At 52.7% G+C, this 140513-nt stretch overlaps 4 protein-coding genes and 1 pseudogene across 6 annotated transcripts in view; 3 read left to right on the forward strand and 2 right to left on the reverse strand.

The window, feature by feature from the left end:
- The first annotated feature begins 1557 nt into the window (after positions 1-1557).
- LOC116886881 lies at positions 1558-1876 on the forward strand (annotated as a pseudogene).
- Positions 1877-5490: 3614 nt separating this feature from the next.
- On the forward strand, positions 5491-20944 carry Ppil1 (peptidylprolyl isomerase like 1). Its single transcript, XM_032888873.1, has 4 exons — positions 5491-5811; positions 7793-7947; positions 19484-19552; positions 20078-20944. The coding sequence occupies exons 1-4, from the start codon at positions 5756-5758 to the stop codon at positions 20296-20298; spliced, it is 501 nt and encodes a 166-aa protein (XP_032744764.1). The 5' UTR covers positions 5491-5755; the 3' UTR covers positions 20299-20944.
- Positions 20945-34228: 13284 nt separating this feature from the next.
- Positions 34229-115804, forward strand: Cpne5 (copine 5). 3 transcript variants are annotated; one of them, XM_032888799.1, is made up of 22 exons: positions 34229-34642; positions 43682-43722; positions 44563-44609; positions 61580-61683; positions 63563-63602; positions 63768-63844; positions 69114-69173; positions 71050-71100; positions 71366-71429; positions 82032-82135; positions 87677-87781; positions 95574-95615; positions 98114-98189; positions 101647-101700; positions 104191-104252; positions 108940-108986; positions 111223-111404; positions 111880-112007; positions 112269-112371; positions 113121-113178; positions 113504-113577; positions 114510-115804. In XM_032888799.1, exons 1-22 carry the CDS (start codon positions 34548-34550, stop codon positions 114726-114728), a joined length of 1833 nt encoding a protein of 610 aa, XP_032744690.1. In that variant the 5' UTR covers positions 34229-34547; the 3' UTR covers positions 114729-115804. The 3 variants fall into 3 exon arrangements, with proteins under 3 accessions (XP_032744690.1, XP_032744688.1, XP_032744689.1); XM_032888797.1 differs by lacking the exon at positions 71050-71100 and having other exon boundaries at positions 34230-34642; XM_032888798.1 differs by lacking the exons at positions 34229-34642; positions 43682-43722; positions 69114-69173; positions 71050-71100 and having other exon boundaries at positions 44566-44609.
- Positions 115805-118526: 2722 nt separating this feature from the next.
- On the reverse strand, positions 118527-119507 carry LOC116887572 (galanin receptor type 3-like). Its single transcript, XM_032889192.1, has one exon. It carries the CDS (start codon positions 119505-119507, stop codon positions 118527-118529), a length of 981 nt encoding a protein of 326 aa, XP_032745083.1.
- A 6009-nt stretch (positions 119508-125516) lies between these two features.
- Positions 125517-140513, reverse strand: part of Rab44 (RAB44, member RAS oncogene family) — a 27249-nt gene continuing 12252 nt past the window's right edge. Inside the window, exons 4-13 of the mRNA XM_032888690.1 lie at positions 140094-140240; positions 139582-139672; positions 139164-139259; positions 138057-138250; positions 135743-137169; positions 129765-129846; positions 129137-129251; positions 128464-128565; positions 127070-127146; positions 125517-126173 (exon numbers count right to left, since the gene is read on the reverse strand). Of these exons, the coding sequence (XP_032744581.1) occupies positions 126083-126173; positions 127070-127146; positions 128464-128565; positions 129137-129251; positions 129765-129846; positions 135743-137169; positions 138057-138250; positions 139164-139259; positions 139582-139672; positions 140094-140240 (2422 nt within the window). The 3' untranslated portion in view covers positions 125517-126082. The remainder of the gene's footprint in view (positions 126174-127069; positions 127147-128463; positions 128566-129136; positions 129252-129764; positions 129847-135742; positions 137170-138056; positions 138251-139163; positions 139260-139581; positions 139673-140093; positions 140241-140513) is intronic.

Genomic DNA, 140513 nt, shown 5'->3' on the forward strand with positions numbered 1-140513 from the left:
CTCGTTTGTATCTATTGACTGCTGATTCTGTGGTAAGCATCACTAAGCACTGTACGCTTAGGAAACTGCTTCAACAATTCTATTGTAACGCGAACGTTCTCACAACACCTAACCTTGTACCAGAGCGGAGCTGGTTACTTGACTGCAAATTTCTCTCACAGAAAGGGAGTGGCAGTCAGTTCGATGCCACATCTCTCAGTCCAAACTCTCTGTAACGTTAGGATATTGAAAATATATAGGGGTTGGGGATTTAGCTCAGTGGTGGAGTGCTTGCCTAGCAAGCCCAAGGCCCTGGGTTCGGTCCCCAGCTCCGAAAAATAAAATACATACAGGAAAATATATATGTGTGTATATGTATATATTTTACTCTTTTTAATTATGTTCACGTTTCTCCATGCACGTATATGTGCATGTGTGTGCATGTGTCCTCAGAGGCCACAAGCAGTGGATCTCATGGAACTGGACTTATAGACAGTTGTGAGCAGAATGTCAGAGCTTCTGGGAACTGAACTCAAATTCTTTTGGAGAACAGCTTTCAAGAGCTCTTAGCGGCCAAGCCATCTTTCCAGACCCTATATCAGAACCTTTAACTGATTTCTACATGGAACCTGAAACAAAATACAGCCCTGATGCTACCTACCACTCAAGAGCCATGGTGATTGTGAGGTAGGTCAGACAAACCAGAGCAGAGACTCTGGGCCATCAGGTCATACTATGCCCTCCCCAGTACAGACACAATTAAATCTCCTCTCTTGGCTCCCAGTGTTCCTGTACCCTCAGCTGACACACTAAAACTGCTGGAGCCGACTCTTTTTTTTTTCACCCCTTAAAATTACAGTTACACAGGCTGGAGAGATGGCTCAGGATCAGGAATTACAAACACTGGCTGCTCCAGAAGAGGACCAGGGTTCAGTTTCCAGCACCCACACGATGGCTTAAAACTGTAACTCCAGTTCCAGGGGATCTGATGTCTGACTCTGACCCTCATGACCTTCATGAGCACTGTGGTCCTCATACGGACATGCAGGCAAAACCCTCTTACGCTTGAAAATAAATAAATCTGGAACAAAACTTAATTCCAGTTCTGCTGTGAACTAAAAATAATTTGTGTGGAGAGCTTTTGTGGCCGCTTGGATGGAATTTGACATTGGGCCAGGACAAGAAAGTAGGGCTACTCCAGGCAGGAATCGGACATTGGCCCAGGACGGGGAAGTTAGCTCAGGCAGAAATCTGATTTTAGGCTGGAACAAAGAGGCAGGCTTCAGGCAAGAGTAGGACTTTGGGCTAGGACAGGGAAGTAGGCTCAGGTATCTTGGTCATCCTGATAAGCCCCTAGAAACAGTGATCACGGGACTGTGTTCATTGCCTTGCTTGTTCCTGGACTCTTTGTGTTTATTGTCTTTATGGTTCCTTTAAAGCAGACTGGGGGGAGGTTGGGATTTAGCTCAGTGGTAGAGCGCTTGCCTCAGTGCGCAAGGCCCCAGTTCGGTCCCCCAGCTCGGAAAAAAAAAGCAGACTGGGGCTTCCCTGTCCGGCCGCCATCGGAAAGCTGCAGCCATGGCCCTGCGCTACCCGATGGCCGTGGGCCTCAACAAAGGCCACAAAGTGACGAAAAAACGTCAGCAAGCCAAGACACAGCCGCCGCCGCGGTCGCCTCACCAAGCACACCAAGTTCATGCGAGATATGATCCGGGAGGTGTGCGGCTTCGCGCCCTACGAGCGGCGCGCCACAGAGCTGCTCAAGGTGTCCAAGGACAAGCGAGCACTCAAAATTATCAAGAAGAGGGTGGGCATGCACATCCGCGCCAAGAGAAAGAGGGAGGAGCTGAGCAAAGTGCTGGCAACCATGCGGAAGGCGACAGCCAAGAAGGATTGATGACCCCTCCCCCAATAAAAGATGATTCTTTAAAAAAAAAAAAAAAAAACAGACTGGGAAAAAATAAACCCGTCTCAGCCTCAGAACCAGCCGAGGTCATGCTACAGTGTTGTCTAATTGTCTTTTTCTTTTTAATCCTCGCTCCTGTGCTGGGGAACCTGTTGACTGACTGAGCTGGCTTGGTAAAATTTGGATTCATTTACCAATTTAAATTTATGTTACCCTTAAGCCTGTTTGGTAGCTAGGGGACTATAAAATGCCATACGCACACATAGACAACACACAGATGTTCAGAGACAGACACAGAGTGCCAGAGCAATCCCTGCTCTGAGATCTGTACTTTTGAAAAGGTAAGGTTTTTCCCTAGAATCCTGGCAGAGAACTTACCGTAGAATTATGGACTTGGAGCCCGAGCTGGCCAGAGAAACCCTGTCTCAAAAAACAAACAAATGGGGTTGGGGATTTAGCTCAGTGGTAGAGCGCTTGCCTAGCAAGTGCAAGGCTCTGGGTTCGGTCCCCAGCTCCGAAAGAAAGAAACAAACAAACAAAAACTTAAATATAGAATCACTAGTCTTAAAGTGTTTTGGATCCAGACTGGGCTGCTTTGGGAGTAAGGTGGTTTTTTTTTTTTTTTTTTTTTTTTTCGGAGCTGGGGACCGAACCCAGGGCCTTGCGCTTCCTAGGGTAAGCGCTCTACCGCTGAGCTAAATCCCCAGCCCCAGGTGGTTTCTTTCTACAGAATCTCTAGCTGTTCTCTTGGAGGTATGACAGTGGCTTAGAAAATCTGGGGGGGGGGGAGTTAAACCTTAATGATGATGTCCCCCAAGAAGGGCTGTTTACTGTTCTGTCTGAGCTAGGAACAGAGTGTAGATGAATCTAGGGAATTTCTACCTTCTGTGCCAGAGTCACTTGGTAGAGACATTAGATTTGTCCAGAAAAAGAAAAGCAAACCAAGACCACACACATATAGCAGGGCAGATCGGCCAAGCAATGGTCAGGGATACTCACCCATGGTGCTTTGGGTGGACCCAGGAATGAGCCCCACAAGATGTCAGAGGTGACACGTCACCAAGTCACCTTCAACTGTCCATGTTGGTCCATTAATCTTTTAGGGACCTTGACTCAGGCAAACTACAGGATTCGTGACTTGGATACAACAGAGGTTTTCAGGCCTGAGCAGTCTAAAGCAGATCTGGAGATTTTTATAAAGACATTTTAAATGGCATAAAGCAAGGGGATTAAGGGAAAGGGGAGGAACTGGAAGGGAGACAGTCAAGTACAAGGGTGTTGCTAGAGGCTTCCCAAGGGAGAGTGGCTGAGAGGAAACTGAACAGCAGGCGACGCCCAAGAAGAAGGGAGAAGAAGGGAAGGAAAGGAGTGAAGCAGGCAAAGGAAGGGAGGAGGAAGGGACAGGAGTGTCGAATTATGGGGTAGCCTGCTCACAGGGCCCCCAAAACCTCTGGGAAGGAGCCCCCTGAAGGCCTCCTGATGTATGAGGAGTAACTCGGGCTCACCGCCAGCTCACTCACCCTCACCAATAACAGAGAACGTGGCGGACAGGCTGCCTCACACAGTGCACAGTGTCAAATGTGGGTGACAGAGGACTGAGCGGAGGGTTGGACTGGACAGTGGATGTTTAAGTTGACGCTGGCCTGCCGTAATGTAACATAGTTGTAGGACACATTGAAAATGCCAAAACATTGTAAGACTTTAAAAAAAAAAAAAAGATAAAAAGTACCGGTCTAAAGATACAAAGTACCTATGATTGCAGGCTGTGGAAGCTAGCTGCTATCAATGGCTTAGTGTGTACTTCCAACATGCTGGGCAAGTGTGCTATCACTAAGCTATAGCCCCTGCCTCCCTCCCCTCTGGGGTGTGTGTGTGTGTGTGTGTGTGTGTGTGTGTGTGTGTGTGTGTGTGTGTCTTATGAGAGGAAGTTCGTTTCTTCCGCTGTATGGGTCCCAGCTTGAACACAGGTCTTCCGGTTTGGAAGCAAGCACTTTTACCCTCTGAGCCGCCCCGCAGCCCAAGAGACTGGTGGGTTTTTTTTTAATCATTTTTGTTCCACGTGGAGAGGTTTAATGAGAGAAGAAGAGTAGAAGAAGGGAGGAACAAAGGAAGCCAGCCATGGGCATGTGGAGGGAAGGGGGGATGGGGAGAAAAGGGACAGGGACAGAGGGGAAGAAAGCAGAGAAGCAAGAGCAAGAGCTAATCATTTTCCTTAATCATGAATGATGTCATTCTTAGGGATGGAGAAATGGCTCAGGTGTTCTCTTCCTAACCTCCATATGCCAGTTAGAGGCTGCATGTAACTCCAATTCCAGGGGATCTGTCGCACTCTTCTGGCCTCTGTGGGTTCCTGTGTGCCCATACAAACCCAGGCACACACACATATGCACAGAATAAAAGAACACTAAACAGTCACTTTTATTTATCTAGCCTTTGGTGGGAGGGCTTCACGGGAGTGCTTCCCCACAGCTCTGATGGGCTCCCAAGTCCCTTGCACGCTCAGGGTTCAGATTGTTTATCTCTAACATTGCTTGCTCAATTTTCTTGAGAGCCGCAGGTGGTTAGGGCTTGCATTTGCTCTATTTTTGCCTTGCTGTGCAGGAAGTGGGTGGTTGGGAGGGCAGATGCATCTTAGAACTGAAGAACGCCTTGTAAATATTTTCCTACTTCTTTGTTGTTAATTATGGGATGTTTAATATAAAATATACATTCCCCCCATGGCTCACTGAACTTGGCGAGAGCTGTTTGGGCTAGACTGGGTGGCTAGCCAGCTCCGTGGATTTCTTCCCTGTGGCCTCTTCTTTCACGGTTGCCGAGGTCACAAGTGTATATCTGCCTGGCATTTGCATGAGTCCCCGGGACCTAAATTTAGGTACTTTACCCACTAAGCCCTGTAAGGCAAGCAGTCCACCAAGTGACCTGCATTTACAGCCCTGAGGATACTAATTTATTCATTCCATCTCTGTCTTGTCCTCCCGCCAGACCTCTGGACTCTTGTTTCTCCTGTCACCCTGAACAACTTTGGGGTGCCAACCTTCCACATGTTAGTTCTTTTTTAAGTTATTTATTTTGTTTGTTTGAGGCAGGGTCTCTCTCTCTGTGTAGCCCTAGCTATCCTGGAACTCACTCTGTAGACCAGGCTGGCCTTGAACTCTGAGATCCTGCTACATCTGCCGCTCCAGCGGTGAGCGCTTGCACCACCACCTCCTTGGGACAGTCATCTTAAGCCTTGTCATTCTCTTCCCAGCCTTTCCCTCTTTCCACACGCTCCTTGCTTTTGGAGTCTGTGGGATCCGATTTGCCGCGTGGCACTTAACTGCGGAATCTCAGTTTTCTCCTCTTAAAAACAGGACTACTATTATCCACAGGATTGTTTTAAGGAACGCTGGGAGTGGTGGTACATGCCTTAAATCCAGCACTCGGAGAACAGAAACAGGCTGATCTTCATGAGTTCGAGGCCAATCTGGTCTACATGAGTTGCGGGACAGCCAGGGCTGCGTAGTAAGTAGTCTGAGTCATCCAATTGCGGGAACTAAGAAATTCTTCACTGTTTGGACATCCCTCCAATCACAGTGAAGAAGGCTGTTCCCGCCTTCCGTGCCTAAACAGACCAATCACCGTTCCGGAGCATGGCGCGAATCGCCTCTGGAGGATCTTGCACTTGTCTGGGTCCCTGCACTGAGCATCTCGACTTGCAATCAGTCCCTTTCCCAGCTTCGAAAGAAGGATCCCTTGTCATCCTTATCCCACAGCCTTAAATCCTATCACCCAAACCGGCTGATCGGCGGGAACCGGAAGTGTGCACCAGGGACGGGTCCCAGTGAACTCCGCCGGAAGTAGTGATTGCTAGGGGGATTCCCTTCGCTCAGCATGGCGGCGATCCCCCCAGACACCTGGCAGCCGCCCAACGTCTACCTGGAGACTAGGTGAGGGTTGGAGAGGGGAGGAATTGGCCGAGGACACGCGGGTTCGTGCCGCAGCGGCCAGGTTAAGAAAGGCCAGCCTGACTCGCAGGTTGCCCACACGGAGCTGCGGCCGGGAGTACCTATGAGCTCTGAAGGAGCCCCTCCAACGTCGTGGGAGACCTCGGCGACTTCTGCCTGCTGTTCTTTTCCCACGCCGTTCATTAGTTCATTTACCTCTATCTATCTTCATTCATTCATTCATCCATCCCCTCACTCACTTATTCTCAACAAGTGTGTGTTGAGTATACAAGTTGTGTAGGGTAATACAAACCTGGGTAAAACACTAAATTATGGTGAAGGAGACGGATATGTAAACACTGTGGGACAAGTAGTAGAGTCGTCCGAACAAATTGCTTTGAAACTAGAGGAAGATTTATTTTCTTCACCATCTAGAGTGATCTTTGAGCTGGGCATATATGGTTTAGCATGCCCAAGGCCCCCGAGCTCAGCACCTTTTATACTCCGTGTGGTTGCACATGCCTACAATTCTAGCACTCTGGAGATGGAAGTCCGAGGATCGAAAGTTCAGGATCTGGGCTGGACTGGAATGCTTACCTAACAGTGTGCGTGTGTGTGTGTGTGTGTGTGTGTGTGTGTGTGTGTGTGTGTGTGTGTGTGTGTGTATTATTTTTTTTTCTTTTTTTCGGAGCTGGGGGCCAAACCCAGGGCCTTGTGCTCGATAGACAAGCGCTCTACCGCTGAGCTAATCCACAACCCCATATATTATTATTATTATTATTATTATTATTATTATTATTATTATTCCACCTACTAGTGCCATGCCTCAGGTGTGTGTGATTACATCCCGTTTACTATTGCTAGCAGCTCCTATCCGAAGGCTTTGTTTCACATACTTGCCTCCCGTTTTAGCAGAGAAATGCTACATTTTGCAGATTGACCTGCAACCTGATTTTCATAGTGATTTGAAGGGAACCTTACTTGGAGCCTGGTCAACCCTTCTACTGACTTTAGCCCCGTTTCGTCTGCCCCTGCCTCCCGAGTGTAGACTTTAAGAAGGCACACTCCACCACTCCCAGGGCTACAGAGTGCCCATATTGCTGGACCTCCTGAGTCTGGGCCATACAGATTCAACTCAATCCTTAAGTCCTTAGAGCTCAGTGGGTGACAAAAAGCAGGAGGCCCCTGCCTTGTCTCCTGCTTCTGTCTTATCCTTAAAGGTACTAGGGGAAGAGAATAAAAGTTCTCATCCTGGGTCTGTGTGGACATACGAAGTAACCAGCTTTAGTGTGTGCTGTACGCATTCTCTTTAGATTTGATTTCTAACATGTGTGTGGGTATGTGCACATGAGCACAGAGGCCAGAGATACTGGGAACCCTGGAAAGGGAGGTATAGGTGATTGTGAGCCTCCTGGTGTGAGTGCTGGGAACTGATCCTTTGTAAGAGCTGTACATGCTCTTAGCAGCTGAGTCATCTCCAGCCCTGTTTGACCCACTCTTTAACGCACAAACTGCTTTTATTTTCCTATTCAAATTTAGTTTTAATGGGAGATACGTTTACATGATCAAAGAATATAGAAGTTAGAAAAACTATTGCTTGCCCTCTTATCTGGTCAGCTGCCACTCCCCCCTACCCCCACCCCGCCGCTCTGCAGCCCCAGACAGATGGAGATGTATATAAACACACTTTAATGTCTTTATCACATCTAGAGATGACACTCAAGGTCCTTTCCCTTGTTCGGGGGTTGGTTTCAGAGCATCCATACATGCCCTTAGAATTTTGGCTTGCTTATGGTTGGCTTTGCTTAGCCCATATGCCAGAAGCTGCCCTGCGTGTTCACACTCAGGTGGGTCGGCCATGGCCCCATTGCTTTGTGGGTCGCTTCCTTCTGCGTGTGAACTCTGGGCACGCCTTGCACGGATAGCCGGCAGGAGGCTTGGGGCGACTGCCTGCTCTGACCTCGCCGCCTGTTCCCCACTGCAGCATGGGAATCATTGTGCTGGAGCTGTACTGGAAGCACGCTCCGAAGACCTGCAAGAACTTCGCAGAGCTGGCTCGGAGGGGCTACTACAACGGCACCAAGTTCCACAGGATCATCAAGGACTTCATGATCCAAGGCGGAGACCCGACAGGCACAGGTACTTAAGGTTGAGCCACCATCCGCGTCTTCCGTCTCATTCGGTCATAACTGGATGACAGGGTCTCATAGCCTAGGCTAGCCTTCCTACTCTCTGAGAACGATCTAATCTTCTGATCTTCAAGCCCTAACCTCCTTGGTGCTGGGATTTCTGCCTGCTGCCATGCACAGTATTTGTAGTGCTGGGGATTGAACCCAGGGCTTAAAGTATACTGGGCAAGCACTCCACCACTTCCCATCATCAGCACTCTGCCAAATGGATTACATCAGTAGCTGCACGCATGCACCCACGTACACCTTACCCCTCCACCACCAGGGTTATCAGTGTAGCCCAGGTTGTCCTTGAACTCCTGATCCTCCAGTGTCCATGCTGCACCTGCTGGGTTACAGGCACACACTGGCTCTGGTTCTCTGATCCTGCTGACCGTTCTTGCCCTCCTCACTGCCCTCCAGTGTGTAACTCACTGGAGAGTAAATCTTTGCTCCTGACATCGATACTGCTGGAGTGAGACACCATGATGTGGAATTGATTCAGTCTGGAGTGAAAAGCAGGCAGTCCCAGGTCTTGGAGAATACAATTCTGCGCTCCTTTGACTCGTTCATTTGACAGATGTCTGGATCTCTGTTAGTTCGAGGCCAGCCTGGTCTACAGAGTGAGTTCCAGGACAGCCAGGGCTCCACACAGAGAGACACTACCTCAAAAACAATCAAACAAAAAGAGACGTATGTGAGCCTGCTCTGTGTCTGTGACTCTAAGCTCCAGGGACACAGCTATGAGCAAACGAACAAAGCCACACATACCTACTCATCCAGCAGGGAGGTGGGCTTCAGTTTTAGCAGAAAACCAGAAGTGGGGTGCTGTTGGATCCTCGTGTGACTGAAGAGAGCTGGGACCTTAACGAGGAGGGCGGAGCCCATAGGGGCCTTTCTGGGCCTTACAGAAGGAAGGCTAGACCGACTGTGTCCTGAGTATGTTCACGACTGTGTTTTTAGAAAAATGGCAGGATCTGGTCCGTGTTTTTAGGGGTCTCTCTGGCTGCTGCTTGGAGAGTAGGTAGAGGGGAAAGAAAAAGAGTTCAGGCCCAGATCGGGGAGAGACAGGTTTCATCCAGGTTAGAAAAGGCCGTGAGACATCCGTTGCTCCTGTGCGCCCAGGTCTTGTTCGAGTGGTGCGCCTTACGCATGCGCAGCACCCCACTCTCGGAGCCGCGGCCCCAGCCTGGCGAGGAGTTACTTGTGTTGAACTTGCTGGCAGCCTGAACAGATGGTGTGAGAGAAGATGGGCAAGAGTGTCTCTGAGGGGGGTTGGGGATTTAGCTCAGTGGTAGAGCGCTTGCCTAGGAAGCGCAAGGCCCTGGGTTCGGTCCCCAGCTCCAAAAAAAAAAAAAAAAAAAAAAAAAAAAAAAAAAAGAGGTCTCTGAGGCCTCTGCCTGGTGGTGAAGGAGGAAGGCTGAGCATGGAGCCTGTGTGTTTGGAACGGGAAGTCTAGAGCTTGGGCTTTGTAAGGGGTTCGGTTGGAATTCTTGAGAATCCTTAAGGATAGTACGGAGTCCATAGTTAGAAATGAATGTGGGATTAAAGGGAGATCCGGCAAGGTGGTGCACAATACAGGAGGACACCAGATGTCCACCTCTGACCTCCACATCAGAGTGTGCAACTTGCGTGTCTGTGCAGCCCCGCCCCCACCCCACCCCGCAAACTAAGTACCTGTAACTCCCAGTGTTCGTGTTGGGGGGAGGACCTTTCTGCAGTTGGTTCTCAGCTTCTCCCTTGGACTGTTTTGCCTATTCCGGGCTAGCTGGCCTGGAAGCTTCTACCACGTTCTTCTGTCTCCGTGTCCCATCTTGCTGGGAGTGTGGGCATTACAGATGGGTGCCACCGCTGAATTCGGGTCAGCAGGTTTGCAGGGTGAGCCGTTTCCCAGCTAGGGTCCCGTCTCAGGCTTGTTCTTGCAAGAACTGAGGGTGTTGTAGTTTTGGGTTGGTTCCTGTTGTAGACTCTCTGTCTCCAGCCTTTGTACTTTGAAAGGGTCATAAGCAGTAGAGTATTATATTGGCCACATTCATCCCCTCAGATGTTTTTTAGAAAGTTCTGGTCATTGCCTTCTGGTCTGAACACAGTTTCAGGAAATCCGCGGCCAGATGTGCTCCTCTCCAGTCCAGTGAGTCAGCCTGTGGGAGCATTTCCCGTCATGCTTGCTGCCTTCTGGGAAGCTGCTGTGTTGTGCCTTTCTCTTCCGTGTCTGCCTGTTGGTGAGATGTCTTTTCCTTTTCCCTACCTTCACTGATGCCCTTGGACCTTCCCTGTCTCTCTTGCTTTTCAGCTGTGTCTGTTCTAGAGGTTTTCATTGTTCAGTAGCTGCATTAGCTCTATGTTTGGGGTCCAGTCTGTCTCCTCAGCCCAGCCGTGTCTTCTCTCCTCACTGTTCATCTCATGTTTAACCCCCACCTCCCTCACTACTGCACATCTTGAAAGCCTCGAAGATCTTGCCCCTCCCCCCTCCTGCCCGGCTGTCCTTGCATGTGCCCTGTCTGTCCCATACTTTCCGTTCCCTTTCTGTTGACACCGGTATCAGTGCCCATATTTCCTCACCTTGCTTTCATTTGTAAGTAGATTCCTGCCATTTTTCCAAGTTTATTTGGGGCCGTGTGTCTTCACAACTGTAAATTCAAGGTTGCTGGTTCTCCACTGCATCCCTGCACCCAGCCTGAAGGGAACTGGGGAGCTCCTTGTGGCCAGGCTGGCTTCTCTCCTGTCTTCCCAGATTCCAGTACATTATGTCCCAGGGTGCCTCTGCCCTTACCCCAGGCTCCCGACTAATCCCCAAGTATAACCCTGGGAGACACCAGCCCCGCCACACATGCTGGGCGCCATGTACCAACTTCTGCCCTGGGGCTGCTCGCTGGCACCCTCTGTTGGCCTTTCAGAACCGCAGGGTGTGGGATTTCTGAGGGCCTGGTTCTGCTTCAGTCCTCTAGGCTGTGCAGGGCCAAGAGTCTTTCCTTGGCCATTTCTTCAGAATTTTAAAAATATTTGTTTCCTATTATTTAACAGCCAGAGGTAGCCCTGGCTAGCCTGGAACTCACAGATCTGCCTGTCTCTGCCTCCCGACAGAGATTAGAGGTGTGCTCAGCCACACCATGCTGTTTCTTTGCTTCTCCTTATTTTTGCCTTTGAAAAAAAAATCTTTGTGCTTTGTTCATTGTACTGGGCATTGAGGCAAGGCAAGGTCGATTGCTGACTTCCTGACGTGGTTTTTTGAAACACAGTTTTACTGCATAGCTTGGTTGTCCTGGAACTCACCTTGTAGATCAGGCCAGCCCCGAAATCCCAGAAATCAACCTGCCTCTGCCTCCTGGGTTCTAGGATTAAAAGCGCACACCACGGTGCCCGACTCTCTCCTTGGTGCTATAATGAGATGACACAGCGCCGAGAGCCCACGCTCAGTGAGTGGAAGGACTCAGGGTGAACTCTCGGTGCGGCGCCCTCCCATGTCTTTCTGGTTACTTTGCCGTCTTTCCTAATGTCACATTTCCATGATGCACTTTGAGTGGAATTGAAGCACTCGGAAGACTTCCAATAGCACTGCAGCCTCCAGTATAGCAAATGTTTGCGCAGCCTGCCAGCAGGTGTGTGAGCAAAGCAAGCAGGAAGTAACCCTACACACACACACACACACACACACACACACACACACACACACACACACACCAGGCACTAGAGCAAGCCTGCCAGCCAGCCAGGTAACGAAGACACAGCTTTTCTAAGCGTTTCAGGTAGATAGCAGGTAACATTGTAGGTTCCCAGCAAGTTGGGTATATTTCTCCATTTCCACTGCCTGCAGCCTAGCTACCCAGGAGCCTTTCTTCCCGTGAGTTTCCTAGAAGAGGATGCCCTCTGACTTCCTGCATTTCACATTGAGCCCTGCCCGTGTTGAAATGACCTCACCAGCCCTTTCCTTGGTTTTCTGTGAGCCTTTCATCTGTTTCTGTGTATCCTTCCTCACCTCCCACCCACTAAGTGTCTCTGTGAGGCCATCTTGCTCAGTTCTTGGCCTTGGATCATGCATGGTCACCGTGATTGGTGGCCCCTCTCTTTCTTGGTAGCCCCAGGAACACACACAGAACCTGTCTATTGGAATGGTAAGCCATTGTTTCTCGATCAGCAAATACTTGTTCAGAGTCCACTGTTGTTTTGCGCCGTTCCAGGGCCTTTGAGGAGTGTTAAAGCCCAGAAGCCCAGGCGTTCTCTCTCCCTATCCGGAGCTCCCAGCTCCTCAGAGACAAGCTGTTCTGTTGAAGCAGAAAAGGGGTGAGATCATGACTGTCCTGGTGTCCTGTGGTTTGTGCGTATCAGGAGGGTTGTGTGTGTCATGAGGGTCCGGTCAGTGGGGTTAGGCCAGAGAGGTCTCATGAGTGGGCCTTGAAGGAATCGTAGGACGTAATTTTTGGGAAGCCAAGGCTAGCGTGCTGTGATAGACTTGCGGGGAAGCGTGGAGGAGAGCCTGCCATCCTAGAGTCATTGGTCCTGTGACGGATCCCACCAACCATTCATTCTTTGAGCTATAGTTGAATGGCTCTGAGGCCTCTGTACGAGTCACACATCTCTGAACTGTACAGTTTAGGAACAGTTTAGGCCGTTGATCATCAGTGGGGAAAGGCATGGGGTCAGGGTAGGATGGGCCAGTTAATGCAATTCCACCAAGCAAGGGTGCAGGTTAATCCAGCCTGGTCAGACTTAGCTTGTCACTAGGGACTCTTGTGACCGGAGTAAGAAATAAAATACCTGAGAAGCTGAGTCCAGCTGGAGTCCGGGGCAAGGTAGGGTCACATCCGGGTGCCAGGCAGTGCTCTGGGGCCCAGTGTGCTTAGACCTGGGTCATGGCCCCACTCGGTCACTTGTAACACGTGTAAGTTAGGTAACTGCAGAGCTCTTGTCAGGAGGTGGGGAACATGGCTGTCCATTCCTCCCAGAGTTATTGTGATAGCTAAGCAAGCTCTGGTTGGAAAAGCAGTTGGCAAAGCCGTGGCACAGAAACAGTTAAAATATCATTGGTGAGTCTTGGTAAGTTTACTTGGCATTTCACAGGTACCTGCTAGACTCCCTCTGTGGGCGGGAGTCCAGCAGGGAGATTGCCCTAATGAGAAGGCAGGAGGTGAGTCTGTCCATGTACTGTGGAGTGGCTTAAAATAGTGGCTGTTGGGAAAAGAACAGGGCATCTCCACCGTGGCATTATCGGGTGAGGCTAGATGGTTCTGATGTGGGCTGGACTGGCATCGAAGGAGGTTTAGCAGCTGCCTGGCCTGGCGTCCCCCTGCTGGATAGTAGACCCTTCAGTTATGACAACCAGAGCTGTTCCTGACATTAACCAGTATCCTCAGGGCCACAGCCAGCCCCTGTTGAAACTGCTGGGCTAGAGGCGGAGCAGTGCTGTTGGTAGTGCGTGTTTGAAAGACCTCTCTGATGAGGTTGCCAAGAGCTCTGGGTACCGGGTTGGGGCAGGAACACTCCTGAGGGAATGCCAGCTAGATGCTGTGGACCAGGATGCTTGGCAAGACACACAGGTCAGGAGCCATGAGGCAGGGAGACAGTGGTTAGAGATGGTCTTCTGGGATGGAGATGTGGATGTGTCCCTGAATGTGGTGAGGTGCACACAGAGGGATTGAAGTGGGGCGGGGTAGGGCCCTTCAGCTGCTCCCTGAAGGAGCTGCCTGTGAGAGAACAGGGCGAGGCTGGAATCCAGAGGGAGCTGGACAGACGGACGGGGAGCTAGATGGTGTAGTTTGGACCAGGGTTAGTGTGATCCCTGGGAAGCAGCTACTCAGGCACGCTCAGGTGTTCAGAGACTCCTCAGGGGAAGAGGCGCGCTCTCAGGGCACCTTAGGCCTGTTCCCTGTGGAAGAAGGTGCCAATGGAGAAAGGGCTGCCAGGGACAGGGGAATACTGGGACGTCTTGGAGGGGGTGACACCAGCTGTGAGAGGCTGCTGGGGGCCGGGGAGGTCCAGGGGTAGCTTTGGGACGAGGGTGTGTGGAGAGTCCTCAGGACAGAATGACCACAGTGCTTCTTATCGTGTGCCAGTCAGAGAGCGGAGGAGACAGGAGATAAGTCTGCTCCTGTGAAGGGGACATAGGACACTGAGGGACTGTGGAGCTGGGGTGATGATGTGCTGACAGGAAGAGAGAGCTGAGATAGGACAGTTGTAGCTGTAGGCTGCCTACAGGGGTAGCCTTGGGTACTTGTGGGTAATCTGACAGCAGTTCATAGCTGGTGTCAGTGACAGGAGGAGAGAGGGAGGTGAGCAGGAGTGGTGGGGGAGGGGGAGCAGCTCAGGCTGATGACTGACCACTGTAGACATGACTATCTGCTGCCCAGGAGGCACATGGCTCCCTTGCTTGGTGGACTCAGCATCCCTGTGCTGGCTTCCCATGCACCTGCGTGACTTCTGAGATGGTCTATGCTGTTGTTACTAAGTGGGTGTGTCACCGGGGGTGCTTGGGGCTCTAGCAAACATGGCAGAGATCATGGCCATGTCGTTCCTCCGAAGTATGAACCCGAGCCTGCCTCGTCTTCCTCCCTACCATCTCAGCTTCTGGCCTCTGATCTCGGCCTTGTGTCTTACGGTTGTGAGAGGCCAGGAGCTGCTTTTGAAGGAAGATGAGGAACACTGCTGGGAAAGGTGAAGGAGGGGGCTCTGGCTGTGTGGCTGCAGAAAGCTCTGCGACCCAGCAGGCTTGTTTACGTTGTAAGACAGAACTGGGCCAAGGCCTCAGCTGGCCTCAAAGGAACTGCCCTGTCTCTGAGGCCAGGGAATGTGGGGAAAAGCCACGGGAATGCCCAGGGGACAGTGACCTGAAGTATCTGTTGGAGGTTTTGTCCCCAGAGGGGAGGAGAGGCTTTTATTGATCAGCTGACCTGATGTGGAGCACTGTGTGGTCCTCCTCATAGGCTGCTGCCCACCATGGTTCTTTTTGGCCTGGATATGAATCTGCTGCCTGTCATGGGTAGGATGGGGACAAGTCACACCAAGCATAGTAACTTGTATCAGCCCACGCTTCGTGTGTCATGCCTTAGACGTCAGTCTGTTCCTCTTGGGAGTTTCAGGGGGCAGGACTGGGGGAGATGCTGGGGAGTCTTGGAAATGGAGAGCTTTGTTTATTTGCTTATCTGACTCTGGAGCTGAGGCATGAGAAAGACAATTTATGGCACACGATGATTTGTTGGCCACGGGTGAGGCCAGGCCAGTCTGGAATGGCACAGGTCCAGAGCAGAGCCAGCAGGCTGTTCTTTAAGGCAGTCATCCTCTCAGGTGATCTTGGCAAACAGAGGAAATTCTAGATCGATCCATTGAGACTTCTCACCAAGAGTAGTGAACAGTTCAGCAGCTTGTGCCAGCATCAGCCAGTCTTTGGCTTCCTTCCTTCCTTTTTTTTTTTTTCCTCTGTGTAGCCCTGGCTGTCCTGAATCTCACTCTGTAGACCAGGCTGGCCAGAGACCCGCCTGCTTCTGCCTCTTGAGTGCTGGTATCAAAGCCTGGAGCCACCACCGCCTGTCAGCCAGGTGGCTTCATCGTTAAGAACAGCGCAGACTTATCTGTAAACACCTCCGCATCTCATAGATTCCCCTTAAAACAATCGAGAGATGGGGTTGGGGATTTAGCTCAGTGGTAGAGCGCTTGCCTAGGAAGCGCAAGGCCCTGGGTTGATCCCCAGCTCGAAAAAAAACCAAAAAAAAAAAAAAAAAAAAGAGATGGCAGGGGCTCCCCAGGTCAAGGCGCTGGCCACCAAGCCCAGTGACCAATCCCTCAGACCTACAAAGTGGAAGGAGAAAACAGACCCCTCTGATCTCCTCTTGGGCACCGTGGAGTATACACACACATGAACACGTAAATAAGTAACTGTGATTGAAAAACACCATCCAGAAGACATTTGCGAAGCATTAATTGACAAGGGTTGGACCACAGATCAGAGGACAGACACCAAGGCAAGCCTGAACCTGTGATAGCCTCAGAGAAACCATTGAACACCACAGGGCTGCGGCCCAGCACCACTTAGGGTACTTGCCAGCAGGTGCAGCACCGTGGTGCACAACCCCTTCCCCGAACCCAAGTGTCTCAGGAGGTGTCACCTGCCATGTGTTGGGAGGTGTGGGGGGCCCTTGAGTGAGGTGAGTGAGCACACTAATGGGGGTGCTCTACACACACCCCCTTTCTTCGGATTGATTTGATTTTATGAGTATATGTTTTGTCTGCCTGGCGTCTGTCTGTACACTGCAGGCTTGCTTTAGGGATACAAGCATCTTCAGTGACAGAAAGGAACCTTGTGACCATGACAAGCTCCTGGTGGAGTAGAGGTTGCCGGTGAGGAAATGGTGTCCTCAAAAGCAGCTGCTGTCATTTGGGAGGGACTGTGGGGACCCAGGGCTGGCTAGTGGGGTCCTGATGGGGTTTGCATGTTTCTTGGTGGGTGGCGGGGCTTGAAGCTTGTCATGTTGTTTTTTCCTTCTTTTATGTATCTGCAATCTCTATATTGGATACATGTTTCACAGAGGCCAGAGCATGTCACTCAGTTAGCAGCCTGGGCCAGGCCAACTGCCTTGGCTGACAGCAGCCTGTGGGGCCTGTGCGGGGCGCTGGCTCTGCTGAGCAGTGTCTGCACAGGGATCCGCCTGTCCTTCCCTGCCACCCCCATACACACACACACACACACACACACACACACACACACACACACACACACTCCTTGTGCCCTCAGGACTGCCGGCACTGGGTGTCCTGCTGGCCTTTTCTGTAAACCCTCAGAGCTGAGCAGGGTTATGAAAGGAGAGTGAGCTCTGAGTAAGCCGTGTGTTCTGGAAAACCCAGCCAGTCGTCCCAAGATGCCGAGAGATGAAAAGGGCCGCCATGCGCCATCCCCTTGTCCCCTTGGCTATTTATAGTCTCCACTGTGTGCTGCTCCTGACTGGCCTGCACCTTAATGTTTGTAGTGGCTTTTATGTGGTGGCTTTTATGTGGTGGCTGAGGCTCCTGTGCTGGCTAGTGTTCTGTCAGCTTGACACAAGCCAGAGGCACCTGAGAGGGGGGAACCTCTGCTGGGAAAGGCCTCCACTGGATCAGGCTGGGCAAGCCTGCGGGGGTTTTCTTAATTAGTGATTGATGGGTGGGGCCATCCATCTTAGGTGGTGCTGTCCCTAGGCTGATGGTCCTGGGAGAAGGCCGGCTTGCCCGTGGCCTTAGCATCAGCTCCTGCCTTTAGGCCTCTTCTCTGAGTTCCTGCTCTGAAAACCTTCAATGGGGTTGGGGATTTGGCTCAGTGGTAGGCGCTTGCCTAGGAAGCGCCAAGGTCCTGGGTTCAGGTCCCCAGCCCCCCAAAAAAAAAAAAAAAAAAAAAAAAAAAAAAAAAAAAAAAAAAAAAAACCTTCAATGATGAGTTGTGATGTGGAAGTGTAAGCAAAACAAACCCTTTCCTCCCCATGTTGCTTTTAGTCATGGTGTCTCATCGCAGCAATAGAAGCCTACCTAGGACAGTTCCCTAAGAGTAGAAACCTGAGACTTCGAGTGCAGGCTGCGCCTTGAGGTGCAGCCCTTCGCTCTGGGTGGAGGAGGTGAGTTAGGGCATGCTGGGGACACGGTGCTGTTGGAAGTGCACTGAGTCCTGCCACTTCTAGGATGTACAGCCTGGGCTTTAGCCAGGGAGTGGCATGGACCTGCCCTGGGTGGGAGACTCCCCTGACCTGCCGGCTCTTGCCCATTTCCCTTGGATTTTCTTGCTTGAGGATCTGACAGCCTAGGATTTAAAGTGAGGACTATGCGAAGGACTTAAAAGCAAAGCTGGGGGCTGGAGAGATGGCTCAGCGGTTAAGAGCACTGACTGCTCTTCCAGAGGTCCTGAGTTCAAATCCCAGCAACCACATGGTGGCTCACAACCATCTGTAATGAGATCCGATGCCCTCTTCTGGTGTGTCTGAAGACAGTAACAGTGTGCTCACATATATAATAAATAAATAAATCTTAAAAAAAAATAAAAAGATTTATAAAAGCAAAGCTGGGTGTTGGTGGTGCCTGCTCTGCTCCAGCACTAGGGGGCAGAGGCAAGCAGGTCTCTGGGTTTTGAGGCCAGCTGTCCCTCAAGACCCTGTCTCAAAGATGAAGGAACTAAAGTCTCACAGAGTGTACCCTCAGGCTTTCCCGTACCCCAGTTCCTGAATAACAGCTCGGAGGCTTGTATTTTTATTAATGAGCCTCGGCCTTGTTCCTCTACTAGCTCGCAACTCAGTGAACCTTTCTGTGCCTGTCACATGGCTGGTTACCTCTCCTCAGTGTCATATTCCAACTTTCTCTGAGACCGATGGTCTGTTTCCCAGAGTTCTGCTCTCCTGGGTATCCCACCTTCTCGTCCTACCTCAGCTTTTCACTGACAGGTGATACTTTTACACAGTCCACTAGAGATTCTCCCTCCAAAGCAGACACATGGCTGCTGTGGTCCTCGGGCCGGCTGGGGTGGACGCCTGCTGTAGCAAGCTCTCCTGTAGGGCAGGCTGTGGGGAGGGCAGGCCCTGCCTCCCAACTGGTTTCTGCTGCACGGAGACTCACAGCCAGAGCTCACTTACTCTGCTGTCTGGTCGTGGCTGCTCAACGTGGACAAACCATTAGCTCAGCCAAGCCTGTGGCTGGCGTGTAGTCTCTAAGCACTGGTGAGAGCCTGCCTCCTGTTAGGTTTCTATGTGAGCACCACACCTCCTTTCTTTGAGAAAGGTTCTTCTTATGGTAGCTCAGGTTCGTCCTGAGCTCGCCTGCCTCAGCCTCCGGAATGCCTCCGGAGTTGCAGGTGTGTGTGGACGTTCATGGCCACCTTCATTTACGCCCCTTCGCTCTGAGGGAAACCTGCCCAAGCTTGCATGCCCGGCACTGCCTGCCGGACTGGACTTGGTGCTGTTGCTAGCAGGCCACAAGTCTCTGTCTTCCCTCTGCCACCCACGCCGGCGTCCCTGTGCACTGTACCCGAGTGATGCTGCTCCACTGTGCGTGTCAGCGCCGTCACTGCTCCTCCTTAGGCTGATAGACGGCTTTCCCTTTCTGTCACCTCACCTAGGGGAGGCAACGGCCTTCTCAGGTCCTTCCTCAGCAGGTGCCCGGCGTGGCGGGTTGGTGGCATTTGTGGGCAGAAGCACAGCAGAGCATGGTGGTTAGCAGTGTATGTGGTGGGCCAGGGGCTTTGGCACTCTGGCTGAAGTACTGGGAAAGATGTGCCCTGTCGGTCACGTGGAGGTTTTCTGTAGAGGGTAGACACACTGGGAGCACTGCCCTTTTGGTTCTGTTCCGCTTCCTGTGCGCTGTTAACAGTAGACGTTAATCTAACAGCAAACGCTATGGTGGTCTTAGCTGAAGGAAGCCAGTGACTGGGACATTGCAGTGTGTCTCCTGGGGGCGGGGTGCTCACTGCCTTCCCCACCCCTGGACTTGGAAATGCCCCTTGACCTCAGGCTGCTCCTGTGGTGAGCTAGACTGGGCAGCTCACTGCTTGTCTTCTGGTTGGACAGGTCGAGGTGGCGCCTCTATTTATGGCAAGCAGTTTGAAGATGAGCTTCATCCAGACCTGAAGTTCACTGGTAAGTGTGCAGTCGGGCTGGGTGGGCAGGACGGAGAGTGCGGATTGAAAGCTTGCTCGTTTGGCTGTGATTCAAGGTGAGTGCCTGACACCATGGCACGGCGCCAGACAGCTGCCCAGCCGTGGCGCCACAAAGTGCCCTGGCAGATGAAGGAAAACAGGGCCTCCTGAGAGTCCTCAGCAGATCTGGGCGAGGCCTGTGTTCTGGACTCCACTTGTTAATGTCATGAAGCAAAGGCTCCTGGGGCTTCCTCCAAGCAAAGCAAGGCCTTGCTGGGCTGTTGAGGGCTGTGGGTAAGGTGGGCCAGTGGTTAGTGAGGCATAGCACAAGAGAAGGACAGAGGCAGAGGCATGGAGGGCTACTGGGGTGGTGCAGGAAGAGTCCACCCTGCTCCTAGGAAGGTACCCTTGTGGGGCCCGACAGTGGTGACAGTGGTGAGAAGTCCCCTGTATCTGAGACAGTGCTGCCATTCTGCCAGCCAGAGGGGCAGTCGTTCATGCTCTTTTCTCTGCTTATGTCTCCCAGGGGCTGGGATTCTTGCAATGGCCAATGCAGGACCAGACACCAACGGCAGCCAGTTCTTCGTGACCTTGGCCCCCACACAATGGCTGGATGGCAAACATACCATTTTTGGCCGCGTGTGCCAGGGCATAGGGATGGTGAATCGAGTGGGCATGGTGGAAACAAACTCCCAGGACCGGCCTGTGGATGACGTGAAGATCCTGAAGGCTTACCCTTCTGGGTAGACGGAGTGCTGTCTCCAGTCCACCCCGGTCCTAGTGAGCTGTTGTCCGATGACATGGGGTGCCGCGTGACTCAGCGTCACGCATACCTACTCTGAACCAGAGGGGTCGTCTCTGGGGACATTTGTATTCGGCCGACAGTCACAGACTTGAAAAGCAGGCGCGTTGATGAGCGGGTTAACTGCGTAGCCCCTTTCAGCCTCCAGCGCGAGTTCTCCAGGAATGTGCACAGCTCTCTCTCTCTCTGTCTCAGAGCCTCTGCTTCTGACACTGAACATCCCACGCAAAGCCGCACTGAATTGTTGCCAAATGAAAAATGCATCCAACAATCAAGTCGCTAAGAAGGTGTCAAGTGGGGAATGATAATGTGGAGTGATCGGGATGATTGGAAGCAGAAGCGCTGGCCATTTTTCCTCCGGGAGGGAGTGGGAGTCTAGTGAACACAAGGCCAGGCCTTCACGGGCCTCCCCACGGGAAGTGACACTTTTTAGGGCTTTAGAGAAAATAGGTAAGAGGTTCTTATGTCTTTTTTTTTTTTTTTTTTTTAACTCTTTCTGGATTTGAAGGGGGTGGGGTAAGAGGAAAGGTGTTAATGCCTATGTGATACACAGAAACTTCCAGAATAAAACACCATTGGTAGGTGAAACCACTGCTGTGGTCTGGTATCATTCTAGATTCTCAGCCTTTTTTCTTTTTGAGCCTGGCTGTCACTGCGTAGCACTTGCTGGCCTTAACTTCCTGTATAGACCAGGCTGGCCTCAAACTCAGAGTGCCTCGGCCTCAAGTGATGGGACCAACGGCATGCCCCACCCACCCGGCTCTTAGTGGAGGTGAGGGGTGCTGTCGCATTCCTGTCTTCAAGAGTCTCGCTGCCTGGCCCTGAGTCTCCATTAGCTTCCCCCATGCAAGAGCAGCTCATGCTGGAACGAGGCAGAACCAAGGGAAGGCTCGAGTGATGTCCCCCAGCAGGCGCTCTGAGGGAGGGAGGGGATGAGCTGCCGGTGGACCGCGTGTGCTCTAGTTACTCAGCTGCCGTGATCAAACACCGAGCAGAAGCAGCGTGCAGGAGGAAAGGGTTCATTTCATCCTCCAACTCCCAGATCACACTCTGCCATCAGGGGAAGATGGGGCAGGAAGAACTCAAGCGGAGACCTCGGGAGGGGCCGCTCCCTGGCTTGTTTCCCTCCCTTGCTCAGCCATCTTTCTTAAATAACTCAGGCCCACCTGCCTAGGAATGGTGCCGCCCACAGTGAGCTGTGCGGGTCCTTATCAGCGTCAGGAAAATGCCTCACAGGGCAGGTGAAAGCGCTTCCTCCTTTGAGGTTTCCTCCTCCCCCGTGTGTGTTGAGTTGATTAGGTGGGTTTACTGAGGGACACAGTCATCCCTTGCAGGGGGAGGAGATCCACCCCCACGCTGCCGTGGGCCCGAGGCAGCGCCCTGCATGGCTTCGCTTCCTCACACTGGGAACCTCTTAAGGTGTTGTGTGTTACTGTGTACGTTTTGGGAAGTGACCTAAGTCCCATTCCACAAGCTCCCTAGTTAGCAGCCATACCGGTGCAGGAAAGGTTCAACCTAATTGTCCACCATTTATCCGGGGTTATTGTAGCCGGTTAAATGTGTAAGGGCCTTTTGTGCACAGAAACAAAATATTCTCTCAATAATGAAGAAAAAGGAAAACCCACCAACCAGCCCTGAAGATGGTGTTGGGGTGCAGACTCTGTTGGTGACGTATGTCCTCCAGCCATCCTGGGTCTGCTTCTCAAGGCACATGACACCCATCTGCCACCTCCCGGGATTATCACTGGTCCCTGTGTCACCGGCTCCAAGCTAGTAGGAGAACCGACATTACTGTGAGGTTACGGTTCTGCATACACTGAGTAAGAGAGCAGCCTAGGCACGGTTCCTGGCTTCTAGAAAAGTCTCCACACACATGCCAAGGCAGCTACCTGCTGGCACAGCGCAGGGCCTCAGAAGAGGGGACCTGCTCGGAAGCCTGAGGTACAGACACCTTGTCTCCATGTCCGGAAGCCTGGTTAGCAGGGATCCCACTGAGTTAGCCTGTCAGCTGTGTCAGGGTAAGTAAGGACCATTAGACCGTTGATGTGACAGTAGGGTACAGGTGGCCCGTTCCCACCTTGGGTAGTGGGGAAGGAGCCAGTTTCTGACTTAGGTAGGAGTAATGAAAGCTGTGGGACTTGGGGGGGCTCAACAAAAGACAGAAAGAAGTAACCTCTGTGGGAAGAGTCTAGACTTGGAGAGGAGGTTTGAGGTTAGATGTTAAGTCAGCGGGAGAAGCCCAGAGCCAAGCGCCCATGCTGTAAGTTGTGCGAGCTGGCCCGTCTGTGCTCAGGCACAGTGCGTAAGCATTCAGGCCCCTGGAGATGGTGACACACTTCGGGTAGCAAGACACGAAGTCATGTTTGTCTAACAGGAACCTGAAGAGGGAATTTTTGCAACAGCGTAAGGCGGGCAGGTCCTTGACCCCTCGGTCTGCCCCTCCGAAGCCTGGGGAGAGAAGAGAAAGCCCAGGCTGAGTTCAGCGCTTCCCCCACTCTGACTGCTGAGAGGGACACCAGAGGACAGTGCCCTGCTGTGCGTGCCCCTTAGGTATTATACTGAGTACCAGGCCCTGCTGTGTGAGCGCCACAGCGCCCCCTGAAGTGGAGCGGTCAGTGAGACAAGTGGCAGAGAAGGGAGGGGACTCTGCAGCCATAAGACACCTGTGAAGCAACCTGGAAACACTTCTTTCCTTGGGTTCTCGTTATCCGGGACAGGTCCTCGTGTATCCCAGGCAGCCCTTAACTCTCTGTAGCTAGGAATGATCTTGAACTTTCGATCCCCTCATCCAAAAATCGGGGTCGGGGTCAGAGGCCGGCCTTGAACTCACGGCGGTCCTCTGCAATGGGATCACAGTACTGCTCACGGCAGAACAGGTATTCCGAGCAGGATCTGGTACCGGAAACACTTTTTAAAAGCCAGCTTCTGGTACCAATAGACCTTAAAGCCACAACACGACATACCTCTTCAGCCTTGTGTGTGTGTGTGTGTGTGTGTGTGTGTGTGTGTGTGTGTGTGTGTGTGTGGGTGTGGTGTATGCACGTGTGTGTGTGCGTTCATTCCATCCCAATGTTGGGGCAGAGAACCCAGGACCTCCTATTTGCCAGGTAAGTGCCCTTCCACTGCACCTGACTCCTCCTACCCCCTGCTTCTCTATGCCCACCCCCAGGAGCCTCCCCTCACAGCCTCTTCCCTCTGTGCTTTGACCTCAGCAAGGCCCTGCCCTGTTCTCATTCCATGGCGTCCCAGCACCTTCGAAACGCTTTGAGGACATTGCCGAGTGAATCAAATAAAACGTCCTCCATCAGAAAAGAAACGGAGGCTCGTTGGCCAAAATCGCTGCGCCCAGAGTCACAGATCCTGGTTTGGCTGGCGTGACAGCAAAAGCCCTTTCCACTCAGCCCTCTGGAAGTCCTCGGCTTCGTTTATTTTTGGATCCTGTCTCCAGAATATGTCAAAATAGCTTTCCCCACAAACTGCTCCTCCCCGCCCAGATCCTCGAGCCAATCTGAGCCTCCCCGTGGCCCCTCCGGCACCACGCTTGCAGGGTGCGGAGGAGGAAAAGCATTGGCAGGAACATGTGTTCGAGTTGAGTGCTTCCTGCCAAGAAGCACTCCATGCCCTCAGAACCGGGTTCCAAAGAATAGGTCCCTGTGATGCAGGTAAGCGTCGGGAAAGGCCGGTCCAGCAGCCGCAAGAAGGCTGGGCTGGTCCCATGGAGACCTCGCACTCCTGCTTGTTGTCCAAACTGGTGATTTAGAATCCCGCCTGTGGTGGCGAGCCTGAGACCACTCTGGCCTATATAGCGAGGTCCCTGCCTTCCAGAGGGGAAAAACAAAAATTCGAGAGTTGTATCTGGGTGGGAGATGGCTCAGCGATTAAGAGCAGGTGCCTGCTTCTCGTGCAGAGGACCAGCATTCAGCTCTCAGCACCCACATGGGGATTCACAACAGCCTGTGACTCCAGTTAACTCAGGGCGTCTGACTCTCCCTGTTGGCCTGCATGGGCTCCTGCACAGACACGGTACCTACACATGAACTCATACAAACACATTAAAATAAGTCTTTTTAAGACCCCTGTCTAAAACCACAGGGCAAGACGTGCGAACGCAGGAGTGTGAGGTCTTCGTGTCACCTTGGAGAGCCACGTGACGCCTTGAGTTGAGCCTCCCCGTTCGTCAGGCTGAGGTTTGAACTCCGGTTTCAGCTTCAAGACTGAATGTAGGTCAATTTGAGAAGATTTCCTCCAGCTGCCAAGTTTGCATTTCGCACGCTATTTTGGGAGTCTGCCACTAGAGGCCGCTGTGAATGCAGTTTAGCCTTGCGGCTGCTTCAAAAGACAGAAACACCTTTCATGATTTTACTAAGCCGAAGCCAGCTGCTCTTGGAATGAAGAAAACCGAGGACTGCTCAGATTGCCACCGACTAGAATTGAGCTTTGAGCCCAGCAGAGTGAGCCTACGAGAGCCGGGGTGCTCCACCTTCTGTCAGCTAGTCTAGGCAGACACTCCCAGGTCTGGGCTGCAGGAGCCCGGGGCCTGGGCCTAAAAAGCTGGCTTCTCCTCTCTGTTTAGTCCTCCCCGCGCGGTAAAATCATCCTTTCTGTGGTAATCTGGAGTCCTTCACTGACATTAGCCAGGAAATAACTTCGCTTGAGAAAACAGTTCAACTTGAGTATTTCTGTCTTTGTTTTTTTGTTTTGCTTTGTTTTGAGACAGGATCTCTCTGTATCCCTGGCTGTCCTGGAACTCTCTACAGACCAGACTGGCCTTGAACTCAGAGATAAAAGGCATATGTCGCCGTCACCCTCCAGTGTGCATTTCTGTCTTTATCACCCAAACCGAGGCTGACCTTATTACACCCATTTCTAGATGAACAAACTGAGGACCAAAGCCCAGTAAAGTGAGTGAATAAACGGAACAATGGGCCCAAAGCCCCTATCGCTATCGAGGGACGGACTTGGGGATGTCTTGCTGAGTTTAGCTCTTTTTCCGTTGTCCCCATCTTGATACATAGAGGGGGAAGATGACCTTGCAGGTGGGGACATCCACCCTGCTCCATACTCTCAGGCTCCTTCCCAGAAGCCGGCCGCTGGGGCCCAGGACACACGTGACCCTGATCAGCGTGTTAATTGGGTCAGAAATGTAATGGCCGAACCGCTGTGCCAGGCTCATGGAAACCACTTCCCCCTCCTCAAGGGTCTGGCTGGGCTCTGTTAAGAGCTGTGCCCGGTGTACTCAGTACAGGCAGAGGCGGTGTGGGGGAGGGGCCGGGCACATCTCTGCTTCCTCATTAACAACTGACAGGGAAAGTGGCTATCCCGGGTCAGCATATACATGTAGGCAAAGCCATCAAAGGGAGGGGAATCCACAGTTCTCCGTTGTTTGCAGCCACGTTCAATCCTGAAGACCTTGCTCCCTTTCCGGAAGCAGGAGGAACGAGGGACTTGGTTGGTGAGCTCAGGTCATGGTAGGGTGGCCTTACACTTCTGGTTCCAATGGATCCTCAAATGCAGGGCTGCAAAATACCCTTCCTCCCTGGTCTGGTTTGTCCCTCTGTCACACTGGAAGTTCACGTGTGTGTGTGTGTGTGTGTGTGTGTGTGTGTGTGTGTGTGTGTGTGTGTGTGTGCCTGGAACATACTGAAGCAAATCTGTGCCATGGAATTATACCCCTGACCCTATCTTTTCCCTACTGGGGGAAACCTAATGAACAGAGATCCCAGCAGAGAGGATGGTAAGACAACTGCTCTAGGCCGGTGGCACAAGCCTGACACCTGAGTCTCACCTAAGGGCTGATGGAATTATCAGAGAACCGGAGAACAGCCATTTCCCTCGGTCAGGGCAGCCGTTGTTCCTAGCCAAAGGTAGAGGAGGCAGGCCAACGAGAATGTGTCTGATGAGCTGCCGGGAGTGGGAAGCAGAGCTAATAAACTCAGGGAAATCTCGGCGGGCAGCTGAAGACTCCAGCAGGCTCGCCAGGGGCTCGCCAGGGCAGGGCCTCCGGGACCTCGGCTTGCACACAAAGCCAGGCTCCTGGCCTTCTGTGCTCATTTCAGTTACCTCTGCAGCCAGGCAAGCAAATACGAGTCGCATGGCATGAAAATCAATTTAGAGCTTAAGGGGGGGAGGAGGGATTTCATCCTCAGCGGCTTCCCAGGCTTGCCCTGTACAGGTACTAGGAGAGACAGCCAGGGCGGTGGGGCCGCAACAGCCCCCTCTTCTATCCCCCCCACCCCAGGGTCTTTGGAGCTAGTCAGAGGAGGAGGAGGAGTTCCAGGAATGGAATTGGCCGAGAGAGAGGCTGTGTCTCCCTGCTCCTCCTCGGCTTGAGAAGACATCATGCTCGCTAGTGGGAAGCCGGCAGGACAGGGAGGAGCTGAGTCTGCTTTTCAGCTTGAGACCAAATCTCCCGTTTTCTAAGACGCTCAGACAAGGGGAGAGGGTCTTAGCACGGAGCAGGGCGTTCAGCAAGCCCCAAGGCAAGCCAGCTTGCCACACGAGGGAGGGAGGAGGCTGTTTTCATTTGGAATTAGGAGCTGGGGGTGTAGCTGGGTGGCAGAGTGTTTGCTGGCATGGGCTAGGCCTTAGCTTCCAGCACCAACCCTATAAAGGGAGTTGGGGGCGGGGCGGGGGGTGTCGAGAAAGATGAAAATCTGGACCCAGGTCGAGGCTGGGCAAAATCAGGCTGTGGAGTCCAGGTAAGAACCAAGCCTTCTGACCCCAGCCCCGCACCCACCCTCATGTACACCAATCGGAAGTGAAGCCCTGGTCAGATCATGGGGTCTGGGCTAATCTGGAAGAGGTGTAGTCTGATGCACATACACGGCCTGAGAGAAAAGGCCTGGGGCATCCAAGCTAGCTCTTGCGGATCCTGTCACCAGGGGTGAGCGCACAGACCTCATGGCAGGGTCAGAAATGGTACATCTGTGTGTTAATGAGGTGAAAGTTAAGGCAACCATCTAGAGGGAGCGGAGGTAAAATGATCTATACTGAGGCAGGAAGGTAGCGGATGGGTTCGGGGCCAGCTAAGACTATGGTCAGATCAAGGTCGACGTGGACCTAGACTGGTAATATAGCTCAGCTGGTAGAGTGCTTACTGAGTTTGATCCTCAGAACTATCTAAAACCAAGTGCTGTAATCCCAGCGCACTAGAGGTGGAGGCAGGGGCATAGAGAATTTGAGGCCAACCTGGGCTACATGAGATTCTGTCTCCAAAAGGAACAACAACAACAAAAAGCCCAACCAACCAACCAACCAACAAACAAAAACCCCACCACCACCAACAACAAAAACCCAGACTCTAATTTGAATCTGAGCATTTATTAGCTTTTGTTGCTAATTGCCATCCGCTGGCAAACGGCCCTGAAGGGATCTCTTTCCCTCCATGGGCCTCAGTTTCCAGATCTGCAGAGCCATCTTTTAAGACCTCTGCAGCACTGAGGTTTGCAACCCACACCACACCGATACTGGATGAAGTTTGCCAGGGAGGGAAATCAAGGGAGGTGACAGGTTGTGCGTTTACGCTGGGATGGAGTGAGACGGAAGATGGACATTGCTCCGAGAATCAGGAAGAAGTCTGCATGAGGCCAGGGTCTCAGTTTACAAGGCCGGAGGCTTGCATCCTCTCCAGGGCTTTTAGCTCTGTGAGCATGGGAGACCGAGAACGAAGCCAGCTGCTGAAGCGGTCTCAGTCCAGGTTCCTCGCTGCCCATTCATCTGCAGCTTCCTTAGGAAGAAAACCCTTGAGCTGCTCTGGCCGCCTGAGCCCTCCACCCTCCACCCTAGAGATGACTGGGTGCAGGAACTGGTGTTTAGTGGGACGACGGTGGCCAGGGCTGAGTGGGCGGCAGATGTGTGATTCTCGATGCTGTGTTCATGGAGGGTTCTCAGTAAATAAGATGGAGGGAGACAGCCTCTCCTTCCTTTCCGCGAGGCTCTGGCCCCAGACCCTGACGGTGTCAGCCAGATGGTTGACACACAGTTTCCTAGCTTCTTTCTTCGTGAGACACGCAGAATAAATGTTTAATGATGCGTGTGATGGGCACTCGTCAGATGGCACGGACGAGGGAGGGCTCTGGGGGTCTTTCTGAAGGACTTGGTGCTTCCAGGGGCGAGAGCGGGCATTTCGGATGCAACAAGAGCCCGCCACGTGTGATCTGTTGGTACCTGCACTGTCCTCCGGTGCCGAATCAACCGTGAGCAAGACAGCCCTCGTCTGTGTAAAGCTTTCCCAGTGGAAAAACAGACAAAAGGAAAAGAACACAGAGATAGGCATCGGTGAGTGACAAGCTCCTGTGGTGGGGAGAGCCCTGGGGGAGGGTCTCTTTGAAGGGCTGGGGGCATTGAAACAGACGCTCTTCCAAGCAAGGGAAACAAAAGAGCAGATATAAAGGCCTAGTTGGTGACCTGCAGGCCCAGGAAGGCCTGTGTGGCTGGCTGTGGTCACTGGAGTGACCAAAGAGATGCAGCCAGAGAGGTTAATGGAATGTTCTAGTGTGGGATGATAACATGGGGGTGGGGGATCTTAGGCAGAGGGTGATTTGTGCTGCATGCATTAGTGTACACACACACACACACACACACACACACACACACACACACACACACACACGCATGTGTGGACTGCTGTAAGGGCAAGAGGCCTCCATCATCTGGAGAGAGAATGAAGGGAGAAAGCCAAAAAGAAAGGCAGGCCATGGAGGGCCAGCCAGTTGGGAGCTGGTCCCAAGAGAAGGGAATCCCGAGTTACAGCAACAGTCTGAGCTTCACCCTGGGGAAGGCTGGGCATTTCTCAGGGAGCCCAACATCTTCCCGGCCCCATTGGAAATGCTCGGCCCCACCCTATCTGATGCAGGTCCTCACTGCTCTGGGGTGTCTAGCCTCACTGTAATGAGTGGGGTTTCTCACTGGGGAAGACTCCTATGACCTTGAACCCATCACTGGCCTCTAAGCTTTTCCGAAATCAAAGGGGTTAACCTACAGGGTCTCTGAGCCACACTCCTTCTAGAATTTCTATTACTGGATGGAGTCAGACTCTGCATCTTACCTCTTTCCTGCTGCTAGGAAGGTTTCAAGTTTCCTCCTGCCCCCTGGCTCTCCTCCGGATGAGGCTGCCATGTAAGTGGTACAGGGTATTTACAGCACAAGTAAATGAGGGGCTCAAGTGAAGCCCATGCCTTTAAGTAAGCTATGCACCCTGCCAGGTCCAAGGCTGTGTTCACCCTGCAATGTTCTCAGGTATAGCATGGGTACCCCCCGTCCCCGAGACACACACACACACACACACACACACACACACACACACACAGAGACACACAATGTCCCCTTGCACACTCCCGTGCTGCAATGCTCACATCAACTTTCTCCCGTTGTAACAGGGCAGATCGGAGGGCGAGCATTTACTCAAAGTGCCTCTGGAGGGGAGGGGCTGAGCAGAAGGGTGACTGCAGCTGCCTCTTCTGCAAGGAGCTTGGTCCCCGGCCCTCAGTGCTTTTCCCCTCCTTATAGATGCCGAGAGCCGCCTCTCAAAATTGCTCTGCCATCATTAACACCATGAATCAGGTCAGATGAAGGCCGTCTGCAGTCTTGGACGGTGAAGGAGAAGTGCTGACGCTGATATTCCCAACTCTTCCGGGCATGGCCCCGGGTCCGTGCTCGAGGTTCTTAATCAGAGGGGTGATGGTGCTTCTGTGGTGGGTGGGCCGGGGATCACGGTTGCTTCCGATCTGGGTTCTAGCCACCCAGAGTCAGTCTGTAGCATGTGATGGGTCACCAGAAGGTTTGTCAGGATGTCACGGGTGGCCAGGTGACCAGAGTACACATTCTAGAGAGCGAATCTGGGGTTGGGGATTTACCTCAGTGGTAGAGCACTTGCCCAGCAAGCGCAAGACCCTGGGTTCGGTCCTCAGTTCTGAAAGAAAGAGAAAAACAGTAGAGAACAAATTCACCCAAATGCATCACCCACAGGTTTGCTTTAAAGCCGTGCTCCGGACACTCATCGGAGAGTTTTGTTCTGGGCCCGACCTGTGCCTCCCAGACCTCCATTGGTGCCTCCCTTTTGGACAGGCTGGTGGCAGCTGGAACCTGGCACTGTGTCTTCTCACCCACCTCCTGGCCTTATCTTCTACCCCCACCAACCTTTAGGCTTCACTCCAGACACACATTCTAGATCTGTGGCTGCCAGGTACAGCCCCGGCCTATGTTCTACAGTTGTCCCAGAAGAACGCAACTCAGCGGGCTGGAGAGGTGGCTCAGTGGTTAAGAGCACCGACTGCTCTTCCAGAGGTCCTGAGTTCAAATCCCAGCAACCACATGGTGGCTCACAACCATCTGTAATGGGATCTGATGCCCTCTTCTGGTGAACGCAACTCGGCTTCCCCGATGGGGTGAAAGTTAAGCCCAGTACACCTGCTGGAGTCTGTGTCTCAGCCTGAGACCTTCTCCCACTCTGGGACACTCTGGCCCTGTGTGTCAGGCTAGCAGTGTCAGAAGGTGAGTCCTTCTGGAGCATATAGCTGTCAGCCATGTTAGCCATGGAGCTGAAAGCTGGCGGAAGCCCTGTTTGGGCAGAAGGAGTGAGAAGAGTCCTGGGACCCAGTCCTTGTGCGGGGTCAGTGGCCCTTCCAGTCACCCTGCTTTCCCTGATCTCTCAGACGCTCTGTCCAGTCTGTCTCAGAGCTGACTCTAGCGCCCATGCAAGGCCTCACTCTCAGTGTGACCACTCAGTCACCTCCCCTCCTGGTTCCCATTCTTCCCCCTTGTCCCCTGATCCCTTGCTCTCTAGGCCTCAGTGCTGGCTCGTTCTATATGTCCTGAAGCCCAACTAGCTTTTTAAAGATTTATTTATTTTATATAAGTATACTGTATAGCTGTCTTCAGATACACCAGAAGAGGGCATCAGATCCCATTCCAGATGGTTGTGAGCCACCATGTGGTTGCTGGGAATTGAACTCAGGACCTCTGGGAGAGCAGTCAGTGCTCTTAACCTCTGTGCCATCTCTCCAGCCCCTAACCTGGGGCTTTTAGGAACAGATTCTTTTTGCCCTTTGTCGTGGTTACCTTTGAGACATGGTCTCTCTACATAGCCCTGCCTGTCTTGTAACTTCCCTTGTAGACCAGGCTGGCCTGGAACTCACAGAGATCCTCCTGCCTCTGCTTCCCGAGTGCTGGGATTAAAGGTGTGCATCACCAACACCTGCCTTTTCTCCCTCCCTCCTCCTCCTCCTCCTTCTCCTCCTCCTTCTCCTCCTCCTCCTCTTCCTCCCCCTCCTCCTCCTCCACCTCTTCTTCTTCTTCTTCTTCTTCTTCTTCTTCTTCTTCTTCTTCTTCTTCTACCTCTTCTTCTTCTCCTCCTTCCTTCTCTTCTTCTTTCTTCTTCTTCCTCTTCTTCTTCTTCTTCTTCTCTTCTTCTTCTTCTCTTCTTCTTCTTCCTCTTCCTCCTCTTCCTCTTCTCCTCTCTTCCTCCTCCTCCTCCTCCTCCTCCTCCTCCTTCTCCTCTTCTTCTTCTTCTTCTTCTTCTTCTTCTTCTTCTTCTTCTTCTTCTTCTTCTTCTTCTTCTTCTTCTTCTTCTTCTTCTTCTTCATTTAAGCCTAGGACTTGACAAAGAAATGACCAGATACGGTTTGTTCTGTTTTGCCAAAAAGAGCCAGCCGGCAGAGCTTTACAACCAGTTGGGGAGGGGAGGAGCCAATACAGGCTGCGTTCTTCTGCAAGGAGACCCTAGAGTCACCGCTCCAAATGCTGTCATTTTTCAAGGTCATCAGCACAACAGTCTCAGCGGAACAGCCTCTCTGCCTCTCTATAGCTGCCACTCCAAAGAGGACATCAGAGACAGAGGGGTGTGGTGACTGGTGAGCGGCACTGCCCTTGTTACCCCATGCCCACAGCATGCCCGGGGTAAAGGGGTAACCTTGTCTCTGCCCGATCATTAGAATTGTATTTTAAAACACCTCCCAGGTTGGGGATTTGGCTCAGTGGTAGAGCGCTTGCCTAGGAAGCGCAAGGTCCTGGGTTCGGTCCCCAGCCCCGAAAAAAAAAAAGAAAAAAAAAAAAAACCCACCTCCCTGCCAGGCAGCGGTGGTGCAGACCTTTGATCCCGGCACGGAGGCAGAGACAGGCAGATCTCTGTGAGTTCGAGGCCAGCCTGGTCTACAGAGCAAGTTCCAGAGCAGCCAGGGCTACATAGGGAAACCCTGTCTTGAAAAACAAAACAAACCAATAATAATAAAATAAAAGCACATTCCTAATCACAAATGTCACCAGGTCACTTCAAATCTTTATGCTTCCGGACCATTCCTCTGTATGGTGTATATGGTGTTAGAAACTGTACTCATCCTAAGAACACATACAGAGGACCCGACTGGGTGGAAACGTCTCCTTGCTGCTCGTTCCGTCTCGTTACCATATTGAACGATACTTTTAGACATATTGACTACAGCTCACTTGGGGTTCAGGCTGGATTTTGTTCTAAATTTGAGATCAATTGAAAATTGGAAAACAATAAAAACCAAAACAAACAAAAAACCCACAAAGAAATAAGGGGAGACTGTGCAGGGAGAGCCCCAGGCCCAACCCAAAAGTGAGTCATCCCCTCTCTTGCTCCCACCAACCTCGGGGCCCCCCCCCGCCCCCCCAATCCAGTGCTTCTCCTGGCTGTCTGCCCAGGTGACAGAGCTGATCTGGAGACCTTAGGTAAACAGAAATCACTTGTGCAAGTCCAAGGAAGGTGTTCTGTTTGTCTTCGACTCTGGCTCTGACTGATGTATTGAAAATTGATTTCAAACAGCATTTGCGTGCACCTGCTCGGAATGCCCTGCTGCCAGAAGGCCACCACTGATAGCGACCAGCATCCACGATGTGTGAGGAGGTGGTGGTGGCTGAGGAAGTTGCAGCTCAGCTCTGTTTTGTCTCAGCAAAGCTTACACTGAAGCTGAGGAGGGGCCGCGGGTGGATTTGTTGGAGAGGAAACTACGCGTACAGCCTCCAGGAGCTAGCTTGGAGCTGCAACCCCAGGCCCAGAGGGCAGGCTGAGCCCGGCAGGGACCTCAGGCTTGGCTGGGAAGAGACTGCCTGAGAGATGTTTTGACCCTCCCCTCGCTTCCCAGTGCAGGGCTCTGAGCCAGGTATACTGGGGTACTGGTTGCAAAGCTCAGGGAGCTGAGGCCAACCACTCAGTCTAGTGGAGGAAGCTTCCAGACAGACCCGGGGGTTGGCTCGGCCCCTATGGTCACGACGAGAGGAGGAGGAAGACGACGGAGCTGGGTAAAGGTTGGGCGACTAGCCAAGACTAGGGTTGGCGGACACAAGAGGCGGATGGGCAAGCGCCCACTGACCTACCCTACGTCGGAAACTAGACCAACCTTCCTGGCACCAGGCTGGTCGCCGCCTCCCCAAAAGGGAGATGGAGAGCTCGCTCTGGGCTTAGACCCTCCGGTGGCGGTGTGCACACTCAGCAGAGCCCTCTTCCCCGAACCCCGCCTAGATGCTGCCCAAACAGGTGCCCCTTGGACTGTCGCCCTCCCCCAACACACAGACCATGACTGAACAAGTGGGGTGGGGGATTTGCGCAAAGGGCGGTGCGCGCCCTGGGACCTTCTCTGGCTGTCGCCAGCCCTGTCCCCGTCATCCGGAGCCGCGTCCCCACGCCCGCCACGCGCGTGCACACACACATACACGCGCGCACACTCACACACTCACACATCGCTCCTACACTCGCCCCGCGCAGACCCCGCCCCGGCCCCGCCCCGGCCCCTGCGGGCGGCCCCTCCGGCGCCCGCGGACTCCGCACGCAGCGCGCGCCTGGCGGGAGGCGGCGGGGACTCCGGGCACATTTGATTTTCCCGCAGTCCAGGCACCCCGGAGCCGGAGCCCTAGCAGAAGACGTGGCGCTGCGCCCCAAGCCCCAGGCGGCGCAGTCCTCGTCCCCCTCCCCGAGTCCCCACGCCCCTTCTGGGACCCCTCCCAGCTGCGCCCCGGTTCCCTCGCCGCGGCCCCCACCTCCCCGCAGCAGCTCCCGCGCCCCGTTTCTCCGCGGCCCCCGCTCTCCGCCCCCTTCCCGCTCGCACTTCCCACGCCCCCTCTTCGCGCTCCTCTCCTCCCCTGGCCGCCCAGCCCAGGGCTGCAGCCGCTTCGGAGGAGGCGTGAATCGCGCAGGAATATTGACTAATTTGGGGTGGGGTGGGGGGGACGGTGGGCGATGGAGCAGCCCGAGGACATGGCGTCGCTCAGCGAGTTCGACTCCTTGGCGGGCAGCATCCCGGCTACCAAGGTGGAGATCACCGTGTCCTGCAGGTGAGCCGCCCGCGGTTCCGGTCCCCCTGCCCCGCCCCTGGACCAGAATCCCTCTTTCTCTATAGCTTAAAGCTTTTGCTTAGCGACCCTGCTTTTCAGGGTTCTCATCTCCCAGGCTCCCTGCTGCCTGTCTTCGGAGACCCCCTGCCCAGCGGCGGGTGGCGACGGCTGAATGGGCAGCCAGGCAGGGGGTCAGGTTCCCAGAAAGTTTGGTTTGGAGCTGTTGCTTCCAGAGCAGGAGGAGGACACAGAAACAGGGGTCCCAGCACCAGAGTGGGAAGGGGAGGAGCTGCTCCAGGGTCTCCACTCAGGCTCTCTCTCTCTCTCTGATTTATCCTTTTCCAAAAGGAGAAGCGAGAGAGACTGGCGCCATTGCTCTCAGGCATGACCCTCTGTGCCTACTGCGACCTCCCTTCTCCCCCTTCTCTGGCCTTTGCCCTAGCCTCCTCCCCCTTCCTCCACTGTCTTAGAACCCAGGATTTTAAAGCCTCTTGCTTTAGCGTCCAGCAAGAAGGATCAACCGGGACAGTAGTCTCAGAGAGCAGGAAGCCCTGCCGAACTTAGAGTGGCGTGGCGCCATTAAAAACCAGTAACTCTGATGGAAAAATCTTAAGCCCAAAGAGGGAAAGGCTGGTGATGCGGTGTCCAGAATCCCCAGGCAAGAGGAGGAGGAAGGAGTTTGCTTTGTAGACTGCCACCCCCAAGTCCCCAGTAATGCCATACAGGTTGGGCTTCTCTGAGAGGCTGGGCCTCCCAGGTTCTCTGAATAGGCTGCCCCGAGGCTGGACAGACAGGTGGCTGACCCTAGGCACACTGCTTTGATAGTTCTGTGAGGGACATTGTGGTGCCAATATAACTCACCCTGAGGTCCTGGCAATGGCCCATAGAGTATTTCTGGAGCTCCGTCGTACCCTTGTTCCGAATCACTCACCTCTAATCTATGCAGGTCACCGTTGGGTCAGACTTTGTCTGCCTCAGGTCCCCTCAGCTCTGAGTTACTGAGTTTGAGACATTGGGGAAGTGTCCATATGGCCTGAGATGCTGGCCTAGGGTGGGAAAGAGGATGGATTCTGGGGGAACTTCCTCCTGAGGACTTGAGGTGAGGGCTGCTGAGGTGGTGTCCCCAGCCAGGCTCTCCCGGGGAGACTGCCGTGGTGACTCCCAGATGTGTGTCCATCCCCCACCCCTCAGTCCCACACAGAGACAATTTGAACTTGCCTTCACTCTGCTGGGAGCTTCCTGATGGCCCATTAGCTCCCCGTCTCACCTCCTCAGCTGTCAGCAGCTGCTAGCTTGCCCTCCTTCTGCACCACAGCCCTGCCTCCCGCCTTCAATCACGCCTGTCACCTTCAGGCTCTTCAGTTGTCTCCTGGAGCCTTCCCACCTCTGAGCTTCTGAACAGCCTGTTCACTACCGGGAAGGGCTTTGTGCTTATCTCTTTCAGGGACATCCTTTTGTCCCAAAAGACATCAGCTTCTACATCCCCAGGACCCTGAGTGTAGAGCTTCGGAGTGAACATGGAAGGCAGGAAAATTCCCGAGCGAGACAGGCCCCTGGGAGCCTTCCACCCCATGTAGAGGAAAGGTCATAACAGTGAGACCTGGAGTCAGGCACCTTGGGAGGGATCTCTGACTTGCCACTTGAGACAAACTTTAAGCCTCAGTTTCCCAACTGGGAAGTCCGTCTCCCCCCAGGAAAGCCTCCCTTGCAGAGGTAGCTCATGTACTTGGCACAGGGTGGGCACAAACACTACAGGGGGATAGAGAGGTGGGAACATTAAGCGGCAGGTGGCCACGGTGACAGACAGAAACCCTTGGATCCTCTCTCTGTTTTCTGGAGGCATCCAGAGGATGAAGACGTCCTCTGTGAGAGGTACCTGGTGCAGGAGAGTTCCTAGGTTAGGCTCTGGATCCTCTCTCTGTTTTCTGGAGGCATCCAGAGGATGAAGATGTCCTCTGTGAGAGGTACCTGATGCAGGAGAGTTCCTAGGTTAGGCTCTGGGTTGACCCTGCTGAAGGGTCTCTCTGAAGGGACATGATCCACATCTTTCGGAAGGCCTGAACAACCTCTCCGTCTCTCCTGAAGTGAAAATGAGGGAGATGTGGTTTTGGTGAGGAGAGACCAGGACAGAATGGTCACTTGGAACAGAGGGGAGGTGACAGGACAGTCCGGGTGGCCTTGGCTCTATAAATCATCTCTTCTTTACCTGGGGGCAGTGATCCAGCTTTGGGGGAGGGTGGAGACCCGAGGAACCCACACTGCCCTCGTACACTTTATTCCAAGCTTACCAGTTACAGAGTCCCCTCTCCTGCCTCCTGGTCAGCACTGACTGGACCCCCTAGAGTAGAAACTGTGGGGTGCCCTACTATGAGCATCCCAGTAACCCCTGTTGACAACTTCCTCCAGATGGACAGTTGGGGGGCAATGCTTCAGGGTGGCTAATGGGTTCTCTGGCTCCCTTGATCCAGCCCCAGGGCCTCTGCCTTGTCCTAGGGGCTGATCTAGACACGTGCTGTGCGTGACCCTAGCACTTCAGCAGAACACAGAGCATCCAGGGCAGGGTCCTATATTTTGTCCAGAGTCTCTCTAGTGCCTAGTGTGTGTTCAGAAGGCAGAGAACACCAAGGGACAGGCACATTAGGGCCTCTGCCTCTGGAGAGAACATCTTGGGTCAGTCTGTGGTTCACTCCGAAATAACTACTGTCACTGAGTCTGGTAGACCCAAGCCTGAGGGTGTAACCAGCCTTGTGCTACTGGATACATGGGTTAAGATTGTGAGCTTGGCCAGGCATGGAGAAGAAGAAGAAGAAGAAGGAGGAGGAGGAGGAGGAGGAGGAGGAGGAGGAGGAGGAGGAGGAGGAGGAGGAGGAGGAGGAGGAGGAGAAGGAGGAGAAAGAAGAAAAAAGAAGAAGGGAAGAAGGAAGGAGAAGGAGAAGGAGAAGAAGTTTGGCTTTATATCCAAATCCCAGTTTTCTTTTTTCTTTTTTTTTAAAGATTTATTTATCTATTTATTTATTTATTTATTTATTTATTTATTTATTTAATGTATAGTACACTGTAGCTGTCTTCAGACACACCAGACCTCATTACAGATGGTTGTGAGCCACCATGAGGTTGCTGGGAATTGAACTCAGGACCTCTGGAAGAGCAGTCGGAGCTCTTAACCGCTGAGCCATCTCTCCAGCCCCCAAATGCCAGTTTTCTTATAATCTCCCCCTACCTGTCTGTGTGTGCACGCACACTCAAATGAACAGTCACTTGAGGCTACTGGAGATCAGACACATATCACTCAAGCACACTGCCGCCGAGGCACACTCCGGCTCTGTTCCTGGGACTCCTGGTGAGCTGCTTCTCCAGTCTGGCTTCAGTTTCCCCCTCTGTCAAAGGAGCACAGTGATCCCTGTCAATCAGAGCGACTCGATGGACTAATCTGAGAACAGTGGCAGGCATCACCCCTCAGCCGACCTCACGCAGTAACAAAGGTCTGTGTCTACGGTTGGATGGGGAGAGCCCTGGAGATGGTTTGATGTGGTTCCCGGAGGAAAGATGGTTCACGGCGTCGGATTCCAGCAGACGTGCTAGAAAATGTGACTTTAAACACCCTCGAGCCTCGAGGACTTTCCCCCTGACAGTCAGTCCCAGACCTTCTACTAGGAGTGTTAACCATTCTGCAAAGCCATTCCAAGCTCACCTGGCCCCTGCCCTCTTCTTCCTCCAGAGGCCCTGACAGGCCAGCATCTCTGTCTTAGCTGTGGTCAAAATAGCTTGAGTTCTTCATATTACTGGAAGCCTTTGCGCTTGGTCCGGGAGGGTCATATTAGACAGGCATACAAGGGCAGGCTAGACGGCCCCTCAGGAGCTAGTGGGTAACTGGGCTTCTGCCCTAGAGGTTGGTTACTGCCGTCTGTCTAATGTGCAGCACCCTGTGGAGAGAGACAGCCCAGCTCTGGAGCTGTGTCCTGGCCTTGGAGACACGTGTGAATTCACTCTCCTGCTTCTGAGAGGAAGGGGAGACTGCCATGGGGAGGGGGAGAGCCTGGTGGCCGCTATAAGTCGGCATTAGGAAAGCCATTTAACCGTTGACCACACCCAGATCGTCAACAAAGCCAGGGAAGGTCACCATGGTACAGGTTGGACATTTCGACTGAGCAGTTGCCAACCTTGTTAGGCAAACGTGTTCCGTCTATACTTGTGGTTCCCGTCTAAGCCAGCACCTCAGATAGCACCGTCTTAGAAGATTGGGAGCGTTCGTTTTTTTCAGCTGCCTGGGGAACCAATGGCCAGTTTCCTGAAGGTCTGACTTTGTCCCCTCCCAACTCTGTGTCTTGGGGCTAGGAGTGGGCCCTGACCACCTGACCAGGCTTCCTAAGTGGAGGCAGCTGCAGGCTCAGTGTCTGGCTGGTGAGGACCGGACTGACCGCCCCTCAGCGGGCTCCTGGGGACTGCTGCTCCCAGCAAGCTTCCTTCCACAGGAAGGCGACTGACCTCCTCAAGTCCAGGGGAAGTCTGGCTTCTCCAAGGGTTGTGACGGGCAGAGAGACCTCTCTAGCCAGATTGCACGGGGTGGTGTGGTGTGGGGTGTGTGTGTGTGTGTGTGTGTGTGTGTGTGTGTGTGTGTGTGTGTGTGTATGTGCACGCACTCTGTTTCTACCTTCTGGGGATGGAATTGCAGGCAGGCTGTCATTCCCACTCACCATTTCTATGGATTTCTGGGGACCCCAGTCCCCCATCTTTATGCTGAGCTATCTCTCCTGCCCCCACCGACCCCCCGCTGTGGCTTTTTAGCTCCCCACAGTCCTCTGCAGTAAATTGCAGCTTTTCTTTTTTTTTGTCTGCCTAGGAAATCAAGCCCCAGAGAGGTGAAGGCCCGTGCCTGCGGTTAGTGTCAGCAGGTTTTAGAGGTGTGGATCCACAGATGGCCCATGTCCTCAGAGGTTAAGGCCTTCAGAGCTTCTCGAGGATGAGGGGTCGGGCTCTTTGAGATCCTGGAGGGACCCAGAGGCAGGCCTTGCTCCCTCAGGAAAAGGGAAAGGAAAGCAGGCCTCTTGCTTGCCTAAGAGGCAAAGCACAGAGACTTCTATAATGAAGCCAGCCTTCCGGTAGCTTCCTTCCCCTGGTCTCCCAGCTCATCTCCGGCAGTGCGTAAGTAATAGGGAAGCCTACCCAATGCCCAGGACGGAACTAGGGCCCGGCCATTTCTCTAGCAAGTGTTCTGACGTTGAGCATCAGGCCCTTTTGGTTCTGTGAGACATTATCGGTGTGTACCTCAGCTGGCCTTGTGAATTCAAGGCCATCTCCCTCTTCTCTCAGCTTCCACGGTGGTGGGCTTACATGGGTGCACCACTATACCAGCTATGCCCTGTTCTGTTCTTCGAGAGTTGAAGGTCTTACTACGTAGCCTTGGCTGTCCTGGGACTCACTGCACGTAGACCAGACTGGCCTCGAACTCATGGAGATCTGATTGCCTCTGCCTCCCGAGTGCTGGGATCAGAGGCATGAGCTACTGGTTCTATCCTACGTGAATTTTTTTTTTTTTTCGGAGCTGGGGACCGAACCCAGGGCCTTGTGCTTGCTAGGCTCTACTGCTGAGCTAAATCCCCAACCCATACGTGAATTTTTTAATAGGCAGATTAAATCTGTGGACGTATCAGTAAACGAGCTCATGCAATTCAGATAGCAAGGCATGTGATGCCCGTGAAGACGCTGAGAAGAGCAGAGGGGTTTACAGAGCAGGAAGGAGGGAAGTGCAAAGGCCCGGGGGCAGAAAAAGCCTTGTTCTGCTTGTAGAAGTGCAGGGGGTTCGGTGTGGCAGGAATAGGATGAGTGGTTGGGGGAACCCAGCTGAGATCAGAGAGGGAAGGAAGCTATAAGCCACACACAGCCTTGGAGGAGACAGGCAGGAGTTTTGGAGACTTCTCACACCATGGGGAATGGATGCTGTTATGGCTTATACCTGCTCTGAGAAGCAAGCGACCCCCACATACCTACAAGAAACTGAGGCGTGGGGAGACCCTCCAGAGTGACAGATTGCAGCGTGGCCACGCAGGATCCCCACCTGGCTGTTTCTGAGGCCACAGCTCTCTCCCCTGACCCTGCGACTCGGCAGGGACAATTAGGGCAATATCTCGCAACGATAAAAAATGCTGCCAGCCCCGGAAGGCTTGCTGGATGCCCTGTGAGAAGTGCTCATTAGGCCTGGCAAGGTTGCTTGGCAGGGAGATGGCACAGAGGTGGTGGTGGGTACACATGCCCTGGTCTTTCCTCCTGGCCTGTCTTCTTTGATGACTTCTTCCTGTGAGGTGTGCGGGAGATGGGTGTCTTTCCATTCCTCTCTGATGTGCCACTGCGGTGGAAGGGGCATAGGTGGCCCACATGGGTGTGGGAGATCCCAGGTTTTGCGCTCCTGGGCACCTCCGTGACTGGGACTTGAGAGGTCGGATCCTTCCCTTTCGGAATGTGAACCAGCATCTGCTGGCATTGAGATTAGGGTCTGTTGAATGTCCCAGGTTAGGTACCTGACAAAGGACCTGGCCAGTCGTGTGAGGGAGCGGTCACCCCTCATCTACTCCATTGACCAGATGTTTGGCATGAAGTTGATTTTGAAAAACAAAGTGATATCTGTGTTCTCTCAGGACTTGGGGCTCAGTTCATCTGAGCCTACCACCAGCTAGTCTCATACTAATTACCTTGTCTGGTGTATACCACTGTTCCCAGTTCAAAGAAACCAACTTGCCTGCCTCTTTCCCTCCCTCCTTCCCTCCTTTTCCTGTGCTGGGATTGAACCTGCGGCCTTGTGCGTGATAAGTGAGTTCCCTATCACCCTCTCTTTCTTTTATTTTTGTTTTCAAAGATTTATTGATTTATTTTATGTATATGAGTACACTATAGCTGTCTTCAGACACACCAGAAAAGGACATCAGATCCCATTACAGATGGTTGTGAGCCACCCTGTGGTTGCTGGGAATTGAACTCAGGACCTCTGGAAGAGCAGTCAGTGCTCTTAACCACTGAGCCACCTCTCCGGCCCCTGAGCTCTAACCCTTTTGACTTGTGTTCTTCTGAGACAACTAAGTTGCCAGACTCCCACTGAACTCACTATGTAGCCCAAGCAGGCCTTGAACTTGTGATTCTCCTGCCTCAGAATCACGGGTAGCAGACCTGGGCAGCCAGGCTTAGCCTTTGCCTAATGTTTGCAGCCTCTTGGTTTTCTTTGAGAATTGAACAAGACAAACCCGCATCCAGCACACACGTACCCCCCCCCCATCTGCTTGTCTCCAGGGTCCACGATCCCTGCTGAGGGTCCCCAGCCTGCGATGGCTGAAGTACCGTACTTTCTCATTACAGCTATGCGCAAAACTTGGCACCTCTGTGAGAGAAAACCAGGGGGTGTAGTTACCTCAGGCAGGGGGAGGCATATCCTCTCAGACAGAGCCTCTGTCCCAGCCCCTCACCAGCCCCTCTCTCTGGCCTCTCTGCTGGGAAATCCCCCATCACCTTCCACTGGGACCTCAGTAGCTCCTGGCCTCACAGCCTGGTAATGTTTCTCCCAGCCTCCCTGGGAGCTGGGGAGTTGGAAATGAGTCCTTGGGGGCGGCAGGAAGCAAAGAGCCTTGGCTCTGCCTTCCCAGCCTCGGTTTAAGGAACAAAAGAAGCCAAGCTCTAGGCAGCTGAGCAGACAGCCGAAGGGTTTTATGCTCTTTTAGGGGAAAAAAATACATTCTGACTTTTCTCCCAAAGGAGAAAGCAGAGGAAAAACACCTAAGGTCTGGTTTAGTCTGGTCTGGTCAGTGCCCTGGTGACTGGGGCCCTGCTTGAAGCTAAAGGCCTGGTCTCACAGGCTGTGTTTCTCTGAGCCAGTGGGGGCCTGAACAACTGTAGGGGATTCTTGGGGGCTGAACAAACGTCTTGGGGTCTTTGGGGTCATTTACTGATCTGTAAATGCCAGGCAATGCACATTTATTGATCTAAGCAGCCTTGGGCTGTCCTGAGCCCCATTTTATGAGTGGGGACATTGAGGCACGAGGTAGTCGGGTCACCCATGCAGAGCCGAGATGTGATGCAGTTTGCCTGTCTGTAGCTAACAGGGTGTATGAAGGCTCTGAGTGTCGCCCCGACCAGCCCTTGCTGTCCTTCCTGTTCTGGTTTGCTGGGTCCTCAGTGAGGAGTCATTCATTAATTCTTCTGTATGCACTGGACGAGGGAATCAGTGGACTGTGATATGTATTCTGGGAGACCAGAAGTTAAATAGACGCTTTCTCGTGGGTTATAGTTATCATTCATTCATTCAATCATTCATTTCTTATTTTTAAGTGATAGAGGCAGGAAAGGCTGATATCTGAAGCTGACTAAGGTTTGGTTAATGAGAATCTCCAAGGTGCAGTGCACCATGGTACTAATCTGGAGAAGCTGTGGTTGTGGTTTGGGTTGGGGAGCACTTCAGATCTTAGTATACTGGGGGGGGGGGCAGGAGTGACTTCAGAGACTCCCAGCTCATTCATTCATTTGTTCATTCATTTATTGTATGTGAGAACACTGTCCCTGTCTTCCTTCCTTCATTCATTGTGAGCACACTGTCGCTGTCTTCAGACACACCAGAAGAGGGCATCAGATCTCATTACAGACGGTTGTGAGCCACTATGGGGTTGCTGGGATTTGAACTCAGGACCTCTGGAAGAGCAGTCAGTTCTCTTAACCGCTGAGTCATCTCTCCAGCCCCTGCCCCTTTAAAGACAGGGTTGCATGTAACCCAGGCTGTTCTAATCCACAGTATAGTCCCCAGGATGGCCTTGAACTCCTGCCTCGCTTGGTCTCCAGTCTCCCTCTGCTTGACCTGAGTTCGAGCGTGTCAAACATGTGGAATCCTCGTGGCCCCGGGGCACTTAATGAAGTTGATCAACCGTGCTAAGGAATGTATGTCTTTCCTTTCTATTCTGTCTGAGGCCAGACCAGAGGCCGTCTCCAGACTCAGCACCAACTTTAGGTCCAGACACCCAGTTCCCTCTATCTCTGCTAATTCTCTCTCTCTCTCCCTTCTTTCAGGAACCTCTTGGACAAAGACATGTTTTCCAAGTCTGATCCACGTAAGTCCTTCTCTGATGGCAATAGCCACCCCAGTGACACAGCAGCCTGGTGACTAGAGACAGGGGCCAGCAGCCGCTCTGGCTAAGTATTGGAGCTGTGCAGGCATGGGCTAGTTAGTCAAAGCTGGCAAGCGCTGAGGGTGTCCAGAGAACTGGGGAGTTGGCCCCTACTCTGCCACCATCCTTGGACTTAGCACCTCAGAGCAGCTTGGGAGGTGTTGGGGCGTCTGACACAAGAAGGCTTCTATCTATGAGCCCCCGTTGGCTCTGCTCTGAGGGGAATGAGCATGGGTTTGGGAGAGCAGTCCTGGCCATGAGCATGACCTTGGATGGGTAGGTCTTTGGCCTTCGCAGAGCCTCAGTTTCCCCATCAGTTGAGAGGATCTGGTGACAGTAACAGGCTTATGGAACCCTTCCGACTCTGGAAGGACAGTGTTTCCGACACCAACCTCACCATACCCGCCACTCAGTCCTCTGTCACACCCACGTGCCCACCTGCCTCACACCCCTTGCCCTTTCTATGGTGTAGCAATTGACAGCCCTTGAGTTCCCTCCCGAAAGACGTGCCAAGGTGTTGTCATGGAGAGCGAGACCCACTGGGGACCTGGAGATATAACTCTCTGGCCGGATGCTTGTGCAAGATGTGGGGCCCATCTCCATAGCAAACCAACTATGGTCTAGGTTTAGAGGCCAGGCTCTTCTTACCTTCATTCACCGAAGCCCCAGCTACCTCAGCAGATGCCCACCCTTTCTCCGAACCCAGACGAGCAAATCCAGGCTGAGGCCCTCCCTTCCTCTCGGCCTGAGGTATTAACCCGCGTTTTCTCTTCTCCTCTCCAGTATGTGTCATGTACACTCAAGGGATGGAGAACAAGCAATGGCGAGAGGTAAGTCCCGCCCCTTTCCCACCCAGGACGCACCAGCGTGTTGTTCATCCCTCTGTAGTACCTAAGGCTGGCGGGGCGAGCAGAGGGTATGGAGTATGAAGGCAGAGTGGGCTGTGCCTGTCCTCAAGGAGCTCTGGGAAGAGGGAAGACTCGACTGTTAGTTGCTTTCTGAAACTGAGAGGAGCTTAAAGGAAGGGAGATCGATTTTGGCTCAGATAATGGGGTGGATCTAGCAATGGTTGCTTGGCCCTGAGCACAAGCACTCGTTTGGGGAAGCACATGGAAAGGGGGAGCTGCTCACCCTGTGGAAGACAGGAAATAGAGGATAAAGGAAATACAGGAGAAGGAGTAGTAAGTACCCAGGGGCATAGCCCCACTGACCTGTTTCCTCTGCCTGAGCCCCGGCGCCCAGACACTCCATAGAAAATCTGTGTTCAGGGCACCACACCACTCATTAAAAAGGAGGGGAAAAAAATCCATTTGTTAGATCAGAGCCCTATGGTCTACCTACTGATCTCTGGAAACTCCCTCGCACACACAAGAAAGCCTGTTTTAAGTCATTCGTGGTGGCAGAAGTCATCAATCCCAGCACTGGAGAGTCAGAGCCAGGAGGAGCTTTGTGAGTTCAAGGCTAGCCTGGTCTACTTAGCAAGTTTCAGGACAGCCAGGGCTACAAAGAGAGACCCTGGGTCAATAAAAGAAGGAGGAGGAGGAGGAGGAAGAGGATGAAGAGGAGGAGGAGTAGGATGAAGAGGAGGAGGAGGAAGAGGAGGAGGGGGAGGAAGAGGAGGAGGAGGAAGAGGAGGAAGAGGAGGAGGAAGGGGAGGAAGAGGAGGAGGAGAAAGAGGATGAAGAGGAGGAGGAGGAGAGGAAGAGGGGGAGGAAGAGGAGGAGGAAGAGGATGAAGAGGAGGAGGAGGAGGATGAAGAGGAGGAGGAGGAAGAGGAGGAGGAGGAGGAGGAGGAGGAGGAGGAGGAGGAGGAGGAGGAGGAGGAGGAGGAGGAGGAGGAGGAGGAGGAGGAGGAGGAAGAGGAGGAGGAGGAGGAGGAGGAGGGGGAGGAGGAGGAGGAGAGGAGGAGGAAGAGGAAGAGGAGGAGGAGGGGGAAGAGGAAGGGAGAAGAGGGGAGGAAGGGGGAAGAGGAAGAGGAGGAGGAGGAAGAGGAAGAGGGGGAGGAAGAGGAAGAGGGGGAGGAAGAGGAGGAAGAAGAGGAGGAGAAAGAGGGGGAGGATTGCTTTGCAAACCACCAATGTGTTTCTCAATTCAGTTAAACCAAAAGCGTTAATGACTGAAAATCTACCTCTGACCCCAAAAGGCTCACACCCATCTCATACTACAAAATGCATTCAGTTCATCTCTCTTGTCCCCACTTTCTTAACCGTCCCAACAGTTAAGAAACTCTTGGCTGTAAACTCATACGGGAAGAAAACAAAACCAAACACAAGTTACACATTTCCAAGATACGGCAGCCTAGAGCACACATTCCCACTCCCAACACAGAGGAACGGGAGAACAACAAAATGGGCCCAGACTAAAGCAAGGCCACCAGAGCCACCCAGCAGAGCAAATACCAGATCCTATAACTCCACGTCTGTGGACACACTGTGGTGTCTCTGTGTGTACTTAACAAGAGCCCCTCTCAGGACCTTGCTGTTTGCAGCCCCCATGGCCTCTCTCCTGGGTCATGGCCGCTTCACTGACTAAGCTTCCCTCAGCAGAGGTCCACGGTCAACTCCAACATCCTGGGGTTAGCCAAGCTCCATTCTCTCAGCTTCATCCGTCACCCTCTCTGGAGGCAGCTCACAGGATCTGGCCAAACACTGCCCAGCCCAACGGGCTTTCCTTTGAAATTTGGGTGTAAGCCTTGGTGACCTTTGACCTTTGCATTCCAAATGCCAATGGCACCAGCGTCCTGTGGCCCACACCAGAGGCAGACACCAGCGTGAGCCTTGGCTAGGCCCTTTGGGCTACCATTGCAGTGGGCTCTGAGTGAATAAAACAACCCTTTAGGCTGCCCCGTTCCATGTCTCAGAGGACCTTTTTGAAGGGAGAGTCTTTGAAATGAGTTTACTGGTTTCTAAACTTTCACCTGTCATGGCTGGGGTCTGGTTAACCGCAGCATCTCCCTCTTGTTCCCGTGCTGAATGCATGGCTTTTTAGTAACAATCCTATTTGGAATCTCTCTAATTCTATAAACGTGCTTCTTTTCTGGCCGTACTGTGGCATATACAGATCTTTATCTCCTGCTTTTTGCTTCTAGCTCTCACTGTAAGTTTGGCTAAATGCAGCCAGTGCTGTCTGTGCCATAGCCTGGATACAATGCAGTCTCGATGTTTCCTCCATCCCATTCACATGAGTGTATGAATACACTGTAGCTGTCTTCAGACACACCAGAAGAAGGCATCAGATCCCATTACAGATGGTTGGGAGCCACCATGTGGTTGCTGGAAATTGAACTCAGGACCTCTGGAAGAGCAGTCAACGCTCTTAACCACTGAGCCATCTCTCCAGCTCCCGAGTTTACTACTTTTAACCCCAGCCTTTCCCAAAGTCTCAGAACATGGACTTGATATACACAAAGTCCTTGCCAGAATCGGCTGGGAATGGCTCCTTCCCTGGGATTTTGGGAGCCTGGCCTTGACTATCTTGTTCCGCTGCTGTTTCAGGTTCCTACCGGAATCATCAATTACGCTCTGTGTACAGCATCCTAAGGCTTCTCATGCCTCCTGTGACATTTCTAGCTCTTTCCCCAAGCCAGAGGCTTAAGAGCCGTGGCAGGGTCGTTCAGTCACGCCAGTGACCCTGCTTCTCTGGCACCTGTTTCCTGTATCAGCTCCTGTCACAGAGCTGTCATGCATGCAGGGAGGAATTAATTTTTTGTTCACAGTTTTAGAGCAGCCCATGCTCGTTCGTTTGGATAGAAGAGGGATTTGTGAAGGGAGAGGCGGTTCATCTCATGGCGGATGGGAAACCAGGAGAAGGAGAAAGGGTCCCTGGGCAAGACATGTGTAACCCAGGGCTGGAGAGACGGCGGGGGTGGTTTTGAGCAATTGCTACTCTTGCAGAGGACCCGAGTTCAAGTCTCGGCACCCGCCACTCTCTGTAACAGCTGCAACAGGGATCGGATGTCCTCTTCTGTCCTACATGGACCTTGCACATGGCCCCAGGCAGAGATGCGTGTGTACATAATTAGAAACAAATCTTTAAAATAGTTTATTTTTTTTAAAAAAAGATAGAGCCCCGCCTCCACTAGGACCTGCCCTCCTGGGACCTCTTCCTCCAACCAGGACCCACTCTGCCTGTTTTTCCTTCCTACTAGTAGTCTATTCAAAGTTTGACTCCGATGCTAGATTAAACCATCTAATTACGCCTCTACAGGTGAACCTCACAGACCCAGAGCTGTTCTTCTCTGCTCTCCTAGGTTGTTGTTGTTGTTGTTGTTGTTGTTGTTGTTGTTGTTGTTGTTGTTGTTCTTGTTGTTCTTCTTCTTCTTCTTCTTCTTCTTCTTCTTCTTCTTCTTCTTCTTCTTCTTCTTCTTCTTCTTCTTCTTCTTCTTCTTCTTCTTCTTCTTCTTCTTCTTCTTCTTCTTCTTCTTCTTCTTCTTTTTTCTATTTTTTCGGAGCTGGGGACCCAACCCAGGGCCTTCGTTTGCTAGGCAAGCGCTCTACCACTGAGCTAAATCCCCAACCCCTCCTAGGTTCTTCTTAACCCAACCAAATTGATCATCACAGTGGTCCTCCCCTCAAGGACCCCCAAAGTGAGGGGACATCCTCGAGATGTCCCCAAGACACAAAGGGAGTAGTCCAGGATCACATTACCAACCCCAGTGCCTGGGACAAGAGCCCCTTGTTCACCTTAGGACTCCCCAGCAGACTTCCCTCCCATGTTCCTGTCCAACATGAGCATGGATTCAGTGAGGGGATTCCCTGCTCAGAAACTCTTCCCAGCTTTCCTCGGCTCGGACCAAGGCCCAGCTCCTCTGTCTGGCTTCTAACTCCACCGGGAGCCACACCCTTCTACCCCGGGCCTGTTTTAAGTGTCCCTTGTCACAGAGGCGCTGTGGGGAAGGGCTTTTGAACCAAAGTGGCCTCAGGAGGTGGGCGAGATCTGTCTCCTTCAGTGAAACCTCTGGACGGATCCTGCTGAAGGCTCATCAGATTCTGCTCTTTCTGTACCCAGAGCTGAGCAGTGACGCCAACCAGGCCAAACTATGGCCTTCCAGATCCCTCCGGGCTCACCTGTTCTGGTGTCCCATGTGTGGCTGGCTGATGTTAGCTATCTACTACTCCCTCCCTCTCCTTGCTAATCCACCTGATGGACACGGGTGTCCTCCTGCCTCAGGGCCCTTGCACATCCCACCCTCATGTATTTCCTCCACAATTTCTCCATATCCTGACACCCATGTCACCTGTCATAAGAAGGCCTCTGGGTAAAGCCTCTGCCTACCCGATACGGCCCAATATGGCTCACACACGCCCTTTTGTTCTCCTCGTCTATTTATTTGTTTTTGGCCATCGATCAGACTCTGCTCTCAGTATTGTCTGGTCACGTGTCACCACAGGGCATATTTCCAAGATCTTTGCCTACCCGGTCCCTTTTGAGTACCTAGGACAGGCGCCCAGCACCCAGCAGGCTCTTCATAGCTAAAGGGACGAACATCTTAGAAACGGGATTTGAACCCATGCAGTCTAGCAGGAAATGGTGGCTGCTGTCTTTTCCTGTCCTTGGCCTCCCCGCCCCTCACTGAGCTCCCAGGTCTTCAAATGCAGAGAAGAATAAGCTAGTAGAATATAGAGGAAACAAGTGGCCCCAGGAGGCCCTGTCTTCCTTGTTTGACACAAATGCTGTCCCCCCCACCCCATCCCACTCTCAGTCAAACCCCGGACTCTAGACTGTACTGAAGTGAGGGGTGGAGGGACATTCTCTTCCATGGTGGGAGTATGCAGTTTCTTTGGCCTATCATTGATGAAACTGGCTTTCCCGTGGCTATCCATGATGCCTGAGGTGGCTGAAGGTTGTGTCTGCTACTTCCGCTGCTTAAAGTAGGGTAACAAACAGAACAGGAAAGGGTTGGCTGAGGCCCTGATTTTCCAGGGCAATTTTTTTTTTTTTTTTTTTTTTGGTTCTTTTTTTCGGAGCTGGGGACCGAACCAGGGCCTTGCTTCCTAGGCAAGCGCTCTACCACTGAGCTAAATCTCCAATCCCTCCAGGGCAATTTCACATCATCACCCTCCCCACGAACTCCTGGGAGAAAGGTGCAAGGTGGAGGGCTCTGCATAGGTCCTGCTTGGTGTCCCCAAATAGAGAGAGAAGCCCAGCTCCCCTGGGTCCAAACATGCTCCTCGGGAAAAGGTCCTGCCCGGAAGCCGGGAAGAGCAGGCCAGTTGCCAGACATAGTGGAAGCCAAGGGCGGAGTGTGTAAGATGAGTCTGAGAAATGGGGCTCCTTCCCCTGAGGCTGGCTCATGGGATTCTTCGCTCTCTAAGACTTGAAGTCCATTGAATCGTAAACCCGATTGCTAGGAAACCGTTTAGCCCGCTTAAGTGGACTAATTACTTCTGAGGCCTTTTGGCCGAGCTTGCAGACTTGAGCACCAGGAATACACTCGTGGCTCGGTGATTCATTAGAGGAAGTCTGGAAGGACCTCTTCAGAGGGGCACGGCTTTGGCGGACTGTTAATTACATCCTATAATTGAAAATGGTCTCCATTAGGTCCAGGGCCTCCGACCGGCCCAGCTTCCTTGGCTCCCCTCCCCCATTCCCATCGGGCCCCAAAACACACATGCAGGGCCGGGCAGGGACACACCTGAGCTTGGCGCAGGGCCTCCGAGGTCTTTGTGGAGGTCGGACCCAGATTGAATTCCACACAGAGAAGGTGAGGAGGGTATGGCTTGTGATGGGAACAAGATGTCGGCGGTAAAGATCTCTCCTGTTTGAACACGACAGTCACCGTAGAACTTTGGCGTGACTTCAGGCCTTGCTGTTGGCTCTCCTGGTTGGTCTGCAGACACACCAGAAGAGGGCGTCGGATCCCATGACAGATGGCTGTGAGCCACCATGTGGTTGCTGGGAATTGAACTCAGGACCTCTGGAAGAGCAGCCAGTGCTCTAACCACTGAGCCACACATAGCATATGCGGATGCCAGCAATGTACCAAGGAGTAGGGAAACAGAGAAGCTGGGGGAATGAGTAGGGGCCCTGGGTGTTTGCTCTGTGTGTGTCTGTGTGTCTGTGTCTGTGTCTGTGTCTGTGTGTGTTTTTGTGTGTCTGAGTCTCGAGTTTGAGGCTAGCCTGGTCTACATCGTGAATTTCAGGGCTGCCAGGGCTGTATAAATAGAAAGACCCTTGTCTCAAAAAACAAATAAAAAACTATTATATTTATTTGAGTGTGTGGGGGGGTGGCTTTTGCAGGTCAGAGGACAACTTTCACCCTGTCAGTCCTGGGGTTAGAACTCCATTTAGACTTTCTGGTAGGCTCCTTTACCGGCGAGCCATCTGATTGGCCCTCTTTGGATTTTTAGAAACCGTGGTTATTTATGTGCGTGGACACGTACACACCTATACATACCCATACGTGTGTGGGTATGGACACACCACGACACACAAATGGAAGTCGGAGGGTTACTTGGCATTGCTTCTCTTCTTCCGCCGTGGAGGTATCAGGGATCGAACTTAGGTGGTCAGGCTTGGCGGCAAGCGCCTTTCCCCATTGAGCCCACTACTTAATGTCCTTAAACACCACTGGGATCCGATATATAAGCCTCGTGGTTCAAAAAGAATGTGAGCCCAGGAACCTTCAGCCCCCTCTGGCTCTACTTCTAGATTGGCCTCAGGCTGTGGAGTTAGGGTGCTTCACCCTGCCTATGTCAGAGGGAGCATTTGTTCAAAGTACTGGGTTTCCAGGAGGTCGGGGACATAGCACACACAGTAGCAAAAAAATGGTTGTGGAAGCAAGAAGGCAAATGAGCGGGCCCGTCCAGGCCTTGTGAAGATTTATTTATTTATTCTATATAAGTACACGGTCACTGTCTGCAGACACACCAGAAGAGGGCGTCGGATCCCATTACAGATGGTTGTGAGCCACCATGTGGTCGCTGGGAATTGAACTCAGGACCTCTGGAAGAGCAGTCAGTGCTCTAACCACTGAGCCATCTCTCCAGCTCCCCCTCCCCCCTTTTTCATATGAGTACACTGTAGCTGTCTTCAGACACACCAGAAGAGGCCCGTCCAGGGAGTATATAATAAAGGGGTAGTGGGCTAAAGAGATGGCTTTTGACTTGGGTTCAGTTCCTAGCACCCACAACCACCTCTGTCATTGCTTCTGGGGGAATCTTTGGCTTCCGTGGGCTCCTATCCACTTGCAGCACACGTAAACACACAGACGTACACACACCCAGAGCCTTACTCTGTTCACTGTGCAACTCCCCTGTAGAGCATCCCCATGCCCCTTGCTGCCCTCGGAAGCCAGTGCCCCTTTGCAGCGGACAGAGCTCGCTTAGCAACTGCACCCGTGGGTTCACTGCAGGGAGCAGAACCTCGGCTGTGAGCTAAGCCTCCCATGGCCAGGAGAGTCAGGGGTGGAGGCCATCTCGAACCTGCAGGCTGGAAAAGAATTGGCTGCTCTCCTGGGCTCTGCCTGTTCCACTCTCTCAGCTGATTTTAACTATTTGGGTCATTTTTAGGCCTTCTGAGAAAGCCCCGTCTTCTCAGCACCTAAATCTGTCACCGCATTTTATGAAAATTTACTCTTAAGATGTAATTTTAGCCTTGGAAATTGAGCAGTATCTGCATCGAGCCCTGCCCGGGCCTCCTGCGTGTCCTCAGGTGGCCGGAGGACAGATCTTTTGAGAAGATCGGCAGGCATTCAGGGCTCTTGCATTTGAAGAGGGGCGGGGTCCCACCCGGTCCTGCCTGTCCCTCATCAGGTGACTTCCAAGCTGAAGTCCCTATGGAAAGGAAAAGATGGGAGGGGAGCAAAGCTTTGGGTGTTCTGATCACACCCAAACCACCTGCAAGGCACACAGCCCAGGCCACTGCCACAGCTACTCTCAGCTTCTGCAAGAGCACACTGTTCAGTGTGCAGTCAGACCATTTAACATCTGAACGCCGGCTGGAATGCTGGCTCATGGAAATATTTAGACTGATCTTCGGCGAGCTGCTGGACACGTGCCTTCACGTGACCCTGCTGACACACACACACACTCACACACACAGACACACACACACATACACACACACACACTCACACACAGACACAGACTCACACACACACACACATACACACACACACACACACACAGACACACAGACACACACACTCACACACACTCACACACAGACACACACCATACACACACACACAGATACACACACACAGACACACACACCACACACACAGACACACACACACACAGACACACTGACACACAGAGACACACACACCACACACACACACGCACACAGACACTCACACAGACACACACACACACACACACTCACACACAGACACTCACACAGACACACACTCACACACTCACACACAGACACACACTCACACATAGACACACAGACACACACACTCACACAACTCACACACAGACACACACTCACACATACTGACACATACACACTCACACACAGACACACACACACTCACACACAGACACACACACACAGACACACACTCACACACACAGACACACACGCATACACATACACACTTACACACAGACACACAGACACACACACACAGGCACACACACTCACATACAGACACACACTGACACACAGACACACACACTCACACACACAGGCACACAGATGCACACACAGACACACACTCACACACACAGACACACACACACTCACACACACAGACACACAGACACACAGACAGACAGACAGACAGACAGACACACACACACACACACACACACACACACACAGGCACACAGACACACACACACACCGGGCATCGATTTAGCCTGTTGAAGCAGTTATAAGGAAAACCCCGTAGATGGGGTCCGAGTTCTGTTTCTGTTGCTGTGTAAAACATCCCAACGAAAAGCTACTTAGCCAGGCAGCGGTGGCGCATGCCTTTAACCCCAGCACTTGGGAGGCAGAGACAGGCAGGTCTCTGAGTTCGAGGACAGCCTGGTCTAGAGAATGAGTTTCAGAACAGCCAGGGCTACACAGAGAAATCCTGTCTCGAAAACCAAAACTGAAAAGGAAACAAAGAAAAAAGGCAAGCTCGGAGGAGGAAGGGTTTACGTTAGGTCACAGGTTACAGTCCGCCATCCCATGGAGTCAAGGGAGCAGGGACTTCAAACAGCCAATCATGTCCCAGCCACAGTTAAGACAGAGAAACAAGACAGTTGCCTTCTCTGGTCCCTCACACAGTCCAGGCCCCCAGCCAGCGATGGCGCCGCCCACTTCCAGGCTGACCTTTGTGGCAGATGTATTCTGCTTCCTTCATATTGGGTTTGGAAAGACGGGGCTGTCTCCCTCACAGAGTCCCTCAGCTCAGACTCAGAGATGAGTCTTGTTTTTTAACCTAACTGTGTGATTTTATCATGTGTCCCTCGCTGGACACAGTCTGAATATTTCCATTCTGCATGGGGCCATCGTGTACTACGGTCCTATGTCACCATCTTGGCTGTTTCCCAGGCGTGGGTCACTGGCAGTCGCAGATGAGCCCCCGTGCGCAGTCTGTGGAAGATCTAGACCTTTGGGGCCAGTGAGGAAGGGTGCCACACTAGGCCCGACCACCTGAGCTCCGTCTCTGGAATCCACGTGGTAGAAGGAGATGAATGACTCCTACAAGTTGTCCCTCTGACCTCTGCACGCACCTCGGTGCACACCCCCGCCCCGTCACACACCGAGCACATGAATGAAATAATTAAACAAACAAGCAAACCACCCAACCTGTCATGGGCGTCCCTAAATACCCTGTCTCTGAACCTTCATCCCTGGGCCTTAGTTTTTGTCATTGGTAAAATGGCATCCCGGTGTCAGTTTCCTTCCGCTTTGGCAGGGGTTAAATGGCAGGATCTGTGGTGCACTGCCTGTTTGTACTGACAGGCAGAGAAAAGGCGCTATCCCCTTCCCTCCCCTTCTGTTAACAAGGGCAGGTGACATGTCTGTGTTCTGCACATGCTCCATAGCGGCACCGTCCCACCTCTGACCTTTGCCCTCCCAGCACCGCTGAGGAGGAAACACAGGCTGCTCTTCTGAGCCGTGGTGATCCCCGCCCAGGCCACTGAGTTTCAAAGTGGGCTTTTCTATCCCATTGTGAACCTTGCGGGTGGGTGACTCCTGCCTCTCCTTCAACCCAAGTCAGCCATTATTTCTGGGTACTGTGGTAAACCCGAGCTCGCATCCGCAGAAGAGAGTTTGTGTTCCTCGTAGTCTGGAGGTTCTAGGCCAGGTTTCCTGGTGAGCCTGTGTCCTCTGTGGCAGCCTCCAGCCATGCTGTACAGCTGTGACCGAGTTGTTGAGAATGTGGTTCCTAAGTCAGATCCCAAAACCGGCTTCCACCTGTCTAGAAGGGAGAACTCGGGCAGGTCCTCAGCTCCCAGGCTGCCATGAGGTCAGATGAGTTCACTGGTGGGAGGTTCTCAGCGTGCACACACAGCCCGTAGTGACGCTTCTCCTGAGAGAAGCCATGCTTTATCCAAGAGGGATGCTGATAGCATGCTTGCCCATGAGTTCGGGGTGAGTGTGGGGGACAGAGGTCCCAGCACCTTCCCTGGGCTCGACCAGGATTGCCTGCCCTCACCCATTTCCCACAGCCTTGTGAGGCCCAGAGGGGGGTGGAGCGGGGTGGGAGGACTGGTTTGCTGGTGGCTTGGCAGCCAAGTTCATTGGCAAATGGCTGTTCCCCCAGGGCTGGGACCATTTAGCAGATTATGCGGAACAATGGCTAATTAGAAGCTGAGGGGTTTGGGCAGGAAGTCTTTCATTATGAGCTACATAGAGCTTTGCATCCCGGCTGGAGAGGGCACCGGCTCTGTCCTACTCCAGAGGCTGGAAGGCCTTTGAGTCTGGGTCTCCTCACTCAGTCAGATGTTCCCAGTCACCTTTCCCTCTCTCTGCCCCGGCCTACCCCATCCACCCCCATCCTCACACCTTGATGTCCAAACAGAATAGGATATGGTGTGGGAGGCCCTGAGCTCCAGAGCACCACGACCTCTAATTCCATCCTCGGAGCTCTGAGCCCCCCCACCCCCACCCCCCACTCCCGTCGCCTTATAGTAACTGGAGGGGGCATTGTATCTGGGCAGTACAGTATTCTGGCCTCTTCTAGTGAGAGAACTTTCCAGACTCAAAATCCTTGCAGGTCTGGAACAGACCTGGACAGTCCTTTGGTGCCTCCAGGTGTCGGTCATGAAGCAGGGCTCATCTCCCAGCCTTGGAAAGCACCCTTCCTTTCCCTGCTCGCTGTCCGAGGCTAACAGGCTCTTGGCCTCTGATTTTAATCCTGGTGAACATGAGTCATGAACTGCCAGGGCTGGGCTCTGGGGTCAGGCTTTTCCAATCCCCTGTTTAGGAGGTGAGCACTGCAGGGGTGCTGGATGAATTGCAGCTTGGAATGGAAGGTGCAAGGTCTATCAGTTCCCATCCTCCTGACCCAGCCACATGGGCGCTGGCCACCAGGGGCTCTACAGCTGGGGGATGTCTCAGAGGCTCCAACTGCAGTTTGTCAAAGTCCAGAGGCTGCCTCTTGGGATAGAGGAGGAGACGAGGGGATAGGGAGTGTGCGTACCACTGCTGAGGCTTGGGGAGAGCTACCAAAGCTGGTGGGTAGCGGAGTGGGTTCCCCATGGCCTCTTGGCATTCCTCACCTCCATGTAAAATGGGGGACCACAGTAGTGTGTCTTCCAGGGGTTCCTGAGGAAACTAAATGATGTCATGGTTGTGGAGAAGTCACAGCACAAAGCATGAAGAAGAGGATTTGATGAGGAGAGCAGCCTGAGTAGGGAATGAGGACAGACCACTTGGGCTGGCACCTGGCCTACCGAGACCCATGTCTGGGGGCCGTTTCCTAATTAGCTGTGTGAGCTTGACCAGAATGCCCAGTTCCTGGACCCTCTCCTGCTTCCTCATTGGTCAGTTGGAAGGATTTGGTCTCTTCCAGCTGTGAAATCTTTAGACCCTAGGGTCAACCTGTCAGTCAAACACAGCACAGCAGGGGAGTTTGTGTGTGTGTGTGTGTGTGTGTGTGTGTGTGTGTGTGTGTGTGTGTCTGTGCGTGCACACATTCATGTGTGAGTCCAGCCGTCAGAAGCCAACCTCGGGCATCGGGCATCAGTCCTCACCTCCCACCTTGCTTGAGACAGGCTCTGGTTTTGCTGTTTGCCGCTGTGTACACCGGGCTAGATGGCCCAAGATCCTCCATGTTTCTCTTGTCTCTCCTTATTGCCGTAGGACTCACCTACAGATGTGAGCTACCACATCTGGCTTAAGGCGGGTTCTGAGAATTCAGACTCGGGTCTTCCTGCATGCACTTTTACCCTCTAAGCCAGCTCCCTGGCCCCTGTCGATTTGTGATTATATCAATAACGTATCGATTTCTAAATCACCACCCTGCCTGGGTTTGAATTCTGTGTTTATGTCCAGTCCTTGTAGGCTGCAGGCATTCTCGTAGTTGCTCTGACCCTTGTCTGTAAAACGGGGATCTCAATGCATGGGAAAAGCCTAGAGTCTAGCACACAGGAGGGCCACATGAGCATTGTGAGGAGGGCACGATTTTGGAAACAAAGTCTCATGTGGCCCAGATCTGACTGGAACTCATTTTGTTGTTGAAATGGGCCTTGAGTTCCTGATCCTCATATACGAACCTCTAGCAGCTAGAAGGGTTATCAAAGGCAGTGTGAGAAAGGACCACCCCCCACCCACCACACACCCCCCACTCCCCCCCACCCCCACCCCTCACCCCCCCCTCTGTGTTTCTTTCTTTCTCTTTATTTGAAACAAGGACTCACAATGTAGCCACAGCTGTCCTGGAACTCTATACTCTATGTAGACCAGGCTGGCCTCAGACTCCCAGAGATCCACCTGTGTCTGCCTCCTGAGTGGTAGTATTAAAGGCGTGTGTTACTATGCCCAGGTTCCTTGTTTCTTAAAAATGTATTACATTTACTTGTTTGGGTATATGTGTGTGGGACGTGTGTGCATATGGCACTCACGGCGAGCGTGTAGAGGTCAGAGGATAACTTTAAAGGTGTCAGTTCTCTCTTACCCTGCGGGTCATCAGGTATGACCGCAGGCGCCTTTCCCAGCTTGATACCTCAAGGGTCCTTGTCCATTTCTTAGGTGACACAAATGTTACTCAGTGGATTTGAGCAGAACGGAGGAGAGTGAGCACCAGGGGCTGCTGGAGATTATGTTTCTGAGAGAAAACCCACGTTGGCATCCTAGCAGGGAGGAATCTGCCCCTGATGTGTACTGAGGTTTTCGTAGGGGTTTCTTTTGAAGGCATGGGTGTGGTTGAAGATGTGTTGTTTTGGGACACGCATCGGTGAGGAGCTGTTCCCATGCTGGGCCTGTGGGGTCAGTGAATATGCTGCTGAAGGTGGCTCTGGGAGAGTTTGTGGTACTGAGAGAAGAGCCCCTCTAGCGCCTATCTGCCTGTGTTTTCCAGGGTCTTACATAGCCAAATCCCATTGGCAGCAGCCATAGGAGAGCCTGTAGCCAGGTCATTGTCCTGACAGGCCAGTCCCTCCAGGCCTCCTATGAGGTGAGCATTAACGGAGACTTTGCTTGGCTGGTCAGGGTCCATACACCCAGCTATGACGAGTTCTGAGGACACGTAAACATGGGGACTCTCGGGACTGGAGAGATGGCTCAGTGGTTAAGAGCACTGACTGCTCTTCCAGAGGTCCTGAGTTCAAATCCCAGCAACCACATGGTGGCTCACAACCATCTGTAATGAGATCTGATGTCCTCTTCTGGTGTGTCTGAAGATAGCAGCAGTGTGCTTACAGATAATAAATAAATAAATGTTTGAAAAAAAAAAAAAAACCAAGGGGGCTCACCTGTTCCCAGAAATGCCAGTTCTTCCGCAGAGCAGAGCCCCTGGGAACCACTTAATTCTTTCCCTGAAGAAGTTACAAGGCTTGCGTCCCTTTGAGGGTCTCACTGGACTGGATGATCTGCAGTTAATACCGCTTAATTGGTGTTCTCGGGGCTTAGCCATGGGAGCCCTTGGGAGCGGCTTCCTCGAAGAGCTTCACTGGGTCTGTTGCTAGGGACAGAACCTTCCAGAGGGTAAATGATCTCAATTCCAGGCTCTTTTTGGCTTATGCCTTTTATTTTCTCCCATAGGAGGCATCCCAGTCCTGAGGTCAGGGCGCCTCCTCCCCAACATTGCCCCTCTCAGGTGCCCTGGAAAACTAAGCCTTCTGCATCCGTTTCCTATGCTGATCGCCTGGTTCTGCACTGCCACGGTTCCCTCAGACCCCTGTGCTTGCGTGGGGCTTGCTTAGGGTGCATGATGTTCATCCTACACAAGAGATCTCCTCCCTGGTCTCAGAGCCCAGAGCTTGGACCACTCAGTGGTTCAGGATGGACTGGCATGATGGACGGGTGATTCTGAGGAGGTATCCAGACCCAGATTCAGGAGGATGAGGGCCCTGGCCTCCTTCCCCTGCTCCCCCATGATGGGATGCACACAGCCGTTAGACTGCAGGCAGACTTGGGTGTTCATATTTCATCTCCCCAAGGCCATTCTGTCTGGAGAACTCCGCAGGGCTATGTGAAATACAGTGCCAGGTTGACACCCTCCTAAAACACACACACACACACATCACTGTCATCCATTCAATTATCGTATTCTTGCCTTCATCAGCCAGAGTATACCTTGAGCCTGACAGGCACCCGGTGGCCTTTTAGAATTTTAAAATCTGAATTTCAGAGCACGCACACACACACACACACACACACACACACACACACACACACACATCACTGTCACCCGTTCAATTATCGTATTCTTGCCTTCATCAGCCAGAGTATGCCTTGAGCCTGACAGGCACCCGGTGGCCTTTTAGAATTTTAAAATCTGAATTTCAGAGCGCACACACACACACACACACACACACACACACACACACACACACCCCTTGCTTGTTATTAGTCCAACTAATGAAAACCTGTAAACCTTCCTTAGCAGGCCCCTGGGCTGTTGATTTCACAGTTGCGATGTACATATGTTAATTATGCCCAAATCCCAGCAATCCTTCAAGCCTCTCCGTGGTCCAGGGACCTTCGGAGCCCCCCTCCCATCCTGTTTCCAGGGGAACCCCATCTCCTTCTCCAGCAGCGAGCAGTCTCCAGGGAAATCCCCCCTCGTCGAAGCTTCAAGTGCCATTTTCAAAGCAACGGCTGTCATCCTTCCTGAACCGGGGTTTTCCGTGGAGTGTGGGCTGGGGCTGGGCTGTGGAAGAGGGGTGTCTGCCAGCCCTGGTGGGGGGATGCTTCAGGCTAGAGCCGTTGAAAGAGAGCAGCAGGGAAGTGTGATCTCTCCAGAGAATTCTCTAAGACATAAGTGTTTACCTGTAGGACTCCCGCAAGGAAGCCATTAGGAGAAATGTTCCTTTTGTCTGAAAGCTGGAGGTTCACTCTGAAGGGGCGGGGAGCGCGTAGGAAATCCTCTGCAGAGGGTGCTGTGTTTGTGAGGCTTTTATGGAGTTTATAGGAGAGACAGGAGCCTGGTTATATTGAGCCCAGAGTGTGTTGTCCCCACCCCCATCCCCAACCCCATCCCCATTGCTTGCACACAGCAGGGCTGTCCACAGTGCTTGGAAAATAATCCACCTTCTCTCAGGTGACTCCTCCCACCAGTCAGGTGAGGTGCAAAAATATCACGAGTTTCTTGCTGTGTGGCTGTGGGTAGGTTACTTAACCTTGCTGATTGGTTTCCGCGCTCGAAAAACAGCTGGCAACCCTCAGAGTTCTTAAAGGGTTAAACGAGACAGCTTAAAGATCCCGTTGGCCTAGGATCATTCAGTAGAGGCTCGGTAAATGTTAAGTTTTCTTCCTCATTCCCTACAGCCCTCATTCATCAGTGGCTCTCAAACCCATCTGCTTAGTAGCAGTGTTTTGAGACCCTCCTGGACGGATGCACAGCTGTTTGGGCCCCCACGCACCTCGATTCGACTTTAATTGGTCTGTGGCGGGGCTGAGCGTGGGTATATTTTTTTAAGCACCCATTAAAGCATGCATATATATATATGTATATATATAATTCTCATATACATATAATATACACACATATATATAATTCTCATATACATATAATATACATACACACACACACACATATATATATATATATATATATATATTTCTCACACAAACGTAAAGTGGGCAAAAATCCATTTAGTTTGTCACACCCCACCGAGGCATCGAAGACCACGCCCAGCCAGAAGACTCTGAAATAAGGGTCTGGGTAGATTCGATGTGGCGACGCCGGCCAGGTGGGAGCCCATCATGCACTGCAGATGCAGAACTCCCTTGTCTACAGGGGTTGGGTAAAAGCTGATTGCACCATTCATTTGTCTATGGAGGCTGCTTAGTAACCTACTCTGGGCACTTCTTGCCTGCAGTTTGCAGCTTAGAGAGGACACTGATCGAAGAGCAAGCCAGTAAGCAACACTCCTCCACGGTCCTCCTCGGCGTTAACTCCTGCCTTCAGGTTCCTGCCCTGCTTAGCCGTAACAATAATCGCCCATTGCCTAGCAGTGAAGGGAGGGCAGGCAAAGGGCATGGCATAGGCTAAGCGTAAGATAGAACACACAGCGTCACTCAGATATGACACCATCTATCCTCCAGGAGCTGCCTGGAGCTCATGCCTAGGGAGGGAGGGAGGGATCAAGGGATCAGAGAAGCCTGGAGAGAAGCGTCCCCGAGCCCCGTGCTTGGACTGGAGCCCACAAGTGTCCTCGCCTCACTTGTACTCATTCTCTTGCAGTTTGGACGCACCGAGGTCATTGACAACACGCTCAACCCGGACTTCGTGCGCAAGTTCATCGTGGATTACTTCTTTGAGGAGAAGCAGAACCTCCGTTTTGATCTGTGAGTGGAAGGTGGGGCTCACGCTACGGGGGTGGAGGGATGTGGGACTGGGGCCCTGGTGACAGGGTACAGGTAGAGAAGCAGAGATATTCTGGGAGACCAGGGAGATGAACGTGACAGATGAAATCTACCTACAGCCCTGCTAGGGTGTGGGAAATGCTGTGTGTGTGTGTGTGTGTGTGTGTGTGTGTGTGTGTGTGTACGTACCAAATCTTATCCAGCATTTGTTGCAAATGGGGTAGGGGCGAGGGGTCTGACTCTGGGGAGCATCCATGGAGACAATTCAGGTTTCCACCTCTGAGCCTTCCTCCCTATCCAAGGCACCCGCTGACCTCACCCCATGTTGCGTGGGTGCACCTGATCTCCCTGCAGAAGTCACAGGACAAGTAGGGCTCTGCTCTCTGTGTATTCACCAATAAGAGGGACAGGGCCATCAGGAGGGCTTTCTCTCTTGGTGACTGGGCAGGGAGTTTGTGTCATTTCCAGGGGCTGTGAGGGACATGAGGTGGTTTGCAAAGGGTCAGTGTCCTGGAGAAGAATTGAAAGCATGGGAAAGAAAGGGGCTGAAGTTTGAGAGAATCTGGCAAAAGTGTGTGTGTGTGTGTGTGTGTGTGTGTGTGTGTGTGTGTCTCTCTGTGTGTGTGTGTGTGTCTGTGTGTGTGTCTGTGCTTGAGAGTGTATTTGTGCACATATCTGTTTACATGCAAGCACGTATGTACGTGTGTGCGTGTATGTGATCATGTACGTGTGCATGTGTGTGCCTGCGTGCACATGTGTGTGCTTGAGTGTATTTGTGTACATGTATGTGTCTGTGAGTGCATGTGTGAGTGTGTGCCTATGTGTGTGTGTCTCATGTGTGTGTGTGTGTGTGTGTGTGTGTGCGTGTGTGTAGACACATAAGAGCTAACATGGGAAGGATGGAAAGGCCTCACTGTGAATAAACATGTTGTGGGGTGACAGTCTGGAGAGACAAACTGTCAGGACAAGTGGACAGTGATTCCCAGCCCTCAGCAGGTGCAGCCTAGAGCAGGGGAAGAAAGGTTGCAAGCAAGACCCTGGGAGAGCAGGCTGCAGCTCAGCCGGCTCCATACAGGGGCCAGCCCAGCGGCAGGACCAACCTGCCTGCCGCCCACTCAGGTGGAGGTAGCCATGCCTCCCTTTCTTAGGAGTGGCCAGCTCAGAGTAGAGGCAGGCCCAAGGTAAGGAGAGGATGTGAGGACAGAGCTGCCAGACAGACACCGAGGAAGCTGGGGAGACAGACAACTGGGAGTGATGGATAGGGTGACCCAGCCACCTGTGACCCAGCCACCTGTGACCCAGCCACCTGTGACCCAGCCACCTGTGACCCAGCCAGGGTTCACTTGTGTCATTTCTCATTCTTAGTGAGATAGGACACACTCGCGGGAAAGAGCACAAATCTTTTAAAAATTACATTTATTTCTGTGTGTGTGTGTGTGTGTGTGAGAGAGAGAGAGAGAGAGAGAGAGAGAGAGAGAGAGAGAGAGAGAGCGAGAGCGCGAGCGAGAGAGCGCACGAGCATGGCAGGGTGTAGAGAGGCGAGAGGACCAGCTTGTGAGAATTGGTTTTCTCCTTCCTTCGTGCGGATCTGGAGGACTGACCTCAGATCAGCAGGCTTGGCCAGTGCCGTGCCACTGGCTGGGAAATGGGTAAATCCTAAGAGACTCCGACTTACCCTTATCCCCGTCTTCACCGAGATCAGGACAGGATGAGCCTCCAAGACTCCCGGTGCTCACAGTGGCAAAGCCTACTTACGGGGTGGATTCAGAGTTCAAGATGGGATTAAGTGGAATGTCCTCTGCCTGTCTTCACCGTTTTTGTTTTTTTTGTTTTTTTTTGTTTTTTTCTGTGTTCCCTGTAGATACGACGTTGACTCCAAGAGCCCGGATTTATCTAAACATGTGAGTTCTGCCCATGACTGCCCAGTGAGCCCAGGCCGTCTCTTAAATGTCATATTCTGTCTGGGCCCTGGGCTTCACTCAAGGGAGTGTGTATCTATGGCTGCATGTGGTCACTTCAGTGGGGACAGTGTCTAACACTCATCTCTTCTGCCCTTGGATGTGCAGGACTTCCTGGGCCAGGCCTTCTGTACCCTAGGAGAGATTGTAGGGTCCTCTGGGAGCCGTCTGGAGAAGCCTCTCACGTAAGTGTAGGAGGGGTACAGCCTGTCTGGGTGGCTCCCCTTGTGATGAGCCATCTAGTGTTCACCCTGTCGAGAGCCTGCTGGTGGCAAAGCATTAGACAGCCAGGGCTTTAAGAGTCAGCAGGATCTTGGACCCTGCTCTCTCTGTGCGTCTCACCCAGGCCTAGTTAAGAGCTTGTATCCTGCAGAGAGGGACAGTGGCTGAGAGCTAGCTGGTCAGTTTGCAACCCTACCTCTCCCATTGGGTAAGAAAGAGACCAGAGAAGATCAAGGGGAATGACCCACCGAAGGCCACACAGCCAGCAAGTGGGAAAGCTGGGATTTGAACCTGGGCATTATCTGCACTGTATGTTCCTCAACTCATTCGCTGCCTGTAGATGTAGACCTGAGCCGGGAGTTAAAAACAGACTGGAGGGCTGGAGAGATGGCTCAGTGGTTAAGAGCACCGACTGCTCTTCCTGAGGTCCTGAGTTCAAATCCCAGCAACCACATGGTGGCTCACAACCATCTGTAACGGGATCTGATGCCCTCTTCTGGTGTGTCCGAAGACAGCGACAGTGTATTCATATACAATAAATAAAATCTTAAAAAATGTTAAAAAAAAAAAACAAAACAAAACAGACTGGAGCTGGATGCAGTGAGGCCTTCCCACCTCCCATTTCTAACAGTCTGTAAGACAGGGTGGTTGGCCCGGGGCTTGTAGAAAAAGCGATTACTCTGAGACACCGCTGGCATAGGGGTTCCCACATGCGGCTAAGGGTGGCTTGTCATTATTCTGAGGAAGCCCTAGGGACAGGGCCTAAATACGAGCAGTCACAGGCTGGCACAGGTGTCTAGGTCACAGGGCAGAGCATGCGGGGGGAGAGAGAATTCAGGCTAGGCCACGCGTGAACCCCTCACTCGCTTCTGCCAAGTTTCTCTTACATATTGTGGTTTGTAACTGTAGTGTGTGTGTGTGTGTGTGTGTGTGTGTGTGTGTGTGTGTGTGTGTGTCTGTGTCTCTGTGTATATGTCTCTGTGTGTCTCTGTCTCTCTCTGTCTATGTCTCTCTCTGTGTCTCTCTGTCTCTGTCTCTGTCTCTCTCTGTGTGTGTGTATGTGTGTGTGTGTGTGTGTGTGTGTAACGATTAGACAGTAGACTCTTCTAGACCCTTGCCTATAACTCCTTGGCAACTATATTGTAGCATCAGAACCTCAAGAAGGAAAGATCTTTTTTTTTCTCCCCTCAAAAGCCCCCTCTCTGAGTCCCCAGAAAATAATAATACCTATTATTTATTGAGATGGAGGGGGCTGGAGAGATGGCTCAGTGGTTAGAGCACTGGCTGCTCTTCCAGAGGTCCTGAGTTCAATTCCCAGCAACTACATGATGGTTCACAACCATCTGTAATGGGATCTGATGTCCTCTTCTGGTGTGTCTGAGGACAGCTGCAGTGTACTCATAAATAAAATAAATAAAAGAAAAAGAAAAAGAGATGGAGGAAAACAGATTTGGAGGCTCTGGAGATTAAAAGTTGGGGGAGATTCTTTTAAAAATTATGGTTCAAGAAATTGGAGATATACATATACAGACAGACTCCTCTCTCTCTCTCTCTCTCTCTCTCTCTCTCTCTCACACACACACACACACACACACACACACACACACACACACAGAGAGAGAGAGACAGAGAGAGAGAGACAGAGAGAGAGAGACAGAGAGAGAGAGACAGAGAGAGAGAGACAGAGAGACAGAAATATACACAGAGAGCCCCATGGGAAAAGCAGTTGTCACTCTGGCATGAAGAAAGACCCCTAACACCCACCTACATACAAACTGGACAGATCGCACAGCCTAGGACTCCAGGTTCCGGAGGCAGAGACAGGAGGTTCTCAGAGCTGGCCAGACAACTGAGTTACAAATCTCAAGTAAAAGCCACTGCCTCTTTATAAGGTGAAAATTATCAGAGGAAGGACCTAACATTAGCCTGTGGCCTCTCAAGGCACACACATGCACATGCACACACATGCACGCAATACATACATGCACATGGATACACATGCACATGCACACAGGGCAGCACAGCGCACACACAGGTACACACGCACAGAGCGCACACACGCACATGCACACACACGTGTACACATGTGTACACACGTGCACACATGTGCACATGCATATACACACACACACACACACGCGTCCGCACAGATAAATGATACAAATTCGCATTTGCCTGACGGTCCCAACATATCTTTAACTGATTCCTTAAAAAAATGGCAGCAGTGTGTAGGGACGGAGCCTGCGAAGCAGCCAAGAGCACTTGCCGTTTTTGCAGAGGACCCCGAGTTTGGTTCCCAGACCGCACCAGGCAGCTCAGGATCCTCCAGCCCCAGAGGATCCGAAGCTCCCTTCTAGACTCCAGGCATCTCCCTGCACAATACACATAAATAACAAGAAGATACATCTTTAAAAACAAAATTTAGATCTCAGATGTCCTCGGAGGCCAAGAACGGCATATAGTCGCTTTTTATTTAACTCATTTAGGTGTTGTTTTTTTTTTTTTTTACAAAACAACGAACATTTAATTTTTTTTTTTTTTTTTTTTTTTTGCTTTTTGGGTTGCTTGTTTTTCTTGTTTTAGATTGTTGTGGGGGCGGGGATATTTTTGTTTTGTTTTGTTTTTCGAGACAGGGTCTTCCTATGTAGCCCTAGCTGGCCTGGAACTCCCTCTGTAGACACAACTGAATTATAGATTTAAAGAAGCCGCAAAATTGTATCCAGTTCGCAAGACTGTAAGGATGGCTCTGGGGTTAAAAACACACACTGCAGCCGGGTGTCTCACAGCCGTCTACACCTCCAGCTCCAAGGGACTGGGTACCTCTGGCCTCATTCACACGCGGGTGCGCGCGCGCACACACACACACACACACACACACACACACACACATGCACACACAGAGTTAAAAATAGCAAAAACAAATTGGAAAAAAAAGTGGGGTTTTCCCAGGAGAAATCACAATTAGCTCTTGTTAAGAAGCAGTGTTCTTTCATGCATATTTATACACTTTAAAATTATTTTTACTCATTCTTCGACATGCACGTAACAACATTTGAATCATAGTCCACTGCCCACTGCCCTCTCCCATCTTCTGGAGCCCGGGAGTGTTTCTACCTTCCAGCTCCCTCCTGGGTCCAAACCAAACGAGTCACGGGTCTGTCCCTGCTTGCTGGATGGGTAGGGGTCCCCCCCCCCACAGAAGATGAGCCCAAGGACAAGATCTGAAATGTAGAGGCTCCAGAATGCCTCAGAGGAGGCAGGTCCTCCCCCCCCCCCAGAAGGTCTTGTGTGTCTAAGTTTAGCTGTTCATGACTAAACCCCACCGGCAGCTCCTGTTTACTGGGCATCTATTCTGGGACAGATGTTAGGGTCAGGGATTTTCTAGCAAAATCAATGCAGGGGGAGCCCTCAGTGTTCATGGGATGCACCATTGTGCATCCCATGAACAAAATACTGGACATGCACTGACAGGCCTTGACACGGTGCGGCAAGCCTGTGCCGTGTATTTCCTCTATGTTAGGTTTTTTTTTTTTTTTCTTTTCTTTTCTTTTTTTCGGAGCTGGGGACCGAACCCAGGGCCTTGCACTTGCTAGGCAAGCGCTCTACCACTGAGCTAAATCCCTAACCCCTGTGTTAGGTATTCTAAAGCACTCAAAGGTGATATAGAACTTAGGGCATGCCAGGCACAGTGGTGCGTATGTGTAACCCAGCCCTTGAGCATGGAAGCGGGAGTTCAAGGCCACCCTCAACTCTATAAGTTGAAGGCCAGCCTCGGCTCCTTGAGACCCCGATTACTATTTCTAAATAAATAGTAAAATAAACCACATGGAGGATGTGTGTGAGCCTCATATTTAAATGATGTGGTAGCAGCCAGGCGGTGGTGGCACACGCCTTTAATCCCAGCACTCGGGAGGCAGAGGCAGGCAGATCTATGAGTTCGAGGCCAGCCTGACCTACAGAGCAAGTTCCAGGACAGCCACGGCTATGCAGAGAAACCCTGTCTCTAAAAACAAAACAAAATGAAAACAAAGAGATTTGCACATCCAGAGGCTCTGTTGTCCTAGAGTTGTCCACGAACCGGTTCCTTGTGCCTAAGAAGGGATGATGTCACCGGTTTGGTTTCCTTGTGTTTGAGGGTAGAGGGGCTGTTGTCATTTTGAGACAGGGTCTCAACACAGGGCAGCCTCAAACTCAGGGTCCTATGTGAGTGCTGGGATTGCAAGTGGGCACCATCATATCCAGTTTCCTTTGAGCTTTTGAGTCAGCGCCTAGGGTCTTTTTCTGTAGTCCAGGAAGGCCTCAAACAGATCTCTCTGCCTCAGCCTCCCAGATGCTAGAATTGTGAGCGTGTACGGGCGCACCCAGCTGGCCCTATTAATTTACTAAGGTGTTGATGTGAGCACCGTACTGAGGGACTTAGTGGGAGAAATCAAGAACTTCACACTTCTGGAAGCCAGAAATCCAAATTCAAGGTGCCTTTCTGCTGAGGCCGTGCTCTCCTGGGTTTGGGGTGATGGTGGGTTTTGTTCTCCTGTCTGGACAGTCAGACCCCACCTACATAACCTCATCCCCTTAACTGTTTTTAAAAAATTATTTAAGTGTACGTGTCTATGTTCGTGTGTGGGTATGTGCGTGCGAGTGTAGGTGCCCTCAGAGGCCAGAAGAGGGTGTCAGATCCTCTGAAACTAATTAGAGTTGTAAGAAGTCAAGTGGGTGCTGAAAATCGAGGTCCTCCAGAAAAGCGGTCCCGAGCTTAACTGCTGAGCCATCTCTTCAGCCCTTTTAAAGGCTCTGTCTCCAAATACAGTTGCGTGGGTGCATTTTGGGCCTTCAGCATCCGAATTGGGGAGGCACAGTTAAACCACGGAGGGCCCAGGGTTGTAGTCTCTACCTGCAGCAGGTGTCAGGGTCACCTAGAGCAGAAGCTTCTCTCCACCCTCAGAGTCTTTGGCCCAGTAGGGCTGAGTAGGCCTGAGGTATGTTTATAACACTTTCCCAGGGGATACTGGGGCTGCCTGTCTGGGGTCCTAATCTGAATACCTCAGGGATAGCATAACTCGCCCAGGGCTTCACCCTAACGCCTTGAAAGATCTACAGTCTGGACTTTTGGTTCTGTTTTAATGATTTCCAGGGCAGAAGCCTAGCCCCAGGCATCCGTATATCCAGTGTTCTGGCCTGTGAGGACTAGGGCCCTGGGCTCATGCTTGGCTCTCTTCTCCTCTGTCTGCACAGGATAGGAACGTTCAGCCTCAACTCCCGGACAGGCAAACCTATGCCAGCCGTGTCTAACGGGTAGGTCCCCAGGCTGCCGTAGCTCTCTTGTCCTTCTGAGTTCAGCCTATGGAGGCTCCCACCTCTGGGCTCAGCTCCTGATCTACTCTTAATCCCTGGATAGGAAGACAAAGGGTCCTGGGCCCCTTTCCAAGGTCTCAGGCACCCTCCTCTTCTAAATAGGCCAGAGCTGGAGCCTGCTGAGGCCTGGTGGCTCTTGGGACTTTAGGGAGTAGGGTTGGGTTCAGAAGAGCAAACTGTGCCCAGGGTCAGCAGATCTGGGACCTCTCAGTCCCCTTTGTCTCTCCAAGCTCTGCCCCATTCCCTCCTTGCCCCTCTTCCTTTATCTAATGCCCCTCTTGGCTCTCCATTCTCCACGGTTTCCCTCTTAAACAGGAACCTCCTCCTTCCTGTGGAGTAGATTTGGCTTAACTCCCACACTGCCTCCATAGCTTGCTGGCTGCAGAGGGCTGTCTACTTCCTCAGTCCCCACTCTGAGTTCGTGCTTCGGGCTAGCCTCATCAAAACATAATAGCCAATACAGACCCTCTGTGGTCTCCCCTCTCCTCCCCTGAGGAGATTCTCCATCCTAGCATCTTCTCACACCGTGTGGGCCTAAGGGTCTGTGGGACCGAGTAAGGGAGCCTCCTGCATTTGAGGGAAGAGACTGGAGGGGCCAGATGTGGACGCCCTCACAGCTCGGGGCCAGTGTGGCTGCCGGTTTAGGAAGAGAGTGGGTGCCAGTGAGCTGAGAGGAAGCAAAAACAGACCTAAGAGAGTAATAAATGCCAGAGGGAGAGGGGAGGGAAGGCCAAGCCTGTGGGAGCGGGTTGAGGCAAGAGAGGAGGGAAAAGCGAGATCAGAAATAGAAGGTGGGGTCCAAGGCAGAGAGAACAGCAGATGGAGAGCCAGGGGCGGAGGAGGCTCCCCTCCCTCCCGAGCTTCTGCCTGGTCCTTACCAGGCCAGTGTGTGGGGAAGGACAGCCCGAGAGTCGGGGACAAGTCTCGGCACCCCCTCATGCCTGGGGCAGTGTGGTCCCCTACTCTGCTCACCTGATTTGGAGAAATTTGGTTTGTTTCCTCGGCCCTCAGAGGCTCTCTTCCTCTCATTCCTTCTCAGCTGGGAACCTCTCTCCCCAAAGGTCGATGCTGGGAAAAGCTCAGTGGGTCTCATAGGGTTCCACACAGCACGCTGCTGCCCTGGGATTGGTCAGGAGATGAGATCCCTCAACAGGAAACCAAAGAGGAGGGGAGGGAAACTGCCCATCTCAGGCCTTCTCCACACAAGGCACTGTGTGCACATATTAGAAAAACAGTTTCAGGGGTTGGGGATTTAGCCCAGTGGTTAGGGCACTTGCCTAGGAAGCGCAAGGCCCTGGGTTCGGTCCCCAGCTCCGGGAAAAAAAAAAAAAAAAAAAAAGAAAAACAGTTTCTAGGTCACTTTCGTATATGGGCATGGTCAGAAGAATAACCTTTGAACCCTAGTCACAGCTGCCTCACAACCTCACATATGACTCTCCCTCTCAGTGACCCTAAGATCCTCCTGACTGAGTCTCAAACCTTAGAGTGGTATGGGCTGGTCTTTGGGGCATCTCCCTGCCAACTACGAGGGGAATTCTCTTCAGCTTGCCCTTCTAAGGGCCTCCTCTGATGTAGATGGTCCCTCTTTGTCCTGCCTGACCCCTCACTGAGGAGAAATGAGTTGTCTCTTGTTCCTAGAAGGCCCCATTCAAGGAATTGAAAGGGAGAGCCACAGAGAGTACCCCCTGCCCCGAGCCCCTACCCCACCCTCAGCTGCTCTTCCACAGTGAAGGCGATTGGCTCAGAACTGGAACACCAGGGGACCCTGGGTCAGCCAAGTATAGGGTGGCTAGCCCACAAGGTCTTTTGCCCACAGAAGTGGTCTTTGGATGGAAAGCTCCAGAACCACTGGTCCGGAAGCTTCCGGGTGAGTCTGGGTGCTGCCGCCATGCTAAGACCTCCCCGGTGGGCCTTGGGAGCAGGGGGCGGGCCACTGAGGCTGAGGACCCAGCCCCAGCCACACAGCGCTTGGCCACATTCCCGGGCACTTCTGAAGATTTTCTTTCTCAGGGGTGTTGGGGCAGATGCCTGGATGGCACAGGGTGGGCATGGGAGCGACTGACCCAGGAGTGTCAGGTTGGTCTGTCCTTGTCTGGCTTGTCACTTTTTTCTTTTTGCCTCTTCTCCCTCAGTGGTGTCCCAGGGAAGAAATGTGGCACCATCATCCTGTCTGCAGAGGAACTGAGCAATTGCAGGGTGAGTAGCAGAGCCCACTTCTCCACGGACCAGGATTACAGGTCCCTGGAAGGAGCCCAGGGTAGATGAGGCTCCTCATGACCTGGCTAGCCTGAGACCATGATACTGGAGCTAGAAGATTCCATCCATCCGTATGGTTGGACAGAGTGAGACCCAAGGCAGGAAAGACTAGCTTACGGTCTGCACCAGGCTCCTTCCCGGCTCTATCACAAGTCCCTCGGCCCAGACTGCCCCTGGGCACTTGCGATTTGGTTGTCACTTTTCAGTTTTGTTTTGGACATTGGGTGACACCCCATGTGGAATGGAGGGGAGAAATGTGTGTGTGCATGTATAGCTATAAGTGTGAGTGCGTGCACATTTGTGGCCGTGCGTGTGGGTAGGTACGAATATGAACATGGGTGGGCGTGGCTGCTGGGAAGCCGAGAGTCTGCCATCCTGGCAGCCTTTGGTTTTGACTCTTGTGTAAGACTGGAGAAGCAGGCATAGGGGTGGCTCCCCAGACCAAGAAAGGGCTCGGGTGGTGATAGGAAGACATACTGTAAAGATGCTGTAATGACAAATGCTCTTCTTGTCAACCGATGAGAGCAGTGTTCTAGTTTGCCCTTGGGTGCTGTGATAAACACCATGTCGGAAATGACTCGTGGAGGAAAGAGTTCATTTTACTTTATAATCCCAGGTAACAGTCCAGCTTTGAGGGAAGTCAGAGCAGGACTGCAAGGCAAGAGCTTGAAGCAGAAACCATGGGGCACTGTTTACTGGCTTGCTCTCTGGATCCTGATCAAGGAGCTTTTTTATAGGTTCCAGACCCACCTGCCTAGGGATGGCACCGCCCACAGTGGGCTGTGCCTCCTGCATCAGTTAACTATCAAGAAAACCATCAGCTTCCTCAGAGCTGAAGAGATTGACTCAGTGGTTAAAAATGAGTATTCCTCTTGCATTGAATCTAAGCTCAGTTCCCAGCACCCATGTCTGGCTGTTCACAACCGCCTGTGACTCCAGCTCCCAGGGGATCAGATGTGTCTGGCCTATCACAGTCCCTATAGTCATGTGCACATACCCATACACATAATTAAGTATAATAAAAAATACTGTGAAAAGAATGAAGACAATTCCTCACAAAATGGCCACAGACTAACTTGAGGGAGGAAATTCGTCAGTTGAGGGTCCCTCTCCCCTGGTGACTTTAGGTTTCTATAAAGTTGACAGTCGATGCTGAAGATGACAGGTACTCACACTGGTTCTGAGACATCAGATGAAACTCAGTTATTCATGAGAGAAGGCCTTGAGCAAGGATCTCTCTGGAACAATAGGAAGCAGAACTAGATTATTCCAGGTCTGGCTGACTCTAAGATCAGGGCTTGGGTCCCCAGGCATCCTTGAGGTCAGTGAGGAACTTCTCATAGAGGGAAAGGCAAAGTGACAACTCAAGGCCAAGCCTGGGTTTGGGGACAAGACACACCTGGAGCTGGAAGAAGGAGGAACAAGACTTCCTGACGTTCCCAGACCAGAGCAGTCTTCCAGGAGTGTCTGCAGTGTTAGAGACCATGTATCCATGGTGTTAGAAACTATGTATCCACCACACTAGAAACTATGTGTCCACCATGTTAGAAACTATGTATCCACTGTGTTAGAAACTACACGCCCACCATGTTAGAAACTAAGACAGAGCAAGCTAAGTGATACATTAACCCCTTTTAGAATAGTAACAGTGGAACACATTTAGAATCAACGTTGTAGCCATGGTGGCTCAGGCCTTTCATCCCAGTACTTGGGTGGCAGAGGCAGGGGGATCTCTAAACTCGGAGGCCTGGATAGGAAGTTCCAGGATACCGTAGAGGGATCTCATCTTTTTTTTCTTTTTTTCTTTTTTTTTCTTTTTTTCGGAGCCGGGGATGGAACCCAAGGCCTTGCGCTTGCTAGGCAAGCGCTCTACCACTGAGCTAAATCCCCAACCCCGAGGGATCCCATCTTAACAAAACAAACCAGGGATCAACTTGGGAAGCTGGAGCGATGACACAGTGGTTAAGAACACTGGCTGCTCTCGCAGAAGACCCGGGTTTGAGTCTCAGCACCCACAATATGGCTCACAACTGTCAATTAACTCCAGTGCTAGTGGTTCCAACTCCTTCTAGCTTCAAACCCCAGAGCCTCAGGGTTCCCTGGCTGTGGGGCAGTTGGATCAGCTGATGTTGAGGATGAAGGGGATGCGGATGTTGCTCGGGAGGGGCTGTGTAGGAACTGCTTGCTGGCACAAATGCTGTTTCCCCTGAGCACAAGCCCTCCTCCTTGGTTTATCTTTAAGTAACACCAGTGAGGGCAATGTGGAGAGTCTGAGCTTAGGGGGGCTGGTTCCGGTGGCATTCCAACAGCTTGCAAGCATCTTCCTTTACTACCTTAGGCCCCCTTTTCCCTCCCTTCCTCTTCTGCCCCTCTTCCCCCCTCCCTCCCACCTCTCTCTCTCATCCTTGGACACTGCAGTTTCCTTGCTTGAGGCTCTTGCCCACACTGGGAGGTTTGGGGCTCCCCCCAACCTCCCCCCCCACGAGGCTGTCAGCTCCTTTTTCTTCTGTCACATCTTTGGCTGAATTCTCTCTTTCCCTAGAATCCTTGCAAGGAAAAGAGACTAATTCTTAGCATCTGGCTGAATTAAAATAATTACATGTGAGCAGCTCGGCAACTCAGGCTTTCAGTGGGAGGATCAAAGGGAGAAGGCGGGGTCTGGAGTGGGTCCGCAAGGCGTGGGGCTTCCTGCCTTCAGCCTGGAGCCTGTGTGGGTGGCCAGGGACAGCGAAGGGCGGAGTGGATACCGGCCTGTCACAGGCTTACTTTAGTAGGTAAAAGAAAAGACTTGCTCATTTGAATACTAATGCCAGGAAGGATCCTATAGTCAGATTTGGTGCAAATATATTTGGGGTCCTTATGTAGACAGGGTGAGCATCAGTTCTGTAGGCACCCACACGTCCCCATGCCCAGTGAGGAGCCTGACAATTCCTTTAAGGTCTTCAACTTTCCAAGTCTCTCTTGTTGACAAATACACCCCATGCTGGAGATTAAACCTAGGACCTGCCCAGACTAAGCCAGCACTCCATCACTAAGCTATACACCAGCCCCTCTTTTTTATTTTAAAATGTTAAAATCAGGGACCCCGAACAGAGGTGCATACCTCTAATCCCAGCTTCTCAGAGGTGGAGGCAGGCCAGATCTCTAAGTTCCAGGCCAGCCTGGGCTATATAGCAAGACCTTGCCTCAACGAAAACAGATGAAAGATAATTTCTCAATACTGTGGACTGGTCGCCCTGTGGGCTCTGTGGGCCCGTAGCCATCAACAAAAACCAGCTCTGAGAGTCAGAACTGGAATTCTGAGAGATGGGTGTACATGCGATAGAAGGCCCCGGATCTCCTTGGCTTTGCTGCCGGTTAGATCTTGATCAGTACCTGTCTTCCAGGATGCTATGGGGAGGAGAGACCTGCCTCATTTCTGCCAGCCAAGGATGCCCCAGGCTTCACGCTGCAGCATCCTGTGGTTCCTCCACACCTAGAAATTGTCTCCAGACTGATAGGGAAGCTCATTTAAGTCAGCAAGTAAATGTTTCACTCACTCTGCCCCCTGTTCCCCGGAGTTCTCATTTTGGAGAGAAATGGCAGCCAGCAATCCCAGTCTCTCTCCACCCTGGCAGGCCCACCACCTCTTTTTTTTTTTTTTTTTTTAATTTAATTTTTTTTTTTTTTAAAAATCACACGTGACATTCTTGATCCTGAAAGAAAATCTGCAGGTATTTTATTATGTGCTCATGAGGAAAAGCGGGTACACAGTAAGTCCTTGCAGCCAGCTTCCTGGGAAGCAGCTGTGCAGAGCCCCCCACCCCAGTCAGGAGAGAGGCCTGATAATGGGTCAGGGAGGTAGGCTGGGGGGGGGGCGGGGGGCTGGTGGAAGGAGGGCTAGACTCTTTCTTTCCCTCTAGCTTTTTTTTGGGGGGGGGTGGAGGGTTCAAGATAGAGTTTCTCTGCATAGCCCTGACTCTCCTGGGACTTGTTTCACAGACCAGGCTGGCCTCAAATTCAGAGATCCTCCTGCCTCTGCCTCCCGAGTGCTTGGATCAAAAGTGTGCAATGTTATGGCTGGCTGGATTCTGTGAGACTAGCAGGGGACTTCGGGAGACTCCTTGCTGCAGACTCTGGAAGGGAATAGTCATTGGAGGAAAGGAGAGAAACAGGAAACCGTGAGGCGAAGTGGCTGTGGGGTGTGGGTCCTCTGACACACAGCTGCGTGCAGGCTGAAGGGTAGGGAAGGCCTGTTGTCGGCGCTCAGACAGACAGCACAATCCTCCCTACAACACAGCATATAATTTCTTAGTCTCGGAAATAATTTCTCTAGTTAAGTCAAAGCCAAACAAAAAGACTGTCTCTGATGCTTAAATATATGTGCGTGTACACTATTACATTAGCCATATTAGCCCTCGGGAGACGGCTCAGTGGTAAAGCGCTCATTGCACAAGAGTGCCACGGTTCACACCCTGAGTGTCCATCCACACGGATGCTGGAGCAAGCGAGCTAGCAACCGTAGCCACATTAGCCAGCTCTAGGTTTGATTGACACCTGCCCCAGAGAACAAGATGGCGAACGATGGGGGAAGGCGTCCAACATCAGCCTCTCTCAAGCATGTACGCACATGTGCTTGAACACATGTGTACCTACACACATGTGAACACACACACACGTACACACATATGGGAATGAAAAGGGGAAAAAATGCCATGTCAATTCTGCACAAGTTGAGAAATAGAGAAAAATCACCCAGAGAGAATTATTGTCGACATTTGGATGCTTTTTTATGGCTACAAATATAGATCTTTTTGGGTATAATTTGGTATCTAGTCGTTTGGTGGTTTGGTTGTTTTGTTTTTTGGGTTTTTTTTTTCCCTTTTTTCTTTTTTTCCGGAGCTGGGGACCGAACCCAGGGCCTTGCACTTGCTAGGCAAGCACCCTACCACTGGCTAAATCCCCAATCCCGGTTGTTTTTTTTTTTTTTTTTTAATTGGATTTTTAAATTTACATTTCAAATGTTATCCCCTTTCCTGTCTTCCCTCCAGAAATCCACCATCTCCCCCTGCTTCTTTGAGGGTACTCTCCCAGCCACCCACCCACTCCCTTCCACCTCCCTGCCCTGCCATTCCCTTACACTGGGGCATCGAGCCTTGACAGGACCAAGGGTCTCTCCTCCCATTGATGTCCGGCAAGGCCGTCCTCTGCTACATGTGCAGCTGGAGCTGTGGTGATTTGGTTTTGAGATAGGGTTTCACTGTATACCTTTTACTGGCCTGAAATTCACTCTGCAGACCAGGCTGGTCTCAAACTCAAAGATCCTCCTGCCTCTGCTTCCCAAGTGCACAGATTAAAGGTGTGCACCATGGCTACCCAGCCCGTGTGGTACCTAGTTATTGGGCTATGAGTTTCTGTCAGTGGTCTTAGAAATGTCGTTGTGTGAGTAAACCATCGTTTACTGAATATGGCTCCTTCCTCAATACATTTAAGTAATAGCTCCTTGAACATCCTATATTCTTTTTTACTTATTTTTATCTTATGGGCATTGGTGTTTTGACTGCATTTGTGTCCACGTGAGAGTGTCAGATGTGACTGCCATGTGGGTGCTGGGATTTTTTTTTTTAAAAGCAAGATCTTTTTTTTTTTTTTTTAAGATTTATTTTATTTATATGAGTACACTGTTGCTCTCAGACAGATAAGAAGAGGGCATCGGATCTCATTACAGATGGTTGTGAGCCACCATGTGGTTGCTGGGAATTGAACTCAGGACCTCTGGAAGAGCAGTCAGTGCTCTAACCACTGAGCCATCTCTCCAGCCCCCCCCACCCAATATGTTCTTTTTTTCATTTGATTTTTGTTCATGTATCTATTCATTTAGTGAGTGTAAGTGTGTGTGTGTGTGTGTGTGTGTGTGTGTGTGTGTGTGTGTACTGGGAAGGGATGGATGCACACTGCTTTGAGGCAGGACTCTCCCTGACCCTGACACTGCAAGGTTCTTGTCCCTGCCTGGCTCCAGCCCTCCTTTTTTAAGTAACTCGTGCGTGCGTGCTGTGCGCATGTGCACATGCGTGTGCCTGTGCATGTGAAGACCAAAAGACAACCTTGTTTGTCGTCTTTTAGGAGCTGTGCATCTTGGGTGTTCAGACAGTGTTCTCACTGACCTGAAGCTCGCCAGCAGTCTAGGCTGGCTGGCCAGTGAGTCCCAGGGGTCCCCCTATCTCTGCCTGTCCAGTGCTGGAGATTGCAAGCTTGTACCACGGTACCCTACAATGTACCATGGGTGCTGAGATACGGATTCAGACCTTCATGCTTGTGTAGCACATGTTTTACTGACTGAGTCATCTCTCTAACATCCTGATCCTAGCTCCACCCCCCACACGCTTATGCACACGATCTAGATTCAAGGACACACACACAGACACACACACACACACACACACACACACACACACACACACACACCACACCATGCAGTTTTGGCATGGGGGAAGGGGTTCCAGATAGGGTTTCTCTATGTAGCCCTGGCTGTCCTGGACTCGCTTTGTAGACCAGCCTGGCCTCAAACTCAGAGATCCACCTGTCTTTACCATCCATGACACCAGGCATCTCACGTTGGGCCTTTTTATCTGACCAAAAAGAACAATGTGCTAATTCTAGGGAATTTGGAAAAAACCAACAATCCAAAAGACCACGGACGCCACCATAGTGCCGTTGTCCACTTAATAATGTCTTTCAGAGTCGGCTTGAAGGCTGACTGAGAATCCAAGAGCCTGAATCAAGAACTGGGCATGGGGGCGCACACCTTTAGTCCCAGCACTTGGAAGGCAGAGGCAGGTGGATCTCTGTGAGTCTACAGAGCAAGTTCCAAGACGGCCAGGGCTGTAAGTGTGTGACTGTCAAGTGTGTGACTCTGGGCAGGATCCTGTGTGATGTTCTGTGACTCGTTTGCTTTATTTATAAAAAATTTTTGTCTTTTGTTTATCACATATTCATTCCGTACTGATAGTTTTTTTTCTAGTGATGTCATAACATTTGATTACTGGGCTGGAGGGACGGCTCAGTGGTTAGAGCACCGACTGCTCTTCCAGAGGTCCTGTGTTCAAATCCCAGCAACCACATGGTGGCTCACAGCCATCTGTGGTGGGATCCAATGCCCTCTTCTGGTGTGTCTGAAGACAGCGACAGTGTACTCACCACATACATAAAATAATCTAAAACAACAACGAAACACTTTTGATTACTGAACCTTAGAGGTGTCCTCAAGTTTCACGTTTACCTCCTTATCTAGGGCAAAACAGTGAACACCACGCCTGCTGACCTCTGACCTCTGACCTCCTCAGCCTTCTTCCTGGGGTGGGAAGGCTGAGGTGCCTGAGGAGAGAAAGGCTGCCTGCAGAATCCCAGAGGCAGCACAATTAGCATCCGGGGATATGCAAATTGAAGCGATCCTGCTGTTTTAGAGAAACTTAATGTTTTTTTTTTTTTAAAGATAGGGTGAAAGGCAGAAATTGCAGGAAATTATATATCTCAGGAGCGGGGTTTATCTTCCCTGCCACCGACTCCCATGGCTCACAGGCTGTGAACAGCATCTCTCAGGCTCCATCGAGAGCCCCACCTCAGCATCAAACCCCCAATCCGGACCCTCAGGGGAGCCCTGGGATTCAGGCCTCTTCCCAGAGTCACACTGTGTGACCCATCTGCTAACCAGATTGGTGGGGACCAGGAGAGGTTTAGAGCCTCATAGCACACGCACACAGCGCACACACACACACACACATAACACGTTCGTACACGGGCACGCGTGTGCACACATTTCCTCATGCATCCCACAACACAGACTGGGAGGCAGGTTAGGGGTGGGGCTCACCCAGCATGTGCCAGGGCTGGGACCTTGACTTCCTACCCACAGGACTTTCCTGCTGGGTGTCATCAGGGGCATAGCTTTGCTGACAGGCTGGAAAACTCTCTCTGAAGGTCTGTCTTGTCTTTCAGTAGTTCTGCATGGTAGAGCAGGCACAGTGTGCTCTAGGGAAATGTCCCTGGGGTGCGTGTGTGTGTGTGTGTGTGTGTGTGCGTGTGTGTGTGTGTGTGTGTGTGTAGGGGGGGATGGAGATGAGTCTGCAGCAGCTCCCTTATCTGTCACAGGCAGGAAACCTGCTGTCATTCCCGGCCAAGCTTCCCACTTAGCTGGAGTTCAGAGCCTGTGGATTTTTTTTTCCGTTTTTTTAATTTTTTTTTTTTCCATTTTAGCTTAGCTCGCACAGAAGCCCTTCTAAATGGATTTCGCACTTCCCTGCCTCCTCCCTTGGAGGTTACAGAACCTAAGTAAGCTTACCTTGGGAAGCAGGGGTCATTATTTAGCATTTCAGCCACTCTTTCCTGGAGCCATAATGTACCACTCCAGCTCATTCGTAGCTGTGTGGTGTCCAGCAAGAGTGTTACCCTCTCTGTTCCTCCACGTCTTGGCTTTCTTCTCTCTTTTTTTAAAGATTTATTTATTTATTATCTATGAGTACACTGTCGCTGTCTTCAGACACACCAGTAGAGGGCATCAGATCCCATTACAGATGGTCGTGAGCCACCACGTGGTTGCTGGGATTTGAACTCAGGACCTCTGGAAGAGCAGTCGGTGCTCTAACCACTGAGCCGTCTCTCCAGCCCCTTCTCGGTCTTTTTTTTTTTTTTTTTCTTTTCTTTTTTTCTACATTTTTTAAATTCAAATGCTACATGTGCGTGCACAGGCATGAGTACGCTCTGGCAAACATGAAGGGAGGTCTGAGGATGGCTTGCAGGATTTGCTTCCACTATGTGGGTCCCTTAGGCTTAGTGGCAGGAGCTCAGCCTCAGTGGGCTTTTGTGCGTGTGTGTACGTGATGGAGAGTGTGTCACAGGGTCTCACTATGTCTGAGGCCATGGACACCAGATGATCTAGTGTAGCCAAGGCTAGCCCAGAGTAGCCTAGAACTCGCCACCTTCCTGCCACAGCCTCCCCAAGTGCTGACGTCACAAGCGTGTGCCCCCCACAGCCTGCTCAACTCGGTCATAAAAAAAGCAGGGAAGTGAGTCTGGTGAGTGGCAGTTTGCTGTGGGTCAGCAGGTAGCCAGGGCGCAGAGCACAGGAGGCTTGACTCAGAGGGGTTTGAGTCTCTGCTTCCCTAGCCTCCAGCAGCCATCTTACAAAGGTTCGCCGTTTTTTCCATCCCCGGCTCCCTTGCTAAGACAAGGTGACAAGGGCAAAATGGCCATTGACTGGCTGAGTGGTGGAACGGATAGCTCTGCTTATGCGGACATCCTATGGCCGAGTTCGGGAAGACACGCAAGGTGAGGGAATGGGGAGAAACGGTAGGACTCGCACAGCCTCTCATGCGCTCCACGTCTGCCGGTCTGAGCCTTGCGTTCCTGGTAGCTCATTTTATCCTCCCAAGCTTATGAGGGAGAGATCACCATTGCCTCTGTTTTGGAGCTCGGGACACTGAACACAGAGGCAGGGAGTGAGCTGCCCTAGGTCACACGGCTGGGAAGGAATGGAGGAGGGAACGCCTGGCATAGCCTCTCCACTGTCAATCAACCTTGTGGTGGCTGTGTCTGCTTCTCTGCCATCATTTGATCACCTCTGGTCATTTGCCTCCAGGGGACAGAAAGGGAAGCTGCCTGCAGAGCAGGCTGAACCGGAGGGTCTTCAGGCATCCCAGAGTTTCCACTGGAGAGACTACACAGGGATAGGTGAAAAGCTGAACGTTGATTAGGACGTCTGCCACGCCCAGCCAGGGTCCTCCATCGCTGGGGAGGCGGAGCCCGAAGGGGGTGGAGCTACGAGGGGCGGAGCCAAGAGGGGGAGCTGGTGTCCTGAGGGGTAGGGGCGGGGTCAGAAGGAGAAGGATGGAGTGGGGGGGGGGAAGCGGAATCAGAGAGAGAGTAGGGGGTAGGATCCCCCTCAGAGAGCCTGGCTGCCTCTTTGCCTACGTCAGGGCAGTGGGGCAGGGAGCTGTCTGGGGATCAAAATTAGCTCTGCTTCTTGAGCTTGGTAAGCCTCCCCAAGTCCCTCCCCTTCTATCCTCTACGCTGAGCCTTTGGCCCCTGTTTTTGATCCCTCCAAGTGTTGGGTGGACACACTGTAGTCAGGCGTCCTCTAGGAACCAAAAGGACCGTGAGAGCATTGGAGCACCGTGGACAGTGCCAGGATTCAGGGTCAGCAGGTCATGTCCAGAGTGGCCGTCAGGTTGCCACGTCACCATGGAGAGCACCAGAAGGGATCACACACTTCGCACACTTGACTACCTGTGCTCCTCAAAGCCACCCATGAACCTCAGAGGCTCTGAGAGATTACTCACTCTCCTTGGAGTCACATAGCTTCAAAGTGGTAGAGCTAGGATTTGAACCCGGGACAGTTTCAGGTCCGTCTGCCTCTCCAGCCGGCTGGTCCTGTAGACCTATGTATGCATTGCCGAGTGCTGGTGACCCTGGAGGCTCGTACCAGGCGTATTTACAATGCTACCCTATCTGCCCTTGCCGGTCCCTGGGATCCTCCTGCCTCACCACCCCATCTTCCCTCCTTTCCAGGATGTGGCCACAATGCAGTTCTGTGCCAACAAGCTGGACAAGAAAGATTTCTTCGGGAAATCCGACCCCTTCTTGGTGTTCTACAGGAGCAACGAAGACGGAACGTGAGTCCTCCCGACGCACCCCCAGGGCACCTGTACATCAGGCAGGGCTGGGAGGCTGTGACCACCCCTGAGAACCCTGCCCTGTGCAGCTGATGCCCTGATAAACCAATGTGGAGACCTGGCATTGCCACCTGGAGGCTCTCAGCAATGGCAGGCACCGTGTATGCCCCAGGGAGTGTGAAAACAGGGCTGAGGCTGGTTCTGCACAACCCAGCCACACCCAAATTTCCAAGGCCCCACCCACACTCTACCATGCCTATGTTCAGAACCACAGAGCGGAAAGGGGCAGCCATGCACACACACCACAGTAGCCAATGTGCATCAGCAGCACAAGGGCTAAAGACCAGAGAGCCTAGGTTCCCTACCCCCACCCCTGACCAGCCGTCTGACAAGTTACTCCCCACCCCCTCTCTGGGCCTATTTTCTCATCTTTGAAATGAAGCAGCAGGATGGAGTAGTCTCCGTGGTCTCTTTAAGTAGCCGGGTTCTGAGATTCTACGGAGGGCGGAAGTGATAAGGTCAGAAAGGTTAATTGGACAAACACAGCAAGGAAGAAATGGGTCCTTGGGGTGGAGTGAGGAGCCGAAGGGCTTAACAGGGCCGGAGAGCCAACCTTCTGCAGAGCTAGAACTCAGGGCCCGCAGGCCCCCATGTACTGAAGTGCCAGCGTGTGCACTCGTGGGATGTGTGTGTGTGTTGGGGGCAGGGCGGCAGCAGGCAGGAGGTGTATTTCGGTGCAAGAGAAGACTGATTTTTAAACGTGAACTAGGAATTTAGGTGTAGTCATCTGCATGACAAAGGTCTGCTTTGTCTCTCCGTGGAGGACTCCCTGCAAGATGCTTTAAATAATTCCCGAGGACTCTTAAGTTGACTTTAGGGAGGAGAAAGAAGAGAGGCTCTGGTTGCTCTAGGTCGGTGCGCAGTCATCCCTTGCAGAGAGGTTGAGCTCTGGCTAGCCCTTAGGACCCTACGGTGGGCAGGAGGAGGGTTGGGGGCAGGAGAGCAACCCCGGGAGCGATGTGTGCAGTGGGCTGTGTGGGAAGGATCTGGGGCTCACAACTGTGACTGATGAGGGAGCGGGTGGGAGGTACCCGATCTGAACTTTGGGTGGGAGTGGGGCAGGGAGGAGGCAGAGGGGCTTCATGAAGACCCATGGGGACCAGTGCTATGGGCCTTTTCCTGGTACTAGGGCCAGGGGAGCCCAGAGTGCTGGGAATACCAAAGGAACTGTTTTGATGGCTGTGGCCTTGGGAGTCATTTAGGGGTGTTCCTCGGGTGTGAGGGAGTACTGGAGAAACTGACTGGGGACTCTATAGCGGTGGCCAACACACTTCCCCATTCAAGACAGACACTGAGCTAGAGGAGGGGAATGAGGGGAGGGTGGGATGAGTTTGGGAAAACCACCAGGTAGGAGAGAACCAGGAGCTTAGAGGGTTGGAAGCAGCTTGGAGGCAGGAAGCCAGGATATCCCGGAGCTGATCCATCTTATGTGGCTACACTTCAGTGACCCCTCTGCCCTTCCTGAGGCCACCACCAAGCTAGCTGCCTACCCAGCCATGGCCTGGCATTAGTAGGTACAACTGAATAATTGTAGGCAGCTGCAACCCAACAGAACCTTGTAGCATGCTAGCATTCTCCCCGCCAGACCGGTCACCATATAGTATCATATCGCTTCTCCTTTAGCTGTGATGAAATGTCCAGGCAAAAGCAACTTGAGGAAGGTTTCTTTTTTTTGGCTCAAGGTTGGAGGCGTGTCCATCATGGCGTCAGGGTGGGGAGGTCAAGGCTGCCGGAACTAGAGGCAGCTGGACATACTGCATCTGCAGTCAGGAAGAAGCAGACAGAGAATGCTGAGGGGTGCATGGGTGTGAGTGAGTTGTAAGTATGTGTTGTTGTAAAATATGAAAAATAAAGGGTATGTTTCTCTTTTACCTCACTAGGTCCAGCTCCACGGTGCCCCAAGATATCTGCTAGATATCTTGGCGGAAACACATCCCAGCCGCACACTTTCCTACACTCAAACCCTCACATAAAAGAACACACAACACAATAATCTTAGATCCAATTGATAAGATATAATTGCCCACTTAAACATACAAAGCCCGGTACCATCCATCCCTTAGGAACATTAATAACAACTTGTAAATACACAGAGCAGAATCTTAACATCACCCGCCATGGCTTCTCCCCCTCTCCTCTCTCCTGTCTCTCCTTTCCGTTCCAGTCTCCTCCTCTTCCTTCAAACTTCTCTCCCGCCCATCCTTCCTTCTCCTCCAATGACAGGCCTCCTTCTATCCTGTACCTGCCCCTCACCTGTACTTTACAAATTCAATGGGGAGAAGGCTCTGGTGAAGTCACCCGATTCCTGAGTAGGTGACTAGGCAGCTGTCCTTGGGGCAGTGGAATTAGCATCAAAATACAGATGACTTCAGGGCAAACCACAACAAGTATGTGCTTGTGTGTGTGAGCATGCGTGAGTGTGTGTGTGTGTGTGTGTATGAACATGTGTGTGTGATTGAGTGCATGTGCATGACCGTGTGTGTGCGTGCTCGTGCATGCGTGCCTGTAAGAGTGTGTGTGTGTGTGTGTGTGTGTTTGTTCATGCATACACACACATCTGTGTGTGCCTGTCAGAAGATAACTTTTGGGAGTAGGTCCTCTCCTTCCAACATCTGGGTCCTAGGGATTAACTGGGGTCATTAGATGCCACCTTTACCTACTAACCTATTCTTCAGCTCTAGCCATTCTGTTTTGTTGTTGTTGTTGTTGTCTTGTTTTTTTGGTTTTTGTTCGTTTGTTTTGTTTTGTTTGTTTGTTTGTTTGTTGAGCAAGTTTGCTCTGTGTAGCCCTGGCTGTCCTGGAACTCACTCTGTAGACCAGGCTGGCCTTGAACTCACAGCCTCTGTCTCTCCAGTGTTAGGCTTAAAGACATGCACCACCACCCGGACTTTTCTCTTTTCTTTTCTTTTTTGCTGTTTTTGTTATTTTATTGTTTTGGTGTGTTTGTTTGTTTTTAGCCATTCTCTTATTATCATTTTACCATCAAAGGAAACTCAGGGAGAGGATTGCCTGGGGATGCACATCTGGCTCTGGGACTCACATCTGCCTGACAGATGGGTGACGCTCTCCCACACCCATGCTCCACCTGTGTGTAGAAAGGAACTGTCTGCAGGGACCACTTGGCCTAGGGGAGCCTGGCACCAGGCAAGCGGGGCAGCAGGGATCTGAGAAGCCTGTGTGTCTGATGGTGGTAGGGACTGCAGAGAGTTTGAAGAAAGGCCTTTCCAGCTAGTGCCTGGGGCGGAAGCAGGACCACCCAGGGTCCAAGAAGGAACAACTGGACTGAGGGTTTAGGAGACCTGCTGAGCTCTTGGGCCTCGATGGAAGAAGGAAAGAGGTCTATGTGGGCGGGCTGAGGAGTCTGGGAAAATCCACCCTTTGAGGAAATGTTCCAGGGTAGATCTCTAAAGTCCTGGAGGATTCTGCACAATCTGGCTACCCTCCCCTCCCTTACCCTCCTCTCCCATCCCAATAACCAGCTGCCCCAGTCCCAGGCAGCAGGGGGTGAGGTGGAGGGACCTCCTGCCCCAGCCCCTCCTCCAGCTCCAGGGTAAGCTACAAGGTCTCCCACGTGGATCTCACACTCCAGTGGGTGGGCGGGAAGGATCACGGAAGAGAGACGCTCAGCCCGCTGACAAGAATGACATTTTGACTTGAAAATTACCAAAGAAGAAACGGCACAGGCTGTGTGGGCTCGGGTGGGGCCCTGGCGCTTCCTGGTGACCTTTCCGAGCTGGAATGTCGCTGGAGCGGGTGCTGGGAGAGCTTCGCCCTTCCTTGAGGTAGGTAGGGCTGCTCCTGAGACAGGCGAGGCACGGCAAGAGGGGTGGGCAGCACAGCACGTCGGGAACAATGGAGACAGCCCATTCTAGCCAAACAGGTCCTTGGATTCCGACTGGAAGGGCTCAGGCACCCCAAGGAGAGGGCTTTGCCTCTACTGGATTGAAATGGCAGTGTGAAAGCTATGGGATCCCCCACTCAGGATGCACAGTTCCTGCCTGGCGCTCACTTGTTCATTCTTATGTTTTGAGATGGTGTCGCATAGTGTAACCGTCGCTGGCCTGGAACTCATAGCGGTTGACCCGCCTGCCTCTGCCTTCCAACTGCTGGGACCAAAGATGTGAGCCTGGCAGCCCCTTATTATTTTGGTTATTTATTTATTTATTTATTTATTTATTTATTTATTTATTTTTGGAAGCAGGCTCTCAGGCTGCTGTTAGATAAAGCTCGGTGCTGTCAAGCATTGATCAGCTGAACATCCCTGGCCCGCATCAGTTTCCTTTAAAATATGACTAGGGGCTAGAGAGAGGTCTCGGCCACCAAGAGCATCTATGTTCTTATGAGAGATCTGGATTTGGTTCCCAGCATCCAGGCTGGGTGGCTCCCAGTCACCAATATCTCTCGATCCGACATCCACTTGTGGCCTCCAGAGGCCATTGCACGGGTGTGGTACAGATATGGTCCCCTCCCTCAAGCACGCACAAAATCAAATAAATAAATGGGTTTTGCTGCTGCTGTTGTTGTTGTTGGAAGCGAGGTTTCTCTGTGTAGCCCTGGCTGTCTTAGACTCCATTTGTAAACCAGGCTGGCCTCGGAACTCACAGAGATCCACCTGCCTCTGCTTCCTGAGCACTGGGATTGAAGGAGTGCACCACCACCCAATGACTTTTTTCTTTTCCTCTCTTTCCTTTTGGTTGAGAGCAGGGCAGGGTGACAACACTGAGATCCAGCAGAAGAGAGGTGGAGACAAGAAGATGAGCAGCTTAGGCCAGCCTAAGCTTCCTGAGACCCTAGTACAAAACAAAACAACAAAACGAAGATGTTTGAATATCCACTAGGGCCAGCCTTTGTTCTAGGCCACGCCACCATCAACACTGGGGACACTTCCTGTTCCTGTGGACCTTAAATTTTACTGACAGATCCTAACAGGACGAATCAGGAGAGACCCAGGCTGTGTCAAGCAGTGACAAATGAGATGTGAAGGGAAAGCCGGGAAGGAGAGGGACAAGGGGTGTCTGTCGGAGCCAGGGTTTGTCTGTCGGAGACAAAGCAGCTGCAGACGCTCCCTGAGGTGATGCTGGCCGGCCGGAAGGTAGAGAAGATTGAATAAGGAACCAAGGGAATAGAGAAGGTGTTCCTGGGAGGGGAAGAGCGGGCACTCACACCCACCCACTCATCTAGCTAGCCTTGAGGTTCAGTTCCCAGGTCCCCAGGAAAGGAACTGCCCAGAGAGAAAGGGCCTGGTCACAGTCACACAGGCCAGCCCCAGGACAGTGGCTGGACCTCAGGTCTCTGACTGCACACAGGATGTGCTGCTGCTCCCATCCAGCCCGGCCCAGCCTAGTTCAGGAACTCCTCTGCTGTGCCATCATGCTCTATGCTGCCTGTGGCTGTTGAGGTTGGCTCCTCCAGTCAGAAGGCTGCGACATCGGCTATCCGAGCTTCGGGCCTGACGCTTTTCCTCCACTCCCTCTTGGCCAGGTTCACCATCTGTCACAAGACCGAGGTCATGAAGAACACCCTCAACCCGGTGTGGCAGACCTTCTCCATCCCCGTGAGGGCGCTGTGCAATGGAGACTATGACAGGTGAGCGAAGGAGTGCGCCCATCCCTGCCCCCACCACTTCCTTTTCTGTCCAGGCAAACGGGGTCTCCTGGGAGGTCATCAGACTGCCGCACCGGAGTGGGGATTGGACCTCCTGCCCCTCTACTACTGGCCCATGTGTTCTGTTTTCCTTTGGACACACACACACACACACACACACACACACACACACACAAACACACACACACAAACACACACACACACACATACACACATACACACACACACACACACACACACACACACACACATCTGCAGCTTCCTGTCTGCTCTACAAGGGACAGAGCATGGGTGTCCCCGTCACTGTCACTGGAGTCTGGAGTTCTTCATTGCCTTGAGTGGGGCAGATGGCAGCAGGCAAGAAATTGGGGAGTAGAGGCAGGAGGGGTCTATCTCAGCAACCTCACTCTTGGCCGGTGGACTCTGGAGTCAAGATCCCGCCAACCTGTTGGGCAAATTGAGGGGTGAGGAGTGAGGGGTGGGAGCGATGACAGCATTTATGAAATATTGTCACATATTACATCATATGCAAGCTCTCCCTCTCCTCCTCATCCGTCAGTACCCGTGCCTGAGTTCACCCCTGACTGACCAAGGGAGCTGTCAGCCTGGGCAAGCTCTGACCTGTCTCTCTGACCTCACTGTCCTTCCCTGCAAAGTGAGTGCATGGAAACACCCAGTGACCTCCCAGGGCTGCTCCCCCTGAGGCCAGCAGGAGGCTGTGGCAAGGGAGTCCACAGTCAGCCTCCCCTCTGCTTTTTTTCTGAGCCCCTGCCATCCAACCTGGAAGTCGGCTGGGAACAAATGCGCCCACCTCACCTTCCACCCGGTTTCACGGAGCTTAAGTGTCGTGGGGGAGGCAGACATTAATCCAGTAATCACACAGAGAAACATGTCATTACCCACTGCAGAAGATGCTGGAAGAGAGCAGGAGGGCGGGATGGATGGGTGCCGCCAGATAGGATCGGTCTGCCGGAAGTCACCCAACCTCTGGCTGAAGAAGTGGGGGTGGGGTGGGAGTGGGGTGTCTGCTGGCTACTCCCACAGAAGCCCTGGGGCATCAGAACAGACACCTTGGGGATAACCTGAGATTTGCACAGGGTTTCCAAAGGGGTATGGGTAAGGGTGGTACAGGTGGGTGTCGTCCTGGTGTTTCCCTCCTGGGACACTTACAGGCTGCTAGTCTAAGACACAAAGTGGCCCCGCCTTTGTCCACTTGGCTGGGACAGCAACACAGCAGTCTGTCCCCAGGTATTCAGTGCTTTGTGCCTTGAATGACTATGGCATTCAAGAGCAGGCAGCTGTCTGTCTTTTTCTTTTTTCTTTTTTCTTTTTTTTTTTTTTTTTTCCAGAGCTGGGGGACCAACCCAGGGCCTTGCGCTTCCTAGGCAAGCGCCTACCACTGAGCTAAATCCCCAACCCCAGCAGCTGTCTATCTTTTGGGATCTTCTGGCCTGAGCCCTAAGCAACTGTGCAGGAAGAGCTGGGGACCAAAGTGAATGTTGTGGTCCAACAACCCCCACCCCCAGCCCAGCCCTAGCCTGGTGGCACACATTTTGCTGGAGGGGGGGGGGGCAGGACAGCATCAGATTCTAAAGGAGGCTGGGGACAGCTGGAAGGCTGGAGGGTGTGGGTATTGGGCTAAAGGCTTGAGAGGGACTGGGAGAGCAGACAGTAGGTAAAGCTGCCTCCCTGGAGGAGGGGTTCCCAGGTCAGTGGGACTGAGACTGGTCCCCTGGAGGAGTGTTTGGTAGGAAGTGCAGACAGGCCTGAGCCCAGCCCCATCTTCCTCCAGGGTGACTGATTCTCCTTCTCCGTGGCTGGGCACAAATTGCCTGTGACATGATCGGCAGCAGAATTAATCCAGGGGCCAATGTGTCTGGCTGACTCTCACCCAGGCCTAGTATCGCCCCCAGAGCCCACTGAGGAGGCGCTGACGGTCAGAGAGGGCGGTCCCTCTCCTGTAGGCCCTCCGGCAGACTCATACAGAGTCTATATCCTCCTAGGCAGTCACTGTGCTGGGTGCTTTGGGGAGCCATTGAACTCTTAGAGTCAAGCCTACTGCTCAGATTGTCCCCAAGCCACTGGGGAGGAAGACAGGCCCCATCACAGAGTCTCAGAGACACCTCCTGTCACTCTAGGTCTACAAAGGACTAGGAGAAGCTTCCAGTGTGACCACACCTCATAGCCGAGAGGCTGAGGCCCACAGAAGGCTGGATGCTACCAGCCCTGGTGGAGTTAGACCCAGGAGTCCGACCCAGGCTGGGTTTAAAATCTTTCTTAATGACCATGACGCAATGTGACAGGGTAGCCGTGAATTGCATCTGGGGGGGTTGGGGAGCTCAGAGAAGCTTTGTTCAAAGCTGAGGGCCCTGAGGACCTGAGATGAGGGCACCCTAGAGAGGTGGTTTCAAGCCTTAAAGCATTTCAAGGTCCTTTTGAGATTAATCTCAAATGGTTTGGAGAGGGGCAGGGGATGGCAAGAGGGAAGGTCCAAAAGACCTTGGTATCTGGCTGGCTGGGGGAGACATGAGTAGGCTGTGCTCTCATTTGGTACTCAGTACCACAGAGAAAGGTGAAGAATGGGAGTGGGGAGTAGAGAAATGGAGCTGCTTCTCCTCCTCCTCCTCCTCCTCCTCTTCTTCTTCCTCCTCCTCTTCCTCCTCCTCCTCCTCCTTTTTATTTATTTTATGTGTATACACTGTAGCTGTCTTCAGGCACACCAGAAGAAGGCATCAGATCTCATTACAGATGGTTGTGAGCCACCATGTGGTTGCTGGGATTTGAACTCAGGACCTCTGGAAGAGCAGTCGGTGCTCTAACCACTGAGCCACCTCTCCAGCCCCCAGCTAGATTCTTACCGAATAGGTTCACTGTGTGGGGTTCCCTTTGGTCACGGCTTACAGGCAACCCACAGCCTGTTTGGAAAGAACCGTCATAAGTTAGGAAAGCTGTGTTTGTGTTTCGAGATGAGCAAACACTATTATTCTAATCTCGGGAAGAAGAGTGGCTGGAAGCCAGGTGCAGCTCAAAGGGAGGGGACAGAGGCCACATCAGGGAGGCCACAAACCCACAGCAAGGAGGAAGAGAAGGTTGGGGTGGGAGACAGGAGGGGACTGAGGAAGGGCCATTGCCAGGTAGCTGAGAATGGAGGATATACTGGAAGACTGGACATCTCCACTAAAAGAGATCAGTACCCCAGGATGATGGGCTGAAAATGCTTCTTCATGCTGTTAAAATTATGGGATGCTTAGGATGTGAGTCGCACTGGTCCCCATTGGCTTAAACACAGACTCTTATATCGTGAAAAATAGCCTTAGGAACCTCTCTCACACTGTGAGGAACCATTTCATGGTCGTGATGTGCCCATTTCACAGATGGGAAAGTGGAGGGTTGTAGTCTATATCAGAGCAAGACAATGCCTTTCCTTCTGCAGACCCCCATCCAGCCCTGGGGTGGCTGTGGGGACAAGAAGCACTTTCCCTGTCATTGCCAGACTCTGCCCTATTCTCTTTGGAATTCTGGGAGCTGAGGATTCTCCCTAGTTAAACCAGGTCTGCCAGGGGCAGGCTGCTCTTCCACAGTCACGCATGGACTGTGAACGTATGTAAGAGTGGGAGCTAGGGTGCAGAGTGCTCACCTGAGCTGGGAGTGTTCCATCAGCACCTCTGTGCTCCCACAGGGCCACTGGACCCGGAACAGTAGCGGTGACATAGGGAACAAGCAACCAGGCTCACTACCCAATGCTTCACGTGTCACTGCAAGGGTGGCCTTAGCAGTCCTGTGTAGCACGTGCAGAATCTGAGCAAGATGGAACAGCCCATGTCTCTCTCCCTACTGCCTAGGTCTTTCCCTCTCCACAGTTTCTCTCAGAGGATCTGACTGTTAAGGGAGGGACAGCCTTGAGGCTTTGTGGGCAGTGGAGAACTATTCCTTCTTAGTCAGGGTTTCTATTCCTGCACAAACATCATGACCAAGAAGCAAGTTGGGGAGGAAAGGGTTTATTTAGCTTACACTTCCACATTGCTGTTCATCACCAAAGGAGGTCAGGACAGGAACTCACACAGGTCAGGAAGCAGGAGCTGATGCAGAGGCCATGGAGGGATGTTACTCACTGGCTTGCTTCCCCTGGCTTGCTCAGCTTGCTCTCTTATAGAACCCAGGACCACCAGCCCAGGGATGGCCCCACCCACAATGGGCTGGGCCCTCCCTCCTTGATCACTAACTGAGAAAATGCCTTACAGGGCTCATGGAGGCATTTCCTCAAGGGAGGCTCCTTTCTCTGCGATAACTGCAGCTTGTGTCAAGTTGACACACAGAACCAGCCAGTACATCCCCTCTCCTGCCCTGAGCGGTCATTAATACCGCCATGGTCCAGAGGTGACCACAGTGTATACACCATGGTCATCACTCAGGGAGGGGACCTGGAGATCTTGCCAGCACCCCTACCGGCCAGTCTCTCTCTAATATGGCTTTGGGGTTCCAGCCCTGGGTGCCAGGGTCCTGGGACATTGACTCCTGGCCTTTAATCCGAGCATGCTCTGGGATGTTCATGTGTGTCTTGTGAGACGAGGGGACTGTTAGCAGCACAGTTCATTTGCAGAGGTGTTAGGTGATCCCCACCAGCCGGCTGGAAGGTGTGAATACCCCATGGTCTGCCAGGCACAGTTCTAGGGGCCAAGCGGTCCACAGAGAGCAAAACCACCTCTGACCCATTGGAGGACATTCTAACCGACAATAGGATTGTCCGAGGATGAAGGAAAGGTCTACCGTCCCAACAGAGATATGTCAGTGCCCAGGATGGGCGGGAGACAGCACCCTCACAGAGGATATAACCATTCCACCGTTTACAGAGGAACGGCCATCAGTGCTACATAGCCAGTACCCACAGGATCTGGGGCACCACCCTGGGCTACTGTCTCTGGAGCAATGCCCTTCCCTGTCCTCCTCACCCCCTTCCCCAAGACTCTGAGTTCTTAGCCTTTCTGTGCCAAATGGGATGTTGGTTTTATGGGCTACTGAGAGCCGTCTCCTTCACCCAAAAGAACACTCTCTTGGGTCTCGTGGCTAAGTCACAGCCAGTCTGGCAAACAACCTGGGTCCCAAATCCTATCTGCTGTGACCTGGGCTTGCAATAGATTTGTGGACAGAGGCGATGGGCTGCTCCCTAGGCCTTCCCCTGAGCCTGGGAGATGTTCTCTCACTTTCTTCCCCACCCAGGCTCAGGCTGGAGGCTCAGCCTCTAGGGGAGGCCAGAGTGACACAAGGGGATCACCCAGCCAGCCTCGGCCGGCTGCTGGTTCCTGTCCCCTGGGGAGCTTCTAGCCACCACCCCATCCACACTGCACCCTGGACCTGCTGACTCTGAATCAGTCAGGATGTGAATCCTGAGTTTGAGTCTGAAGGGGGCAGTTACTCTGCAATTTGCTGGGGCTCCTGGAGAATTTTTTCAAACGTGTTTACCACCAAAACCCCAGACAATGAAATAGGTCAGGCCCTTCGACTTTGAGATTTAAGTTTTTAGAATTGTTCATTTATTTAATCTATATCAGTACATTGTGGCTGTCCTCAGACACACCAGAAGAGGACATCAGATCCCATCACAGATGGTTGTGAGCCACCATGTGGTTGCTGGGAATTGAACTCAGGTCCTCTGGAAGAGCAGTCAGTGCTCTAACCGCTGAGCCATCTCTCCAGCTTGAGATTTATTATTATTTTTTAATGGCGCGTGTTTATCTATTGATAGAGGAGGAGGGGTACCTTCTGTACGGCACAGCTGTGGAGGTCAGAGGACAGGTTTCAGGAGTCAGCTCTACTCCCCCCGCCCCCCGCCCCGTGTGGATCCTGGGGCTCACCCTCAGGTTGTCAGGCTTGGCCACGGTGTCTTTATCCACAGAGGTGTCTCACCAGGCACGCATGCAGGACCTCCTTCTGTGCTCTGGGTAGCCAGAGTTACTGTCCCCAGGGTAGTCCGTTTCATAAGAGTGTTAGGAGATCTCTGATAGCTGCAGGACGTTGTTGTTGTTGTTGTTGTTGTTGTTGTTGTTGTTGTTGTTTTTGGAATGGGGCCTCACTATGTAGCCTTGGCTGGCCTTGAACTCAGAGATCTGCCCTCCTCTGCCTCCTGAGTGCTGGGATGAAAGGCCTGTGACACCACAGCCCTGTTTTAAGTAAATTTTATGTAAAAGCATGCATGGTTATGTTATGTGGAAATCAAGAGGCATTTTCTAGACAGCCCACCATACACACACACACAGACACACACACACACACAGACACACACACACACACAGACACACACACACACAGACACACACACAGACACACACACACATACACAAACACATATACACACATACACACATACACACACATACACACATACACACACATAAACATACATACATATACACACACATACACACATACACATACAATACACACACACAGACACACAGACACACACGCACACACAGACACACATGCACACAGACACACACAGACACACATACATACACACACATACACTCACAGACACACCTGCACACATACACACACAATACACACACAGACACGCAGACACACACGCATACCCAGACACACATGCACACATACACAATACACACACAGACACATACAGACACATACACACATACACACACTCACAGACACACATGCACACATGCACACACAATACACACAGACACAGACACGCAGACACACACGCATACACAGACACACATGCACACATACACACATACACACACAATACACACACACACACACAGAGTGAGTGAGAGAGAGAGAGAGAGAGAGAGAGAGAGAGAGAGAGAGAGCGAGCCTAAAGATATTCATCTGAAAGGAGACAGCACCCCCTTCTGGGAGCCACAGAACTCCCGAGCCAACTCCTGGCAAAGCCAAGAAGATGGACCGCAGCGCAGTGGGATAGATGTTAATAGAAGAGAAGCCAGTTCAAACTGCTTTCTGCATCCCGTGTGGACCTCAAGACCAGAAACCCACGCTTCCCGGGCCTCTCCCACCATCCTTGACCCCTGGTGCTGCCTGGCAGTTTCTCTATCCCTGGGCATCCCAGAGGACAGAGCAGACAGCACCAAGGGTTAACCGGCAACCCTCCACCTCCCTCCTCCTGCTTCTGGTCCTCTAGCCTGTTGCCATGGGAACGAGGCTAAAAATAAGATGGGCTCTCAAAGCCCAGCCCCATGCTTAGGAGTCAAAACAAACTAATTAAAGCAGCCTGGGTTAGAATGTGAAGAAAATCCCACCCTTTCCTCAGAGGCCAGTCTCAGGGAGGGTAAGCTCAGCAAGCCACCCCAAGTCAGGGCCCGGGGACCCTTTCTTAACCTGCAGGGCTGGGGCTGGCCCTTCACCAGACTCAGGGTCCCCCCTGCCAGGCAGTCTTGTAATCCTCTCCCACAGAGAAGCCCCTTGCTTCATTGTGAGATCTGCCATGACCCTGCCACAGGTAAATGCCCAGTTTGACTTCCTGTTGAGGCTTCTACTCCATCTAGTGAAGTTAAGAAAGCAGACAGAGGCCTGAGGCCGCTTCAGCCAAATGCTGGGAATCTCAAAATGTCTTTCCCTGGCTCTGGGGTGGCCTTTGTCCCTAAGACCTTTGCTAAAAGGTCTTAAGATGGGTTATCTTTGCACACGGGCTTGGAACGTGGAGCAGTGTTTGCACGCATCCCTCCTGGTACAGGAGTAGGAGGTCCGTCCTCAGGCCTATCATACCCAGAATTCTTTGCTGTTTGTTTTCTAGGACCATCAAGGTGGAGGTGTACGACTGGGATCGTGACGGCAGGTAAGGGCAGGAGGGTGAGAGAGAGGTGAGTGGACCTAGACAGCCCCGGGAAGTGAGGCAGGCCCATCCGGGCACTCCGGGAATGAGGGTTTAGGTCCCATGCAGGTTGGTCTGCTGTCATAGTAGCTTAGATCCACGGAGGTCCTGCAGGACAGGATGCCGAGAGCCCTCCTTTCCCCAACATAGCTGCCAGCAGCCAGCCCGTGCCCACACTCTCCTCACTTGCAGAACTGGGAATGCTCTGGAGTGCCCTTGTTGGTAGGACACTGAGGATTCCCAGACACCCCCTTTCTCTATGTGAAGCCTTGGACAAAGCACTGTAGGAAGGCCAGACTGTGGAGGAAGAGTCGAATGCCCAGAGACACCCCACAGTCCAGCAGAGACTCACTGTAAACACGGAGCATAGACACGTCTGTAAGGACAGCCGAGGCGGGGTGTTCTGAGGCTCAGGAAAGAGAAGGCATTGCCTGAAGGGGGGCTAAGTCAGGCCTGCAGGAGGGTGACTTCCGCTTGGGAACTGTGGGAAACAGGTCTAAGTACCCCATGAGGAGCAAGTGTGGTTGGCAGTTCCTAGACAGAACAGGAGCGTGTCTCTCAAAACACTGATCCAGAACCTTCCCTGTCTCCCACTCGTCCTCTGAAGCAAATCCAGACATATCCCAGCTTAAGCGTGGTCACAGTTGATATCTCCCGGGTCTGATATGGCCGGGGTGGTGCTCTTATTATAAAAAGGCACTGAGCCAGGGTAGCTGAGCTAAGCCCAAGCCATGGAAGATTCTCCAGGGCCCACCTTGCCCCTCTTAAACTTCACTCCTGCCTTCCCATCCCTTCCAGTAGGTCAGCTCCATCATGCCTCCGAGCCAATCTGCTCCCTCCTCTCCTAGTAGTTCCCCTACATCCTTCCTTTACCTTGGGAGTCTTCCCTTCTCTGGCAACTTGGGACAGCCTCCAGGAGCCACAGGGTCCCATCATCAGGTTACCATCCCCTGAAGGACTGTTGTCAACAGAGTGTAGCTCAGTGGTTAGAGCTCCTGCCTAACCAGACAACCTGCATTCAATCCTGGGAACCCACGTAAAAAGTGGGCAGAGAGAATGTACTCCGTAAAGTTGTCTCGTGACCTCCATAGACATTTGTGGTTCAAACACACACACACACACACACACACACACACACACACACACACACACCAATAACTCCCCCCGCCCCCCGCAACCAAAGTGTTTATGTGTATGAAAGTTTTGCAGTGAAATCCATTACTTTGTATAGCTTCGAAAAATCAAAACAAAAGCTGCTGAGGGCTCACAGCAGGGCACGGCCCCAGGGACACCTGGGTGCTCCAGTTGGATGCCCCAGCCAGAGGGCTAAGCACTGTGTTTTAGCAAGGACTCGGGGCTGTTGGGAGGGCAGTTTATGCAAGTTCTTGCTGTGTTTGATATAAACACGCTCTGGAAAAAGACCCCTACCTCCTGGCTCTCACCGTTTAGGAAGTGTTAGCGGGAGACCTGGGTGTGTGGCTTGGAGACAGAGCCTTGGGGTTCAAATCCTGGGGTTCCATGTTCAGCACCACAGGAAGGTTGGGAAAAAAATCCAGCTGTAGTTTCATGTGCCTATGATGAGACTCTTTGGGGGTCTGAGACAGGAGGATTGGAGTTTGAGGCCAACCTGGGCAACACACCATGAGGAGCTATCTCAGAGTGAATAAACTAATGAGGCGGGCATATGGTGGTCACCCTGTCTTCCCAGCACTCCGGAAGTAGAGCAGAAGGATCAGGAGTTCAAGGCCACCCTTGTCTACACAAGTGCACAACTAAGCTGGGATACACAAGACAAAAAGCCCGAAATATTAAAAAAAAAAATAACAATTTTTAAAAAAACGTTACTGGGCTGGGCACAGTGGATGACGTGCCTTTAATCCCAGCACTCAGGAGGCATTGGCAGGTAGGGCTCTATGGGTTCTAGGCCAGCCTGGTCTACGTTAGAATGTCCCAGGCCAGCCAGGGCTACATAGCGAAGCATTCAGCGGGGAGGGGCTAATGAATGCCTTTAAGCCCGTCACTTGAATTTGACAATCGTTAAATTTCACTGTATTTGCCTTATCTATATTTTACTAACGTACTTTAAAGGAAATCCCACCGTGGCATTTACCCCTAAATATTTCATTAGAAATGTCTTTAAAAAAATAAGCACATTTCCCCCCACGTAACTCTGAATGCCATTATCCCACCTGACATATTGAGCGGTAATGCCTGACTGCCATCCAACCGTTCCCCTCCCTCAGCAGAGCTTGTCCCCAGATGCCTTTTCTGGATCATCTAAATAAGAATCCAAGGAGACCTGCTGCTCCTTCTCCGACTTCTGCCAAGTAGCCATTGGCTTTCTCAGTCCACAGCTCCCTTCCCATACTCTGTGGAGGCCCTGGTGGAATGGGGGCAGGGCTGGCCTTGGGAGAGGCTGTGTGTGCCTGGGCCTCCAGCCTTGGCACCTTCTTCTCTTGCAGCCATGACTTCATTGGAGAGTTCACCACCAGCTACCGGGAGCTGGCACGCGGCCAGAGTCAGTTCAACATCTACGAGGTGAGGCTCTCCAGGGGCGGGGTCTCTTCTCCTGAGGGTTCTGGGTCATGACAGTAAGAACTCGGGAGCTCTGAGAAGGGTTGGGGACAGGGATTTCCCGGTTGTCTCACAAGGTGGATCTCATCTTCCCATTTCACAGAGCTGCGCCCCCCCCCCACATATGCATACACCACACCCCCAACACGCTCCCACACACACCACAGGAAGAACACCAGGAAGAAAGGGAAAGAAGTCTATCTATAAGCAAGGACCTAGGTCCCGACTCCAGAGTGGCTCTGTGTCTTCAGACAAAGCCTGTTGTCCTCTGGAGGAGTAGCCAGTGCTCCTAACCACTGAGCTATCTTTCTGGCCCCCAGGGCTGTGGTTTGGGGGATTGGGGGGAGGAGTCTAGCACTGAGCTGTTTATGTCCCCAACCTGGGCAGGACAGACTGTACCTTTCTTTGGCCTCCTCTTTGGAAGTTCTCAGGGAAGTGTATGGAGCAGTTACCTCTCTTGGAGTTTGGCTTCCAATGGCTAGGAAATCTCAGGCAAAATGGAAATCGGAGGCACAGATGGGACAGGCTGGTTTCCTCCGGTCTCCTCCGGTTTCCTCAGGCAATCGTTATCTTTACCTCGTGGCAATCAACAAGATAATGAGCTGCCTCACAGGAAGTAGCAATGCGGCTGCATCTGGGTGGAAAAGCCAACCAGAGGAAAACCACCACGGCTCCTACAGGCCAGAGGCAGCTTTAGACCCCAGGGGTGTCCCTAGGAGGCCCAGGAAGCCCTTGCTAGAGTCAGGAGTGTGAAAAGAAAAAAAGGTCCTTACCAGTCAACACCCCATCTCCAATCCTGAAGCCAGCTGTGTTGGGGGACCTCCCGGGACCCAGCCCCTGCTAAGAATGTCTCAGCCGCTGGGCCCTCTTCAAGCTATTCTCTTCTTCTGATGTCCTCCAGTCTCAAACCCCTCAGGGTCATCACCAACAGTATTTGACCAGAATGCTCTGGGTGTGGCCCAACTCCTGCTCTGAAGCCTTGAAATGAACTTCAACCCACACCCCCACTCTCTAATGTTAGGGCAGATCCCCACTCAAAGCTGGCACTGAGTCTTTCCCCTGACTCCATTGCTACGGCCCTCACCACAGCCGAGCCCCACGGGCCTGCTAAGGGGACCGTGTTCCTTCTGTGAAGAGAGACACAGTACATGCCCGTACACCCTATGAAGCTATTGTCCCCCATACGGTCTCATTTCTGCAGCTGCCTCCCCAAGGACTCTTCTGAGTCAATATGGTCCCATTTCTGATCAATATGGTCCCCAGAGACTTTCTCAAGGAAGCCATTACCTCAGCAAGTATCTACCCACAAAACCGTTCTTCTCAAGGTTGTGCCCAGGGCTTTCCCAGGGCTATGAGATCCTCAGAGATGGCCCTGTTCAGTCTGCATTCCCAGCAGTCTTGTGCACACGAAACCAGATTTCAATAGCCTAGTGGAGTGGGCCAGTTCCTTGTAGCGTCCCTAGGGGGCGCTGTGGCCCCGTGTGGAACCCGGCAACCACTTGTGGCTAGAGAGGCTGTGTGGGGGAGGTTCTGGGAAATCCCAGGAGAGCTCCGAGCAGACAGGGTGCTAACTCACTGTCCACTTCACTCGGATCCGATGCCAGTGGTTGCTTTAACATAAAAAGAGTGACGTCGGAGAGCGGAAGCGTGACCGGCTACACGTTAACTTAAAGATAACGCTGAAGGCTTCAAAGAAATGTGTCGGGCATGGCCGTGTGTGTCTGCGGTCCCACCACTCAGGAAGCAGAGGCAGGGGAATGTGACCTCAAGGCCTGGCTAGACTACAAAAACAGAAAGCAGAATAAAACAAGTCCAAGGGGTACTATAAAGAAATCCATAGGGGTTGGGGATTTAGTTCAGCGGTAGAGCTCTTGCCTAGCAAGCGCAAGGCCCTGGGTTCCGTCCCCAGCTCCGAAAAAAAAAAAAAAAAAAAAAAAAAAGAAATCCACACCCCCAAACCGACGGTGCGCTCGCCCCACTCTGCGAGCAGAGGTCGGAGGTACATTTGGTTCCAGTTCTTCAGACCCGGAATAAGCCTGACTGGGTAAACTTTAATGCAGAGACTGCAACCCTGCCCATCAGCCTAGCAGCCAGGAGCGAAGGGTGGTGTTGGAGAGGGCTGCCCCATGGCCAGAGAGCCACTTCCAGGAGGTTCAGCGTCTCAGATGCGGTCTCGGTCCCCACCTGTGCATAATGCTAGCCCTCCCATTCGAACTTAGCACACATCCATCGAGGTGACAGCCCCGTATGTATGCACTACTGGCCTGGAGACAAGTTTCTCTTCCTGGGTCTACCCAGATGGCTGTGTGACCAGCAGCAAGTCACCTGGCATCTCGGTGTCCTGGTTTCCCTCGTCTCCCGAGTGGGTATCCGTCCTTGTTAGACCAGAGACACTGCAGTTAAAGACATAGGGAAGGAAGGCAGGGAGGTGGGGGTGCACGCCTTTAATCCCAGCACCTGAGAGGCAGAGGCAGGTGGATCTCTGAGTTCGAGGCCAGCCTGGTCTACAGAGCAAGTCCCAGGACAGCCAGAGCTACATAGGGAAACCCTATCTAGAAAATAAATAAATGTTGGGGATTTAGCTCAGCGGTAGAGCACTTGCCTAGCAAGCTCAAGGCCCTGGGTTCGGTCCCCAGCTCTGAAAAAAAAAAAATAAATATAAATAAATAAATAAATAGACATAGCAGGTGGGAACGGCTTTGCTCTGCTGATTGGACCCAGATCTCTTGTGTTGAACAGAGAGCTCAGTGCAGGGTGGCTCACCAGGACAAGGTGGCCCCTCCTCCGGGCCCCAGGGCTTCTCCAACACTAGTAACAACATCTACAGCTGGGTCACTGCTCTAGGGCAGCCTCCTGATCTCCCACCCTCTCCCCCCAGTGGTGACAACCACATACAGACTTCACCAGATGTCAAGGGGGAAGGGTGTCACCCCGGTGGTCACTAGTGGGAAGCCTTTACTGAGCCTACTGTGGGGAGTCCTGCTATGGGACAAGCAGGTTTGGTTTGGAAGCATCCTATTGTGGGTCAAAGTGGCAGCCCGGAGCCAGACTCAGAGGCTCGGGGCACCCCTGAGTAGGAGCCCAAAGGAGGATGGGGAAGGCAGGATTGAAAATGTGAAAGAGCAGCCCAGCCAGCACAGGCAGGCGTGGGCAGAGCTGTCTTACAACACCTGACTGCTCTGGGCAGGTTTAAGGTTACTGGGAGACAAAGCTAAAGAAACTGTCTCAGTGTATTGGCTACTGGGACTCAGGGTTAATGAGGATGCCCAGATGCCAGCATCTCACAAAACCTGGCAGAGCCCTTCCCAGACTGCGGTCACACCTGTACCCTGCTGGGCTGCTGCCCAAGCCACACCCAGGTCTGCTGGGAGCCCCGAACCTGCCCTGACTGCTTTCAAACACTAGTTATTTTTCCCTACAGGTGATAAATCCGAAAAAGAAAATGAAGAAAAAGAAATACGTGAATTCCGGCACGGTGAGTAGCGCCCCCTGTCTCAGTGGAGGGGCATTGCCCTGAGCCAAAAGCCAGGCTGGAGGGCAGGAGTCCTGCCCAGGTGAGTGGGTAGCCGAGAGCCATCGGCCTGGGAGAATCTCTGCCGGAAGGAAAAGCCGGTGCGCGTGTGGGGAATCCCCAGGAACTGGGCATTTCGAGAGGCTGCGCCGGCACCCATTGTCATGAAGAGGAGCTGAGGCTGCGGGATGGGAAGTGACTCAGCCAGGGTTACACAGCTAGGAGTCATGCAGGAGTCAGCTCCGCCTTTCATCCCGCGTGGGCAGCAGCAGGCGCTGCCGCCGCGTTAACTATTAACACCAGAGATGACGTTGGTCCTTGGTTTGTGGGGGCTGGTGGACTGGACCATCCAGCCTTCAGCAAATGCATACGGGGCTCCCCTCGGAACCGTACAGGGGAACCAGACCGTACAGCCAGGAAATGGTAGTCATGGGTCCCTGATGCTTTTATAGGGGGGACAGGGAGTTATTTAGTGCGTGTACCCACATAGGTGGGAGTGATTTCAAGAGCAGAATCGCTCAGATCTTGAGAATATCTAAGAAAAAGACTCAGCCCTCAAAAACAGCATATGCCAAGGCCCTGGGGCAGAGCCCCCGTGCTGTTCTGGAATGGGTCAGTATATTTGCAGCACAAATGTACCCGGGTTTTTGCCCTCTGTTCCCCTCCACTCTTACCCCTGACCCTTAATCCTGAGATGGGTGTCTCTGTCAGGTAATGTAGTCACTAGGCTCAGAAGAGATCTCAAGAATCTCAACCTGACTCCCATCCTCCTTGGAGGAACCCCACTTTGAAAAATGGAGCCAGCACTGGGGGGCGATAACAAACCTATGGAGATCAGGCCTGTGACTGTCCCATACTCCGCTCACGCGTAGGAGAGGCCAACCACAGCTCTTCCGAGTGCGTCTGTTTCACACACACAGAACTTGGGCATGTCAACCGACGTCCCCGGCTTAGTGTCCTCCAGGTGGAAACAGCATGACTTTGGGCAGTGCACTGGGCTCACAGGCCTTCCCCGTTCCCGACAGACGCACGCCCAGTCTTTGACAGTGGACGTGGGTAATTCCCACACACACATCCTAAGTGCCCCAGAGGAGGCAGGACCTCCCCAGACTGGCAGCTCTTCAGACGTACAACCAAAATGAAAAAGGCCTCAAAATCAGCCTTCCTAGAAGTGAGGAGAAGGGATTCCAGGCCACACGTGGGGTTAGGAATAGCACAGGCCTCTCAGGGCCTGGGGTGGGGTTGGGACACTCATGGGAGGAGGTAAATAAAGTCCCTCAAAGTTCTACTGTCAAACTCAGAAGCTCGCACTGGCCAGTGTGGGGGGCTGGTCAGTTGAACAGGAGAAGAAACTCTGGTGTCGTCAGTCCCAGCTCCACCTGGGCTTCAGGAATCTAATAACGACCACGAAGGATGAAAAGCTATTGCAGCTCTTTTCGGGTTGGTTTAACCACCACCCCTGGGAGGAGGTTCAGCGGCCTCTCAGGTGCTTGGCACACTGCACCCCTGGGTGTGGCTCTCCGGGCCCACTGCACACAGACGATCTTGTGTCCCGTTCTTCAGGGTGAGGGACGCCAACTTTGTCACAGCTGGTCTAGCTAAGCTGACGCGCTGGTAAATTAAATAGACCGCACCCGCAGGGAGGCGTCGGTCCCAGGGTCCCCTCCTTTCAGCTACTTTACTCTTCCTCCTCGCCATGACCCCAGAATTCTTAGCGACAGGCTGTCTATGTGGGCAGAGCCATTGCCAACGTCTCTTGAGGGGCAGAAGGTGGGAAGCTTCAAGTAAGAAAGGGATCCCGAGTAGGGGGCACTTGCGGGGAAGGAATGGGGTGCTCAGAGGTCTTGGGGTGAAGGGGTGGAGGTTGAACAACACCCCATGACAGGCAAGGCCAGAGAAGAGAACAGTTCAGAGGCAGAAGCATGGGGTCCATGCCAGTCAGAGACACAGGCATCGAGGGGTGGCTGGGTCTGCATCAGGAGGATTCCTCAGCCCTCAGCCTTGCAGGCCAGGACTCCGGGTTCTCCAGGGACACACTTGGAGGATGCCTGAGCCCTTAGCCTGAGCCCTGTGCTTCAGCCAGTTGGGTTTGCATCAAAGTTAAATGCAATTCTAAACGCAGTTCAGGGTCATCCCTGGCTATACAGGGAGCTTGGGCTATGGGAGACCCCGTCTCAACATGAAAGTCATGGAGGGTCTAGACTCAGACGTGCTAGGCTCATATCCCCCACTGTGTCACATCCTGGTGGCTGCCTTGGAACCTCGGTTTCCTTGGCTGTAAAATGGGGATAAATGTCCTCGGGTGGGATTGCCACAGGCATGGGGGGGGGAGTGTCAGGTGGGGTGGGGTGGGGTGGGAGCAACACCAGAGACTGAAAACAGCTCTCCACAGGGAAAGTGATGTCACTGCCATCCCCGGGACTCTCCACTAATCACGTTCCCTTTCTTCCCCAGGTCACTTTGCTTTCTTTTGCGGTCGAGTCAGAGAGTACCTTCCTGGATTACATCAAAGGAGGGTGAGAGAAGCAGGGCCTGGCCTCCCCAGCCCCAGGGAGAGGGCAGGGCTCCATACCGTGTAACCAGAGCGTGCCCCACGTGGCCCCAACCGAAGCCTGACACTGGGCTCTCAGGAGACTCCACCATAGAGCTGAGAACCCTGCCTACCTCTGGATTCCAAGTCCAGGAGACTGGCCTGGGTCGTATGGGATTCCTGAGCAGAGATAGGACTTTATGGAGCTAGGGACCCCGTGACAAAGAGAGCCAAGGTGTGGGAGGTAGAACGTGCTCTGGGCAGGCATCAGGAGATGTAGGTTCTGGGTCCCTGTTTGCCTTGGATTACAGTGGGTGAGTCACGTCCTCTCTGTGGGTCTTGCTTCTGATGAGTATGGGACAGGGACCTATAGGGACATTAGGGGACAGTCCCAGGGACAGCAGGTGCCCAACCCCAAGCTAAAAGAGCAAAAGGAACTGCAGGGGTGACCTCCAGGCCATCGCAGGCAGCACAGTCAGGCTGCCTCAGCTTACTCGAAATGGCCTGGTTCCAAAGAGGGGCCTCCCTGGTACACTCCCTTCGGGCAGCTGCCAGGTCAGGGCGTGGGCAGCCGAGGGCCCACAGGTGCAGGTGAGGGATGACTGCACCTGCCTGCGAGGAGACAGGCAGGGCAGCTACCCAGGGCGCATCCCAGCCCGGCAGGCATCTGGCTGCCTGGTCTCCAGGGCACAGAGAGCCAGCTGTCCTGGGCCACGGCTCACTTTCCCATGACTCTGCTGCTCCTTCATCTCCTGAATTCACAGCCTCAAGGTCACAAGCCCTCCTCTGCCTGCAGAACACAGACACAGACACACACACACCACCACCACCACCACCACACCACACATCAAATACACACACACACACACCCCCCCCCACACACACACACACCACACACACACACCTATACACCACACCACACACCACACACACACACACCACACACAAACACACAAACACACACCACACACCACACACACACATCAAACACACACACACACACACACACCACACCACACACCACACACATACAACCACCACACATCAAACACACACACACACCACACACCACACCACACATCAAATATACACACACACACACATACCATACCACACATCAAACACACACATACACCACACCACACATCAAATATACACACACACACCATACCACATCAAACACACACATACACCACACCACACATCAAACACACACACACACCACACACCACACCACACATCAAATATACACACACACACACCCCACAACACACATCAAACACACACACACACCACACACCACACATCACACATCAAACACACACCCACACACCACACACATACCACCACCACACATACACCACACCACACATCTCACACACACACACACACACACACAGACACCACACACCACCACCACACATCAAACACACACACACACCACATCACACATCAAACACACACACACACACACCACACCACACATCACACACATACACCACCACCACACATCAAACACACACATCAAACACACACACACCACACCACACACCACACACACACATCCTCCCTCTGGGTACCCAAAGACCTCTAGCCTCACTGCATGGGGTCCACTGTGGCTGCCTTTGCAGAGCCGAGGAACAGCTCAAACCAAAAACCTCTCTCTTCTTTCTTCCATTGAGCAGTCAACCCTCGTTTTCCACAGCACCTGGCAATCTTCAGACAAGCTGCATTTCGTCCTCCATCTTATTTGCATAGCGCTCCAATTTACATAGCGGGTGGGACTGAGACCTTATCTCCATTTTGCACGCACCTGAGAGGTGACATGGCTCCTTTTGCTCCTGGCTGATTAGTAATCCTAGCCTCGTTGTCGGCTGTGTCCCGTGAGGCTGGACAGGATAGAAGCCGATCATGGGATGGTCATGATAGAAGCAGGGGGCTGCTGGAACACCACACACGTTCAGAGCCCTAGAGGAGCACTCTGGACTGCCCGAGCTAGGGGCAGAGGGAATGTGACCAGGCAGGAGGCTGATAGAGCTGTCTGTCTGAGGATCCTGGCTTCCCTTCCCTGCCGGCTGAACCCAGGACAAAAAAAAAAAAAAAAAAAAATGAGGTTCTTGTGCCTCGTAAGACAAGAGCAACCTGGCTGCAGGAAGTTGTTCCTCAAAACGCTTGTTTTCCTTTCCCCCATGTTTTCAGTGCTTGAAGGAGAAGAATAGTTAAGAAGCAGGGCCAGCCCCTCCCCTCATCCTGGTTTTGGAAGAGAGACAACCCAGTTGTGCCTCTTGGCTGTAGTTCAGCAGGGCAGAGCCATCCTCCCAAGGACCGTCCCCAAGTCAGGGTTTTTGCTCTCCATGTGTCTCCCATCTTCTAACAAAATAGTTCCTTAACTTCACATGGAGAGATGACACCAGTCTACAACCATAGCAAGGGGTTCCCAGCCCTAGGCTTCAAACAAGCATCTAGCTGTGTTGCGTGCGCCAGTGATTGACAGCCATCCAGGGTCCCAGGCTCTTGCTTCCTTGTGGCTCCTCTCTCAGAGTCTGGAGTTCAGGGGGCGCTTTGTCCCCAGATAGCAGAAACATGGGGCTGCCTCTCCATAGAAAACCTGGCTTGTCTCCTGCTGCCCAAGTTCTTGCCCTTTCCCAGGGGATGAAGACACTTCATATGACAGCTCTGCTGTGATCGGGTGGCAAGAGAGCTGGGATTTCTAATAGGAATGGTGTCCTAAGTACACTTGTAATGGGGCCTGGCATCCTCTACAGCCCCAGGCAAGGCACCTTCCACCAGTGGGACCCTGAAACCCTCCTCAGATTCTAAGTGCTCCAACCAACTGGATTGTCACAGAAAGGGGGGCCTGGACTCTTCTCTCTAAGATTCCCAGCGGTATAAGAATCACATGAGGGGTTGGGGATTTAGCTCAGTGGTAGGGCGCTTGCCTAGCATGCGCAAGGCCCTGGGTTCGGTCCCCAGCTCCAAAGAAAAGAAAAGAAAAGGGAAAAGAAAAAAAAAGAATCACATGAAACCCCACCCAGGCCCACCTCTTTTTCAGTCGTACTCTGACCTGGCTTCTTGGATCCTGCAACAGCCAACTGGGAAACCTCTACTCTGAGCTCACTATGCAAAATGTCAGCACCTGCTATAGAATCCAGACAGAGTCGTGAGCCTCAAGGGCCTCCCCCTGCCTCTCACTGACCATCCCCAATCCCCAGACAGTCAGATTCTGTTCTCTCCATCTTATAAAGAAAATCACACCCCTCATCCATCCCCAGGTCCTGCAGAATGCAAGGCTTTCTCCTCACAAAACACAACACAGGGTTAAGGAGATGACTCAATGGTTTAGAGTGCTTCCTGTCCTTAGAGAAGACGACACCCAGGTCAGGGGCTCACAGCAGCCTGTAATTCCAGCTCCAGGGCATCTGACACCCTCTTGTGGCCTCTTCCTGCACCTACACTCAAGTGTTCATACACAGAGACACAGCATCATCATCATCATCACCACCATCACCACCACCACCATCATCATCATCAAACCATAATACATGATCACAAAAATAACCCACAAACCATAATACCATAAACGCTAAAAAATAGTTCCTTAATGCCAGATTCCAGGCAGTTTTCAGAGGTCCCTGGTTGTCTTTTTTGTTTTGTTTTTATTTTTCAAGACAGAGTTTCTCTGTACAGCCTTGGCTGTCCTGGAACTCACTCTGTAGACCAGGCCGGCCTCGAATTCACAGAGATCCCCCTGCCTCTGCTGCCCCAGTGCTGGGATTAAACGTGTGTGCCACCACCTCCCAGCTTTAAAACTTTAAAATTGGTCGGTTCTGAGGTCCAGTCAAAATCTAAATACTGACTGATACATTTCTCTCTTAATTCTGCTTTCATCTTGAGGGATCTAGAAGGGGGACCGAAGATTCCCAAGTTCGTGACTGAGATTCCTATAGCGGTTTTTATGTGGTTTCTCATAGACTCTGGGTGTGTCTCCCGTGAAGTCATTTAACATGTCTCCACTCTGTCAGAACTTAAGAGACTTGGGGTGTGGTGCACGCCTTTGATCCAAGCAATCAAAAAGCAAATGTGGGAGGATTTCCACGAGTTCAAGACCAGCCTGGTAACATAGCAAGTTCTAGGCTAGCCAGAGCTGCCCGCCAAAACCCCATCTCAAAACTACGTAAACCAAAGAGAAAGAACTAGCAGAGACCTGTGGGAGCTCAGCCAGGTTCTGGGTTGTGTTTTTGGCCAGACAGCATCGTGGGTAGTGTCATGTTCTTCCCTCTCAAGGGGCTCGGCGTGTATTTTGATTTCGTCATGTTTTAACCATTAATCAGAATTTGAACCAGAAACCCAGTGAGCCCTGAACTCACCTGCTCAAGCGGGCACAGGGGAGGGCAGGTTCAGAGAGGAAGGGACAGCGGCCCATAGAACCGTGCGTGCCCACACAACATAACCAGCCCCCATGTGTTCTGGAATGCTCACCCCCGATGCCCACAGAGGCCCCGTGGAGGGGCACGGAGGGGCCCAACTGTCTCAGCTTCACAGAGCTCGCACACAAGTGGCTTCTTCGAAGCCACATGCCTGACAAACGCAGATGCCTAGCGTCTTTTCCCACCTTGCCCAGCGCTGCCCACTACCCAACCCTACCCCCCAGGTGACTCCAGGTCTCCTTTTAGGACACAGATCAATTTCACCGTGGCCATCGACTTCACTGCCTCTAATGGTGAGTGGGGGCAGGAGAGGGCAGGGTGGGCATCTCTGGGCTGTGGTGGACAGCTTGGCTTTGAGCCAGGTCCTTCGTACTTCTTTCTCTTCCTGTTGTATGACACGATTCCTGGGGAGGTGTAAGCAAACATCTCTGCACCCCAGATAGGGAACCAGAAACAGATGAAAGGGCAGACGCCACCAGAACCCAGTGTGATAAAGCGGTGATTTTCCTGCGCTGGTGTACAGGAGAGAGGAGTTACCACAGGAACGTGGGTGGCTGAGAGCCACCTCAATGCGGGTGACAACTCGGGAAAGCTGGAACCCTGGGGCTCTCTGCACAGCTTGCAGACAGTTCGAAAGGCACCCCCTGTGCCTTCTGAGTTATTTACTTCCCAAGCCTTTGGGAACCTCTCTCTGAGGTGGAATGCTTCAATTCAGAGGGAACTACCTGCCAGAGAAGGCTTCGGGGTTCATAGAACCAAAGTTAGAATGAAGGGAGCTGTCCATGCCTTTAATCCCAGCACCTGGGAAACAGAGGCAGGTGGATCTCTGTGAGTTCAAGGCCAGCCTGGTCTACACAGTGAGTTCCAGGCTAGCCAGGGCTACACAGAGAAACCCTGTCCCCCAAACAAATAAATTGTTGATTCGATTAAATTAAAACAGCCAAACAGGCCGAGGCCTCCCCAGGTCAGATGATCCCATCCTGCTGTGCCTATGCTGGTGGGGGAGCACACCCCAAGCCATTGCTCTGATGAGGAGCTCCCAGTCTCTCTGGAGCACAAGGTAATGCAGTGTTCTAGATCTCGCAGTGGCCAGGGGCCTCCACAGTTCCTGAGTATACCCTAAAAGACAGCACAGAGCTGCTTGTGGGGTCACCCCTGGGGTGCTCTGAGCCCATTTTTCTGTGTCAGAAGACACCTAGGTCACAGCCTCCTCTGCTGTGTCAAGCCTTTCTCTGGCTACCGGGCATGAGTGCTGGGCTGTTAGAGTTAGCACTAATGTCAAAGAAGACAGTAGGGAAGACGGCTCCGTGGTTAAAAGTCTTGCCATGCAAGAAAAAGACTGGAGGTGTGTTGCTTAGGACCCACATGCATGGCCTATCTGTTATCAGCCTAAGTGGGATTATTGATGTCGGCCAGCTTAGAGTTTGATTGGAAGACCGTACCTCAGTGAATAAGGCAGGAGAGCAATGAAGGATGATTCTCAAATCTGTCTCCATATGGGTGTGCTCACACACGTGTGTACACCCACAAACATGCAGGCATGTGTGCATACACATATATGCAAGCAGGTGCGTTCACCAACAAACATGCAGGCAGGCATGCACGCACACATACATGCAGGCATGTGTGCACACACATATATGCAAGCATGTGTGCTTATACACATACATTCAGGCAAGCATGCACACACATACATGCCGTCATGCATGCACCCATACATGTAGGCAGGCATGCACACAGATGTGAAAATGGCAGAAAGATACTTCTACTAACATCACTCAGTCCCTTAATCTCGACCCTGGGATGGGGCAGGTACCGCTGTTCAAACGGTGGATGAAATTAAGGCTGAAGGGTTAAGACCACACAGCTTAGTAGTGAGCAGAGAGATGTTGATTGGGGTTGTCGATCCTGAATGCATCAGTGAAATCTGAACGCTTGAGGCGACAGGGCAATGGTAACATCATGGCAGAAGTAAGGAAAGGGAACTTGTGGGGAGGGGCACTGTTAGAGGAAAGCCACACTGGGTCATGGAAGGGAGACACGGAGTTGAACCTCATGAATGTTGGGAGAGAAACAGACACTGCCAGGGGCATACAGGGAAGTGTGGAGAGGCTGGTGAGGCTTCGCCTGAGGAGCTAAGGCTGGGAGAGTGGAGGAAACAGGAGGCCAGACCTGCTCGTTGGGGATCCAGTGGCTTGGCGGGCTCTGGGGGGATCTGGGTGAGATAAGGCCTCCGTTGCTTCAAGCAGAGGATCTGGCCTTGGAGTGGGGTCTGGCAGGCCTGTGCGTGTAGTGTGGAGTATATGTAAGGGCAGGGGCAGACAGGAGCCATGAGGAGGTGGTGGCTTTGAGAGGGGGGGAGAAGGGAGGTGGGATTTGGGATCTGTTTCAAGGGTCGGTCAGTCACTGTTGACTGCCGAACCGAGACACATTGGAGGTCCTGATAGAAGGTTCAGGGGTAAACGCTTAGAGGTACTCATGGACACGCCTCATCCAGTTTGGCAAATGTCCTTGTGTCCTGTGTTGCAGGGAACCCCTCGCAGTCCACGTCCCTCCACTACATGAGCCCCTACCAGCTGAACGCCTACGCGCTGGCGCTGACTGCTGTCGGGGAGATCATCCAGCATTATGACAGCGACAAGATGTTCCCTGCCCTGGGCTTCGGGGCCAAGCTGCCCCCCGACGGCAGGGTGTCCCACGAGTTCCCGCTGGTAGGAACTCAGGCTGGGAACAGGCAGGGAAGTGGGATGGGGCGGGGTGTGTGTCTTTTTTTCTGTCTTTTTTATTTTTGTTGGGGTTTTTTGTTTCGTTTGGTTTGATTTGGTTTGGTTTTGGTTTTGGTTTTTCAAGACAGGGTTTCTCTGTGTAGCCCTGGCTGTCCTGGAATTCAATCTGTAGACCAGGCTGGCCTGGAACTCAGAGATTCCCCTTCCTTTGCCTCCTGAGTGCTGGAATTAAAGGCATGCCACCGGCTGACTGACCTAGGAGGTTTCTAGTTCTTGACCTTGGCCTAAATACTTTTGGGGGAGGGGAGACTCCACCTCCTTGAGTTGGGGTCTGGGCTAAAGGCGACTATGCCCTGTCTCTACCTGCGCCCAGCCCCCATCTCCCTGAGCCCAGCCCTGCTTCTTGGGCTCCTGCTTCCTCTCTGCCTACTTGGGCTCAGCTGTCTCCTCTCTGTCCCAGAACGGCAACCAGGAGAACCCCTCCTGCTGTGGCATCGATGGCATCCTGGAGGCCTACCACAGCAGCCTGCGCACTGTGCAGCTTTACGGCCCCACAAACTTCGCCCCTGTCGTTACCCACGTAGCCAGGTAAACCTGGGTACAGCTGGTTCTGAGGGAACACCACTGGAGAATTTAACAGAGTATCTCTTACCACCTGCCCCCGGGTACCATCACTACAGAATGTAACAGTATCTCTTATCACCCGCCCACCATTCAGCGTGAGGCCCAGAGACTCCCTTTAAGCTCCGACCAGGGTGTTTAGAAGTGTTGTTCAGCGGGCCTGGGCCAGAGGCTCCAAGACCTATATACCTTTGTGTGTCTACCCCACCCCCACCCCCATGCCCACAGGAATGCCGCAGCTGTGCAGGATGGTTCCCAGTATTCTGTGCTGCTGATCATCACTGATGGTGTCATCTCGGACATGGCACAGACCAAGGAAGCCATTGTCAATGTGAGTGGAGGACCGCTCTCCCTCTCCCTCTCCCTCTCCCTCTCCATCTCCCTCTCCCTCTCCCTCTCCCTCCCCCCCTCCCCCCCTCTCTCTCTCACACACAACACACACACACACACACACAGTTTTGGGGGACTAAAGCATCTTGTCCCACCCCTAAGAGAATCCGAGGGTGTTTCCTTTAAAGAAACACTGGGTGGCTTCTTTTCCTACCCCCACAGTCTTTCCCCGATCCCCTCATCCATCCAGTTGCTCCACAGAGACTGGAGGAACTTGGAGAGAATACTAGACAGGGTTGGGGGAATGGGAGATGCCCTGAGCCTATGAAAGCTCAGATCTCTGAGCCACACTGATGGCTGTGTTCTCTGGGGAGCCCATGACCCCCTCAGTCACCCACCCTAGGCCCCAGCTTGCCTGTCATGTGAGATAGGGGGTCTCAGCATGAGAAAAGTTCCTTCCCTAACCTTGACCCGTGGTTTCCCTGTTAAACGGGCCCCAGCCACAACTGCCTTCCTCCCTCATGGTGGAGCCCCAGCACCAGAGAGGGGAGGTGGCTCCCAGAAACAGGTAGATCCAGCTTCCCCGGCAATTTATCCTCGTGATCTGTGTCCTTTCCGTCTCTTGGGGTTCCTTGGAGTCCCCTAACCTTCCTTCTCCCTCCCCTTCCCCAGCCGTACTTTGTTTGACCCACCCTCTTGTCCCTGCCTGTCCCTCACATGGGTCTTTGCCCCTCCCCTGTCTTCTCCCAGGCCGCCAAACTCCCCATGTCCATCATCATCGTCGGCGTGGGTCAGGCCGAGTTCGATGGTGAGTCCAGCATCCCCTTCCCATGCCTTCTGTACAGAACTCCATGGCATCCAGTCCCCACCCGCTAGAGCTCATGTGCGGGCATGCACGCAGCCTGGGTGGACCCGTGTGCCCTGAGAGGGTGTGTTAGTACCCGTGCAGGTCTCCCAAGGCTGGGCTCCTCATCCCAGACAAGGAGCAGGGCCCTACCTGCATGTTGGTCTCGGTCTCCAACCTGTTTCTAGTGTCGAGGGCGAGGGCCCCAGACTGGCCGGGGATTGGAGGGCAAGCCCTACCAGAAATACATGCACTCGATCCCACAAGCACACATCCCTTGTCCCTACAGCTATGGTGGAGCTGGACGGTGATGACGTGCGGATCTCCTCCAGGGGGAAGCTGGCCGAACGGGACATCGTTCAGGTGAAACAGGCCCTGCCCTTCAGTAGTGCATCAAACAGGAAGGCCCCCTAGTCAGGCCAGTGTCAGAGCCTTTATAGTCTTCCCGAGGACAGACACTGGAATCTCTTCCTGGGCCAGTCTTCTCGGGAAGCCATACCCCTCCCTGCCCTGTATGATGCCCCTTCTGAGCTGAATGGTGCCCCACCAACGGGAGTCTGTGTCACATGGCCTTCCAGTGACATGGAAACCCCTTGTAGATGGAGGTGGTACCCTTCATCGTAGGAGGAGGGAGACGGGAAGGAGCCAGAGGTTGGCAGTTGAGAAGAAGGTGGGTGTCTTAGTTAGGGTCTTACGGCTGTGAACAGACACCATGACCAAGGCAAGTCTTATAAAGACAACATTTAATTGGAGCTGGCTTACAGCTTCAGAGGTTCAGTCCATTATCATCAAGGTGGGAGCATGGCAGCATCCAGGCAGGCATGGTGCAGGAGGAGCTGAGAGTTCTACATCTTCACCCGAAGGAAGCCAGGAACAGACTAAGCATCCTCAGGCAGCTAGGAGTAGGGTCTCCAAGCCTACCCCACAGTGACACACTTCCTTCAACAAGGCCACACCTCCTAAGAGTGCCACTCCCTGGGCCAAGCATATGCAAACCTTCACAGTGGGTTAGGTGTGGGTTTAGAGAAGGATCAGGATCCTAGGAGAAGGAGTGGGGTGGTAAAGGGAAAGGAAGCAAGGAGGCGGGATCCAGTTAGCTTTTCCCAGCATCTCTTGAGCCTCTGTTCTCCTTGCTGAGTCTCTGATGAAGGGCTTGGGTCAGCGTTAGGCCTCCCATAGAGTAGAGATGACAAGCACCATCCCTGGGGAAACTCACAGAGTGGGGGTTGGGTAGAGTGGGCCCTCTGGGAGGAGACCCAAATGCCCCACCTTGACCCCATCTTCCTGCCTCTCAGTTTGTGCCCTTCAGGGACTACGTGGACCGCACCGGCAACCACGTACTGAGCATGGCCCGCCTGGCCCGGGATGTGCTGGCTGAGATCCCCGACCAACTGGTGTCCTACATGAAGGCACAGGGCATCCGCCCACGCCCACCACCGGCTGCGCCTGTTCAGTCACCCCCACAGTCCCCAGCCCACTCACCTCCTGGGTCCCCCGTTCACACGCATATCTGAAGCCGGCGGGACCAAGGGCCTGGAGGGTGGGCTGAGGCCCCACTCTCCTCGTGCTCGACTACCCAGACTCTACTCGGAGGGCCAGCGGGAAATGGGGTATCCAAGGCCTCACCCCGCTTCCTGGACTCAACTTCACATCTAAATCCAGGGACCTGAGGGTGGTATAGACGACAAGGGGTACACAAGATTCTGGGACTGAGTGGACTCCCCTAGTCCATGCTAGACAACCCCAAGACTCCCCTATTTTTGCAGCCCAGCTGGACCTCCTCCAGCTCCTGTCCCCTCCTGCCCTAGTGTCTAGTGTCCCCAGTCCCATGAGACTCCCCCTGTCCTGTTTCCAGGGAACCCCAGGCTGGTGGGCTACCAGGGATGCATGTGACCCTCTTAGGGACACCATATGTGCAGATAGAGTCCCCTCCCCGATCCTCAAAGGCTCAGCGGTATGCTAGAAGTGTTCTAGAAGGTTCACCCGAGCTATCCCAGGTATCCTGTAGCATTGAGATAGCTCCTGCTCGCTGCCCTTCGGTGGTTATGAGACAAGAGACGGGGGCAGCCCTGAGCGCCAACCCCTCCACACCCGAGTCCAGCATAGCCTCTGCTCCCTGGACCTCAGTGTTCACAGCTCTGTGATGACAGGATCGGTCAGGTGGTCCAGCGTTTCCTGAGCCATCCCAAGGGTGCGTCCATTCTTCACACAGCTTCCCCACACCTTCCTCGTGACCACCATCCACACCCAGGCCATCTAGACTCTGGGGTCACCCTGTCACATCCTGTCACCCCATGCCCCAGCCCTTCAAAACTCCTGCCCCTGCAGTGAGAAAGTGGCAAAGGGCTTTTCACCTAAGGTCACCCCAATGACCACCATCCTTTGTCCACTGGGGCAGGTCTTGCATGTGTCCCTAATGCCGCATGGGGTCCCTGCCTGCCATCTCCCATCTGACCCACCTCTGTCATGCATGGTGATGGTGATGTGTTTACTGTCTGGTCCTGTGCCTGTCTGAGACCGTCTCTGTGGAACTTGCCTTAAACTGAAGTAAACCAGTTCTTTTAGTAAAACCCCTTCTCCTTGGAAAACAGCTCTGACCCTTGCCCAGCATCTCTCTCTCTCTCTGCTGCCTCGGTTCTTCCCTTCGGCCACGCCCCTGTCAGGCTGTGTGTGAGGCATGGGGGTGCATGACGGGAAATGAAACCCGACTCCCACAAACATCATATGTGAGCAGAGCCTGTGGGCCAGCCATCGGGGACTGGGACAGAGGCATGCTTGCCTACTCCTTCCCGGTCCTCAAAGGCTCAGTGGTCTGCTAGAATGTTCTAGATGCGGATCTCTAGCCTCACTAGCGCTGTCACAAGTAGCTTGTGACATTGAGATGTCTCCTGCTCAACCCAGAGGTCAACTCACCTGCCGGGCTGGGTACGTGGCCAGCACCTGGACTCCGCCATGAGAGACAGCAAGCATAGAGACACTGAGGTCTAGAGCCTTGGCTTCAGGCAGTGGTAAGAGTCAGGAGCAACGGGAGAGGACACCAAGCGAGAGGTGTTTTAGGCGAGCCCCAGAGAAATGAGTAGAGAGCCATGCAGATGCCAGGGTGAAGAGGACTCTGGGATGAGTAAGGGTAACGTGCGGGGCAGGAGCCTGGTGTGTTTGACCTTGCTGTGATGGGAGCTAACCTAAGGAAGAGAATGCAGGCGATGGGGGTCAGGGCGGGGTGGGGGGTGGGGATGGGGGTGCAGAATGCACCGGGCCTTATGGCAAGGCCTCTGACGTCTGCTCTGGAGAGAAGTAGCCATTGAGGAAGGGAGAGAGACGAGCACATGACCCGAACCTCCCCAACGTGTGGATCCGCTATCACGGGTCGATCACTGTTTCTCCATCTCTCAACAAACATCTCCTGAGAACCCGTTCCAGGCCTGTGCAGGGGTCAGAGGCCCTTGGCTCAGTCCCTGGTGTCTGCCTCTGGGTTAAATCAGCCATCACAAAGTAGCAGTGCCAGCCAGCTGGAAGGTCTGGGAGTGTGGTGCTAAAAGGTACTCTGGCCATCCCGGATGAGCCCCCCACCCCGGGGTGTGTGTGTGTGTGTGCGCGCGCGCGCGTGTGACCAGCATAGTGTCAGTTAGGGTACATGTGTTCATTGATGGTGAAATTGTTAGCTTTGCGGGTGGATCACACAGGACCTATGTGACTTCAGGCCCATAGTAGGCATCTACCTTGGTCCCTCTTCACAAGTTGGGGCCATCACCAACGCAGATCGTGGGGACAAGGACCACACGCGAATACACACACACACAAACCGCACACGCTGTCCAATTGGCCCTCGAGGCAGCCCTTCTGAGGCTGTACCCAAGAGGAATCCTGTACTAATTATCCTCCAGCTCGGGGCTTGTTTACTTCTGATGACTTCACGGTAAATTAGAGCTGACTCACGGCCGTCTCTATAATCAGATGCCCTGCGACTCTCATGATGCCGCGAGTGGGATCGGGGTGGGGTCGTGGCTTGAGAGAAGGGAAGTTCCCATAACCAGCGCCCTAGTTTCCATCTCCTTGGGCGCCACGGGAAAGTGTAGGGAGGAGACGGGTGCCCGGCAGGGGAACCCAGACATCGAGCGGCTGCCCCTGAGGTATGTAGGGGAACAGACACAGCATCAAAAGCATCTCCACGGTGACACTGGCTTCTCTGCTGGGTTCTTTCTCAAGGTGTGCTCTGCAGGACTATTGCCTGACATGGAGTCTCTCTGGGATAGCTTCCGTGGCCATTGGGGCTCACAAGGCTCTGGCAACTTCTACAGCAGAGAGTGGCTTGACTTGATTCAACACAATAGCCCCTGAGGTTTTTGACCACATAGTCAGAGCCTCTCTTTCCTCCCCCTCTCTCCATCCCCACCCCTCTCTGTCTTGCTCTGGCTGCATGTGCAGAACTGGTAATGCTAAGTTAAGCAAGCTGTCTAGAGAATGGCCGTGAATACAACCTTCCTGGTTCCAGGGCCAAAAATAGAATTTGAGGCCACATCCAAATAGTATAAGAGAAGGGGCCTCCCCGGGATGGGTGGGAGGGGGGATGGGCCCTAATGAGAAGGAGCGGGCCTTGAAAGAGAGGCCCTTCCCACCTACCTTAGAAAAAAGAAACCACACACAGAAGATAGGGTGGGGCTCAGTAATTCACAAGCCCAGACTCCCGGCTCCAAGGTGAACTTTATTTTTGTTCCTGTCTGGAAGACAGGGAAGGGCAAGACAGTTGAAGGTTTCTCCTGGACTCTAAGGACCCCAGGGTCCCTTATGTCAATTCGTTTCACACGCCCAGATTAGTAAACATAAGGTGGCGACTGCGTCATGGTAACACCTGTCACTCACATGCTCACTGAATCCTCGTCCCCCCCCCCACTCATGTTCAATGGGGGACCACCCTGTGCAGAAGAGAACCTCATCCTATTTTTCTTTCTTTCTTTCTTTTTTTTCTTTTCTTTTTTTCGGAGCTGGGGATTGAACCCAAGGCCTTGAGCTTGCTAGGCAAGCGCTCTACCACTGAGCTAAATCCCCAACCCCCAATCTATTTTTCATATGAAGCACGGAGAGGTGAAGGGGCCCAAGACCACAAGGTTGGGAGCCCACGGTTGTCTGAGCTTCACAGTTCCACCGCGCCATTCCCAGCTGCTGCTCCCTGGTGCCGGAAAGCAATCTCTGTGACCCTCTGTGTCACCGTGAGAAAGTGGAGAGGCAGGCTGCAGACGACCAAGGCTCCTCTTCTCAGCCTGAAGCTCACCTCCTGTCAGACTCCTGCCACCACCCAGGGCATTGGGTCTCTGTCATGGCCAGATACCCCCCACTACCTCAGGAAGTATGGCTGTTCTGGGCCTATGAAAAATGGCCCTGAGTCCTACCCGGTAAGGGCGGCAGAGGCAGAAGCAGAGGATAGGGCTGATAGCACAGTTGGAGTAGGCCAGCAGGGTGCACAGGCTGGAGGCCACAAAAGCCAGAGGCGTGGCTGGTAGGCGGCCCACAGCAGATACATAGCCCAGGGCAGAGCAGGGTCCCCACATCAGCACGAAGACCACCAGCATGACAAGAGCGAGCTGTGTGTTCGCCCTGTGCTCCTGCACACTCTCCCCCGGGGGACCCAAGGGCCGTGTGCACAGGCGCCAGATCACGTGACCAAAAGAACAGCCCAGCCCCAGCAGGCAGGGCAGAAAAGCCAGGGCTCCCAACAGTGTAAAATAGCAGGTTGTTTGAGGTGGGTTAAGCAGTAGGAGGCAGGCCAGGGTCTCAGGGACACCCGCTGCCTGCTCTAATACTGTCACCCGCTGGAACAGCCAGTTGGGCATTGAAGTGACCAGGCCCAGTACCCACATAGCCCCACAGAGCAGCAGGCGGGCCCCTGGGCCGGCTGGGAGGTCCACACGCGGCCAGACCACGGCCACGTGACGCACAAGGGCGGAGGTGGCCATGCTGTAGAAAGTACAGAACATGGTAGTCGTGTTGGTGGCCTGGCTGGTGGTACAGACAGCAGGGCCCAGCCACCAGCTCTGCCGCAAGAAACTTAGCAACAGGGCGGGGACCACGAAGGATATAAAAAGCAGGTCGGAGAGTATCACGTTCACCATAAGGCTAGTGGTCAGGGCCAAGAGCGGGTGAGACGCTCGAGGCCCACCTGCCACCACCATCAGGAGAAGCCCATTGGTTAGCAGCCCCACGAGCAGGATGAGGCCACAGAACCCCGCGAAGGCCAGACGGAGCCACCTCTCCTGGGTGGCTGCCAGCCCTGAGTAGAGGGTGGCGTTCAACTCCATATGGGTGAATCCTGAAAATAAAGATACTCTGTTTAAGGAAAGAAAACTCAAAAGGTTTTTTTTTTTTTTTTTTTCTGCTTCTATTGTCTGTAAATCATGCAGGGGTTGACAGGAACTTCAGGGTAATGACTTAGGTGTATTAGGGACTAATCGGGCCATACCCCACCTGTGGGGCTCACGGGGAACTGTCAGACATCCTGACTAGTGCCGGCCTGTGACCATGTAACAGGCTCCAGAACTGGAAATCTGAACCCTGGATCAGACCCTCTCGAGTTATGCCTGCCTGCAAACTCTCTCCATAAAAAAAAAATTAATTAATTTATTCTGTCATACATTATATCAAAGCGACTGCAGTTTTACCTCCCCCTGCTCCTCCCAGCCCCTCCCCTCTCTCCCTCCTCCCCTCTCCCATCCACTCCTCTGTTTCTCTTCAGAAAAGGGCAGGCCTCCCAGGGATAGCAACCAAACATGGCGTATCCAGTTGGAATAAGACTAGGCACCTCCCCTTCATATGAAGGCTGGATGACGCAACCCTATAAGAGGACAAGGGTCCCCAAAGCAGGCAAAAGCATCGGAGACAACCCCTGCTGCCTCTGGTAGGGGTTCACAAAAACACCAAGCTACGTACTCTAACACTATATGAGAGTTTATTCCTATGCAGGCTTCTTGATTGTTGGCTCAGTCTCATTGAGCCTCTAGGAACCCAGGTTTGTGATTCACTGGGTTTTCTTGTACCTTTTGTATCCTTTTTGTATCCTTTCTCTGGCTCCTATAATTCCTCCTCCCCCTCCTCAGCAGGGTTCCCTGAGTTCTGCCTACTGTTAGACTGTGGCGCTCTCTCTCTCTCTCTCTCTCTCTCTCTCTCTCTCTCTCTCTCTCTCTTCTCTCTCTTCCTCCCTTCCTCCCTCTCCCTCCCCCTCCCTTCCCCTCCTCTCTCTGTCTCTCTATCTCTCTGTCTCTGTCTCTCGCCCCCTCCCTCTCCCCCCTCTGCCCTCTCTGTCTCTCTGTTTGTTTGTTTCTCTCTCTCTCTCTCTCTCTCTCTCTCTCTCTCTCTCTCTCTCTCTCTCAATACAAGGTTTCTCTGTGTAGCCCTGGCTGTCCTGGAACTCACTCTGTAGACCAAGCTGTCCTCAAACTCAGAGATCCTCCAGCCTCTGCCTTCTGAGTGCTGAGGGTAAAGGCGGGCGCCTCCAGGCTTCCTTTCCTTCTATCCACACAAGTTGGCTCCCAGATTCCCGCTGCTACAGGGAGAGACAAACCCAACTGAAGAGCCTAGGGGTTTGTCTTCCCTTCTCACATCCTTCCCAATCCTACCCCAGAATTCCTACCCTTTCTGCCACCCAGGAAACCAGAGACAGCCTGACTATATGGATGGCCCCACCCCGCCCCGCCCCGCCCCGCCCCGCCCCGCCCCGGCTTTTGTCGGAGACCTATCAGAAGGGACCCCCACTCTGCCTGGTGCGCCTACTGAACTGTCTCAGAACACCTGCCATGCTGTTGGTTTCCCTACAACAGGTCCCCCACCATGCTGTCTGTCTGCCTGTCTGTGTCAGTTCATGGCGGTCGGACAGGATGGTTTGACTGCATGAAGAGTCTGGGTTCCAATCCTGCCTCTGCCACTCAGAAACTGGGGGACTTGAAAAGGTTCCACACTATTCCTGAGCCTTGGAATCCTCAACTGTAAGGACAGAGGAAATAGACTTGGGCCAACGGCAACTGACTCTGTGCTGGGCCAGGGCAGATCACACAAAGCTACAATGTGTCCCTTCCTCAGGTTCTCTGAGTGCACAGGCCAAGGACGTGGCTGGGCCCTGATGCTAGAAGCAGCCTGGGGCTGACACCTGTCTGCCGCACACCACACCAGGCACATTAGGGGAAGAAAACCCCTGCCCTTGTTCCCTCTGCTCCAGGTACTGGGGTTGAGCAGAAGCAAGCCAAGTCAGGCTGTTCCACTCTGTCTCCTGCCAGTTCTAGCCAGAGTCCCTCCTCCTACACAGGGGCCTGAGGAGTCAGCTTGGTGCCAGGCCTTCAGGGTCCCCAAGCCTCTCCCTCAGAGATCCTGACCTGGGAAATTTATTTGGTGTCTGTCCTGGCTTGTTTTATGTCAACTTGACCCAAGCTAGAGTCATTTTGCAAGAGGAAATCTCAATTGAGAAAATGCCTCACCGGATTGGCTTTCGGTAAGGCTGTGGGGTATTTTCTTGATTGATGATTGCTGTGGGAAGGCCCAGCTCACCGTGGGTGGCACCACCCCTGGGCTGATGGTCCTGGATGCTATAAGAAGGCAGGCCACCGGGAGCAAGCCAGTAAGCGCCACCCTTCCATGACCTCTGTTTTAGTCCCTGCCTCCAGGTTCCTGCCTTGCTTGGGTGTCTGCACCAGTTTCTTCTGTGATGGGAACATAAGATAAAATAAACCCTTTCCTTTCCAAATTGCTTTTGGTCCCAGTAGGTAAGAACAGTGTCTGAGGCCTCACAGCCACACATGGTGTGAGAGGGCTAAGGGGCAGTTATAGAGTGGTCTCCCACTCCCACACGGCTTCCAGGGGGTGGGGAATAGCCACTCCCCTGACCAGGTGTCTGCTCTGAGAATCCACATCTTCCCCTTAAGGAATTCTAAATCACCAGCCTTCAGCCTGTGGATGCTGGAGTCGGAGGTTCGAGCCCCTGCTTCAGGGCCGTGGGTGTGGCTCTGTTGGTAGCGCTTGCTGAGTGTGCACAAACAAAGCCCTTGGCTGTGTAAACCAGGTGTGGGATGGGGATGTCCTTCTTGCCTGTCCCACGGGAAGTAGGAGGATCTGAAACTCAAGGTCATCCTTGGCTACACAGCCAGTTGAAGGTTTTAGCCCAGGACGTGTGAGAGGAGAGGAAAGAGAAAGGGTGCCCTGGGGTAAGAGTCCTTGCTGGGTAAGCACCAGGACCTGAACTGGAATCCCCAGCACCCAGCAATGATGGCTGTCTGCACCCACAATTCCAGTACTGGAGGGTAGACATGCGCAGATCGCAAGAGCCAATGGCCAGCCGGCATAGCTGAAGTGGCAAGCTTCCAGATCGGTGACTGGCTCTGTGTCAGGGCAGAAAGCCAGAGAATGTCAGAGGCAGACACCCAATGTCTGGCCCTGGCCATCCCACACCTGGACACGGTCACAGGCATGCTCGAATGCACCACACACATACCCAAAAGACAGGGAACGAAAAGGAGACTCCATCTGAGGCACAGGTACCCGGGAGGCTGAGGCAGGGGCATCCCAAGACTAAGGCAGTATGGGCAACTTGGGGAGACCCCGTCCTAAAATACAAAGCAAGAAGAACTGGTGAGCCGGTTCAGTGTGTAAAGGTGTTTGCACTCAAGTCTGAAGACCTGAGTTTGAACCCGTGAGACTCACAAGGTGGAAGGAGAGACGACCCCCCAAACATGGTCCTCTGACTTCCCACACTCCACCAAAGCACACATGCACGTACACGCGAATGATAAACCTAAGTTTTAAAAGTTTCTTCAGGCCCTGAGTTCAATTCCCAGCAACCACATGGTGGCTCACAACCATCCATATTGAGATCCGATGCCCTGTGGCCTGCAGGCGTACGTGCAGACAGAGAGCTGTATGATGTATGTGTAATAAATAAATATAAAAAAATAAATAGGGGTTGGGGATTTAGCTCAGTGGTAGAGCGCTTGCCTAGGAAGCGCCAAGGCCCTGGGTTCGATCCCCAGCTCGAAAAAAAAAAAAAAAAAAAAACAAAAAAATAAATAAAAAAAAAATAAATAAATAAAAGTTTCTTCAGTAAAAAGAGGGTGGCTGGGGTTGGGGATTTGGCTCAGTGGTAGAGCGCTTGCCTAGCAAGCGCAAGGCCCTGGGTTCGGTTCCCAGCTCCGAAAAAAAAGAATAAAAAAAAAAAAAAAAAAAAGAGGATGGCTAAGGGTGTAGCTCCATGTTAGAGCACCTGCCTAGCACGCCTGGAGCCCCTTGCTTTAATCCCCGGAACCACAGAGGAAATCAAATAGCTCTGGCCTTTCCTGGCAGCGTTTGGGAAGCAGAGTCAGGAGGACCGTGGGGTTTGTGCCAGCCTGGGCTAACATAACAGGACCTCTGTCATCAATGACAAAAACCAAGAGCTGAAAATGTGACTCGGCGGCTGGGGTGCTCGCCCAAGGCTCCACCAAGTCTTGGTTACCAGAGACCTATAAACCAGGTGTGATACCAAGCTCTCATGAAGTGGAGGGGGGTGGTCGGAAATTGAGGGTTTTCCTCGGTTCCATAGAGAAAGCTCACGGCTAGCCTGGACTACTCGAGACCCCAGTCAACAAAGGAAACAACAATAAAATCCACCCAGCCCATCTCAGGGCCACTGCGACCTAAGGTCTGTGTGGTGACATAAGGTCACTTCTCAGCATGTCACCTGTCACACAGGCTTCGGTTTGTCCCTGCCCACCTTCAGTTCGAAAGGCCCTTTTCTCTAATGCCCCAGCCAAGCCTCCATTCTATCCCATCTCTCTCCTTCCCAATTCACACTCCAAGCCCCAGCGGCCCGGTCTCCCCAGCCTTTTTTTTTTTTTTTTTTTATTAATCAGCCTCAAATCAAGCTGTCGCCGGATTCCCCTTGGCTGGCGTACTCTGGGAAATGAACACTTGCCTGTCAGTCCCCTCTGTTGTCTACCTTGAGGAGTCCTGCTGCTGTCCTTTGCCCTCCCAGGGCTTTGGGTCTCTGCTTGCTGGCTCGTGAGCCCTTAGCTATCCGGAAGGGCTTACTCCCCAACACAGCCGGGCCTTGTGTAGATCATGGTGGTCCTAGTCACAGCGATCCAAGTTAAAGGTGCCTCTTCTCTACACCACGCCTCAAGAAAAGCTGAGCTGGCTTATGGAGGCCGCTGTCCTTCACCCTCTAGATGAAAGTGCCTGACTGCTTGGCTGGTTACCAGGAGCCTCATTAGCCTCCTGGACCACAGAGTGGAGGTGTCCGGGCCTGCCAGGCTGGACCCCAGAGATAGCATTAGGATGTGGCAGGACTGGCCTTTCCCCTGTGAGTACCATTGCCTGGAACTGCCTGGGGAGAGGGGAGGGTCTGGTCTGAAGGAGGTGAGGTAGAGCCACTGGAGGACCTAGGGAGACAACAAGCCTGGCGACTGGGGTCATTGCATCGAGGCTGGAGTAGGATGGGTGTGTAAGGGCATCTGACTCCATCTTTAGTGGCATCGGATGCTGGAATCTTCTGAACCTGACCGGGTAGCACCGTCTGTCCTATGTGCCAGCTCCCTGCCTCTGAGTCCTCCCCACACAGTCAAAAGAAGGTGCTGGCGTACAGCACGGAGACCATGGCTAACGGGAATGAAACAACGCCCCTGCCTCTTCTAGGACCCCCTCCCTCCCACACATACCCTCCTCGTGCCTTTCTGCACAGAACACTGAGGACAACCCCTGCCCCGCATTCAGCCTCATCAGCTTCCTGAACCATAAAATGGAGGTATCCAGGCCTGGCAGGCTGGACCCCAGAGATAGCATTAGCTATCTGTCTCCAAAAAACTGCAAGGCTTCGATCCCAACCCCGGTTCCTGGGGGTCCTGTGTTCAGTGCTGAGATAACTGATAGGCTGGGTGGAGGCATCCTGACTTAGAAGCCATCCCAACCTCCTAGACCCCAGAGATCATAGACCCCACAAATTATAGGCACCCAGTGGGTATTGAGGATCCGGGGCATCAGGGCAAGGGACAGGATCCTGGTGCAGCCCTCTATAGGAGGGCCAGAAGGGCACATCAAGGATCAGTCAGAGCGACACTACTCTCAGGATTGAATTCAGCAAAAAGGAAATCCAAATCTGAGAGGGGAAACCAAGGCGGGCACAGGAGTGGTGGGACCTGACCCGGATGTGCAAATTCAGAGTTGACACCAAACAGACTCCCTGCAAGGTTTATTCCCTTCTCCGCATCTAATCCCCTGGTTGTACAAGGCACCCCCAGGCAGTGACGAAAATCCAAAAATACCCAAAAGGAGAAGAGCACACTCCTCTACACGTGTCCTGCATCCTCCTTAGCTTTTTATTATCAACATAACACCATCTAGAGGCACCGGGAAATTCCTAAATAGGGAATTAACCTTGCCGGATTGGCCTGGGATGGGGCACTGCCTTGCTCGATGATCGATTCAGGAGGGTTCAATCCACTGTGGGCGGCGCCATCCCTAGGCAGGTGGACCCGGGCTACCTATAAAATCTGGCTGAGCATTAGGCACTGTGTATGAGCCACTGAGCAGCGGTCCCCCATGGGTCCTGGGTCAGTTCCTGCTCTGACAGCGATGGACAGCGACCTGGAAGTATAACCCTTTCCCTCCTCTGAGCTGTTTTTGGCCAGTCTTTACCATAGCAGAAATTAAACGAGAATGTCCTACCATCTTGAACAAAAGATCTGGGGACACTTTGCTTGTGTGGAGTTTCTAGATGGGTCCTGCCACCCACCCCTGGCGTGTTTGTTCAGTGGAGGAGAGGTGGCATTGTCCCCTGAAGGTCTTCTCCATCACAGCTGTGTCTAGGAAGCAGAATAGGAGCCATGGGAAAAGTCAATCCGGGATGGGATCAGGCTGGTGATCAGCGGCAGCAGCCAGTTCTCTTAGGTGGCTCCTGGCGGGTCACTTCCACCAGTGAGGCCTTCTGGCGGTCTTCCTGCATCTTAAGTGACCTGTGTGACAATGTCCCCGAGTTATTCCTCCCTCTGCAGCATGGAGGGCTGGGGGTGGCTGGTGGGGGATGGGAGGCTCTCCCCCACCCTTCCATCCTCAATGCTCCTGGCTGTGGAAAACTGGGCTAATGTGTACCACAGAAGGATACTGTGTCCTTCCTTCTGTCTCTTTTTCTGGCCCCGTGGGCACCAAGCAAAACACACACACACACACACACACACACACACACACACAATCACATTCCAGGTCTTGAGCATGAACCTAGGTCACGGGCAGACATTCTGTTCCCTTGGAAGCCCAAACTCAAGGTCAAGAGCAAACCAAGAGCTAGGAAAAGTACAACAGATAATCTCCCTTGTTGGTGCCACATGTCTAACCCCATGCCAGGGATTCTGGTGAACTCTGATACCCTTGGGTATCCTCCTGGTACCCATCTTAGCTAGCCACAGCCACTGAGTGCCCAGTGAGTGCAAGGCCCCGTAGAGAGAAACAGTTTTCTAGAAAGACACAGGCCTGAGATATGTGTGTGTGTGTGTGTGTGTGTGTGTGTGTGTGCAGAGAACAGAGTATAAAGAGATGAGCGGCAGAGACACACAGAGACAGGGAGGTAGGAGACAGAGATGCAGAGAGTCAGAAGGAAAGGCTCCACAGGGCGGAATGGCATTGTAGTTAGTGCCAGCCAGCCACCAGGGGCATTTGGCGTTCACTCAAAGTCATGAAAGTCACTAGACGGCTGGGGCAGAAACCTCTAGTCAAGAGAGGGTGTGTAACAGCTGGGAGGACGGAGCACAGGGTCAGAACGTGGGATCTGTAACCAGGGTTTTCCATCACCACTTCCTGGAAAGGGGCAGGATAGGGCGACCCCTGAGGACTCTGGGTTTAGGGAAGCACTCACCGAGCCAGGTTCATCATGGGCTCCAGGATGTTGTGACCCAGGGCCGCGCTACACTCGCCGAAGGAAACCCCCAGCTCCTGCAGGCATACAGAATGCCTGAGAGGCCAGGTCCAGCCCTGCCAGACCTCACCAGCCACCCTTATTCCCTAGCTGACCTCTGCCCACCACCCACCCCTCACATGCGGGACACAGCTAGAGACGCCCCCAGACTTGGAGTAGAAGACAGACGTACTGCTCGATTTGGAGAGACATACAAGAATTCTCTTTAATGCACAGGGTCTGCTTGTATGTTTTTCTGTTTGTGTACTTCTGGGCCTCATTTCCCTGTCTACTGTCACAGGATTTTGCTGACTTGAAGCTGGGGTGCAGATTAAGGGGCTGCTAAAGGAGCATCTAGGTTCTCGGTTCTGACCGGCAACTCACCACGACCATTTCCAGTGAAAACCGCTCACCCATCTGCTCCAGTGGGAGCCACATAGAGACGCTCAGAGATCTCTCTCTGACCCCAAGAGGCACCCGTCCCCCAGCACAGGGCCTTTCGTGGCAAACGCTGGCCTCTCACACAAACCTCCAATGTGTAACTGCGGAGCTCCCAATATCCCTTATAAATAATACCATGAGTTAAAAATAGCCTCCTGCCAGCGCCTGTGGATGTCCGAGGAGGAAGTGAACTGTGCATTTTCTAGAAGCTCTTAATTCTCAGTCCTCTAGCATGATGAATTCTCAGAGAAGGAACTCTCAAAGGGACAGACTACTTGTTCCAGAGGGGATAATCTACCATCCTGGGGCCACAATCGGGAGTCACAATCATGAGAAATGGATCAACAAGAACGAGGAAGCTTAGCTAGAATTCTAAGGAGTGTGTCAGGGGCGAGACCAGGAGTGACCAAAAAAAAAAAAAAAAAATATATATATATATATATATATATATATATATATATATATATATATATATACCCTGGCTTTTCTAGAATGTGGTTAAATCTCACTTATAAATAATAGTATCCCTGTTTGGCAGCAAAGCTTTGATGTTGTCTCCCCAAGGAAAACATTGGAGTCTTAAAATAGAATAAACAAGAAGGGAGTATGTTAATTAGAGACCAGAGATAAAATTAAGACTTGATTGGGGATTTCAGTGACGCTTTTAAAACTGTTTTCACTCGGAGAGGTTTTTCACGTGGGTTGGGGATGCGTGGGAATCTGCTAATTCCACACAGCGTTCAAGGTGGTGCCCGCTGGGCACAGCCTGGGTTTGAGCCCAGGGCCCAGCTGCAGTGGCTGAGTGATCAGGCACAACCATGTCTGTGTCAGCCAGACCTCTGCTACGGGTAGGCACGGAGGGGCAGGAAGCCATGTTTACCACTGCCAAGCGGCAGCGATGTCCAAGTACTCACCTGGGCGAGCCTTCTGCCAGCTTCAGTGGGCACCTGCCTCTCCTCCTCACAATCCGTCTTGTTTCCCAGCAGGACCATGGCCACCCCCTCTACACCTGCGTCCTGCACACAGGATATGTGCCGTCAGAGGATGCCAGCCACAAGGTAGAAGCTTCTAGAAGTTTCTACACACCGTCCTCTCACCTGGACCCTCTCTTTTTCCTTCTTGCTTACAAAATACTTCTCCCACTTTTCATGGCTAACCTCGTGGGCACCTCCCACTGGAAGCCTTTCTGGAAGAGCAAGCAACAAGGGCTCTCCTTGGCTGAGCTCTCTCTCTAGTTCCTAAATTCCTGGATCCAGAATTCAGCACAAACCCCTGCAGAATCCAGGCACAAAGATGAGGTACGTGGGGGTTGGGGCTAAACATCGATAATGGGTATCCCACCTAGGAGACAACCCAAGCTGCTAGCGGGATAGGTAAGCAGTCTGTTTTGGGAGCTGTAGTGCGCGTTTGTGGTTTCTCTGTGCAGCAGGGCTCCTAGTCCACCCACCCACCCGTTCTTCAGCGGGTGGTATCATCCCTATGACTATTGTGGGTGGCGTTTGTAACCCTGGAGGAAGGAGGAATGTGTGTGGGTGGATTCTAAGCTTCCTCTTACTTCGAAAACTCAGGGCCAGCCAGCAGACCCACCTGCAGACAGTCGAGCCAGTAACGCACGTGGGTGAAGCTCTCTTGGGAGGTGATGTCATACATGAGCACCACCCCCTCCGCCTTGCGAAGCAGTTGTCGCGTGAGGCTGTGGTACCTGCCCGAAGGGTCTGCATGAGGCCACGGCATCCAGAGCCTGAGTGCCCCACCTCCCCCCACCCCCGCTGTCCTAGAGGTGGACTTTGATGAATTTTGGGTCATTTCAGGCATCTCCCATGTTTCGCGACATCTGTAATAAAGCCTGGAGCAGCTGAGACTGCTTCACGGGTGAGTTTATTTCTAGAACAAGTTTCCAGAAATGGAATTGCAGAGTCAAACCTCTGTGCCCCTTAAGTTTCTAATTACTGTGGTCCATGTGTTATATGGAAGACCTGCGGTCTAGAAGGCTGGTCAGGGGAAAATCACCCAGCGCCCCTCACCCAGGGCTGTGCAGAGTGGGGGCACTTGAGCTCACAGCCCCTCCTTCCTGACCCCTTGACTCGGGTCTCAGAGTCTTATTGCTTCAATGGGGACAAACCTTGTCCCCATCCCCCAGCTTGTGCCCCACCCTTTCCTCCCACAGCCTGAGCCCAGCCCGGGTCCCTGACACTGGCTGGGACAGTCTGAATACCTCTCTTGTCCGGCCGTGTCCCACAGCTGCAGGGCGAAGATTTTGTTGTCTACCAGCAGGTTCTTGACACGAAAATCCACTCCTAGGGCACACAGAAGAGACCACCCAGGACAACCAGCTCCAGGTGGGTACCCGCTGCCCTCTCCCAACTTGAGCCTTCCTTTCTCATCAGTGAATTAACCTGTACCTAAAGGTTCTGCAGGGTTTCTACTGGGCACAACCGAGGGGACTACGTTTATCATCCCCACCATAGCCTGTGGGGTCCCAAGCCCCACCCTTCCCTGTGGTCAGAGCTGCAGACACATTTAGATCCTGGAATAAAGAGATAAGAGGGGCTCCATGCCCCTTCCAGCCATCTTCCAGCCTGTCAAACAAAAGCCTTCTGGATGTGGGCAAGAATGGGGGAGGGGCGCAGAGAGGCGCAGAGAGATGGCTCAGCAGTTAAAGGTCCTTCACTGCTGCTGCAGAGGACATTGAGTTCAGACCCTAGCACCCCCATTACATGGCTCCCCAGCCCCCGTAGCTCCAGTTCTAGGCTATGAACACCTTCTCTAGTCTCCACAGGCACCTGCACGAACAGACACACTCAAAAACTGATAAATCTTTAAAAAAAAGAATGGGAGGGGGCACTCCGTCCTTGTCTCCACCCCCCTTTCCTACAGGGCCCACTGCAGTCTGACAGCTCCTGACATTCACAAGGTGGCTGGCAGATTTCTGGGATGACCCCTCGTAAGTACATGGTTCATACAGACTCCTAGTCTCCTCCAAGGAGTAGAGAGTACTTTTCCTTTAGAGCCCCTTTCTGAGGTCTCAGGAGCCCAAGATTACAGGATCTTGAAAGTGTCACATTCAGCTGCACAACTGCTGGGCCACCGCTGTCTCTCTACGGCTATTCCTACAACTGCTAGTCCCTCCCCCACTTAATTTCTGCCCCCTCATCTACCCTCAGGAGAGTCCAGTGTGCCCCAAAACTAAGCCACATAAACCGTCAGACACGCAACGTTTCGTCTACCGGTTCAAGGGGGCAGCCCACACACATCCGAAATCGTCAAGGGCAGACCTGAGCAGGCAGAGGTCAGGCTTTCTCCGGTGGAGTCTAACGTGCGAGGTGGGGAAGATGCCAAACGAAGGCTAGAAACCTCACTAGGATTCAGTTCTCTGCCACCAGTAGGGGTCACACTGAGAATCGCACATGGAGACGTCAAAACACCTGGTATCTGTGTCCCCAGCCAATGGCCTCCAATGCACTTGGCAAGAATTCTGACTTTTTGAGAAGGGATGGGATGGGGGGTGGGGGGAACATCTGGCTGGCCAAAGGGGCAGGCTTGCTCCGTCTGAGCCTCTGCTATTGAATTGTGTGGAACTGACACACACAGAGCATCATGGGGCCGGAGAGATAGATCAGGGGGTTTAGCATTTGCCATGCAAGTCAGGGATTCAGATACCCAGAAACCCACGTAAATGCTGGGTGGGTGTGGCGGCCTCCAAAGGGAGAGACAGGGGGATGCCCAGAGAAAGCTGGCTGGAGGGACCAGACATGAGGGTGAGCCCTGGGTTTGGTGAGCCCCTGCCTCAGTAAGGACGTTTCCCAAAGTCACAAGTACACAGACACAACATGCTATAACCCCAGCCTGCTATAACCCCAGCCTCAGGGTGGTGGGGACAAAGACAGGCAGATCTCTGGAGGTCATCGCGTGTGTGTGTGTCTCACCCCTTTCCTGCGAGAACCAAGCTAAATCTGTGTTAGACTCAATAAACTCTGCTTTATACTGCCTCCTCCTGAAAGTCACTCCTATTCCTGTAGCAGTCAAGCCTCCCAGCTCCACCTGAGTGGAAGGCTCGGACTCTCTTGACTCTGTTCCCACAGAGGCTAGAGGCTAGAGGCTAAGTGTCTAGGTAAGATAGGTTGGCCTGCGGTCACACCAATAGTTTTATTAATTTTATGTGTATGAGTGCTTTATCTGCATGTATGCCAGAAGAGGGCACCAGATCCCACTAGGGATGGTTGTTGCTGGGAATTGAACTCAGGACCCCTGGAGGAACAGGCAGTGCTCTTAACCACTGAGCCTCTTCCCCAGCCCGAAGGGATGTTCTTAATTGGGGTAGTTGTGACGGGAAGATGTGCATGGCTTCGTTTCACCTAGGCAGGACCCTGAGCTCAGGGAAAGGGAGCTGGGGAGATGAGGGCTGGCAGGTATACATTAATTCACTGTGATAGTTTGTATATGCTTGGCCCCAGGAGTGGCACTGTTAGAAGGTGTGGCCTTGTTGGAGTGGGCGTGGTCTCTGTGGGTGTGGTCTGTGTGGGCGTGGCATGTGTGGGCGTGGCCTTGTTGGAGTGGGTGTGTCACTGTGGGTATGGGCTTTAAGACCCTCATCCTAACTGCCTGGAAGTCAGTCTTCCCCTCGCAGACTTCAGAATAAGATGTAGAACTCAACTCCTCCTGCACCATGCCTGCCTGGATGCTGCCATGCTCCTGCCTTGATGACAATGAACTGAACCTCTGAACCTGTAAGCCAGCTACAGTTAAATGTTGTCCTTGTGAGAGTTGCCTTGGTCACGGTGTCTGCTCACAGCAGTAAAACCCTAAGACACTCACTGTTCTCTTGACTGTGGCTGTAACGTACGTATCCAGCAGTTTTGAGCTTCTGCCTCACTGATTTCCCTGCAACCACAGGCTATACATTGAAATGGGAGCTAAGGCAAACCCTTTCTCCCTTAAGTTGCTTCTGTCTGCTTTTATCACAGCCGTCACAGGAATTGTTGTAAAGGGATGAGACAAACAGAAGGTGCCGAAGATATGGGGATGCTCAGAGATGCTCAGCAGACACACAGCAGCTTAGGTGATCAATAACTGTGACCTTGTAGACGGCAGGCTATGTCTGCTATGGGTCACTCTTTTTCAAGGACACTGAGTCTTTAACTAGATCCATGGCATCCTGGTCAGTTTTGACTGTCAACTTGAACAGGCTGGAGTCACCTGGGAAGAAGGAGCCCCAACCAAAGAACTGCTTCCATCAGACCGGCCATGGTATAAGACAATGTCTTGAAAACTGATGTGGGGGTTGGGGGTTTAGCTCAGTGGTAGAGCGCTTGCCTAGCAAGCACAAGGCCCTGGGTTCGGTCCCCAGCTCCAAAAAAAAAAAAGAAAAGAAAAAAAAAAAAAAGAAAGAAAGAAAATTGATGTGGGGGAGGACCCAGCCCACCATAGGCGTCACCATCCCTAGGCAGGTTGGCCTGGGTTGTATAAGAGAGTTAGCTGGCCATAAGCCAGCGAGTGAGTAGCATTCTCTATGGTTTCTGCTCCAGGTTCCTGCCTTGAATTCCTTCTCTGCCTTCCTTGAGAGATGGACTGTGACCTGAAGTACAAAGCTGAAATAAACCCTTTGCTCCTCTTAGTTGCTCCTGATCATGGAATGATCTCATAAAGAGCGGTCAAGGTAGGAAAGCTTGTAAGAATTCTTGGTGTGGGGGTTGGGGATTTGGCTCAGTGGTAGAGCGCTTGCCTAGGAAGCAGCAAGGCCCTGGGTTCGGTCCCCAGCCCCGGAAAAAAAAAAAAAAAAGAATTCTTGGTGTCTTAGTTAGGGTTTTACTGCTATGAACAGACACCATGACCAAGGCAACTCTTTTTTTTTTTTTTTGGTTTTTTTTTTTTTTCGAGCTGGGGACCCGAACCCAGGGCCTTGTGCTTCCTAGGCAAGCGCTCTACCACTGAGCTAAATCCCCAACCCCGAAAGGCAACTCTTACAAGGGCAACGTTTAATTGGGGCTGCCCTACAGGTTCAGAGGTTCGGTCCATCATCATCAAGGTGGGAACATGGCAGCATCCAGGCAGGCATGGTGCAGGAGAAGCTGAGAGCTCTACATCTTCATCTGAAGGCTGCGAGGGGAAGACTGACTTCCAGGCAGGGAGGATGAGGGTCTTAAAGCCCACACCCATAGTGACACACCCATTCCAACAAGGCCATACCTACTAATAGTGCCACTCCCTGGGCCGACCATATACCAACCATAACACTTGGTCAGAGAAACCCTAGAGCCTGACCTAGGCCCCTCTTATAACAGGAAAGTATTAAGCCATCTGCTTGGCCCTGACTCTTAATTAGCCTGTAACCTGGAGCTGACATGGAGACACACACCATACCACCTTTGACCCCTTCTAGGAACCACTGTCATGGTCAAATATTTACTTTTTTTTTTTTTTTTTTTTTTCCGGGGCTGGGGACGAACCCAGGACCTTGCGCTTCCTAGGCAAGCGCTCTACCACTGAGCCAAATCCCCAACCCCAAATATTTACTTTTTATACAAGAACGATACTAATATGGATTGCATGTACGATCGTGCCAGGTGACGTGTGAACTTGTAATGCCTGTGGGAAGGGGGCTACTCCCATCTCCGCTGTCAGAAGATGTGGGAACTAGAGAGAGCTGGACCTGGGCTATCCTCCTGCAAAGGTCTGTGGATTCGTGTCTCAGTGCCATCAGGAGGCAGGAGAATTAAGGAGTGAGGCCTGTGGGCTAGAGAGATGGTTCAGCAGTTAAGAGTGTTGCTGCTCCTCCAGAGAATACAGGCTCAACTCCCAACACCCACAACTGTCTGTAATGCCCTCTTCTAGCTAATGAGGGCATCAGGAACACCCACACACATAAAAATAATGATAAAAAAAAAAAGAGGAGGGTTGGGGATTTAGCTCAGCGGTAGAGCGCTTGCCTTTGAGCGCAAGGCCCTGGGTTGATCCCCAGCTCAAAAAAAAAAAAAAAAAAAAAAAAAAAAAAAAAAAAAAAAAAAAGGGCTGGGGATTTAGCTCAGTGGTAGAGCGCTTACCTAGGAAGCGCAAGGCCCTGGGTTGGTCCCCAGCTCCAAAAAAAAAAAAAAAAAAAAAAAAAAAAAAAAAAGAGGTTAGGGAACTCAGAAGACAGAGACAGGCAGATCTTTATGGGTTCAAAGCTAAGCTGGTCTATGTAGTAAGTTCTAGGACTACAAAGAGAGACCCTGTCTCAAAAAAAAAAAAAAGAAGAGAGAGAGACAGACAGACAGACAGACAGAGAGTGTCTTTGGTCATTAGATACATGCCCTCAAAGTGCACTGTGGGATCCTGGTTTCCACTTCTTCTTTCTCTGCCCCCAGCCCATAGGGTCTCATGTAGCCCAGGCTGACCTCAAGTTCGGTAAGCAGTCAAAGATGACCTTGAACTTATGATCCTCCGTCTCCACCTCCTACGGGCTAGGATGACAGTGATAGAATGCGATACCCAGGACTTTATGGTCCGTAAGCCAGTGTTTTACATCTGAGGTTCCTCTTTCTCTCTTCCCTGCCTCGTAGCTTGGCTTCCGGTATGTGTTTCCCACCATAATACACTGCCTTGCCACAGGCCCAAAGGCAACGGGACTGACCGTGAACCAAGGTCTCCCAACTCGGAGCCAACCAGAGTTAAACCTTCTGTCTCTATAAGCCAGTTGCCTCCGGGGGAGTGAGAGGGGGGGTTGTGATGCAAAGCAGACTGAGTTCATAGCCCCAGCAACTGGTAGTGCTGGGATTTGAACCCAGGCCCCTAAGATCCTAACTTGCCACACTCTGGATATAGTCTATGTAAGATACCCAACTTGTGATCTCCTGCCAGCGCATGCGGGCAGACCTGGGGCATGCCGTGAGCATGTCCTGTTAGGCTCTGTAGGGAACGGCCTACCTTGCGGGTGGAGACTGGCCTCTTTACACTCTACTAATACCAGGACCTAAATTGCACAGTGCTTTGCCTCTGTGGTGCATTATAAGCTAACGAGACCAATGTGGGGGAGGGGGGGAGAGCAAATTGCCTATAATTAGTGGTGATTAGCGAAATGCTAAGATTACACCCATATAAAATAATGCCTCGTGAAGGCCTGTGGCCAAGACAGAGCCTGCCACTTCTCTTGGAATGGCTTGCTGGCCCTGGCCCAGCCCCCCTTCCCTCCACTGCTACCTCCCGAAGGGACCTTACCTACAGTGGCCGTCAGTCCAGCGGCAAACGAATCGTGATGTAACAGGTGTAGGAACGAGGTCTTGCCCACATTGGAGTCCCCCAAGAAGATGACATGGTAGAGGTAGTCGGGGTCAGCCTGAGGCTTGCCAGCAGTGAGGTCCCCAGGGGAAGAACTCGGTTCAGCCTCCTGTAAGTCTGGCCTTGGGTCCTCTGGCCTGCTCTCTGCCCCTGGCTCTGGGGGCTGAGGGGCGTCTGACTTGATCTCCACCTGAAGAGGCATGGACATGGGCCTGGGCTGGACTTCTGACTCAACCAGGGTGAGGAGAGCCTGTGTGGTCTCTGGGGCTCCCACTGCAAGCCCAGCCCCAGCCCCCAAGATGGGAGGAGACGTTTGGTCAGGAGCAGTGACTTCCGTCTCGGCAGGAGCCTGAGATAGGTTAGGCAGGGGATCATCTTGCTGGAGGGATTCTGTGTTCCCGGCTTCCAGGCTGTGAGCCTCATCGGCTTCTGTTCCAGGGTCCTGCTGGCCTCTCTCTCCTAAGTTCCCTTCCTCAGGCCCAAACTGCTCTTCTAGACTCTGGGGGAGGTGGGTAGACAGGCTATCCAGATGCAGGTCTTGGCCACTGGCTTCTTGGTAACCCCTAGAATGACTCTCTAGCCTGGCCAGATGTGCCTCATCCTGCCCTGGTGTCTCTGTGTGTACTTGGCCCACAGACTCCAAGCTCAGGAAGGGCTCTGTGGCCTCCTCAGGGAGAGCTGTGTCTCCCTGGGACCCTAAGCCCAGCTTCAGGTCGTCCGCCATGACTTCTCTCTCTATGGTCAGTTTGGCTGCATCAGGTCCAGACCAAAGACTCTTGTCACCCAGATCTGAAGTCTGGGTCTGTTTTCCGGACCTGGTTGGGGACTGAGGAGGAGAAGAGAGCCCCTGAGGAAAAAGCTCAGCCTCAGAAGCAAGCAGAACTCTGAAAGTGGCTGCTTCAACATTCCCAGACTCCCCAGCCGGGACTCCTGGCGGACTCCTGAGGAAGGGACCCTGGAGCCTGGCATCTAAGTCAGTGGAGTTCGCAGGCTGCTTAGAACTGACATCCTGTCCACCCTGCCCCTTGGGGTCCTCCACCCCTTTTGTATCTCTCGCACCATCAGGAGACATCTCAGGGGTGCTTCTTGGACCTGGGTCTAGATCTGAGGCTGGCTCCTGAGAAAATGGCAGAGCAGACTTATTGGAAATGGAGATCTGTCTAACAATTCGGGGAGTCTGGGGGGCGGAGGTGTCATTTGGGGATGGGGGAGGGCTCCAGCAAAGCCGCAGGGTTCTATGGGTAGGATCTTCGAAGCTGCTGAGGAGCTTGTCCCAGTCATCATTAACCCCAAACAGCTCAGGCAGTGGGGCCTCCTCTGTGGGGACAGCCTGAGGGTCTGGGGCCTCCGTATTTGCCCTGGGGACACTGGGAAGGAAGGGGAAAAATGAAGGTTGGGGGAGTACCCCCCAAATCCTGGTAGCATGACCTCTCCTGTGGCTAGCTTTCCTCCAAGGATGGCTGAAAACACCCCTTTCCCACTCTGTACCTCAAAATCCACACTGCCCTGACCAGGCAAGCCTTCTTGTCTTTGAGCCGTTACAAACACAGCAAGTACCTGACTGGGAGCTCTGTATGTGTGTGTGTGTGTGTGTGTGTGTGTGTGTGTGTGTGTGTGTGTGTGTGTCTATGTGTCTGTGTGCGTATGTGTGTCTGTGTATGTCTCTGTGTGTATGTGTGTCTGTGTATGTCTCTGTGTGTATGTGTGTATGTGTGTCTTGTATGTGTGTGTGTGTTTGTGTGTCTGTGTATGTCTATGTGTCTTTGTGTGTGCCTATGTGTCTGTGTGTGTCTGTGTCTGTATGTATGCCTGTGTGTGAGAGATGTGAGTATATGTGTGTATGTGTGTATGTATCTATGTGTGTCTGTCTATATGTGTGTGTATATGTATGTGTCCATGTGTATGTCTGTGTGTCTGTATGTATGTTTGTGTATGAGATATTATGTGTGTGTATGTGTGTGTGTATATGTGTTATGTATCTATGTCTCTGTTCTCTGTGTGTGTGTATATGTGTCTGTGTGAGTCTGTCTATACGTGTGTGTATGTCTATGTGTCTGTGTATATATGTCTGTGCATGAGATATTATGTGTGTGTATGTGTGCGTATATATGTGTCCGTGTCTGTGTGCGTCTGTATGTGTGTGTTTGCACACATGCGCACACGCAGAGACCTAACCAGCTCCATGGAGAACAGCCTTTCCTAGCTCCTGGGAGTCATTGTTCTCTGCCCTCATCGAGAGAGAATGGTTACTTGCCTTGGCTCTTCCTCTACCTGCCAGGACACTCGGCCCCTGGTCCTGGCAGTATCCAGGTGACCTCTTGTCACCTGTAGCTGTCCCCGCACCTCTTCTAGCTGCCCGGTCAGGTCACGCTCGACCTCCCGGAGCTGCAGGTTCTCCAAGCTGGCCTCTTGCTGTGTGCTACTGAGGTGGAGGAGCTGGGCCTCCAGCTGTGCAGGGTGGAAGAGAGGAGGAGAGGATTGGCCAAACCCTCCAAGACTCTGGCAAGACAAGGATGCCTTGTCCCCTGCCACCACTGCCCAGGTCCTGGAGACCCAGCTTAAATGGTCCGATTGGAGGGGAAGTAGCCCTTCAAGCATCTAATTAGCCGCCTTATATACCCCACAGTGAGACCTGTGATTTATGGGAAGGATACCACCATCAGAGGACAAAGAGCTCCTCAGGCACACCCACCAGGGGGCCAAGCCCTGCAGTGTCTGCTGTTCCTGACTCCGTCTAGACTGCAGGGGCTTCTGACCCAAAGGTAATTCAGAAGGTTCCCACAGCTAGGCCCCACAGAGCAGAGAGCACAGCCTATAGCAGCCTGGGGTCCTCAGCCTTCCCACCATCCAGCAGGCTCTGACATGTTAAGAACAAGCTCCCAAGGTTTCTCAGGTGACAACAGAGCCTGTTGTCCAGAACTTTCCTTTCTTTCTCCCCACTGCTCCCCACTTCTGGGTCTCACCTGGCCCAGGCTAGCCTTGAACTCCTGATTCTCCTACCTCCGCCTCCAAGAGCAGGGGTTACAGCACATGCCACATACCCCAGCCTGTCCAAACCTTTGCCTTTTCCGGTTGTCCCTATACACAACCTCACTTGACACATGAGGCCTGAGAAAGGACACGGAAATAGACACCTTCTTTTCATGAACACTGGAAACCCAAGGGTAGGGTTAGCTCCCCATTTCTTTCCCTGAGTCTGCCTGGTTCTTTATGGGACCTCATCTGACCAGGGCACTGAGAAGGGAACCCTGATCTGGCCCAGGGAGTTCTTGACTATCTGTGGCTTCAGGGAACCTGGCCAACTGGGAACAGCGAAAAGGTCCTGGGGTCCGTCCGGGCTCTCCAGAAGGCCTGTACTCACCTCTCTCTGACCTTCTGCTAGCCGCTGAACCTCTTGCTCCTTGGCCTCCAGGGCCTCCTGCATGTGGGCACTGAGGGCCATGCCCCTGGAGTTGCTCTGCAGAGAAAACTGGTCAGCCCTGCCCTGCAGACTCCAGAGCCAGCTTAGCTGAGCTGGTCCTACCTAGCTTATCTCCACCCTGGCCTAGGGTTCGGGTGCTGGTACCAACCAAGAGGACTTTTGGGAACCCCTGCTCAGCCCTAGACTCTCACAAGACACTGAAGCTAAGAGACTGAAGTCAGTCCTGGGGAACAGAGAACACAGGTCCAGTAGGCCCACCCCATCTCTCTGGGGAGCATAACCTGCAGGACAGGCAGTTCCCATCTCTCTCTGCGCCTTCCCACTACTTAGCCTGGAGAGGCGTCCATCAGGGCTTCACCTGGGCCTGCAGCTGCTGCTTCTCCCTGCGGATCTGTTCCTCAGTCTCCTCGTAGAGCTGTCTCACCTTGTGGAGATGGTCAGAGTCTCGCCTACAGGGGCAGGTGGTGGGCACCAGAAAGCTTGCAGGGGACCTCAGGAACTTAATGCCTGGAGCCCTCCTGCTTGGCTTGCCCTCCGCCATCTCAGACCCACCCCCCTGTCCTGTCACTTCTCTAATGGTTGCCTCATCCCCAACCCCCACTCCTGGCTCTATCTACCGTTCCCATTGCCCCGAGTCTCAGTCACACCATCTTGGACTCCATGACTCAGGCTCCGGTGAGGGTCACGAGATAACTCTGCTTCCAAGCCCCAGCCACTTCAGAAGGGGGTCTCCAGGTCCCCCTCAGAGGCGATGCTCGAACTGGTTGATCTTTCTAGGTAGTATTGAGCAAGGGGACCCTCCAAGCATCCTCTGTACAGGACCCAGGATCCCACAGCGTGCAAAGAACACCTGCTATGTCCCCCGCTCACTTTCTCAGGGTCCACGCCAGTGCCTCCCGGTCGGCCCGAGCCTCCTGCAGGCGACTGCTCATCTTGGCTAGGAAGCCCTCCAAGTTGCCTGCCAACTGGGGCTCCTCCTGCCGCAGCTCTCTCCACAGTTTCCAGAGCTCAGCCTGCCTGGAATAGGGGGACCTCCAGAGATTAGATACAAAGGGTCTAGGAAGTGAGAAGACTCCTGTACGTAGCCCAGGCTAGCTTCGAACTTGCTGTGTATCGAAGGATAACCTTGAACTCCTGATTCTTCTGCCTTTGCCTCCTCCCAAAGGCTGAGATAACTATGTCCCGTTTTATGGTGGTGCTGGGGACGGATCCCACAGCTAGATTCCTGTGTTCTAGCACTCTCCGAGCCAAGCCGTAGCCCTTCCCGTGGTTTCAGCCTTAATGGCGACA

Source organism: Rattus rattus, chromosome 18 (assembly GCF_011064425.1).
Source record: "Rattus rattus isolate New Zealand chromosome 18, Rrattus_CSIRO_v1, whole genome shotgun sequence".
Lineage (NCBI taxonomy): Eukaryota > Metazoa > Chordata > Mammalia > Rodentia > Muridae > Rattus > Rattus rattus.

Bases quoted from the DNA above. Each gene is read 5' to 3' on its own strand.
- LOC116887572 (XM_032889192.1), bottom strand. From the start codon at position 119,507: ATGGAGTTGAACGCCACCCTCTACTCAGGGCTGGCAGCCACCCAGGAG.
- Ppil1 (XM_032888873.1), top strand. From the start codon at position 5,756: ATGGCGGCGATCCCCCCAGACACCTGGCAGCCGCCCAACGTCTACCTG. The intron at 5,812-7,792 runs GTGAGGGTTGGA...TCCCCACTGCAG, and splicing joins AACGTCTACCTGGAGACTAG to CATGGGAATCATTGTGCTGG. The intron at 7,948-19,483 runs GTACTTAAGGTT...CTGGTTGGACAG, and splicing joins CGGAGACCCGACAGGCACAG to GTCGAGGTGGCGCCTCTATT.
- Cpne5 (XM_032888799.1), top strand. From the start codon at position 34,548: ATGGAGCAGCCCGAGGACATGGCGTCGCTCAGCGAGTTCGACTCCTTG. The intron at 111,405-111,879 runs GTAGGAACTCAG...TCTCTGTCCCAG, and splicing joins TGTCCCACGAGTTCCCGCTG to AACGGCAACCAGGAGAACCC. The intron at 112,008-112,268 runs GTAAACCTGGGT...CCATGCCCACAG, and splicing joins GTCGTTACCCACGTAGCCAG to GAATGCCGCAGCTGTGCAGG.